At 38.3% G+C, this 144,179-nt stretch overlaps 1 protein-coding gene across 1 annotated transcript; it reads right to left on the reverse strand.

Annotated features, from left to right (window-relative positions):
* Positions 1-420: 420 nt before the first annotated feature.
* On the reverse strand, positions 421-81,464 carry LOC149849194 (QWRF motif-containing protein 2-like). The gene is made up of 6 exons (XM_090007572.1): positions 79,676-81,464; positions 79,303-79,422; positions 28,128-28,244; positions 27,919-28,008; positions 573-680; positions 421-495 (listed from the first exon to the last, which is right to left on the reverse strand). Exons 1-6 carry the CDS (start codon positions 81,056-81,058, stop codon positions 421-423), a joined length of 1,893 nt encoding a protein of 630 aa, XP_089863698.1. The 5' UTR covers positions 81,059-81,464.
* Positions 81,465-144,179: the final 62,715 nt, after the last annotated feature.

Here is a 144,179-nt window from a genome sequence, read left to right on the forward strand (position 1 = left end):
TGCAGTCGAGACATCTTTTTATGGTACCGTGTGCATGCGAACTTTACCTTGTCCATGGTTAAACTGCTGGTTTTCAAATGCATCACGGAGGCCCAAATTCCACCGATCAATATTTGCCGAACACCATTACTCAATAAACAGAAGGGGAAATCATCATATTTACATCGAATTTGCTTACAGAGTATGTGTATACACCAAGAAAGATAATTGAAAAAATACATGACCCCATGGACCGCCGTGAGTTAGATAATTCAAGGCAGGAGGATATGCGAGCAATCGAGAACAACAAATCAAGGCATCATTTTGTACACTCCAAACAATCGAACATCTCCCTTAGTTTCAACCTTTTCATTCTTCGGATCAAAAGAAGCTTTCCGGTTTTTGTTAGCTTTCAGAGAAGATTGTCTCAAAAAAAAAATCTCAGCTCGTGTTATGTGAGGCTTCGTAAACTCGTTTTAGTTGTAACAGATGTGTTCTCATACTACACTCTTCCACCTAGTTCATGAGGTTTGTATAAATAACATGGGAATTCATGTCCCTAGCAGAATAAGCTTTAAGGTGAAAATACTTACTTGAAGAGTAACTACCCTTGAAAAGAGATCTCTAGATTCATCAAGCAACGCTTGCTCTTGTGCAGCTACATCAGCTAATTCAGATACCAAGGCATTCATCCCTTCTACCTGAAAAAGGCAGATAATTTTACAAGACTCGAGCATACTAGAGAGACTGCAGCATGGCCGAATATCTGGATGTAAATTATAGTTGAGGTAAGATTCATTTCTTCTTCAGAAAATATGTTAAAATCAGACCAAACATGTTAACTCTAATTGGCATTCAAATAGAATATTGAAAATCTAGGAGGGAATACGCAAGTATTGATCTGCAAAACAAGGGTTTGATCCAAAAATCTTCTTTTAAGTATGATTTGAAGTGGGGTTGGGGTCATATGCCAATTTGTAAGTATTTCTCATACATAATAGGTGGACAACTACCAAAAACGCCCCTAGGTTTCTTTTCTGCCCTAGGGGTCATGGCAATCACATGCAATCAAATAGGCTAGCTTAGGCAACCAATATCAACTATTCCAAGTAGTTGAACCTAATGCAATTGAGACCACTGAAGCAAATCAGGGAGAAGGCAAGGATTTGATGAAGCCTCAACTTGTCTTGGACAAAGGACTCTACCAGCAAAAGATTTGATTACCATATTCTCTCTCATATGCAAGTCTAGTGACACTCGGTCACCTAACTTGCCAAGTGTCACTTTAAAATACTTAAGACTATATGTAGAAAGATCCAAGTGTGGCGACTCCCTGGAGGCAAGGGGTTAGCCCACGGAGTTTTACGCTGCCAGGACATCGACCATAAGTAAGACCTTAATTTCTTCCTCACCCTACCTTGACGATTGACATGATTTCAGAAGATTTCATACCCTTCTTGGTTGAAGTACAACCCATTTTCTTGCATGAATTTAACACCCATGTAATAAAGTAGCAGAAGATTCAAAATCTTTTGTCACAACAATAGAGGAGATGAGGATAGAGAACCCTAGTTAGTGGTGAGAATGATAGAACAAGTACAGCAAAAATAGGAAGTGAGCCAGAAAATGAGGGCTTTAAGTTTTGATGCTCTTTGAGTAACTAAAAAGGCCAAATCTGATCTCGTTTGATAATTAACCAACTCTTGTTTCACCATGACCATGATTAAGACCACAAAATTAACAAAGAGGATCTGTCCTAATGATGTGAAGGTTAGCATGATGTAAAGGAAGAAAGTCTCAAGGGAGGGGTTCCTTGAGATTAGCCAAAAAGCAGGTTGTGCTACATGCAAGCCATCCTTCAAGAAATATGTATGTGAAAAAACACATCTATCATGACAAATTCACTAGTGTCATTCGTCCAAAGGAATATTTTCATGTAGTTATATTTCATGACACATGGATCAGAAAAGTACTTTACCTTTTCATGTAGCATTATCTAATGGCAGTTATCTATTCATCTATCACGTGGTTGCAGCACAAGTGATTGGTTAGCCAAGCCACAAATATGAAGTATGCAACCCTATGTCACACTGACTACTCAAAGATCGAAGAACCCACATTGACATGGTGAGGGACCTGATATGGCTGGGTGTTGGTCAACAATTGTCAGGTTGAGGTCCAATCTGTTAGATTTCTCCAAAATCGATAATCAGGAAACTGCAGAGAGGAAAGAGAATGAGGCTGCAACTAATCACGTTTTTCCATACTGGAAAAATTGTGACCTCTTCCTTTTAATATTAAACACAAAACCTAATACACGGTTTTTACAAGTAACCCTAACAAGTTACAAGTATTTACAAGTATGTCCAATACAAGTTGGACATGTAATACATATGTAGATTGGATTCGGTCCAGATCCGGATCCAAACTCAAATACAAGTACAAACACACGGATATTTGTCCTGTCTAATAGTCCCCCTCAAGTTGTGCATGATTTTGAATCATGGACAACTTGCTCTTTAAGAACCAAAAACAACATTTTGTGAGCTCCTTAGTGAACAAATTAGCCACCCGGTCTTCTCTTCTAACATAATGAGGCTCAATCTCTTTGTCTTCAATCTTCTGCCTGATAAAATGTTGATCAATCTCAATGTGCTTGGTCTTGCTGTGATGAATGGGATTAAGAGATATTTGAATAGCGCTTTGGTTGTCACAAAGGAGAATGCAATTAACAATCAGTTTCTTTAACTCTGTTAACAAATGTCTAGTCCATGTTACTTCTGTCGTAGCAGCAGCCATTGTCCTGTATTCGGCTTTTGTACTAGATCTAGCCATTGCCTTCTGTTTTCTACTACTTCAAAAAACAAGATTGGCGCCAATGAAAACACCATAACCTGAAACTGACTTTCGATCATCAAGGTCTCTGGCCCAGTTTGCATCTGAGTAAGGAATGATATTATGAGCAGTATTTATGGATCTGCTTTTGGTGTACAAAAGTCCATCTCCAACAGTACTCTTCAGGTATCTCAGTATCCTTTTTACTGCATCTATATGTCTCGTCTTTGGCTCACGCATGAATTGAGAGACTTGATTGACTGAATATGTGATGTCAGTCCTGGTAAATGTAAGATACTGAAGCATTCCCACTAGACTCCGATATTTAGTGGGATCATGATACAAGTCTCCATCTTGTGTACTTAATTTCTGATTAATCACACTAGGAGTAGCAAGTGGTTTCAACCCTTCATTCCAGCCTTTTCTAACAGATCCAAGGTGTATTTACGTTGGGTCAAAATAAGCTTATTTTCTTGATTATCCACCTCTACTCCAAGAAAGTATCGAAGGACTCCAAGGTCCTTCATTTTGAATCTCTGACTCAGAAGATCTTTAGTCTCTTGAACATGGTTCTCACTACTTCCTGTAACAATTGTTGAGAATAGGTGGTTTTAAGTTTAAGCCTTCTTAGATTAGAGGTTATTTGAAATTTTAATTTAATAATGGACTTAGATGTAATTTATTCTTTTTGGACTCTCTCTATTTAACATAGAGAGTAGCTGCCCTAATTGGAGTTAACGAGTTTTCTTCTTGTGCAGCCGTCTCTCTCTCTCTCTCTCTCTCTCTCTCTCTCTCTCTCTACCTAGGGTTCGGTGCATCTCATCTCTTCTCCAACATGGTATCAGAGCCATCGATCGTGGGAGCGTGATTGATCGTGATCAATCTACGATTGATCTACATCAACGAAAAAAATATATATCTTCAAATCAGGTCAGCTGTTCTTTTTCTGTGTAAGATCTGATAACAGATCTGGGATTTGATGACCCAGATCTATCATCAGATCTAAGGGAGCAGATGTTTTGTTCCTGCCGTGATTTTCTGTTGCCGAGTTTTCCTGCCGAGATTTCTTGGATTTCCTGTTGTGATTTTCTGTTGCCGAGTTTTCCTGCCGTGATTTCCTGTTGTTTGGGAGCAGCAACAATCTCATTTGTCGTGATGTCCTGCTGTTTGGGCACAGCAGCAATCTCATTTGTCGTGATTTTTTTTTAATTTTCTGTCGTGATTTCCTGCTGTTTGGGAGAAGCAGCAATCTCTCCTGTTGTGTTGTTGCTTGTGATTGAAAAATGACTAATCTGTTTAACTGTGCCCTGAAGACCTGATATTCTTGTTGGCTGTCGAGCTATATATGCCTGGGAGCAGCAGCTGTCGTGATCTATTTTCTGCGTCTGCATATTATCGTTGGTCGTGATTCACTGGATTTTTGTTGGTTGTTTCATTTCAGTTGGTAGTTTATTTCTGAATATGGAACCAGCAAGCGTGATTCCTTGTTGTGCTGAATTTTTTTTTTAAATTATCATTCATGTTTGTGGGTTACTGTTCATTACTGTCGTGGTCTTTTTTTTGTGTATGAACAGCTGCTGGTTGTCGTATCAGTTGATGTGTGAGTGTCACACGCTATTCCCTGTGTTGCTTGAAGCCTGTCCAGATTTTTTATCTCTGCTGAAATAGGATTATATTTTCAGTATGGCTGAAACTTCGAAATGTGATTCCAAAATGGAACATATTGGGGAGTATAAGGCGTTTTCCAATCCCTTTTCGTACGGCTCTTTTGTAAGGTTGAATGAAACTAACTATGCCAGGTGGTCCAGAACTTTTATGATGTCGGTATCTGGACATCGTAGAAAACATATCTTGTTGGAAGACGAACCCACTGAAAAAGTGGAAAAATATGTTACTTGGGATGAAGATAATGACATAGTTATGTTGTGGCTCATGAATAGTGTTGAACCCCCTATTGAAGATGGTTTAATTTACTATAATACAGCCAAACAGATGTGGGACAATCTTCGAGATACGTACTCACAAGAGACTAGTGTGAGTCGTATCCTGCAAGTTGAACAGGAGATATATAATTTACAGTAGGGAGACCAGACCTTGGCCCAATACTATGCCTCCGTCAAATCTGCGTTTGAAAGACTTAATGCTCTAAGACCTGTCTGTTGTTCGAAACAAAAGGATCATCAAGAACAAACTATGATTGCTCGATTTCTTACAGGTCTATCGTCAGAATTCTCTGTTGCAAAAGTCCAAATGTTGACTGGTTCAGATGTACCTACTCTTGCTGATGCATACAATCGTCTGAGTAGACTTGCAATCTCTCTTCCACAATCTCAGCATGTGACTCAGTCATCTGCTCTAGTTGTTTCATCTGGTTATGGGCGTGGCAATATTCAGAATATCGGAGGACGAGGTCATGGACGAGGTATGGGAGGTAGAGGAAAGCTTCAATGTACATTCGGTGGAAAATCTGGACATTTAAAAGATCATTGTTGGGATAAGCATGGTCGGCCAGCCTCTTCTTCATCAAAGTCATATGCTCCTAAAGCAAATGTTACTACTCTTGAGGCAACAAATGTACATGATAATATCTCTGCAAGTGACAATAGTATCACCCTCAGTCGTGCTGAATATGATGAGCTGATAGCTCTTCGTCCTTTGAGTTTCACCCCTCCTGTAACTGGTGTTGCCTATTCAACCGGAAATCATCTTTATCCGACTGACAGTAAGTGGATTATTGATTCTGGTGCATCCAGACATTTGTGTGGAAATTCACTTGTGTTTTCAGATCTAAAGGATATTACTGTTCATCGAGGAGTCTCATTAGCCGATGGGAGTTCCTCCCAGGTTGTTGGTCAGGGAAATATTTTTATATCCTCCTCCTTACAGTTGAAAAATGTGTTTCATACTCCAAACTTTCCTCAAAATTTACTCTCTGTTAGTTGCCTTACAAAAGAACAAAACTGTAGAGTAATATTTGATCCGATGGGTTGTCATTTTCAGGATTTGCTGACGGGGAAGAAGATTGGTGGAGGCTATGAAGAAAATTGAGTCTACTACCTACATCATCCAGTGGGTAATGTTCATGCTGCAGTGGAACACTCATTCAGTCCTGTTCAGTGGCATCGTCGCCTTGGTCATCCTTCATTGTCAAAGCTTCGTTCGGTCTTTCCTCAAATTCCTTCCACTACATTATTTCAGTGTGAAGCATGTCAGTTGGGCAAGCATCATCGAAGTTCGTTCCCTTTGAGTCAGAGTCAGTCTAGTAATAAAGTTTTTGAACTTCTTCATGCAGATGTATGGGGTCCTAGTAAGATTCCTACTAGGACTCAGTGTCGTTACTATCTTGTTATTGTTGATGATTTCTCTAAGTTGTCATGGGTGTTTTTAATAAAAGAACGATCTGAAGTTTCAAGTATTATCAAATCCTTAATTCTTGAAATAAAAACTCAATTTGAATCTATTGTCAAGATTGTTCGCAATGATAATGCTGTTGAGTTTAAATCAAAAGGTCTGTTACAATTTTACCAAGATCATGGCATTCAACCCCAAACTTTCTGTGCCTATTCATCTCAACAAAATGGGGTGGCTGAGCGAAAACATCGGCACCTGCTTGATGTTGCCCGGACCATTATGATTCAATCTAATGTTCCTGCGTTATACTGGGGTGATGCGATTATCACTGCTTGCTATCTGATCAACCGCATACCTTCATCTTCTGTGGGTGATCAAATTCCATTACATATCCTAAAACCTAATGCCCCACTCTTCTCTTTCTCACCAAAAATATTTGGTTGTGTTTGTTTTGTACACAAACTTGGTCCTGACCGTGATAAATTATCTGCTCAGACTACAAAATGCATATTTATAGGTTATCCCAAAAATCAAAAGGGATATCGATGTTATGATCATATTTCTTTTATTTCAGCCTTATCTGCTGAAACTATTCCTCTGAACTATCAGCAGGCAGAGCTTGATAATCGCTGGAAGCTGGCTATGCAAGAAGAAATGGATGCTTTAGTATCTCAGCATACATGGGATCTAGTTGATTCCCCAACAGATGCTGACATTGTTGGATGTAAATGGGTATATACAATAAAGTACAAATCTGATGGTTCTATTGAAAGGTACAAGGCCAGATTAGTAGCAAAAGGGTATACTCAGACATATGGTATTGATTTCTTTGAAACTTTTTCTCCTGTTGCACGTTTGGGTACCATTCGTCTTGTTCTCTCAATAGCTGTTCAACATGGTTGGAGCCTGTACCAATTAGATGTGAAAAATGCATTTCTATATGGGGATCTATCTGAGACCGTTTACATGCAACAACCTCCAGGATTCGAGGTTGAGGGGGAGTGTCAGAAGGTGTGTAGATTGAAAAAGGCGATTTATGGCTTGAAACAAAGTCCTCGTGCATGGTTTCAAAAGTTGTTTGAAGTGATATCACACTTTGGCTTTAATAGGTAAGCAGCAGATCATACACTATTTATCAAGAAAACTAACTCTGGCATAGTTGTTATGGTGGTATATGTGGATGACATCATTCTTACAGGAGATGATGTGAAAGCTATTGAAGCCACAAAGGCTCATCTTCAAAAACACTTTGTTACAAAAGATCTTGGTTCACTTAGATATTTTTTGGGTATAGAAGTTGCCAGGAGCCGTGAAGGGATGGTTTTGTCTCAACGGAAGTATGTTCTTGACTTATTAAAGGAAACGGATTGGGAGCTAAACCATCAAATATTCCCATGGACCATAAAGTTCAGTTGTTTGAAGAAGGGTCAAAATCGGTTGATAGCAAAAGCTATCGCTCCCTAGTAGGGAAGCTACTGTATGTAACTGTGACCAGGCCGGATATTGCTTTAGCAGTAAGCAAAGTTAGCCAGTTTATGGACAAACCGACTGAGGTACACTGGAATGCAACTATAATGATTCTCAGATATCTAAAATCTTCTCCTGGAAAGGGGTTATTGTTCAGGAAAGGTGAAACTCTGGAGATAGTGGCCTATTCTGATGCTGACTATGCAGGATCTGTAGTGGATAGAAAATCTACCACAGGATTCTGTGTTTTTGGGAGATAACTTGATTTCTTGGAGAAGAAACAAAATGTGGTTTCTAGGTCGAGTGCAGAATCAGAATATCGGGCTATAGCCCAAACAGCTGCTGAATTGATGTGGGTTCGTACTGTTCTTCATGATCTTCAGGTGAAGGTTTCCTCTCCTATGACCATGATGTGTGATAACAAGGTTGCAACATATATAGCGAACAATCTTGTCTTTCATGAGAGAACAAAGCACATTGAGGTTGATTGCCACTATATAAGAGATATGGTTCAAGCTGGTCATATCACTACCAAATATCTAAAGTCAGAAGACCAAGTTGCAGATATGTTTACAAAGCCTCTTGCTAGACCGAATTTCTCAAAATGTTGTGACAAGCTGAGCATGATTGATATTTATGCTCCAGCTTGAGGGGGAGTGTTGAGAATAGGTGGTTTTAAGTTTAAGCCTTCTTAGATTAGAGGTTATTTGAAATTTTAATTTAATAATGGACTTAGATGTAATTTATTCTTTTTGGCCTCTCTCTATTTAACATAGAGAGTAGCTACCCTAATTGGAGTTAACGAGTTTTCTTCTTGTGCAGTCGTCTCTCTCTCTCTCTACCTAGGGTTCAGTGCATCTCATCTCTTCTGCAACAATAATTATATCATCAACATATATCAACAAGAAGGTAACAAACTCATTACCTCGAAGAATAAAAAGAGAATGATCCAATTGTGATTGATAAAAACCATGTCTTTGAATTTCCAGGGAAAAACTTTCAAACCAAGATCGAGACGCTTGTTTCAAGCCATAGAGTGCTCGATTTAATTTGCAGACATACTTTTTTGAATCCCCTTCTGTATATCCTGACGGTTGCTCCATGTATACTTCTTCTTTCAAGTCTCCATGAAGAAAGGCATTCTTCACATCTAGCTGACTTATTCTCCAACCATATTCTATTGCCAATGAAAGAACAATGTGAATTGCTCTCGTTTTCACAACTGGACTAAAGGTTTCATCATAATCCTGTCCAAATTCTTGCGTGAATCCCTTTGCTACGAGGCAAGCTTTGTATCACAACACTCCCATCCGATTTGTATTTGATCTTGTAAACCCATCGCGACCCAACAACATTATTATTTGAAGGTCGAGGAACAACTGTTCATGTTTGACAATGATACAAAGCTTCCATCTCTTCATTCATGGCTTGAATCCATCTTTTAGAATTAATAGCTTGATGAAAATGCCTAGGTTCGGTCTCTTTCTCAATCTGTGACAAAAAATAGCTGAAAATGCACGGTGAAATTCTCATAACTAACCCACCTTTCAATAGGATGCCGGACTCTTTTTGATCGTCTGATCGGTAGTGTCACTGTAGTAGAAACTGGAGAAGTGGTGTCATTGGGCGAATAAGAGGTAAGTGCTTCTTGTTCAGTATCATTTAGAGTAAAAAAGGAGCCCCTCTCTCTTCTCCTATAAACATGTCCAGTAAACTTATTAATCTCTAGAGGATTTTCTATTTCAAGTTCTTGCACTTCACTGTTTCCATCTTGACAGGTTATCTCTTGAGCACAGGAAGAAGAGCATTCGTTATTTGCATCAGAGAATAGCACTGCACTGAGCCATGGATCATAAAATAACTCATTCATATTAGTTTGGGCAGAAACATATTCTTCATCTCCAAAATCATTTTCATCAAAAACTACATTTCTAGATATCTTGATTCGCCTGTTGTCAGGATCATAACATCTGTACCCTTTATGATGATCTGCATATCCAACAAATCTACACTTTGATGCCTTAGCCTAAAATTTGTTTGGCAGAGAAGAGTCAATGTGAACATAACGCATGCAGACAAAAAAATTTAGTTCATCATAATTAGGATGCTTCCCAAATAAAATGAAATAAGGTGATTTATTTTCTAAAATCTTCATGTGCAGGCGATTAATAATGTAAACAGCAGAATGAAAAGCCTTTGTCCATAATCCTATGGGAACACGACTTTCGTGCATCATGCTCATAACGCTCTCCACAATGTGACGGTGTTTTCGTTCTGCAACTCCATTCTGTTGAGGCGTATGCGGGCAAGATACTCTACGATTTATTCCACTATCTTGGAGGTAATTGATAATTCCCTAGAGGAGTATCCCCCCACCATCACATTGGAAATGTAAAATATTACAAGAAAAATGAGTTTTAATAAACGCATGAAAACAACGAAAAATAGGGAAGACTTCCGATTTATTCTTCATGAAATATATCCAAGTGAAACGAGAGAAATTATAGATAAAAATAACATAATATCTGCTGCCAAAATTAGAAGAATCAGGGTTGGTCCCCACACATCAGAACAAACAATTTCAAAAGGCCTTGAAGCTCTCTCATTTATTGAATGGAAAGGAAGAACATGACTCTTACACAGTTGACAACTGGAACATATTTTATCATCTGATCTAGGATTCAAGCTAGATTCAGGAATAAGCCCATTAGATACCAGTCGTTCAACAAAGACTCGACTACAATGACCAAGACGTGAATGCCAAAAATCAGGCTTATTACATTTATTTGAAAATTCCAAACTAAACACACGAATACTCTTTAACGACATAGACTGAGGAGAGGACTTCAAGGTAGGTCGGACACAAGTAGAAGGATCCTCCTGGAAGACATACATATTTTCACGGCGTTCTCCTCTAGCGAACGTCTCCTTCGTTTGTAGATCCTTGACATAAACAAAAGACAGAGTAAATTCAACGGAAGAATTGGTATGATCAACAAGCTTAAAAACGAAAACGATATTTTTCTTAATATCTGGGGCATGAAGGACATTGGAAAGATGAAGTGGGGATTTAGGCAAGGGAATAGAAACATTTCCAATGTGAGTGATGGGATGGTGTGATCCATCTCTAGTGACTATGTTACTTTTTCCAAAATAGGGGGTTAAAGTAGAGAATTTACCTGCATTACCTGTGACATGAGTAGCTGCCCCTGAATCAATGTACCACACTCTTTTATCATCGCGCTTCAAATCAAGTTCAGACAACGTGGCCAAGAGAAGCTCTTTCACATCTCCACCAAACTTTGAAGAGTTCTCCTTTGGAGAGCGCTACAAGCATTCAACGTGAATGTGAAATGTCAGATCTGATACATAGATCTAATCTGATTTCATCAAGTGAAAACTATGAAAATTTTATATGTGAAATTGCACACAGCACTAATAAATACAAAAGAGATGAAACCGAGAATTAAAAAAAGAAAAACAGATCTGAAAATGTCAGACTGCAGATTTGATTCTAACCAGCCGTCAGATCTGATGCACAGATCTGGGAAAGACCGTGAAGTGTCAGATCTAATACACAGATCGGGTGAACAAACTCTATACACAGATTGGGTGAACAAACCCGATATGCACAGATCTGTTGTTACAGAAAAGAGAAAATAAGAATGTCGTGAAACTGATTTGACGCAAACCCAAATCAGTTTCAGGAAATAAGAATGTCGTGAAACTGATTTGACGCAAACCCAAATCAGTTTCAAAAATATTTGACGCAAATCAGAAGGCAAAGAAAAATAGTGGTCAGACGTCAGATCTGATACACAGATCAGATCTGAATGAAAGGATTATATGAACAAGAATCTAGAGAAGAAATAAAAAACAGAATATCAAAGAATAAGAGCAGAAGGAAAGATCTAAAGATGGAATAGACACAGAACAGTAGAAGATTAGAAAAGAATAAAGGGAATAAGATCTCTTAGAGACACACCTGCTGGAAAACCTTTCAGCCCTCGGATCAGATCCGCTCTGATACCATGTTAGATTTCTCCAAAATCGATAATCAGGAAACTGCAGAGAGGAAAGAGAATGAGGCAGCAACTAATCATGTTTTTCCATACTGGAAAAATCATGACCTCTTCCTTTTAATATTAAACACAAAACCTAATACACGGTTTTTACAATTAACCCTAACAAGTTACAAGTATGTCCAATATAAGCTGGACATGTAATACATATGTAGATTGGATCCGGTCTAGATCCGGATCCAAACTCAAATACAAATACAAACACACGGATATTTGTCCTGTCTAATACAATCTTGGACTCGATCAACTCTGACCAAGTCCAAAATTGTCAATAGAAAAGCTTGGGTTTAGGAATAATCAACCTCAAACTGATGACTTCCACCGCATCATGGTGACACTCTACAAGTTTAAAAAAAGTCTTTTAAAGAAAATTATGACATATACTTACATATTAGTAATTGATCATGCATACATATTCGCATTTTATTCATCTTTATTTATGCATGATTCATGATAAAATCGCTTTAAAAATCCATTTTTATCGTTAGTTTTGAGAAACTGCATTGAAATGGAAATTATCAAAAAATCATGAATTTCAAGCCTTGCCCTGCGTTTTTAGTGTTTTTATTAGTTTAGGAATTTTCTTAATTATATTTTAATTAGATTAGGTTTTAATTAGCTAATATTAATTAGTTTAGGAACTCTGAATTTTGAGAAACATGTTTTTTCTAAACAAAGCCTTTGTTGGAAATTATTGAAAATTTGTAGACTTGTCTTGAAAAAAAATGTGTTTACCTAATTAAAGTAATATAAATAGAAGTTTTTCAGAAGTAGAAGACGTTTTTTTCAGCATTGGAAAACACGTCTCTCTCTCTCTCTCTCTCTCTCTCTCTCTCTCTCTCTCTCTCTCTCTCTCTCTCTCTCTCTCTGCCGATTTCTTTCTATACCTCTTTTCCTCTTTTTCTTCTTGCTTCGAACCCTTATCGTCGTCGGCAACTTCTTCTTCGTCAAGGAGGCGTGTGTTCAGCTGGAATAACCATCTTCTCTTCTCATCCAATCCATCAGAAGCGACCCGCGAAGTGATCTTTTTTCTCCCTCGTTTCACTGTAGTTTCAGTTTTGCACAGCATAAAGCATAGCATCGCATGTAGTTGCATTTGACCATTGCATATTCATCGTATTTAGATCAAATTAGTTTATTTTCATCATCTGAAAATATAAAAAGAAAAAAAATATTTTAATCTAGTTTAGTCATTTTTCTTGATTTACGAGTAGGATAATATTATTTTATTCTAATTGATAGACTTAGCATAGAGTTTTCTGATATTTTAGTGATTTTTAATGCAGTCCATGTTAGATTTAGTTTAGGTTAGTTTAGATTAAATTTCTGAAATTATTTAGATTAAATCTAGTTATATTTTTCAAGTAGCCGATTAGGGTTTTCATTGATTTTTATTCTTTTTAGTTATATTTTTTATTCAGTTGATTAGATCAATTAGTTTTATTCTTTCTATTAGTTAGTTAGGTTTATTTCATCTTTAAAATTTTTACTTTTTTGTAGTTAGATTATAAATTAGTTAGTTAGTTATCAATTATCGTTTTTAATTTTTAGTCGTTTTAAATATTATCGTTTATTCTTTTTATTCTTTTTATTCTTTTTAATTACCAATTTTTATTCACGTTAATTCTTGTTGCTTTTAGTAGTATTAGTTTAGTTTAATTTAATTAGATTAGTTTAGATTAAGAATAGCTTAGACAAAATATATATATATATATACTATTGTTTTCCTTTAAGTCAATTAATTAATTAGTACCATCTTTTTTTTTACTGTGATTAGCTGTAGAATAAGATCAATTTCTGTTTCAGCAAGTTAGTTTTGTTTAGTTCCATGTTAGTTTTAATGTAATCTTCTAAATATATTTAGTTAAGAGCTAATCTTTCTTTTCTTTTAATTCATTGATTTAATTAATTAGATAAATAGTTTAATTTAGTTTTTCTTATTTTTATTTCAGATTTGTTAATTAGTATGATTCTGAAAATCCGTACAGCATATAGTTCACGTTAATTTAGTTTAGTTTGTTATTAGCTTTTAATTAATTTATTAGTTTGTTGCAATTTAGTTTATTGATTGTTAGTTAGGTAGTTTTACTATTTTGTCTTTTAGTGTAGGTTGTTACAGGTTGCTTCATGTTATTAGTTTAGTTTATGTTATTAGTTTAGTTCATGTTAATTAGTTTATGTTTTTGTAATTTTTCTTCATATTTACTTTTGATTTTCTCGTAGATTTCTTTGTCGGCTTTGTGTTTTGTTTTTGTGTTTTGCAGGAAAGCGTTGGAACGTGCGGTGAGCCCCTTTTCGTACCCCCGAAGTGCCCTATGAGGTCCCCTCAAGCCCTCAAAAGTGCCCTCAGGGAGCTCTTTAGGCAAAACTCTCTCTCTGATTTATCAAACCAAACATAAAGGGAAGGATAAAGAGAAGCAAATCAATTCAAAGGGACAAGAAGACTCGAAGCACTGGAGATTTTTTCTCTTGTTTTTATATTAGGATTTCCTTTATTTTAATTCATTTGTGTTTGTAATAAGGTCATTTAATTATTTGTTTAAGCCCTATGCAGGAGCAGTATTGTCTTGTTTATTTAGTTAATTAATCTTTTCTTTTTGATGCAGTGAAGGTGTCGGGTTTCTTGAGTGCTTAGAGTCGGTTCTGAGGATCCACAATCTCAGCGTGTGCGATGAACAAGAAATGAACAGAGAACAGGCCACTGAACTGGGTGGTGTGGTGGTGTAAACTGATTGCTTTATTTCTCTTTTATTTCAATAGGAATCAATCTAACACAAGACTCGACTTAATGAAATGTAAAACAATCAATTAATCCTTAACCTAACAAGGAAAAACCAATAAAATGAACAATAGGGAAAGAAATAAGAAACAGGAAAAGAAAAATTGCGGTTGTCTTCAATCTCCCCTTGCACGAAACCCTAGGCATGGGTTTTTAAAGGCATCTGATGGATCCGGGTCTCGGGTCCAACTATGGACCCGAGACGCGACCCGAATCTATATCCTACAAGACTTGAGGTGATCGGATTTGCACTCGTTTGGAATATGTACGCGTCACCTCCTTACATCGAGTCACCTTACCTACGATCGGATCCAGTTCCTAGGTCCGATCATCCATTCTCTAAAGTGGATCGGGTTCTGGGGCCAAATCAGGGTCATGTGGTACAGACCCAGTCGGGCCCTGTCCTGCATCATTCTCCCTTGGTTGGGAAGAAGTCGGCTCTGACGACTTGTTGTCACCACAGTAAGTATATAGATCAGACACATTGAAGATGGGCAAGATATGCCAATCATCCGGCAGCTCAAGGAGGTAGGCATTCGGTCCTAGTCGGCGAAGAATCTTGAAAGGGTCGTACTTCTTAGGACTCAATTTGCTATAGGTACCCACTGGAAAACGCTCGGGACATAAGTAAACTGACACTAACTGACCGACTTGAAACTGGATATCACGACGACCCTAGTCTACGAAAGCTTTGTAGGCGTTGTAGCTCTCAACTAACTTGGTTCGGACCTGCCTGTGGATATCACGCATGTATTCAATGGCATCAAATGCATCTGGGGCTGGGTTTGAGACATTAGTCACCGGGGCTAAGTCCACTACATGAGTGGGTGTCCGACCATAAACCACCTGGAAAGGGGACTTGCCTGTGGACCGGTTGATGGAACTATTATATGCAAACTAAGCTTGAGGCAATACTAGGTCCCAAGTTTTGATATTGTCCCCTACAAGACTCCGTAATAGGTTCCCTAAAGTGCAATTTACAACTTCGGTTTGGCCGCCGGTCTGTGGGTGGTACGCACTACTGAACTGGAGCTTTGTCATCAACAAGACCCATAATGATTTCCAAAAATGACTCATAAAACGCGTGTCACGATCTGAGGTGATCGTGTGGGGTAAACCGTGAAAACGGGCAACCTCTTTGAAGTAATAGGAGGCTACTAATGATGCGTCGGTGGTTCGCTTACACGAGACAAAAATAGCCATTTTGGAGAATCGGTCAACAACGACTAAAATTGAATCAAAACGATGCGGGGTTTGGGGAAGACCTATGACAAAATCCATGGACACATGCTCCCACGGGCGCTCAGGGATGGGTAACGGGGTATATAGACCACTATTTTGACGATGACCCTTAGACGCTTGACACACTCGACAACTCTGGACGAACTTGACAACATCTTTGCTCATCTTGGGCCAAAAGTATCGTTCATCTAACAGAACAAACGTCTTATCATGCCCAAAGTGCCCAGCTAGTCCCCCCTCATGTAACTCGGAAATCAACTGAAGCCTAAGGGAAAAATTCGGTATGCACAACTTATTACTGCGAAAGAGATAATCGTTGTGTATATTAAAACGATGGTCAGTTGTTTGATGAGAGGAGAGGCAACCTTCCCAAACCTGCTGGAAGTCAGGGTCCGATGGGTACAACTCCTTACATTGCTCGAACCCAAGGACCTGCACGGACATAGTCATTAGAAGGTTGTTCTTCCTGCTAAGAGCGCCAACTACCTTGTTCAGAGTACCAGATTGATGGCGGATCGTGAAAGTGTACTCTTGCAAGAAACTGACCCACTTGGCATGATGAGCACTCAACTTCTTTTGACTATTCAGGTACTCCAAAGCCTCATGGTCCGTGTACAAGACAAACTCCTTATAAATGAGATAATGTCTTCAATAACAAAGAGTCTGCACAACGACATAGAATTCCACGTCATAAGTGAAATATTGGCATCCTGCCTGAGTCAGCTTCACACTAAAGAAAGCAATGGGTCTGCGGTTCTGACTCAAGACGGCGTCAATCCCCACTTTAGAGGCATCGCACTCCACCTTAAAGACTGCACTGACATCAGGAAGGGCTAAGATAGGGGCACTAGTCATTTTTTCTTTGATGATCATAAAGGCTTTTCCCGCGGCAGACGTCCAATGGAAACTAGTACGCTTTAGGCATTCCGTGATAGGGGCCACGAGAGTGATGAAATTTCGCACAAAACGATGATAGAAGGTGACTAACCCGTGGAAACTACGGATCTCTCCTATAGTCTTTGGGGTAGGCCAGTCTACGAACGCTCGAACTTTTGCAGGATCTGCCTTAACTCCATCGGAAGACAATAAAACCTAAGAACACGACACTGACCGTCATAAACTCATACTTTTTGGCATTGACGTACAACTTTTCGCTCCTTAAAATCTCTAGGACCTGACGCAGGTGACTCAAATGGTCAGACAAAGACGAGCTATAAATCAAGATATCATCAAAATAGGGACGCAACACTTGGGTCATCATATTCATGAAAGTACTTGGGGCATTAGATAACCCAAATGGCATGACTACCACTCATACAATCCATCACGTGTCTTGAATGCCGTCTTCCACTCATCCCCTTCACAAATACGGATCTGGTGATACCCGCTTTTTAAATCTATTTTGGAGAAAATGGAAGCACCAGACAACATATCAAACATATCATCCAAACAGGGAATGGAAAAACGGTATTTGACAGTGATGCGATTGATCGCTCGACTATCGACACACATGCGCATGGACCTGTCTTTCTTAGGAGTGAGCAGGGCAGGTACTGCACAAGGGCTCACACTCTCACGAATAAATCCCTTCTGGAGCAACTCCTGAACCTGTCTCAACAACTCGGCATGCTTGGATGGGTTCATGCGATATGCAGGAAAATTGAGGAGACTCGACCCTGGAACAAAATCAATAACATGTTGCACACCTCGCGTGAAAGGAAGGCCATCTAGGAGGTCTTCTGGCATAATGTCACGAAACTCATTAATAAGGGGTGTAACGTGAGCAGGAACGGGCACAGGCGTATTTGTTGATGGTTTCGCCACAAGGGCATAACAATAACCATCCTCCTGACAATGGTCCAAGAACGACCGATAGGATAGGCCTGCAAGTCGGGGAACTCGCTTAGGCTTATCCACCATGGGAAAACTGGTCTCCTTGATGGGGAGAAAGACGATCTTATGGCCCTTGAATATGAACGAGTACGTGTTCCTACGGCCATCGTGAATGGTCTTGCGATCAAACTGCCAAGGACGCCCCAGAAGAATATGACACGCGTGCATAGGGGCTACATCACACCACACCTCATCGTGGTAATGTTCCCCCATGGAAAACTGGACTAAACAACGCTGGGTAATAGGAACCTCGTTGCCTTTCTTGAACCAGGCCATCTTGTAGGGTTTGGACAATTTCTCAGTTCTTAGGCTCAGGGTAGTCACGACACTCTCAGACACCATATTCTCGCATGCTCTGGTATCAATGATAACATCACACGCGTGACCATCATAGTTGCACCGGGTTCTAAAAATATTGTTCCTCAATCATCTCGATGGGGCCGACTCTCGGGGTGCGGTCAACACATGACGAATGGACAACAAATTTTCGACATTGTTGTCGAACTCTACAACTTCCCTCTCATCATTCCCCTCAGTAAACGATTCACCCTCACTCTCACTATCAGATGCTGACTCGACGATGCCCTCGATGAAATGTGTATTCTTGCTCACGGTGGGGCACTTGGACGCAACATGACCTAACTCCTGACGCCTAAAACAACGAATGACAGGCTCACTGGGCTTGGCTCGGGATCTGGTGTGATAAGCGGGGCCAGATTGGTCGAGTTTGCTAGGGTCAATTTTAGGAGTGGGCCTTGAATCCTCCTTCCTAGGGGCGCACGCTCCCCTGGTTGGGAAACTCAACTTGGGTTGACTAGACTGGTCACTACGGGTGGTTTGATATTCCTGTCTCCTTTTCAGTTTTTCCTCCACATTCATGGCATAGCTGCTTGCCTGATCTATTGACTCAACTGCGATGCAACTAAAGTCGTCAGAAATGGCAGAACGGAGACTAGAAACGTACCTCGTGACCTGCTGGCAGGCGGTCTCCTCAATCTGCACTCGTAGAGAAAGACGATGGAACTCAGCAGTGTACTCCGCCACAGTTCGGGTGCCCTGTCGCAAGGTGAGGTACTCTTTGTAGGCTCGCTCGGCGTGATCTGACGACACGAATTTGGACTGTATCAACCTTTGCATCTCTTCCCACGTTCGCACACGCTCTAGGCCCTTCCGCTCCCGCGACCTCTGTAGCTCCACCCACCATGTTTGTGCTAAGCCTCTCAATCGAGTGAAGGCTAGAGAGACACGACGGTGCTCAGTTACATCGTGGTAGTCAAAGAAGAATTGGACGGCATAGGACCAGTCGAAGAACTGCTCCGCATCGAAACGACCTGCGAACTCTGGAAGCTCCAGCTTCACCCCGTACGTGGAGGGGCGCTCTAGTGCCCTCTGTTGTCTGGCTGTTGGTGCTGACGTGCTCCGACGGCTGGCCGACACTCAAGTCGCATTGGTCCCTGCTCTGTCTGTCTCTATCTGGCTTGCCCATGGAGGGTAGCCATCTGTGGTCGGTGTTATGGCACTGGGATGACAGGGGGTCCAAGGTAAGGTGGATAGGTTTGTCGGATCTCGGGCTCTAGGTGGGTAGAAACGGGATAATATGGGTCTGGATTAGCGATTGGATTGGGATAAGGGCAGTGGATTGGGTTTGGTATGGGGTTTTGGATCGGGACTCGGTTATGGGTTTGAGGCTGGTGAGGGTATCGGGATTGGGTGGTGTAATATTGGGACGAATCACCCAATTGGATTTGGATCGGTTCTAACCCTAAACTACGCGTCGGACCCAGATATGGATAGGTCAGATCGGGGATCGAGTTGTGGGGAATAAAGGTTTGGTTTGAACTCGATCCACGATCCAGATGAGGATGGGTCTGGTCCTGACCCGGCTCAAATCCAAACTGGAGCTCCATCCGGGCCTGATATGGGTTTGGGTCGGTAAAGGGTCCATTTTGAGGTTCAAAATTAATGGGTTGGGTCAGGTTCGGGGCGACCCGCGAACCAAACCCAACTGAGTAAGTCGGGTTAGAGGTTTCGACACTCGGACCCGCTCCCGAGGACCCAAAGGGTGGTCCCCGAAACCCGGGTCCGGTATTCGCGAACTCATGTATGGACCCTCTCGGGTCCGGACCCGGCCAGTGATTTGCTGCCCTTTTGCTTCCACGCCCAGAGTCATCAAGAAAAATCACCTTCTCGGGTCGAGCCGACACACCTAGATCGGCATTCAGGCCCAGCGTGATGCTGGGACCCTGCGAACACAGCACACCCAGTGGGACCGTTCCAGCAGCTCGCAGCCACGAGCCTGGACCATCGGCAGGACCCAGCATAAAGCTGGGGTCCTGCAGAGCAGGTCCGGCCTACGATGCAGTTGCAGGGGCCTGCTGCAGTGAAAGGGGTACGCCCAAGGGAGGCGGCATACCTGCGTGGATCCTCTGGTTTGTCTGGAGTGGAGGAGACAGATCGAAATAGGGAGGGAGAGCCGAAGTTGGACCTTTGTCTTGGACAGGCTGAATGTGCATCGGCTGATGACCCGGATCTGCCCCCTGCGATTGGGTTGACGCTGCACGCCCCTCTCCCGGTGTTTCGAGGGCGACCAATCGATCCTTAATCTCGTCCAATTGTTTTGATATGCCAACTATTTCTTTGTTCATCCTCGACATATTTCCCTCCATCCTGGTCATCATTTCCATCATACGCAGCATTAGACCCTCGTTGTCGACATCCTCCTGCTCGTTTCCGTTCGCCGGATCGCTCCTCGCCTCTTGAACCATATCGCAGACGACGGAGGAGATGCTGGTGCTCTGATACCACTTTGATGCAGTGAAGGCGTTGGGTTTCTTGAGTGCTTGGAGTCGGTTCTGAGATCTACAATCTCAGCGTGCGATGAACAGAAAATGAACAGAGAACAGGCCACCAAACTCGGTGGTGTAAACTGATTGCTTTATTTCTCTTTTATTTCAATAGGAATCAATCTAACACAGGACTCGACTTAATGAAATGTAAAACAATCAATTAATCCTTAACCTAGTTTAGATTAAGAATAGCTTAGCCGAATTATATATATATATATATATATATATATATATATATATATTATTGTTTTCCTTTAAGTCAATTAATTAATTAGTACCATATTTTTTTACCGTGATTAGTTGTAGAATAAGATCAATTTTTGTTTCAGCAACTTAGTTTTGTTTAGTTCCATGTTAGTTTTAATGTAATCTTGTAAATAGATTTAGTTAAGAGCTAATCTTTCTTTTCTTTTAATTCATTGATTTAATTAATTAGATGAATAGTTTAATTTAGTTTTTCTTATTCTTGTTCCAGATTTGTTAATTAGTATGATTCTGAAAATCCGTACAGCATATAGTTTTCATTAATTTAGTTTAGTTTGTTATTAGCTTTTAATTAATTTATTAGTTTATTACAATTTAGTTTCTTGATTGTTAGTTAGGTAGTTTTACTATTTTGTCTTTTAGTACAGGTTGTTAGAGGTTAGTTCATAGTTAGTTTATGTTAATTAGTTCATGCTTTTGTGATTTTTTTTCATATTTACCTTTGATTTTCTCATAGATTTCTTTGTTTGCTTTGTGTTTTGTTTTTGTTTTTGTATTTTGCAGGAAAGTGTTGGAACTTGCGGTGAGCTCCTTTTTTTACCCCGAAGTGCCCTCTGAGGTCCCCTCAAAAGTGCCCTCAGGGCAAAACTCTCCCTCTGATTTATCAAACCAAACATAAAGGAAAGGATAAAGGGAAGCAAATCAATTCAAAGGGACAAGAAGACTCGAAGCAATGAAGATTTTTTCTCTTGTTTTTAGATTAGGATTTCCTTTATTTTAATTCATTTCAGTTTGTAATAAGGTCATTTAATTATTTGTTTAAGCACTCTGCAGGGGCAGTACTCTCTTGTTTATTTAGTTAATTAATCTTTCTTTTTCAAGGCAATAAAGAGTAGTCTAGATTATGTGTTGAATACAAAATATTTTTCGTTCCCTGAGATCGACCCAGACTCCACCACTCGTGCGAGCCAGTTTTTATTAATTTTGGTGTCTGGCTTTCACTTGATTTTCTTTAAAAATATTGTTTTAAAAAGTGTTTTCCAAAACTCACACCAGTAACTACGTAACATCAAAATTATTTTTAATTCATGTTTTTGAAAATTGCCTCATATTTTGTTTGATAAGAATCTACAAGATGGTGAACAAAAATATGCACACACACAAAATTATTTACCATTATAACTGCCTTCATAAGGCAATTTAGCAGTCATTCTGCAGGCAAGAACCAAAGATAAGATACATGTAACCTATGTCACATGGGTGCGGGTGCGAGTGCGGGAATGCGGCACTTTAAAAAAACATGGGTGCGGAGGTGCGGCAAAAAAAAAAATTGAACCTGGGTCGGATTCGGATCCAAACCCGTGCTTATTTAAAACACGCAGGGTAGGGTTTCTCATTCGAGAAACCCTTCCCCACACGGAAGCAGATCAGGTCATGCTGAACATGAGCGTTTTTGCTTGCATTTTGGATGAATGCCATGTGGTTTGTTGACTTTTTAGCTTTTTAAAATGCAAATAGGATGCTCATGTTCAGCATGACCTGATCTGCTTCCCCCTCCCCACGCTGCACGCTGCTCACTCTCTCCCCCTCCCCACGCTGCTCACTTCTTCTTCTTCTTCTTCTTCTTCTTCTTCTTCTTCTTCTTCTTCCAAGCCTCCCTCGATGTCGTGATTTTCATTTTTTTTTTTACATAGGGTCGGGTTTGTTAAAATGCAATATAAAATGTAATTTATCATTTTTATTTTTTATTTTAATTTGGTGTACCATAAATGTTATCTAGTTCGTATCGAACTAGATAATAACTAGTTTGGTTAAGTTCCACTTGGAACTTAACCAAAAAGTTAGTCGTTGGAACTAGTCCAACGGCTAGATTTCTAGCCGTAGTAACGACTAGAAGGGAGAGCTCCTTATGAGCTCTCCCAATGGCTCTTGTATAAATAGGGGTGCAGCCCCTCTTGTAAAAATACTTCTTGTAATGCTTTTCAAGCAACTTTTTACATAAATAAAAATTATTTATTTATGTGTTGTTCCTATTTTACCCTTTTTTAAGAGCTTTTGCTTAAAGTGTCTTTTAGACACTTCTTTTAAGTGTTCCAAGGGCGTTCGTGGAAGACCACCATTTCGTTACATGGTATCAGAGTGACGGGAATACTAGATCTTGGAGAAAAGCTGTCTCGGTTTCTGTGTCATTTGCAAAAGTATTTTCCCACTTGAAGAGAAGTGTTTTATCACTTCATTGGAAGAGCTCCTACATCTTGTATCTCTTTCTTTTTCATTCTTGTATTGTTCTTCTCTTCTATCCTTATTCTTTTTCTTCCCTTGTAATCGATGGATGACAATGATAAAGTCACCATCATTCCCATGAAATTAAGTGATACGAACTATGTAACATGGGCTTCAATCATGAAGCACCATATATAGGGAAAAGGTCTTTGGGGGATTATGGATGATTTCGATTCGGAACCTAAACTATCTTTTACCAAAAAAGAGGGAGATAAAGAGGTTCCTCTATTGGAAGAGGAGAAAATCAAGGCCCTAGCCTCTTATGAGAAAAAATGGAAAGAATGGAGAATGGCTCATGCAAAAATAATGTCATGGCTTATCAATAGCGTTGACATTAAAAAGCGCTCAAGTCTTGCCAAGTTTGATCATGTCGATAAGGCATGAGAATACCTTAAAAATATGTATTCCCTTAAAGATATTGCACATGTGTGCAACCTCCAAGAAAGAGTTCGAATAATGACCCAAGGAGATAAAACGATTCGTGAATACTACAATGAATTGTCGAAACTTTGGGAGGAACTTTCTCTCTTAGAACCAAAGTGGCATTGTGCCGAAGACATCGAGCTTCACCAAAAGCAACTTGATGCTGAACACTTTTACCAGTTTATAACTGGATTAAGGCCGAAATTTGAAACCACCAAATCGGCCCTTCTTCACCGGAGAAAAATTCCTTCCATTGTTGAAACTATTGAAGAATTAACAATGGAGGAAATCGTCTCCGGAAAGGTTCCTCTAAAGTTGATGATGATTCCGTCCTAGCTGTATCTAGGCCTAGGAATCATACTCGCACCTACAGGCCACCTCATTTTAGGAGGCAAAATGGCGAGTTTGATAAAAGAAAAGTGATTTGTCATCACTGTCATGAACCGGGGCACTATAGGCCTCAATGTCCAAAATTAAAGAAAATAGATGAAAAGAAGGTTGCATCAGTTGAAGAATCAAAAGACCAAGATGCACCTGTTTCTATGGCTCAACTTATGAAAATTCTTCAGCCTCTTCTTCAGCTGAAGCCTCAACTGGAGCGGCAGTTGCATCTATTTCTGGTTTAGGTAATTTTCCTTGGCCTTTAGATTCTGGTGCCTCATTTCATATGACTCCACATTATAAATGTGTATCCGAATGTTTTAAAAATAACTCAAATATTTCAAAAGTCTTTACAACAGATAAAACATCTCTTGAAATAAAGGGAATTGGGTGTTTTGAAAAAACCAAAACTTTTTGTATTCCAGAAGTTAGATATATCCCAAAACTTAATTTAAATCTCTTATCTGTTTCTCAAATTTCTGATTATGGATGTAATATATCATTTTCTTCTGATGGTTGCTGGATACAGGATCGTCGGTCAGGAAAGTTGATTGGCGAAGGCCATAGAGAAGGAGGACTATATTACATGGACTTTTTGGAACTACCCAAGAATGTTTTTTGCTTAAATGTTAAGAAATTGAAAACAGACTTATGGCACAAAAGACTTGGCCATCCTCATATGTCTAAAATCCAATATTTTCCAAGTTTGGGAAAGTTTTGTAAATCTGAAAATTTTGCTTGTAAAGACTGCATTCTTGGAAAAATGAAAAGATTACCTTTCTCTAGTAGAACTTTTGTCTCTTCAAAACCTCTTGAGTTAATACATTCGGATGTTTGGGGACCCGCACCAGTGATTTCTAAAGGTGGTTTCACATATTATGTCATTTTTATAGATGATTTTACTAGACATACTTGGATTTATTTTCTTAAACATAAATCTGAAGTTTTTACTCACTTTCAAATATTTCATAAAATGGTCACAAACAAATTTCAAAGTAATGTCTCCATTTTTCGCACTGATTCAGGGGGAGAATTTATGTCTGGAGAGTTTAAAAACTATCTTAATTCATATAGTATTATTCATCAATGATCTTGCCCAAATACCCTGCAACAGAATGGTCTTGCAGAACGCAAACATCGTCACATTATGGAGACCACTCGGACTTTGTTAATAGCAAGTCAAGTGCCAAAAGGGTTTTGGGCTGAAGCAGCTTTAACTACTACTTATCTCATAAATCGAATGCCATCTTCTTCTTTAGAAAACATATCTCCGATTGAAAAACTTTATAACTTAGCTTCAGACTACTCCAGGCTAAGAGTATTTGGTTGCAAATGTTTTGTATTTACAGACAAAAACGATAAATTCTCTCCTCGTGTTATTCCATGTGCCTTTTTAGGATATGCCGAAAACCAAAAAGGGTTCAGATGTTACAATGTTCAAAATAATAAGTTATATGTGTCAAGGAATGTTACCTTCCTTGAAAAAGAAATTTTTTTTAAAGTGAAAAACCCAAGGATATTACTAAATATGCCTTTTTAATTGACTTAACTTCCAAATCCGATGAAGAGGATTTTGAATGTAATTTTGACAATGATCAAAGCCCTACTAGTTATGAACATGATATTGAAGATCAAACTAGTAGGGATGTTAGTCTTCAGTATTCAAGACGAAGAATTGGAGAGAACGCCCCTCATATGCGTTAGAAAGATTTTTTGAAGCTCCTCCTTGTATGACTTCTAGAATATTTAGACCCCTCGGGAAGTTTGCGTCTTATGAATCCTTTTCACCCTCATATAGGCAGTTCTTGTTTTAATTCAATCCTATGTTGAACTTTCCTCATATCTTGAAGCCAAAAATCATGCAGAATGGATTGAAGCTATGAAATTAGAGCTAGATGCTTTAGAAAAGGCCAATACTTGGTCCATCCAAGATCTACCTCTTGGAAAGAAACCTATAGGTTGTCGATGGGTCTATAAAGTCAAAACCAAAGTGATGGGACCCTAGAAAGATATAAGGCACGACTTGTAGCCAAAGGCTATACTCAAGAGTATGGCATTGATTACGAAGAAACCTTTGCTCCTGTGGCTCGAATGACCATAGTTCGAACTTTAATTGCCTTAGCCTCTATTAAGAAATGACCTATATTTCAAATGGACGTTAAAAATGCCTTCTTAAATGGGAGTCTTGTTGAAGAAGTGTACATGGAAGCTCCTCCTGGTATTAGTCTTCCTAAAGGTAAAATTCGTCGTCTTGAGAAAGCGTTTTATGGTCTTAAACAGGCACCAAAAGCCTGGTATGATAGGTTTAGTCATGTGATACTGGTTTTCGTTCTTGTTTGACTAACACTGCCTTGTTTATTAAGCAATCTGATACAGGTATCATCATTCTTCTTCTTTATGTGGATGATATGATCATCACTCGAGGTGACAAACAGGGAGTTGCTAATATCAAAACTCTTCTTAAAACTCATTTTGAGATGTCTAACCTAGGACTATTACGATATTTCCTAGGAATAGAAGTTGCTTATTCCCCTAAAGGGTATTTGATATCTCAATCTAAATTTGCTTCTGACATTGTTTGCAGGTCTGACATCTCGGATGAAAAGAAAGTAGATACTCCAGAAGTAGTTAATGTTAAGATGAAAATTGATGATGGAGAACGACTTGAAGATCCTACTCCATTTAGACAACTTGTTGGAGCTCTTTCCTAACTTTCTATCACTCGGTCAGACATTGCACATGTTGTCCACACAGCTAGTCAATTTCAACATGCTCACACATTTGTTCACATGGGAGCAGTCTTACGCATTATTAGATATTTAAAGAGTTCTCTTTCACGAGGACTCTTTTTGTCTGCATTATATTCTTTAGATTTAATTGCTTATACTGATGCTGACTGAGGAGGTGATCCTAATAATAGGCACTCAACCATTGGTTTTTGTGTGTTCTTAGGTAAATCTCTCATATCGTGGAGGTGCAAGAAGCAGCAGAAGGTCTCTCTTTCCTCCACTGAAGCCGAATATAGAGTCATGGAAACCACCACAATGGAAGTTGTTTGGCTCCAAAGATTGTTAGCTGACATAGGAGCTGAAGCAACACAGGCCTCGCACATGTGCTGTGACAATAAGAGTGCAATCTACATCGCAAGCAACCGGACCTTTCATGAACGCACCAAACACATAGAGATGGATTGTCACTATGTCCGAGAGGAGTACCTACACAACACCACTAATCTGTCATATGTTACATCCGAGTATCAACTAGCAAATTTCTTCACCAAACCTCTTGCAGCTCCCAGATTCCACTTCCTCTTAGACAAACTTTTGCTCATTATACCGTAGGTTTGAGGGGGAGTGTTAAAATGTAATATAAAATGTAATTTATCATTTTTATTTTTTATTTTTTATTTTTATCTTTAATTTGGTGTACCATAAATATTATCTAGTTCGTATTGAACTAGATAATAACTAGTTTGGTTAAGTTCCACTTGGAACTTAACCAAAAAGTTAGTCGTTGGAACTAGTCCAACGGCTAGATTTCTAGCCGTTGGACAACTAGAAGGGAGAGCTCCTTATGAGCTCTCCCAATAGCTCTTGTATAAATAGGGGTGCAGCCCCTCTTGTAAAAATACTTCTTGTAATGCTTTTCAAGCATCTTTTTACATAAATAAAAATTATTTATTTACGTGTGTGTTGTTCCTATTTTACCCTTTTTAAGGGCTTTTGCTTAAAGTGTCTTTTAGACACATATTTTGAGTGCTCCAAGGGCATTCATAGAAGACCACCATTTCGTTATAGGGTTGATCGCACCAGGTGCCGCACCCACATCGTGTCGACGCGGATGCCGCACCTGGTTAGCCGAATCCCTGTGACATAGCCTGTAGCCAATGGTAATGTGTAACTGCTGCAAGGTATACACCTGAACACAGTTTTTATTGTTCACTTATTACAAAGAAATGAGTTGAATGATTTATATTCTCTATCCTTCTAATTTGATGAAAAGGCTTAGACAAAAAAAAAATCTTTTTCAACAAAGCCAATGATACAAGCTACAAAGAAGTCCTATTAAGTATCAAAAGAAAATATCCTTCCAAAATAACTAAAAGATAAATTAGCATAAATGAATTTTAAACTGAAGATCAGCAGGACTTCACCTTAGAAAGCAAATGACAGATGGAAGATCCCATGGTCTGCATCATATCAACAGCTGAACCAATAGCTTCCTTCACATTTTGGATATCCGCCTATGAAGAACCAAAGCAGTAGAAACAACTCAGAAAAAAGTCCTGCTACTAGGTGGTCTAACAAAGTAATAATGGATCTGCTGGAGAATGAGAGCACGGAGATATAAAAAAGAACAAACCCTTGCACCACCAATGATTGGGATGAGGAGAGTGCTAGCCTTCAATGATTCAATAGCACCAGATAAAGAGCAAGAGTGGTCTCTATCCAGCATAGCCCATTCTTCAAGGAAGGACATCTGCATCAATCAAAGAATTCATTCAACTTCTAAACAACCATTTTCAAGCAAAACCTGTGTGTTACCTATCATCTGGACAAGCTTTTAATTTTACACTAAGCAGCTCACCCATTTCCAATGTCATTAATAGGTCAGAGGTTAGCAGATAACTATGCCAACAGAGGTGTCATAAAAATGGGAATATAGTGGATTGTTACATAAAGTCCACAATCTAGGAGGATGGTTATAAATTTTAAGGCGAAATAAGACTGGATACACAGTGCCCCCCCCCCGTCTCTACCATCTCAAAAAAAAAACTGCAAATACGAGTGCTGAAGTCATATCTGATGGTCGAGATGTATGTGTCCAATTGCTCACGACAGTGGACTGAGCCTTTGACTCCTACAGACCTTTGGCACCCAATAGCCAAAAAATACAGGGTCTCGCTAACTAGTTTAAGACCAAATGTTACTGAATGGAAGACCTGATGTAAAGCCCGTTAAAAAAAAAAATTGGACACATGTCGAACACATGCTAGGCACGTGTCACGGTCTGCCCGTTGTGTCGGATCCGAGCTGGACCCGGACCCGAGCCCGACCCGGCTTCTTGAACGATCGAGAAGCCTGTGTCTTTTAAAGGACACAGGCGCCTCGGGCGAGGGGCAAAAGCCCTCACCCCTTCTCTCTCCACTTCGTCTCTCCCATCTCCATCCCGTGGCGGCAGGACGCAGGCGACGAAAGCCACCGGCTGCCTCCGAGTTCCGTTGATGCCCTGTCCTCGGCTCCCCTTCTCTCTCGTTGGTGGCCTCAGCAAACAACCCAACGATCGTTGTCGCCGACAACCTCGTTTCCCTGGCGGCCACTTGCGACATCGCCGACGACCTCCCGTCCGATCGTCGGCTGGTCCAGAGCCCCGACGCCATCCTGTGGCGGCAGGACGCAGGCGACGAAAGCCACCGGCTGCCTCCGAGTTCCGGTGATGCCCTGTCCTCGGCTCCCCTTCTCTCTCGTTGGTGGCCTCAGCAGACAACCCAACGATCGTTGTCGCCGACAACCTCGTTTCCCTGGCGGCCACCTGCGACATCGCCGACGACCTCCCGTCCGATCGTCGGCTGGTCCAGAGCCCCGACGCCGGAGTCGCCGACCTCTCCTTTGTCAGCTTCCTTGCAGACACTGGCAACCCTCGGTAGGGCTCCCCCGTCGGCAGCACTGTTCCCCTTTTTCCCGTTGAGTTTTCCTGGCGATCATCGTTGCCATCGACTGCGACCTCCGGTGACGATGTTGTCGGCATCCTCTCCCCCGGTCTCCTTTTTCTGCTTCCGCCAGCGACCGACAACCACCTCTGTTTGGCAACGCCTCTGCCAGACCGCTTCTTTGATCATCACGCCGGTGAGCTACCCCCTATCCCTGTCTCCTCTCGCGTCGGTAGCCTCGGTCGACACCCTCTGTCCCCGACCATCGCCACCCTTGTCGAGGCAGCTCGGCCGACATCCGTTGTTGCTCTCCTTATGTTCGGTCGATGTTGCCACTGCAGCGCTCCTCCCTTTCTACGAGGATTTTGGCACTCAACATTGGCGACCGCGAGGCCCCTCGACTCCCCTGTTGTCGCGTTCTCCCGAGGTAAACCCTCCACTCTTCTTCTTCTTCTTCTTCTTCTTCTTCTTCTTCTTCTTCTTCTTCTTCTCCTTTTGTGAGGGGTTGACCGACAGGGGGGTTGAGCCCCTGTCGTTGCCTCTTGTTGGCAGGGGGCTTTGTTCCCCGTGTCCTTGCTGGGTCGACAGGGGGGTTCCGCTTCCCCCTGCCCTTGTTGTGCCGGCAGGGGGCTCCATCCCCCTGCCATTCGCTTTGTCGGCAGAGGGCTCCGTTCCCCCTGTCCTGGCTGGGTCAACAGGGGGGTTTTGCTTCCCCCTGCCCTTCTTGTTGTGCCGGCAGGGGGGCTCCGTCCCCCAACCATTCACTTTGTTGGTAGGGGGCTCTGCTTCCCCCTGTCCTTCTTGTTGTGCCGGCAGGGGGCGCCGTCCCCCAACCATTCACTTTGTCGGTAGGAGGCTTTGTTCCCCCTGTCCTTGATGGGTCGGCAGGGGGGTTCCGCTTCCCCCTGCCCTTCTTGTTGTGCCGGCAGGGGGCTCTATCCCCCTGCCATTCGCTTTGTCGGCAGGGGGCTTCGTTCCCCCTGTCCTTGCTGGGTCGGCAGGGGGGCTCTGCTTCCCCCTGCCCTTCTTGTTGTACCGGCAGGGGGCTTCGTTCCCCCTATCCTTGTTGGGTCGGCAGGGGGCTCTAATTCCCCCTGCCCTTCTTGCTGTGTCGGCAGGGGGCTTCGTCCCCCTGCCATTTTCCTTGTCGACAAGGGGGCTCCGCTCCCCTTATCCCTTTTGTGTTTCCCGGCAGGGGGCTTCGTCCCCCTGCTCTCCTGTGTTTTTGTCGGCAAGGGGCTTTGCCCCCCTGCCTTGATCCTGTTGCCGGCAGGGGCAGAGCCCTTGCCTGTCGCATTTCCAGCGGGGGTTGCGCCCCCTGTCCTGATTCCTGGTGAGGCAGGTTCGGCAGGGAGCCTCTGCTCCCTCCCCTGCCTTTTCTGTCCCTGCCTCTGTGACTTTTTGCCCGGCAGGGGTGAGGCCCTTGCCTCCTGCATCCTCGCAGGCAGGGTGCAATGTCTCTGCCCCTGCCTCTGCATTTCTGGCAGTCTGGAAGCAGGACTCCCTGTCCCGCTTGTGTGGTTGGGGGCTAAGCCCTTAGCCCTCTCTACTCTTCGGGCATGCAGGGAGCAAGGCTCCCTGCCTCTGCCACTGTTTACTGTCGGTGGTCAGCAAGGCTCTGTCAGGGGGGCATTGCTGCTCTAGCAGGTAGGGAACCCAGAACTCCATGCCTTGCTGCCTTTGTTGTTTTTCTGCAGGGAGCTCAGCTCCCTGCCTACCCTTGTGGTCCGATACTACTGTAGGTCTTATCGGACCCACTTCTTGTTTGTATTATGGCATATTACTAATGTTCTAAGCATCGCAGGTTGAACGGTGGATCCAGCTCGCCTTAGTGGCTCGAGCTCGTGCTTACTTACATCGCAGGCGTACGAGGACCCGCAACCCCTCAAGGTAGGGGATTCTTGCATAAAAGGACAATGAACGGATAAATGCTAAATAAGGAAAGATAACTAAAAATGAAGGATGATGATATATGTATACGTATAAAATATATACGTATGTCTTTTAATTCAAGGACGCGGTTTCGCGATCCTTGTCCTCTTTACTTTCTTGCACTTTCCTTTTTTGTTGTCGCCGCGCTATATGTGCCCAGGCTTTTAATTCATGCCGTTACAGTTCATGTCATTTTAACTCAAGGACGCAGTTTCGCGATCCTTGTCCTCTTTACCTTTTCGTACATTACTTTCATGCTGCCCCGCGCTTCGCGCCATGGCATTTACTTGTATATGTATGCCTTTTTACTCCAGGATGCAATCTTGGTCCTCCTTTACGTTCTCGCACTTTACTTTCTGCATTTACTTGTTGTCCCGCGCTTTATACGCCATGGCCTTACTACTTACTTTTGCTCTTCGTACCTTACTTTCCTGTTGCTGTCGTGTTTGCTCTTGCACTTACTTTTTGTATGTGTTGTTCATCCTTACTTTGTTGTCGCACTTCGTGCATATGCTTTGCTCGTGCATGTATTCTTATCTTTGTCGTACGCTCCTTTACTTGCTTACGCTTATCAATCTATCAAGGTAAAACTCCATGCCTCGCGAGTCATCTTTTGCACTTGCGTAATCAGAATAGGATCTCATACCCCGTGAGTTGCTTACGTAGTTGTCTGCTTGTGTGTTTCGATGGTTGAGATATGATTCCATACCTCGTGTGTGGCTTGTGCGTTTTACGCTTGAGGTGCAGCTTTGCACGTCGAGTCTTGCTCCTCGATTTGCCACGACACATTAATGTGCACAAGTTTTGCCCTTGTCAGCTTGCACTCCCTGAGTGTAGCTTCGAGTGTATAGTGTATACCGTTTCGCTTATTTGTTTTAAAAGTTACGACACACACTTATACACTTCGGTTCTCCAAAAATGATGGTCTTAGGTGCAAACCTATTTTCAAAGATGTATAGCTTTGTAAAGCAGATTTTCGAAAGCGAGATAGCGGCTGGATCTCCCCAATCGATGTATTTGGGAAAGGTGTGTTACAACTTCAGTTCGCCTATCTGATACGACTCAGATAACTTTGTTTAGGAGCCTGTGCACGAGTGGGGTGAGAGTCCTATCGAGGTACTTGCGTCATCGCTAGATCAGCGTTACATCACCTTTGATGTGAGACCTAGTTTCTAGGCTTTCTGGTTGAACCAAAATAGTTGGCGCACTTCCTTCTTTCGCGAGATTATTGTTGATGGATTTCTTATGAGGAATCCATGCTCCTCCTCTTGTAGTTGTACCCTTAGTCACGTACAATATGTTTAAACTACGAAGAGTAGGACAAGAGGTTTATAGTAACATCGAAACGTGTATTAACACTTTAAGCTAAATCTTGTTATGTTGATATTCGCCTAATAGGCAGAATGCTTGCAATTGTCTAAAGGACCCGAGCACGATAAGTTGGAACTTGAATGAGTTCACTGTCGACTTCTGTAAAGAAAATGTGTTGGGGGATTTCCGTCGAGAGATCCTTACCCCTCTCATCGTGGTTGTACTTTTGAACAGGTACGTTGCGTACTGCGGTGAGTAGGATGGGAGGTGTGTGGTTGCCTCGAACGCGCAATGGCGTGTGTAATTCACATAATGATAATTATGCGCCTTCACAGGCAAGATGCTCGATTGAGTCGAAAGACCAGAGCATGTAGAATGAGACGGCGGTTAAGAAACCCTCTGTCGTGCTCGTTCGGGATGGTTCATCAAGAGAGAGGATTGATGGTATAAAACTCTGATGGACAGGCCATTAATGGATATTATGGGCAAAGGTCTGGCTTCCCCAGTCATCGGAGGTTAGGGGAAATGGGGCTATCATAATTATCCTAGATGGTAGTCATCTGGCACTTCTGCAGAAGTTGGATGCATCCTTAGGCCCTGTTTGCCTTTGGGGACTTACTCTCTTGGCTACTGGTTGTCCTCTTATGAGCGGACTCAGTCAGTCATTCGGGGTATAATAAAATACATAGCATAATGGACCCCCGAATCAATTTCGGTTGTTTCTACGTTTTTACCTTGTCGTACCCACAATGGCTTGTTCATAATGAGAACAAGATATAACCTACGCACATGATTATGAGATATACGTGTTATGACGTGGATTGATTGATTGCTTACTCGGTAGTTCAGTATGTTACTCGTTGAAGCTATGCACGCCTGTCGAAGCGTTACTCTAGTTGGTTAAACTGCTTACGCAGTTCCTTGCTTAGTAATAACTAGCTTCTCGTACTAGTTAAATGCTTATTCATTGGCGTGCGTATCTTATGATTGATGTGATTGCATACAGGTCGTAATCTACGAACTGGTGGCAAGTAGGACTGATGTAGTTGATTGTCTTATAAGCTGCTTACATATTATGATATAACTGCTACCGTATGATTGCTTATCCTGTGTAGCTTGTGAATTGCTTGTAATGCAATAGCTTATGCCTTACGATTAATGTAGTTATTTGCCGAATGGTAATTGTATGTATTGCGAGCATTGTTATGAATGTTTGTCTTATTCAGTTGGATTGTTGCTTGTTTAGCACTATGGCCCTTACTGCTCTTGTATTTAGTTGTTTGCTTTACTAGAGTTTTGCTTACTTCACAGTACGTTTGGTTAGTTCTGCTAGTCTTGCTTTTACCATGCTTGATCTAGCGGATATCTTGCTTATTGCAGCATTTGTACCTTTTTGTCTTTTGCACTCCTACTAGTCTGTTGTGAGATCGACTCATTTCATGGACAGGTTGAGACAGCTTGCGATGGCACAATGACGTGATGCGTTCAAGGCGAGATGCTTTCCCTGACGTTGCGCTCCTGAGGACACTTTTGGTAAATATGGTATAAAGTTTCTTTGAAAGCATCTCTTCTGATTAAAACTCTGGATTACTAAAACTATATTACCAAAACTTTGTTCTTCTTTTCATTTCAATGAAATATATACTCGAGTTGCAAATCGGTTTGTAAAGGGAAGTTTGCGTTGTAATGCGCTCAAAGTCCAGGGACTTGCTATTTCAAACATGATTTTTCGCTGAACTTCTATTTCAAACTCTGATAAATGATTGATTTCAAAGCTTAACTTTTTTTATAAAAGGTTTCAAGTCCACAATTTTGGGGGCGTTACACCTGAGTCTAGTTCTTCTATACAAAACGTCAAATCAAAAAATGAAAGCAAGGAAAGCAAATAGCCCTTTCGACCAACTTCCCCTTTTGCCCTACATTGTAATTTCTAGGCTTCATTGATATCCTTTTTTACTCTATTTCTCTTCTCTTGTGATTTCCCTTTAACCCGCACATGAGAAATTTCCCGCAGCACACCATACCTCTTAAATCTAACTTGTCCCACTGTTTTCCAGATTCCACTAAGAAAACAAGAAGAATTCCTGTTCTTATCCCCTAGTTTTTTGAGAAAGCCTATTCATACCTCTTATATATCCTTTTTGTTTTTCAAATAATACAACATCCACTACCAGGAACTTCCATCAATTACATGTGCAAGCCATATTCTTGTCTAAAAACTATTAAAAACATGTATATTTAAGTATTTCAAATCATCAGGAACTAAAATGTAGCTGAAAGTTTTTTCTAATTATGCAAATCTTTTCTCCAAAAGATAAATTAATAAATGGTTTGTCGCTTTTTAAATATTTGAGAGTTAATTCAATTTTCAAGAATTAAAATAACTGTAATAACTTGCATGATGAGAGGGAAATTGATGGGTCTGGGAATTATCAACAGCAAAATCAAGAATGATTCATGCATTTTCACCAAAGAATCAGGAAGCCACATTTCTAAAGGATCCTCACTGTTTTATTAGAGCAGGCAGCAACATGTAGTTGCCCAGCACAACAGGCAGTCCATACTTGTCTCAATCAACTAGATGGACCAGGATACGATATGGTCAATCCCTGAGCTCTATTAGCACATTGACAAACAAGACCTTTATAGAATTTTCCACGTGATGCCTGCAACAATCACAAACTTAATGTTTTCGAGAAGCTTTCTATAAGGCAGTCATTGAAATTATTTACTTGGTCATGGTAGACAACCTAATTATGAGAAACTGGAGATCTTTAATGATGCTAGCAACAAAAGAAGGTAAAACCTAAATGGTAAAATGTCTTGGTTATGAGATAAGCTGAAAGGTGTATAGGTACTCTTCCCAAGACAATGACTTAACTACCTTGAGAGTTCAGAGATATTCCCTTGATGAAAATAGACCACACAAAGACAGTCCAATGGTTGGTCAAAATTGTTTCTCATTAATCTTCATATGGTACCAAGTGCTTCTGAAATAGTGATATGTTGGTACCAGCGCCAATGCCTGTGGAGATTATCTAATCGAGGAAAGAGTTGATTGTCAAATAAAGCATGATTCACTTGGTTCACAACCCTAACTTATGTCTGATCAAGCATCCTCTCAACCAGTTGATAATCAAGAAGATGATTACAGCAGACAAAATGGTGTATAAAATGAAAGGTCCCATACAGGGAATTAAAATAGGATTAGTGGCAAACTATGTCACATGGGTGCGGGCGCGGGCGCAGGTGCGGGCGCGGGTGCGGGCGCGGGTGCGGGTGCGGGGATTCGGCACTTCCAAAAAACCCGGGTGCGGGGGTGCGGCAGGGGCAAAAATGTAATAAGTAATATATATATATATATATATATATATATATATATATATATAAAGGGGGTTGGGGAATAGGCGGGGTTTTTTTTTAAACTTTGCAGCTGTCAGCTGCTGTCAGCAGCTGACAGGCAGCTGCTGTCAGCAGCTGACAGACAGCTGCTGCAGCTGTCAGCAGCTGACAGACAGCTGCTGTCAGCAGCTGTGCTGACAGCACAGCTGACAGCTGCTGTCAGCAGCTGTGCGTGAAAAACTTACTTTATGCTTGACAGACTAGCATAAAGTTTTTTTAAAAAAATTTCGAGGCCCATTTGGGCAAATTTTTTTTTTTTAAAAATGGACATTAATGATCCTGGGTGCGGTCAACGCACCCAGGATCGAGTTGACCGCACCCGGTGCGGCACCCGCACCCGCGTCGAGTCGCGTCGACGCGGGTGCGGCACCCTCCTAGCCGAATCCCTGTGACATAGGTGGCAAAGGGGTAAAGTAAAACATGGATTTGTCTGCAATTAAACATGCTGCTTGCTACTGGAAGAGGGAAGTCATGAAGATAAATTTATCTTTTGATGTAGTTTGCAAATGAAAAAACCTGCAAAACGGTTTTAAAGATTCAATTCCTTCGAAATGAGCACACATGAGAGAAGCAATATATGTTTTACCAAGGAAGCTCCAAAATCTGGTCTAACTCCAAAAATTATTCAAACCATCCATAGAAAGGACTCAAGTTTGCTCCTAGGCCTCTTTGTAATTTACGTAGGACAATTAAATTACAGATTCCCATGGAGCCTAATCCATCACTGACACAAAGTGATGGAAAGAGGCATTATTTTCTTTCCAAGGAACTTAATGCCATCATTCAATAAAATTAAAAGCATTCTCTTTAAACATTTTTGAAAAAAGAACATTAAAGAGTCGCCATCCGGACAACCCGACATAATATCTAGCCCGCCGAAAACCCGACCTCACTATTATAGGGTTTAGGTTGGGCCTGAGTCTTATCGGACTCGGGCATTGGATTATGTCAGATAACTGCCCCATCAAAGCCCAGATCAGGCTGGTCAGGAGGATCCGATCCAAAATAAGATCGATGTTCCGTTATTGCACACACACACACACACACACACACACACACACACACACACAGATGCTCATCTTTTTATAGAAGTGGGATGAGCCTCTCTTGTTTGCACCCATCGATATGAGATTAATAAGTTTCTGAAGTGTTCCCTCTTTTTACACAAAAGAAAAGAAAAAAATTAATGGCAACAATATTTATGAGGGAGAGAGAGTATTAATGGTAATCTACTGATAAACTGTCACATAGGTGCAGTTGCGGGTACGGGTCCGGATGCGGCACTTTAAAAAAACTTGGGTGCGGGGGTGTGGGGAGGATATATATAATTTTTAACAGTTTTAAGTTAACACTGCATGTATTTGTGTGCATTTATGTATTTATATATATATATATAATATAGATAAAAATGGACTTGATTAGGGTTAACTGAATCTACTTTTGGATAGAAATGGACCTCGGTGTGGTAGACTTCACCTAACACAAAGGAAGTTGTGTCCAAGTGTCGCACCGGCCGGGGTGCAGGTGCGACGCGGGTGCGGTGCCATGTTAGAAGAGTCTGTCTGACATAGTTCATAAACAGAATCCTTATATTTATCATTCAACCCATGCATTAAAAAGAAACCATAAGGTAGAATAGTCCCACATCAAAGAACGGAGGAAGGTGAGAAGCACTCAATGTGCTATAAAAGGATGATGAAGCTCTCACCATTCCATACCTTAAGAGCCCCCATCTGCGAGTCGGGTTTCAGGTCTGATATGGTCTAACTCGCTAAGTATCCTGTGAGAGGAATGTGGTTTAAAAACTTGCCTTTTCCAATCTATATATAGATTTGGGTATAAGGGCCTTACTTGGGCCCACCCTAATGCCCAAGCCCGACCAAATAGCCAACTTTATTTGGGATGAATCATTTCAGGTCATCCCTAGCTCGACTCAGATTGGGCCAGGTACCCAGCCCATTGCCCTTAAAACCGCGAATTTTCGATATTTTACGAGAAATAATGATGAATTTAAGGCTAAAACATTAGTAGAAATTAAGATGAAAATTAAATTATAATTCGAGCATTAATCAAGATTCAGAATAAATTTCAACTTGAGAATTTATTCTGAATCAGGGTTTTGATTTTAATCGAATTTAATCTAGATTTAGGTTGAACTTAAATAGGATTTAATTTGAATTTCGATATTAGTCCGAATTCGAATTGAGTATGTATTTGAATTTGGAGTCTCATTGAATTTCGATTTCAATTTCTGGAGTTTTATTGAATTTTGATTTCGATTTGGAAAATTGAATTCAGATCAGATTTGGATTTGAATTCAGATTTAATTAAGAGGTCTCGAAGTTTATAATTAGATTTGAGTTAGATTCGAATATAAATTTAAGATTTAGTTGAATGTCCATTCAAGTTTGAATTATATAATAATTTTGATTTTTGTTGAAATTGAATTTGGAATCTTAAATTGAATTTAAAGGTAGTACATGCAAATTCTTCAAGGTATTTTAATGAATAAAATAATATTAATGATGAATTTTAGAAGAAAGAAGTGTAAAAATATAAATTTGCCTAAGATGAATTTTAAGAAACATCTTATGAAAAATTAAAGTTGATTTGAGTAGATTTTAGTGAAATCCGCATTCAAAATCGAATTTATAAAAAAAAAAATAGAATTTAATAAAATAATTGAATAATTTCATCGAAATAAAGTCGAATATGATTTCAGACGAAATTAAGATAATTTAATATGTATGTAATGTAATTTCAATAAATTTGAATTTAGTTTCATGAGTTTGAAATTCAATTTACAAAATATAGAATATATCCAAAATGCCAATGGGTCCTGTCGACCCTAGTGAAAATTCTTTTTGAAATACATTTATGAGAAAATAATTTTTTTAGAAAAACTATAATTAAGTTAGACGAATTTTGGTTTAGAGAAACTTACACACATTTGAAAATAATTTGAGTTGCATTTAGAGTCATTCCATTTAAACTTAAATTATAGTTTTGAAAGAATTGAAATCCAAAATAATAAATAAAGTTAATTAGTAAAATAATTAAAATAGAATGAAAAAAGTAGGTTAACTAAATTAAATAAAATGGTAGAGGTACATAGGTGGGTCGTCCCATCCTATGTGGCACCTCTTTGTCTACCTAAGTAAAAAAAAAGTTAATTTAAAGCTTTAAATTGAAAACTTTTAAAAGTTACAAAAAAACATATATGTTAAGTAGCAAGTCAAAACTTGCTATATTTATAGATATTAAAGGAAAGACCTCCCAAGGTGGGGAGGACGTCCCATCCTAGATATTTCTAAGATGGGTTGAATGTGAAAAAGAAAGGGAAAAAAATAAGGAAAGTGCAAAAGGAAAGAAAGAGAAAACAAAAGAAATAACTTAAGTCAAACTTGCTTGCCAAAGTTTGACAATATTACAATATGGAAAGGTTGAAAACCCCAAGGGGAGTGTCAACCAGCCTATATGGCTTAAGTATATTGTTTATTGTATATAGTACATATACTATACATCATATATGTATTGCATAATGTAAAGTATAGTATAAAAAAAAGTTAAGAAATAAAATAGAATAGGAAATTTAGAAAAAAAATTAGAAAGAAAGTTTAGAGGGACTTAGATCAAGGGTTGAGAATTGCCCCAGCCCCCTTGATCTAGTCCCTATACTCTATAAAAAGGGAGGGGGGCTCATGCCCCTTTATTTGCCCTTTTTGAAAGTCGCTTTGCTTTCTCTCTCTTAAATCCTCTTTTTCTTCTCATTTCCTCTTTTGCAAACCAAGAGGTGAACCTACATACATGAGTGGAGCAAGTGGAGCATCTCGATGCAGCCACCATATGAAGCGGACGGCCGGTTCACTCGTAGAGTTTGTTTTCGCAACCGAAAGAGGTGTTTTCAAACGAAAGGTAGGGGGTTATATTCTCTACACGTAAATTGAAACTCGTAGGCACGAGTTCTTCCAATTTTTCATAAGGACACACCCTATATCATGTCTCCCACACGTGGGTTTGGCATAGGGTTGTTGAAATACAAGATAGAGAGGGTTTTCGAAAGAAAACCCCCTCTAAAAACCAATTTCTCCAAAAATCGGGTTTGAGGACTTGCTTCAAATTTTTGACAAAAAGTAAAAAAGAGGATTTACATACGAATTCCTAGTGGACTTAATAAAAAGGGGTTGATGTCGATTTCTCCTGGATAAAATGGATTCACCCCCAAAAGTAGTTGAACTGTTGAATAATGATTAGCATGATTTTCTTTATTTTTGTCATAGAAAAATACGTGTTTTTATAAGATTTATTGCAAAATTTACCGAAATTATTTCTGAAAAAATAGGCTTCGAGGAGGCGGGTCTGTTTTTCGACCTATAGATCATGCATACATTTTAGCGTTTAATTCATATTAAATTATGCATGATCCAGTAGGAAATCGCATTAAAACCCCGAGTTTATTGTTAGTTTCGAGAAAACGTGCGAAAAAAGATAAAATGTGGAAAATACATGAATAGCGAGTTTATTTTGCAATTTAGTTTGAAGTTTGTCACTTGAAATTAATTTAGTAGATTAAGTTAGAAAAATAAAGAGGCAAAAGTTTTTAGAAATAGTTATAGCTTTAGTTTTGTTAAATAGAGTAGGATTTAGTACATTAGAGAAAATAGTTCTCTTGAGGAGCCTCGCTTGGAATTTCTGGAAATAATTAGGGTTTTTTGAAAAACTACTAAATTACCCTAAAAGAGGCTTTAAATGCTCACGTAGAGGGCAAGGAGGAGGGTCTTTTCCCCATGCAGCCAACGCCCCTTCTTTTCCTTTCTTCCTTCTCTTCTTCCCTTCTTCTTTACCTTCTCTTTCTCTCTTCTTCACCTTCTCTTTTTCTTCCTCTATGGTGAAGAAGCTCGGTCCGACGACGGCGCAAGGAGGAGGCCATTCTCTCCTCAACCCAATCCAAGATGTGTGGTAAGTTCCTTCTTCTTTCTTCTCTTCTTCTTCCCTCTTCTCTAATTTTTCTATTCTTCTTTCGCCCTTTTTATTTCACGTAGTGTAGTAATCCTTTAATTCTGCATTTAGATCGTTCTTTTAGCATTGCATCCATCGCATGTTGCATTGCATCTGTTCATTTCAATTTTTATTGCATCGTTTTTCACGGCATCATCTTCATTATAGGCATTCTCCATTGCACGGCATCCTGCATTTTGCATTCCATTACATCTGAAGCTGCATTGCATCTTATTTGCATAAGCATCAGCATTTTTTTGTTCAATTATGCATCGCATATAATCTACACATCTTGCATCTGTTGTGAAAGAGGAAATCTGGATCTGCCGGAATACCTCTGCACCTGTCGGATTCCCTGTCGTAATTCAAATCAGCGTCTGCTGATCTGAATTCACGATCTCAATCCAACAAATATGTCGGTCGTCCTTTTCATCTACCGGAATACCCCATCGCATCTGTCGGAGTTCCCTGTTCTGCCGGAATCCCTTTTGTTTTTGTCGTGAACTCCCTTGTATCAACAGAAAGTCCTCTACAGTGGCTGGAACTCTCTTGCATCTGCCGTAAAGGCAGATCTCATCCACCATGAAGCAGGCCTACCAGAATCCCCTTGTTGCAGTCATAAACTGCTCTGCAGCAGATCGACCGAAAGTCCTCTACAGTGGTCGGAACTCCCTTGCATGTGGCGTGAAGGCAGATCAAATTCACCGTGAAGGAATCCTCTGCCTCTACCGGGAATTCATCTTCTAGCGGGCAGCTCATCGTGAAACCCTCTCCTGGTCGGAATTTCATCTGTGAAAATCCATCTTCACGGCACAATCCTTGTTCACGATGCTTCAGTGTTGTTCACGGCATTCTCTGTTTTTTTTTTGTCGTGAACTCACGTTATTCTCTGTGTTAAATTCACCTCTTCACGGCACTTCACTATTCGCACCTAATTGATTTTCACGGCTGAATTTGATTTTCGTGCGAATTTGATTTTCGCACCTAAACTTCACTTCTTCACGACACTTCTTTTACTGATCATGGCATTCCATTTCACGGCATATTCATTTCATCCTTTTTACGATATTTCATTTTAGGCATTTCATTCCATTTTGATGACATTTGCATTTTATGGTATTTTATTCTCCATGTGTCTTTCATTTTATGCATTTCGCACTTCTCATTTACATTGTATCACATTTTCATCGCATTTGCATATTATAGCATTTACTTTTATTTTTGCTATTAAAATTCATTAGTGCATTTAGCATTCATTTCTTGCGCAATTTCTTTTCGCATGCTTTACATATTATTTTTAGCATAGTGCTAGTTGTCTTCCTTCGCTGCTTGTGTGTTCGTGTCTTGCAGGAAAGCGCGGAGTGAAGGCAAGTGAGCGAGACACGTGGTGGGGTGCATCCGACATGCAACACGAGACGCAAGCGTAGAATATTTCTTTTCTTTTTTTCAGATTAGAATTTAATTTGCATTTAATTTTTGAGTTTGTAATAAAACCATTTTAAACCCTCTACGTAGGGTCACATTGATGTAATAGTTAAATAGTTTCTTTTTCTTATTTTTCTTTTTTTGGCAATAAAGCATAGCGCAGTTTGTATGTTTGAATACAAAGTATCCTTTGTTCCCTGAGATCGACCTGAACTCCACCACTCGTGCAAGCTGATTTCTTTTTTGTGTTTGGCTTTCACATACTTTCAAATTAAAAATATTTTCAAAAATCACTTTATAAAACGATAGGACATCAAATTTTGGCACCGTTGCCGGAGAACAGCGAAATACGAGTATTTACTTTATTGCCTTTGTTTGTTCTCGTATTTTAGGTTGTTAGTTTACTTTCAGTTCATTAATTAGGATTGCTTAGTTTATTTTCCTGTTAATTAATTAGGATTGCCTAGTTTACTTTTTGTACTTATGATTAGAACCACGTGTTTGCACAATGTAGAGACCAGTTTATTTTTCCTGCACAGCCCACCTATTAGGATACCCTTAGAGGTGACTGCGCACGATTGGTATTGTGCTCTTAGTTTGCTTTTCACAAATTTCCTGTTGAGTACAAGTGTGTGGTGTTTTTTTTATTTCTAGCTTTTCATTATTGCTTTTTGTTTTACTCGCTTTGTGGTTTGCGTGGTTTGGTCGCGCGTAGGGGTGGCAATCGGGTCGGGTTGGCGGGTCGGTTGTGGCAAACACGAACCTGACCCGTTTATTAAACGGGTAACCCGACACAACCCGCCAACCTGTTTAATAAACGGGTTGGGTCGGGTAAACGGGTTGGCGGGTTAGCGGGCGGGTCGGGTTGGCGGGTTGGTGGGCGGGTCGGGTTGGCGGACAGGTTGGCGGGTTGACCCGCCCGCCTAACCCGTTTATTAAACGGGTCAGCCGGGTTGGCGGGTTGGCATACCCCTAACACGAACCCGACCCATTTAATAAACGGGTTAGGCGGGTCGACCCGTTTATTAAACGGGTTAGTTTAAGCCCAACCCGAACCCGCCTAAGAGGCGGGTTGGCGGGTCGGGTTGGCGGGTCGTGTCAGGTTTTGCCACCCCTATTAGCGCGTTAGTTAGGCAGAAAACCCAAGTTTAGGACATTTGTCGCACCGGTCTACTCCGTTGGTGCATGCTAGGGTGACGATCGCTCGACCTTGAGCTTGTTGAGCCTATTGAGGATCTTGAGTCTCTCGTTAGGATATCCCATCATCCCATTACCACGGTCGAGGATCAGCCTTTGATTCGTCCTCTTAGGGAGTATTTCATGCCAAATCAGTACACTCTCGCCTCCTGTATCACGAGACCTGATGTAGGAGCGAACCGGTTTGAGATCAAGGCTAGTGTAATCCAAATGTCACCATCTTTCTATGGTCTTAGCAACGAAGACCCCTATTGTCATTTCGATGAATTTATCGAGATCTGCTCCACAATGCGAATCAACAATTTTGGGGATGACGCGTTGAGGTTGACGTTGTTCTCGTTCTCCCTCAAGGATAAAGCCAAACACTGGCTAAAGGCTCTCGATACGATTCAGATTACCACTTGGGAAGGAATGTAGCGCGAGCTCCTCAAAAAGTACTTCCCAATTGGTAAGACGAATCAGTTTCGTAAAGTCATAACCAGTTTTTCTCAAATTGAGGGAGAACAATTGCACGAGACTTGGGAGAGGATGAAAGATTTTCTCTGCAAGTGCCCCCACCACCAGGTGCCCCGTTGGCAACTGGTACAGTATATTTATGATGGTCTGACCGAGAAGGACAGGCAAATGGTTGATTCGTCGTGTGGGGGCGCATTCATGCTCAAGAGTGAGGACGAGACGTGGACTTTATTTGAGACTTTGAGTGAAAATGTCATGCATCATGCTTTGTCTTCACGGCTCGATAGAACCACATCTGTGCCTAGTGGTCCTAGAAAAGTTGGGATTTCCGAAATAGAGTCCGAGCGCGAATTGCAAACCAAAGTTGACATGTTGACTAGGAAGTTAGATCAATTCCTAGCCAATTCATCTTCGAGAAGTCCAGTAGAAAAAGTGTGCGAGCTATGCGCTAGCCCTGCACACTTTGTTTCCGAGTATCCGGCAACACTGCTATATCCTGAATTCATTCAGGAGCAGGTGAAGGTTGCCCAAGGTTTCGCTAGACCCGTGCACGATCCTTTTGCACTTACATATAACCCAGGATGGCGAAACCACCCCCAATTTTGACCCACCCCATCAGTCCTCCGAGACACAGCATAGACAGAGTACCTTTTCACAAAGTTACTCGCACCCCATATTTCCACAAGTTCACCCCGAGTGTAGTTTGCCTTCTCCTCAGCAACCCACACTGAGCACGTCATTTCAAGAGAAGATGTTAGAGGCATTTTCTGACATTAAAGTCACTCTTTGCTCTCATACGCAGTCGATAGCCAAGCTAGAGACTCAAATGGGACAGTTAGCTGAGGCCTTGAGCAGCCGCAGCGAGAGAAGCCTACCTAGTCAGCCTGTTGTCAACCTAAAGGGAAAGGATCCCATGTCATTTGGCTTGCACCCCACAGATTCACATCATGAGCACGTCAACTCTGTTATATCCCTTCGGAGTGGGAAGGCATGTCACCCCATTCAGGAATCGACTGATGAGCCCATTGACCAATCGATCTCCTCCACCAGGCCCCAGGAGAATGGGCAAGACCCGCAGCTCGTATCTTCATCATATATTTCCCGAGACCCTGTTTCTCAGGCCTTAGGGCAATCGATTGCTTATAGCAAGCAAGAGGCGCGCATGCACAAGATGATTGACCTAGTCAAGCAGGATCACATCTATTCCTTGCTTGATGTTGCATACAATAGTCGATCAGTTCTTGACTCTCCTTTTGACCGTAGTTTTCACGAGGAGACTAACCTCCTACCTTCTAGTGTCGAGAGTCATGATATCATTTTTAGGGGTAGACTGGGCGAAAACACAATGTGCAGTGTCACAGATGACACTCTTTTTCTCAGAGAGCCCGATTGAGCATGACTTCATGTCCATTGATCTCATGAACGATAAAGGGTTTTTCAGAGATCCGTTTGGTTGGGGACGTGAAACTTAGCGCTTTATGGGAGGCAACCCATATGTTGTATATTATTAGATTTGCCTTTAGGATTTGTAGATTTTCTTAGGTTGTGTTTTTATTTTCGTTCATGACTTTCATGTCATGTGCGCATTACATTCAGTGTAGTCATAGGACGTGCATTCATCTTTCATGTCAGGTTGTTTCTACTCTTTTTCCTCATTTTTTGCGTCTCATGTGCATTCACTTAGTTTCATATAAGCATGGGAGAGTGCCACTGGGACAGTGTCATTCAAGCATGGGAGAGGGTGTAGTTTGCACACCCTGATATTTCTGTCTACGTATTGCACATTATTACACATCAGTCACGAAAAGTAGGTTTTTAAAGGAGTTTGAACTTATACGAATGTTGTGTAAAATCTAATGTTTTTAGAGGATTTTTTAAGCCCCAAGGAAAAAAATTCTGACATGAATCTGAAAATCGTGGTTGTTTATGTGGATTTCAAAGAAATGATGATAGATGCATGTTAGAGTTTATTTTGAATCACAAATATGAATATGCACAGTCTTATTTTTGAAAAACTAAGCAAATGAACAAAAGCGTAAAAATGAACTCAAAAGTGTAAAAGAGCATGTGTTAGGTTGTTTGGATATATTTCACAATCCTTAGTAGTTAAGCTGAGACGCAAGTTGAAGCGTTTGAGTTTCATTTCGAAAAGGAGAGTGGAAGTCTTTGTGATCCCTAGTAGCTGGGAGCAGACACAAGTTGAAGTGTTTGAGTCTCATGTCGAAAAGGTTAATGAAGGAAGTCACTTTTGTGTCCTAGCCAATATCTTTGGCCTATATTGATCTTATAAGTATAAAAGATATTGGCATTGCACAGGGCATAAAAGCAGATCATACGCAAGCCATAAAATAAAAAAAGTGTGCAAAAATAAAAAATGTGAAAATTGAAAATCAAGAAAAGAATAGAGCTTAAAAAAAAATTCACTGCTTAGAAGTGCGATTGAGAAAACCTGTGCAGAAAACATATGAGTGAGGATAAGTAAATAATAACATGTATTTATTTGATTTTCCTAGAATAAAACATAAATAATTGTGATATTTAGAAATGTGAAAGAAATATTTTTATTCTGTGGTGGTATATAAAAAACTCTAAATATGTTTTGATTATGTAATAACAGGAAATATTTGCGAAAACAAAGTCTTTAATTACCTACTGCTTGTGAAGATAAGTGTTTTTATGCATACATGACAGGGATGTTTGTGGGTAGCATCACTGCAAACCCTCACGAGACCTCACTCATCTACTAGGGTAACCCAGGGGTTGAAAAGGTTTATTGGATGTGCTAAATGCAACCGTGATTCCTACGAAAGTGAGTTAGTTGAGTAGTTGTTGATTCTTGCATTCTTGCTTTAGTTTGCTCGAGGACTAGTGTAAACACCTCAAATTTTTCACCTTCGCTCACAAACCCTTTCCTCTTGCCACTAGGACCCACTCTCTGAAGCCTTCAGGGAACCAGCTGGTCAACACCCAACCCAAGGCCATCCAAAACCCGAAGTTTACACCAAATTTCAATACTTCATCTTGCAATCAAGAGTTAATATCTATTTTGGCTTGATTTCAACCATCAATGTTCAATTCTTTATCTCTGTTAGGGGTTTGGGATTCTAAATCCCTCATCCAGGGTTTACATTTCATATGTCATTGCATATCACTGCATGCATTTGGCATATCATCTCATGGCATTGCATGTCATTGCATCTCATTTTCGAGATCCAGCACTCCTGTTTTTCAAAATCTTTCAATCCAGATTCGAGTTTTAAAATTGTTCTTTCGAAATCAATTTCAAAACATGGGTTTTAGATCGATATTTGTCATTTGCTAACCCCCAGGATCTTATATTTCAAAATATTTTTCTTAGAAAACGATCTGGATTCATTTTAAACGCAATTTTAACTTATCTCAATTCTTGGATTAACTTATCTCAATTCTTGGATGAGACACATCTAAGTGGTGTCGCTTATGGGTCTCTTCTTTCATCCAAATTTCTTAAATTTTAGAGTCTTAATTGGATCAGAACTGTCTTTTTACATTTTTTGATCTTTTCAAAATTTCATTTTGGTTTTAAATCAGAAGAAGTCTTATCCCTAGTCCATTTCCTTCATTTTGGCCAAAATCTCAGAGTTTCAGTCGGACTAGGACTCTATCGCAAAGTTTCAGTCGAATTAGGACTCTATCCCGATTTTAGCCTTTATTCATGTTTTTCACTTGTTTTCAAAAACCTTCTCATCTGACTTTCAAAAGAGTCAAAATCTTAGAGTTTCAGTCGAACTAGAACTCTATCACAGAGTTTCAGTCGGACTAGGACTCTGTCTTCCATCTCTATTTTTACTTGTTTTCAACAAAATTTGTCAAAATCTTTCATTTTGGTCCAAATCCTAGAGTTTTAGTTGGACTGGGACTCTACTTCAGAGTCTGAGTCGGATCATGACTCTATCTTTCGTTGTTGTTTTCACCTAATTTTTAAGAAACCTTCTAAAATCTTTCGAAAAAAGTCAAAATCTCAGAGTTTTAATCGAATCAGGACTCTATTCAAGAGTCTCAGTTGGATCAGGACTCTAACCCTGACCTCAATTTTGAGAGAATCTTTCAAAAATCTCTTCATTTATCCTTAAAAAAATCAAAATTTAAAATTTCAGAACTTTATTGTGGAGTTTCAAAATTTTAAGACTCTGCCCCAAAGTTCCAGTCGGTCCAGAAGTCTACTCTGATTTTCTCCTTTTACTTTTATTTTACTTGTTTTTCGAAAATTGATCAATTTCTAAGAGTTTCAAAATTTTTGGACTCTATCCTAGAATCCCCGTTGATTAGGACTCTGACTCTGGTCTTGTATTTTGTCTATTTTTATTAACCTTTGAGAAGATCTTTCAAAATCTCTTCGTATTTCTTTCAAAAACCCAAAATTTAAGAGTCAAAATTTTAGGACTCTAGTCCAGAGTTCAGTTAGTTTAGGACTCTGTTTTCAAAACTTCTGATTCCCATATGGTGATTTCAACTTCGTTTCAAAACCCTTTTCAGTCTTTATTTCAACTTTTTCAAAATCCTGGTGTGAGGCCCACACAGTTGGCGCCACATCTGGAAGAGTTTCAACCCATTTAGGAATCTAGTTGATTTAGAACTTCGGTTTTATTTTCAAACTTTCTTTCAAAAAACTTTCCTTCTTAAAACCCTTTATTTCAAAATTTTGATTTTCAAATCAGTTTTCAACTTTCTTCAAGCAGGGCCCACCCTGCAGGGGTGCAAAACCCTAATTTTCAATTTCATTTCATTTTACATCTTTCATATTTCAAAATACAAAAAATTTATTAATTAGCTTAGATATCCTTTTGAAGTTTCTGAGAAAAAAATCGTTTTAACCCTTTATTTTCAAAACAACAACAACTACGCCTTCATCCCAAAACAATTGGGGTCGGCGATATGAACCAACAAAGAAAATCATTCTGGGTTTTCCACATGAATCCTTCTCCTCCATTCATTTCTATCCAATGCCATGTCCTCGGTGAGGTTCAAAGCATTCATATACTTTCCTATCACCTCCATCCATGTCTTCCTAGGCTTACCCCGACCTCTTTTAACTAATATATTTTCTCATTTCTCCATCCTTCTAACTGGAGCATCATTAGGCCTTCGTCGAATATGTCCAAACCACCGTAAACGATTCTCTCTCATCTTATTTTCAATGGGTGCAACGCCTACCTTCTTACGTATCTCCTCGTTCTGAATCTTATCTTTTATTGTATTTCCACACATCCATCTTAGCATACGCATCTCAGCTACACTTATTTTTTGAATATGATGTCTCTTGGCAGCCCAACATTCTGTATCATATAGTAAAGCGGGCCTAATAGTCGTCCTATAAAACTTTCCCTTCAACCGCAATGGCATTCTACGATCGCACAACACTCCAGTTGCACTCTTCCATTTCATCCACCCAACCTTTATCCTATGATTTACATCTCCATCAATTTCTCCATACTTTTGAATGATAGATCCCAAATATTTGAAAGAATCATCCACCGGTATTTCTTGCTCACCAAGCTTCACTATACTCTCATCTCTATTTTGTTGCTTACTAAATCGTCATTCCATGTATTCTATCTTACTCTTACTCAACTTAAAACATCTTGCTTCCAATGTTTGTCTCCATAATTCTAACTTAGTATTAACCCCAGCTCTAGACTCATCAATCAAAACAATATCATCAGCAAACAACATACACCACGGCACATTTTCTTGAATTGATCTCGTAAGCTCATCCATCACTATAGCAAATAGGAAAGGGCTTAAAGCAGATCCTTGATGTAACCCAACCGTTATAGGAAAATTGGTTGTCACCCCTCCACAAGTGCGGACATTGGTTACTACTCCTTCATACATATCTTTAATTATACTAATATACTTGAGAGAAACACCTTTTTTCATCATTGTCCACCAGAGAACGTCCCTAGGTACTCTATCGTAAGCCTTCTCCAAATCAATAAAAACCATATGCAAATCTTTGTTCCTCTGTCTATTTCTCTCAATAAGTTGTCTAAGAAGATGTATAGCTTCCATAGTAGATCTTTCAGGCATAAAACCAAATTGATTCTCCAATATCATGACAACCTTCCTCAACCTAGACTTAATCACCCTCTCCCAAAGTTTCATAGTATGACTCATGAGTTTTATACCACGATAGTTTGTGAAATCTTGTATATCACCCTTATTCTTATATAGAGGCACCAAAGTACTCTTCCTCCACTCATTAGGCATCTTATTTGTCCGCCAAATCTTGTTAAAAAGATTTGTCAACCATTCTAAACCTTTCTCATCCAAGCATTTCCAAGCCTCAATAGGTATACCATCTGGGCCAACTGCCCTTCTTGATTTCATTTTCTTCAAAACCTCTGCAATTTCTTTCTTTTGAATCTTGCGCATAAAGTCACGATTCATCTCATGAAAAGGAATGGAAAAATCTCCAAGATCCTGAGCATGACTTTTATTAAATAGCTTATTAAAATAATCTTTCCATCTCTCCTTAATCTCCTCATCTTTGACTAAAACCCTTTGCGTTTCATCTTTGATACATCTAACCATACCCAGATCCCTCGATTTCCTATCTCTCATTTTTGCAATCCTATAAATATCATTCTCACCCTCTTTGGTATCCAACTTGTCATAAACCTCCTTATATACCTTATCCCTCGCGTTCCGAACTACTTTTTTAGCTTCCTTCTTTGCTATCATATACTTCTCCAAATTCTCATTATCACGACTTTTACTTAGATTTCTATAACACTCTCTTTTAACCTTAATAGCTAATTTGACATCCTCGTTCCACCACGATGTATCCTTACCTAGCGGTGCACCGCCTTTAGACTCACCCAATACCTCCTTAGCCACCTTTCTCATGCCACCCGCTATCTTATTCCACATAGATTCTGAATCCTCCTCGAGACACCAATCAACTTCCTTAACTACCCGCTCTACAAACATTCCTTGTTTAGCTTCTTTCAGTGCCCACCACTTAATTCTAGGATCTATCCTATGTCTATCCCTTTTGCGGCATTGTCTAATTCTAAGATCTAAAATTAAGACTCTATGTTGTGTAGCTACACTCTCTCCCGGTATAACCTTACAATCGATGCAACAACCCCTATCTCTCTTTCTAAGTAGGAAAAAATCTATCTGACTCGTATTAACCCCACTTTTAAATGTTACTAGTGAAAGAATCTGAATAGGGCTTCAAGATAGTGCGCCTTCAAGCTTTGGAGAATAGCCTTCAATCTGAAAATACAAAATAAAGAGAAGAGAGGAGAGGGGGAGAAGAGGAGGATGCCAAATGGAAAGTAGGGCACGTTAAAAGTATCGTGACCCTCTCTTAATAAGATATATATAGGATCTAACACTACTGAACAAAATACATGAAAAATATACAGGATTACAAGTATGCCACCGCCCAAGCATGGGGAAAGCATACGCTCGGATATGGATCCAATATCGGATCCATATCCGATATAAATACAATTCTAACATCCCCCCTCAAGTTGTGCATGAGTTTTTATCATGCCCAACTTGTTCTTCAAATGCCAAAACTGTGATCCAGTGAGTCCTTTGGTGAAAAGATCAGCAACTTGTTCAGAAGTATGTATATATGCAGGGGAGATTTCCTCATCTTCTATTTTCTGACGAATGAAATGTTGATCAATCTCAATGTGCTTGGTACGACTGTGAAGTATGGGATTGAATGAAATTTTAAAGGATTTTGCAATGGCGCGTTGTCTGCGACTACTCCAACAGACAAGATTAGAATTGAGAAAGACACAATAGCCAGAAACAGATCGGCGTTCATCAAGATCGCTTCCCCAATCAGCATCAGTGTAAGTAGAGATAATATGACCATCCACAGTAGGAGACATGCGTTTATAAGTAAGTCCATCGCCAATAGTCCCCTTGAGATAACGTAAGATACGCTTGACAGCTTCCATATGAGTGTCTGTGGGAGCATGCATAAACTGGGAAACTTGATTGACAGCATATACAATGTCGGGCCGAGTGAATGTCAAATATTGAAGTTTCCCAACAATACTGCGGTAAAGGGTTGGAACAGGATATGCAGGACTGCCATCTGAAATGTTCAACTTTGCATGCAAAACGCTGGGCGTGTTAATGGGCTTACAATCAGACATACCAGAGGATGTGAGAATATCAAGGGCATACTTGTGTTGAGAAAGAGTGAGGGAATCCTCAGTCCTGTCTAATTCAACACCCAAAAAATATCTGAGGTCCCCGAGATCTTTCATTTTGAAGTGTTGTTCTAACACTTCTTTGATTTGGACGATATGAGAGGAAGTATTTCCCGTGAGAACAATGTCATCCACATATATCAATAACCAAGTAGTGATCCCTCCTTTGTGATAGATAAAAAGAGAATGATCAAGAGCACTCTTCTGAAAACCAGCTTCTTGAATGTGAAGGGAGAACCTTTCAAACCATCAACGAGAAGCCTGTTTTAACCCATATAATGACTTGTGCAACTTGCATACCCATAGATTAGAATCATTAGTAGCATATCCTGGTGGTTGTTCCATGTAGACGTCCTCTTTGAGGAAACCATGAAGAAAAGCATTTTTGACATCAAGTTGATGTAATGACCATCCAAAAGTAACAGCAAGAGAGAGAATAACTCGAATGGTACTCATCTTAACAACAGGGCTGAAAGTCTCATCATAATCTTCCCCATGTTGTTGAGTGAAACCTCTAGCCACAAGGCGAGCTTTATACCTATCAATACTGCCATCTGGTTTATATTTGATTTTATAAACCCATTTAGACCCAACAACATTCTTATCCCTTGGCCGTGGAACGACTTCCCATGTTTGACATTCATTCAAGGCTTCCATTTCTTCATTCATGGCTTCAATCCAACGGGAATTTTGAGAGGCCTGAGAATAACACTTTGGTTCAGTCTGTTTATGCAAACTGGTCATAAAAAGCTGAAAATCCAAAGTGAAAGTGTTATAGCTTATCCATCTATCCACGGGATGTCTCGCTCGAGTGGACCTTCGTGGATGAGAAGGAACAATGACAGAATCAGTAGTAGAGGCAGGAGTGCGACGAGAATAAACCAAGCCAGAAAATCTGTCTAAAGGAGGATCAGCCATCTGAGTATCAGACATGTCTGCTTCAATGTGAGTACTATCCATCTGGGCATCAGACATTTCTGCTTCAATGTGAGTACTGTCAGAAGGGGCTGGAAAAGTGGTCGGTCGAATCCCATCGCCTAAGATATTAGCACATAACCATGGATCATATAGTCTGGACGCTGAATCATGAATAGCCTTGGAAGAAGTTTGAAACTGCAATCTGAGTTCATCAAAAACAACATGTCTTGAAATATGTATACGGCCTGTTAGGGGATTATAGCACCTATAGCCTCGATAATGGTCTGCATAGCCCACAAACTGACACATTATAGCCCGAGCCTGAAGTTTGTTCCGGAGGCTGGAATCAACATGAACATAGCAAATGCATCCAAAAACCCGAAGCTCATCATACTTAGGATGCTCATGATTCAAAAGAAAGAAAGGAGATTTCCCTGCGAGAAGAGCTAAAGGCAATCGATTTATAACATAAACGGCCGTGTGAAATGCCTCAGTCCATAGAGTCATAGGGAGATCAGTGTCATGGAGCATGCTTAAGGCAGTCTCTATAATGTGTCGGTGCTTGCGTTCTGCAATGCCATTTTGCTGTGGTGTGTGTGGACAAGATATCTGTCTAGTGATGCCATGATTTAGCAAGTATTCAGTAAATTCAGATGATAAATATTCACCACCACCATCACATTGAAAATGCACTATGTTGGATGAAAATTTATTTTGGATGAGGGCATGAAATTGGCTAAACAAACGGAACACTTCAGATTTGTGTTTTATGAAGTGTATCCATGTATAGCGAGAAAAAGAATCAACAAAAATGACATAGTATCTACTGCCGGAAGGAGATGAGACAGGAGCTGGTCCCCAAACATCAGAGTAAATCGTTTCAAACAATTTAGAAGCTCTTTTATTGATGGAATTAAAAGGAAGGGCATGACTCTTACAAAGTTGACAGCTTGAGCACATGCCTGACTCACTAACAGGTCTCAGACTGGATTTGTGCAACAATCCATTATTAACAAGGCTAGAAATAAAAGAATGACTACAATGGCCTAATCGATTATGCCAAATGGACGGCATATCAATTTGAGTCAAATTGACTTCATTCGAACTGATAGGAAAAGAAACAGATGAACTGGACTTGGACACTGGAGGAGCTTCTTTGAGGACGTACATGTTGCCTTCACGAATTCCTTCAGCGAATATCGTCTTGGTGAGAGGATCCTTGACAAAAACAGAGGAAGGAGTGAATTCAACTGATGTGGAAGAGTCATCAATGAGTTTAGATACTGAAATAATGTTTTTCTTGACATTAGGGACGACTAAAACATTGTGTAAAGGAAGAGAAGTATGCGGCAAAGAAACATATGCATTACCAATGTGAGTAATTTTGTGGTGAGTGCCATCACCTGTAACTACAGAACCTTTTGCTAAATATGGAGATGCACTAGAGAGTTTACCTGCATCATCAGTCACATGGGCGGCAGCACCAGAATCCACATACCAGACACCATCATCATTTTGCTTGAGATTCAGATTAGAAATAGCTGTCATTAAGAGTTGTTGTGCATCGGGCGTGAATGAGGAGGAAGACGCTCTAGAAATGATAGAGGGGGTTGGCCTGTGATCACGTCGACCTCCCTTAGCTTTGTTCTGAGGATTGTGCCAACATTCAGATTTAACATGTCCTCTCTTGTTGCAATAGAAACATGTAGGGATACGCTTTGGCATGTTAACAAGAGTGCTGCCCTGAGGAGTAGGAAGAATACCCTTTCCTTGTCCGGATGTATGAGCCCAAGTATGTGCACGCTGTCCTGACACACCATGTGTAGAAGTAACTAAAATACTGGGCGAAGTAGAAATGGAAGCATCATGCCTGTGAACTCTACTAGCCTCATGCTGGATCAATTTTGCCTTTAAGTCTTCAAAAGAGGGTAAGACAGGGAGAACCTCCAGAGCAGTGCAAAATATATCAAACTCTGACCCTAGACCACTAAGAGCCTGCTGAACTTTATCCTTGTCTGAAATAGGATGGCCAATAACAGCAAGTTGATCGCTTACATTTTTAATCTCATAGAGATACTCAAGTACAGATCTGGAGCCTCTATTTATGCTTTGAAATTGACGCTTCAATTGAAGATATCTAGCTTCTGAAACTTGAGAGTATGTATTTGCAAGCGTATTCCATAGTTGAAAAGCTGAGATATCATCATCTATACCTGCAAGCACTTCTTCAGAGAGGGTAGAAGTAATATAAGCAACTAAAGCCTGATCATGTGCCATCCATACGGCATATGCTGGATTAGGGATATTATCTGTAGCAGTCACCGAACTAGTAGCATCCTTTGTTTCACCCAAAATCAATTCAGGCGGGGCTGGAGTAGAGCCATCAATATGACCATATAGACAATGGCTCTTAATGAAAGGGACTATCTGACGTTTCCACGTCAAATAGTTGGAATGGGTTAACTTTTGGGAGATGAGTTGGGAGAGAAAACTCGAAGAGAGGGTGGACATGATTATGATGATATAATATTTGCGTTTCCAAAGGTACTCGGCTGAAGGATCAGGCACTCGGCTGAAGAATGAGGATCAGGCACTCGGCTGAAGAATCAGGCACTCGGCTGAAGGATGAGGATCAGGCACTCGGCTGAAGAATGAAGATCAAACTCAGCAGATCGTGGCCTGGTTGACAGGCGTGATGAAGAAGGCAGACGTAACTCAGCAGTTCGTCGATCGTGGCTGGAGAAGACTCGCTCGTGGCTGGAGAAACAGGCGTCGATCGTGGGTTGCTCTGATACCATGAAAGAATCTGAATAGGGCTTCAAGATAGTGCGCCTTCAAGCTTTGGAGAATAGCCTTCAATCTGAAAATACAAAATAAAGAGAAGAGAGGAGAGGGGGAGAAGAGGAGGATGCCAAATGGAAAGTAGGGCACGTTAAAAGTATTGTGACCCTCTCTTAATAAGATATATATAGGATCTAACACTACTGAACAAAATACATGAAAAATATACAGGATTACAAGTATGCCACCGCCCAAGCATGGGGAAAGCATACGCTCGGATATGGATCCAATATCGGATCCATATCCGATACAAATACAATTCTAACAACTAGGTGAGACTCCCTCTTCCTAAACCAAGTGTTTGCTAAGATCATATCATAGGACAAACCAAAATCTAAAATCCTTTCTCCACTATCGTTTCTTTCTCCTATACCATAGCTTCCATGGATACTCTCAAATCCATCCCTACTAATGCCTACATGCCCATTAAGGTCACCGCCGATGAAAAGCCTTTCTCCATAAGATATCCCTTGTACTACTCCATCTAAATCTTCCCAAAATTGACGCTTAGTGGAATCATCTAAACCTACTTAAGGTGCATAAACACTAATAATAATAATAATATTCGTACCTAATACTAATTTAATAAGTAAAATCCTATCACCCTTCCTACGGACCTCAACTACATTATCTATAAACTCACGACTCATAACAATCCCTACTCCATTCCTATTCCTATTTATTCCTGTATACCAAATCTTATATCCACAAGGTTCTATCACTTTTGCTTTCTCACCTACCCATTTGGTCTCTTGTAGACATAAAATATCAATCTTTCTCCTACACATAACATCTACTAACTCTACCAACTTACCAATTAAAGACCCTATGTTCCAAGTGGCTAACCTAATTTTATGGTCTTGGACTAACTTCTTTACCCCCACCCGTCCAACAAAGTGAGAGAACCCTTGCCTATTTGACACCACACCCGGGCGCCGGTATGACGCGTCGCTTCCGGGCGACGACCTAGCAACCCTTGCCCATTTATCACTGCCTCCCGGCCTATAGAGTACAGCGCGTCGCTCAGTAGGGAACGCCCCAACGAAATTCTCATATTGGTTCATATTCATAAGGTATGACTAAGTTTTTATGCTGGCTGTCACAGGCCTACCGCAACCCTCCTCCTTTATCCGGGCTTGGGACCGGCAGTGTATAACTAAACAGTTATACACAGGCAGAGTTTTTAACCCTTTATTTTCAAAATTTCAAAATCGTTTTCTGAAAAACAAGTGGAGCCCACATTGGGTGGTGCCACATTTGAAATTTTTTGGTTAGTTTAGGATTAGTCATTGCTTTAATTAGGTTAGGAGTTTAAAAGGGGCAAAACTGATTTTAAAATTTCATTTTCACCTTGGATTTTGACTTTGGTTTTCAAAGTTTTCAAAATTAGGATTTTAAAAACCAAATGTGGGCCACATAGGTGGCGGCACATTTGGAAGTTTCCCAAACCACTTAGAAGTTCTAATTAGGTTTGATTAATTAATCAAAAGTTTGAAAAGTCAACCTAATTAAGGAAAATCGTCCCCTTCGTTGGATAGAGTTTTAAAAAGAATCAAATTGCCCTTAATTAAACCTAATCTCAAAGACTAAAAATTTCTATAAATAAGGCACCTAGGGGGTCGACCCCCTTAGCTTTCTCTCTCTTTGTTTTCTTGCTCCTTCTTTCTACTCTAGTAGCCTCTTCTTCCTCCATTGGTGCAGCAGCCCAAGGTAAGATCTCCTTCCACTATTTTCATTATTTTCTTTTTAGTTTTTATTACTTTATTCCATGATTTAGCCATTGCCGCCCCTTGGTTGTGAGATTCAAGCTTAGCTTTCATTCAAGAACCGTGAAATCGATTCAAGAAAGCGATCTCATACTGTGTGAGGGTGTTTTTCATTATTTCAAATCGTTGAAATTGTTTGAACCATCGTTTTTTATATTTAAGCCAAATGAAAGATGAGATTCGCCCGTTCAATGGGTCGAATCCCTCTTTTCGAAGACTAAATCGAATTCTAACAGTGTATTCCTTGATTTTTTTTATTTATTTACCATATTCATGTTTATTCTATTCATTAAAACATCAAATCCAAATTCGTGATGTTATTTTGCAAGTTTTTTTTATTATTTTTCATGATCAGATTAGGGTTTTTCGTGCTTTATCGATAAACTATGTACCTCGATCCTGGGCACGCGAGAACCACGTTATTTTATGTTCAAGTTTCTGTCAAAAAAATATGATTTTTTTAGGGTTAAACCACGAATATGTCAATGATTTCCTATAAAAAAATCAGATTATTTTGAGTTCTGTAACCTGTCAAAAAATAGAAACCAAACCCTGCTTTTTGAATCGTGAAATCGCTATGTGGATTCAAGAACGACTTGCCGAGGCGATACATCCCTCGTCGAAGATCTGATCGATGATCCATAAGTTGCAGCGTGTTCCTTATCTTGTCTAGCATTCTCTGTAAAAATTTTAGATTTTTATATATCCGTTTGCTATTTTTCCTCTGACAGAAATCAGAATCGGTTTTACAGAGCCCGTTATACCTTGTTTAAACCCTAGATCAACTTGGGCAGAACGTATCTCCCTAATTGGAGATCTGATCGATGATCCATAAGAAGGAGTGTTTTCATCTATGTATCTACTGCCATCTGCTAAAATTTTATAATTTTGAACACAGTTTGATATATTTCCCTGTACACGAAACCGGATGTGTTTATTTCAACTCGTTATTTATTCGTCGAAATCAAGCGTATATTGTTGGAACGATATCTCCCTAACCGGAGATGACTTTTTTGATCTGTAAAAAGAAAAATCTTTGTTTATCTGTCTAATATCTCTTTGTAAATTTCTATGGTGGTTTGATACCCGATTCGGGTCTGACACTGTGACAGGTACGTGCTCGCTGGCAAAATTGTGTATTTTAGGGTTTTATTCAATTTTTATATTAAAGTAATGTCAAAAACATATTTTTTTATTGTAGTTTAATTTTAAGGTTATCATAAGTGTCTATATCGATTTTTGTTAATTTTTGAATTCATTTGATATATTATTTGATTAAATCATGAAAACAGGGTGCCCGCAGAGTCTCGGTTTGAGTAAAACACTGGCAAAAATCACTATTTTTGTGATATTTCGATTTTTTTATAAAAAGTTTTATATTTTTAATGTTTGATCATGTTTATAATCATGCTAGGATGCTTCACACCCGATTTGGTGTTTATTTGAATCCATTTAAGCCCTAAATCCAAAGTTTTACCAAAAACTTTTTCTGAAAACCCTGATTTCAAGGTCATAGTCTTGTTTTCAGGGGTATTTTTATCATTTTCTTCAAAATTCCAAATTTTAAAGTTGTCTATTTTTATTATTTCTTCAATTTTATATCATATTTTATTATGTTTATCTTAAGAAAACATATAAAAAGGCTTATATCCGGATAAATCCAGTAATTTTCATATATTATTGAATAAATCCAGAAAAGCCGACATATCTTCACTGACAAGTTTTCTAGTTTTGCAGGGATATTCAAGATTGTATTTCCTTTTATTTTTCTTTATTTCAATTCAATTAGTGATGTAAATTAAATGTAAATTTGGAATAAGAATTTACTTTTCCTGCTTAGAATAGGGTTGCATTGCATATAGTGTATTTTTTCAATAATGTCAATGTGTGATGGATGATAATTCATGGATATTCAAATTCACAATGGTCTACACGGATGACACGTGCACTAACTTCTAAGAAGTTGATAAACTCAATGGGTTTCGTATTTATGGTCATAGTCAGAATACGAACAAAACCCAGATTTATCATCTTTTTCTAAGCCACAATCGGCCTACACTCAGGCTATCTTAAAAAACCATTGCATATTTCAAGGATTTCTAAATATTTTTCTCCTTTTAGAATCAAATGGGTGATATTCAATCTATATCTGTGACCATAGTCAGGGATATGAAGCAAATTTGTTCCATTGAAATTCTATAGGGCACATAAACTTCCTTTTTTGAGAGGATTTTCTCAAAATTTCATCAAAAAATATCTTTTATAAGATTGCATTCATGCATCACTTAGGTTTAGAATGCATCATGAAAAGGATTTCACAAGGCTACACGCCCCTCTTTTTTATTAAATCAAAAATCCAATCTCAGAAAAATGATTTCTCAAAGTTATCCTGAATTTTCTTCAGAAAATGATTTTCTCAAAGCATTAAGGTTTCCCTTTATTAAAAACGATTTTCAAAGATTCTCCAAGTACTTTTCTAAGTTCAATTTATGATTTTCTAAATTCCAATTTCGAAGTTCAAGAGGAATCAACTTTCTCAAAACCATTTGAGTTTTCTCAGAAATCGATTTTCTCAAAAAAAACTCGAGATTTCTTCATAAATCGATTTTTTTTCTTCAAAAGCATTTTCCAATGTGATTCACGATTTTCAAAATGTCCTCTTTTCTAAGAATTCTCCAAATATTCCAAGCAAACATCATGTTTTCGATATGCATCTTCAGAAATTCATGGCACATGCCTGATTCTTTGTGCATTTAGGAAATAGAACATCGATTTAGACAAATTAAGCGAAGCAAAGCATAAGGTTGATCCTTGGTTCGATTACCCCTGGTTATGGTGCCAGAAACGGTTGAACCTCGTACCGACAGGTGAGTCCCAATCTTCGGAATTATCCTGCATTTTAAAAAGAAGGCGAGTTATTTTCAAATGTCATTTTGACTTACAAAAGTGAAATTTTGCAATGATAACTGACAAATGATAAGCATGGGGGTATTTGATCATGCATACATTTTAGCGTTTAATTCATATTAAATTATGCATGATCCAGTAGAAAATCGCATTAAAACCCTGAGTTTATTGTTAGTTTCGAGAAAACGTGCAAAAAAGATAAAATATGGAAAATACATGAATAGTGAGTTTATTTTGCAATTTAGTTCAAAGTTTGTCACTTGCAATTAATTTAGTAGATTAAGTTAGAAAAATAAACAGGCAAAAGTTTTTAGAAATAGTTATAGCTTTAGTTTTGTTAAATAGAGAAGGATTTAATACATTAGAGAAAATAGTTCTCTTGAGGAGCCTCGCTTGGAATTTTTGGAAATAATTAGGGTTTTTTGAAAAACTACTAAATTACCCTCAAAGAGGCTTTAAATGCTCACGTAGAGGTCAAGGAGGAGGGTCTTTTCCCCATGCAGCCGACGCCCCTTCTTTTCCTTTCTTCCTTCTCTTCTTCCTTTCTTCTTTCCCTTCTCTTTTTCTTCCTCTATAGTGAAGAAGCTCGGTCCGACGACGGCGCAAGGAGGAGGCCATTCTCTCCTCATCCCAATCCAAGACGTGTGGTAAGTTCCTTCTTCTTTCTTCTCTTCTTCTTCCCTCTTCTCTACTTTTTCTATTCTTCTTTCTCCCTTTTTATTTCACGTAGTGTAGTAATTCTTTAATTCTGCATTTAGATCGTTCTTTTAGCATTGCATCCATCGCATGTTGCATTGCATCTGTTCATTTCAATTTTTATTGCATCATTTTTCACGGCATCATCTCCATCATAGGCATTCTCCATTGCACGGCATCCTGCATTTTGCATTCCATTACATCTGAAGCTGCATTGCATCTTATTTGCATAAGCATCAGCGTTTTTTTTGTTCAGTTATGCATCGCACATAATCTACGCATCTTGCATCTGTTGTGAAAGAGGAAATCTGGATCTGTCGGAATACCTCTGCACCTGCCGGATTCCCGGTCGTAATTCAAATCAGCGTCTGCTGATCTGAATTCACGATCTCAATCCAACAGATCTGTCGGTCATCCTTTTCATCTGCCGAAATCCGGATCTGCCAAAATACCCCATCGCATCTGTCGGAGATCCCTGTTCTGCTAGAATCCCTTTTGTTTTTGCCGTGAATTCCCTTGCATCGACCGGAAGTCCTCTTCAGTGGTTGAAACTCTCTTGCATCTGCCGTAAAGGCAGATCTCATCCACCATGAAGCAGGTCTGCCGGAATTCCCTTGTTGCAGCCGTGAACTGCTCTGCAGCAGATCGGCCGAAAGTCCCCTATGGTGGCCGAAACTCCCTTGCATCTGCTGTGAAGACAGATCAGATTCACCGTGAAGGAATCCTCTGCCTCTGCCGGGAGTTTATCTTCTAGCCAGCAGCTCGTCGTGAAGCCCTCTCCTGGCCGAAATTTCATCTGTGAAAATCCATCTTCACGGCACAATCCTTGTTCACAATGCTTTAGTATTGTTCACGGCATTCTCTGTTTTTTTTTTGTCGTGAACTCACGTTATTCTCTGTGTTAAATTCACCTCTTCACGGCACTTCACTGTTCGCACCTAATTGATTTTCATGGCTGAATTTGATTTTCATGCGAATTTGATTTTCGCGCCTAAACTTCACTTCTTTACGGCACTTCTTTTACTGTTCATGGCATTCCATTTCACGGCATATTCATTTCATCCTTTTTACGGTATTTCATTTTAGGCATTTTATTCCATTTTCACGACATTTGCATTTTACGGTATTTTATTCTGCATGTGTCTTTCATTTTATGCATTTCGCACTTCTCATTTACATTGCATCACATTTTCATCGCATTTGCATATTGTAGCATTTAGCTTTTAATTTTGCGATTAAAATTCATTAGTGCATTTAGCATTCATTTCTTGCGCAATTTCTTTTTGCATGCTTTATATATTATTTTTAGCATAGTGCTAGTTGTCTTCTTTCGTTGCTTGCGTGTTCGTGTCTTGCAAGAAAGTGCAGAGTGAAGGCAAGTGAGCGAGACACGTGGGCATCCAACACGCAACACGAGGCGCAAGCGTAGAATATTTCTTTTCTTTTTTTAGATTAGAATTTAATTTGCATTTAATTTTTGGGTTTGTAATAAAACCATTTTAAACCCTTTGCGTAGGGTCACATTGATGTAATAGTTAAATAGTTTCTTTTTTGTATTTTTCTTTTTTTTGGCAATAAAGCATAGCGTAGTTTGTATGTTTGAATACAAAGTATCCCCTGTTCCCTGAGATCGTCCTGGACTCCACCACTCGTGCGAGCTGGTTTATTTTTTGTGTCTGGCTTTCACGTACTTTCAAATTAAAAATCTTTTCAAAAATCATTTTATAAAACTGTTGACGCCCTGAAAGCAAATACAGAAACCAAGGCAGAGAGAGAGAGACGGCAGTATGAAAAATAGAACGCGTTAAACACATTAGGGCTGCTCTCTATGTTAAATAGAGAGAGGACAAAAAGAATAAATTACCTCTAAGTCCCTTATTAAAAAATAATTCAAATAACCTCCAAACTAAGAAGGTTTAACCTTAAACCACCTATTCTCAACACTCCCCCTCAAGCTGGAGCATAGATATCAATCATGCTCAGCTTGTCACAACATTTTGAGAAATTTGGTCTAGCAAGGGGTTTTGTAAACATATCTGCAACTTGATCTTCCGACTTTAGATATCTGGTAGTGATATGTCCAGCTTGAACCATATCTCTTACATAGTGGCAATCCACCTCAATGTGCTTCGTTCTCTCATGAAAGACAGGATTGTTCGCTGTATATGTTGCAGCCTTGTTATCACACATCATGGTCATAGGAGAGGAAACCTTCACCTGAAGGTCATGAAGAACAGTACGAACTCACATCAATTCCGCAGCTGTTTGGGCCATAGCCCGGTATTCTGATTCTGCACTCGACCTAGAAACCACATTTTGTTTCTTACTTCTCCAAGAAATCAAGTTGTCTCCCAGAAACACACAGAATCCTGTGGTAGATTTTCTATCCACTACAGATCCTGCATAGTCAGCATCAGAATAGGCCACTATCTCCAGAGTTTCACCTTTCCTGAACAATAACCCCTTTCCAGGAGAAGATTTTAGATATCTGAGAATCATAATAGTTGCATTCCAATGTACCTCAGTCGGTTTGTCCATAAACTGGCTAACTTTGCTTACTGCTAAAGCAATATCCAGCCTGGTCACAGCTACATACAGTAGCTTCCCTACAAGAGAGCGATAGCTTTTGCTATCAACCGGTTTTGACCCTTCTTCAAACAACTGAACTTTATAGTCCATGGGAATATTTGCTGGTTTAACTTCCAACATTCTTGTTTCCTTTAATAAGTCAAGAACATACTTTCGTTGAGACAACACCATCCCTTCACGGCTCCTGGCAACTTCTATACCTAGAAAATACCTGAGTGAACCAAGGTCTTTTGTAACAAAGTGTTTTTGAAGATGAGTCTTTGTGGCTTCAGTAGCTTTCTCATCATCTCCTGTAAGAATGATGTCATCCACATATACCACCATAACAACTATGTCAGAGCCAGTTTTCTTGATAAATAGTGTATGATCTGTTGCTGACCTATTAAAGCCAAAGCGTGACATCACTTCAAACAACTTTTGAAACCATGCACGAGGACTTTGTTTCAGGCCATAAATCGCCTTTCTCAATCTACACACCTTCTGACACTCCCCCTCAACCTCAAATCCTGGAGGTTGTTGCATGTAAACGGTCTCAGATAGATCCCCATATAGAAATGCATTTTTCACATCTAATTGGTACAAGCTCCAACCATTTTGAACAGCTACTGAGAGAACAAGACGAATGGTACCTATCCGTGCAACAGGAGAAAAGGTTTCAAGGAAATCAATACCATATGTCTGAGTATACCCTTTTGCTACTAATCTGGCCTTATACCTTTCAATAGAACCATCAGATTTGTACCTTATTGTATATACCCATTTACATCCAACAATGTCAGCATCTGTTGGGGAATCAACTAGATCCCATGTATGCTGAGATACTAAAGCATCTATTTCTTCTTGCATAGCCAGCTTCCAGCGATTATCAAGCTCTGCCTGCTGATAGTTCAGAGGAATAGTTTCAGCAGATAAGGCTGAAATAAAAGACTTCATCTGATTTCCAATTCTGGCATCGGAGACAAAGTGAGATATAGGATATAAGGTGCATTGTCGTGTCCCCTTTCATAGAGCAATAGGCATGTTATCATCATCATGAAGATCACTATTGTCAGTATAACTTACCTCAGGGGAAGAAGAAGATGAAGGCACTTGCGGAGGTGGAGCTCTACGCACATATACCAATGGAGGATTATGAAATCTAGAAGAGGATGAAGTTTGGTTCGGTAATGAGGGCACGGATTCCAAAGGAAAAGGAGGTATAGGTAATGGAAAAGACTCAGCTGGATCAACCTGCAGCGGGGAACCGGTAATAGAGTAATATGGAGTGGATTCCAAGAAAGATACATCCACACTGGCGAGAAATAGGATCATAACATCGATATCCCTTTTGATTTTGGGGATAACCTATAAATATGCATTTTGTAGCCTGAGCAGATAATTTATCACGGTCAGGACCAAGTTTGTGTACAAAACAAACACATCCAAATATTTTTGGTGAGAAAGAGAAGAGTGAGGCATTAGGTTTTAGGATATGTAATGGAATTTGATCACCCACAGAAGATGAAGGCATGCGGTTGATCAGATAACAAGCAGTGGTAATCGCATCACCCCAATATAATGCAGGAACATTGGATTGAATCATAATGGTCCGGGCGATGTTTTCGCTCAGCCACCCCATTTTGTTGAGATGAATAGGCACAGGAAGTTTGGGGTTGAATGCCATGATCTTGGTAAAATTGTAACAGAATTTTTGATTTAAACTCAAGAGCATTATCAGTGCGAACAATCTTGACAATAGATTCAAACTGAGTTTTTATTTCAAAAATTAAGGATTTGATAATACTTGGAACTTCAGATCGTTCTTTTATTAAAAACACCCATGACAACTTAGAGAAATCATCAACAATAACAAGATAATATCGACACTGAGTCCCAGTAGGAATCTTACTAGGACCCCATACATCTGCACGAAGAAGTTCAAAGACTTTATTACTGGACTGACTCTGACTCGAAGGGAACGAACTTCGATGATGCTTGCCCAGCTGACATGCTTCACACTGAAATGATGTGGTGGAAGGAATCTGAGGAAAGACCGAACGAAGCTTTGACAATGAAGGATGACCAAGACGACGATGCCACTGAACAGGACTGAATGAATGTTCCACTGCAGCATGAACATTACCCATTGGATGATGTAGGTGTTAAATTATGTACATTAATCATATAATGTAATATATATATTTTATATATATATGGTAATACATATACATATATTAATATATATGTATATGTATCTACTCAAATATATATATATAAAATATATATTTCTATTTATTTTGTCATAAGGGTAGTTTAGTCTTTTCCCTATTTTTGCGCACATTCACTTTTCGGATGACTGTAATTATTTTTCTTTTATTTTTATTTTTCTTTTTGTTCTTTTTATTTCTTTTTGGATGTGTACCTAAAAGGTACCTTGGGGGGCCCACCAACATAGTCGTTGGGCCCTCTCCAACGGTCACATTTGTGACCGTTGGAGGGGCTCCAACGACTATGGGTGGAGCCCCTCCAAGGCCCCCTTTAGTGATGTTATAAATAGGGGTTCTCCCCTTTGTATTTCTCCATGGCTTTGAGTCAAAGCCCAAGTTCTCAATAAATTGATTCCATTATTTTATGCCTTTGTGCATTTGTGAGTTATTTGTGGGTTGTGCTTTTTGTGCACAAGTGTTCTAAAGTGTTCTTATTGTGCTTTCGTGGTGGGTTCAATATCAAGAATATTAAGGTCTTGATATTAGTATCTTGTTGGAGATACTTTCACATGGTATCAGAGCAAGGTTGGAAGAAAGAAGATTGTGTATCTCGCCTCTTGTGAAGCACCTCAAAAATCGTGCCCTCAAGCTAGTGAAGTTTTTGAGTAAAGCACTTGCTCCGGGCAATATTTTAGAAGCAACTTTTGTCAAGAAAAGGTTGAAAATTCGTTAAGGTACGCTTTATTTTTCATCTTCTCTTCTCCATAATGGGTGAAAAAGACTCCCACTTCTCCCTTGGTTTTAAACTTAGTGGTTCAAACTACCATGTTTGGGCCGGCAACATGGAAGCCCACATCAAAGGGAAAGGTCTTTGGGGTTATGTTCAAGGATCCATATCGGAACCCGAACCCAAGCTTTCTATTATAGAGAAAGGGGAAATCAAAATTCTTGAAAGAGAAGATAGACAAAAGGCCTTAGAAGAATATTCCAAAAGGCATGATGAGTGGGAAATGAAGAACTTCAAAATATTGTCTTGGATTTTTTCGTCCGTTGAAACCAAGATCAATGCCAACATCATCAAATTTAAAAGGGCCTCCGAAGCTTGGTTATACCTTGAAAAAATGTATACGTCAAGAGACTTGTCTCACAAATACTACCTCCAAAAAAAAGCCTTGACTCTTCAACAAAATGATTTATCTATTCGGGAATATTTTGCCGAATTATCATCTATTTGGGACGAGCTTGCCATGCTCGAACCAAAATGGAGTGGAGAAGCTATTGAGTTAAGGCACAAACAACTTGAGGAAGATCGTTTCTTCAACTTCTTAAATGGTCTTAGACCCGAATTTGAGCAAATTTGGTCCTCCCTTCTATCGGCTTTTACCTCCCCATCTATTGAAGATGTCATCACCAAGCTAAGTGGTGAGGAAACACGTATGGGGATTAGTAAAAATAACCCAAGCATTCTTGCTACACCTTCTCAAAATGACTATGAAGTAGTCAATGCCGTGTCAAGACCCGGTAATAATTTGAAGACCTACAAACCGCCCCATTTCAAAAATCAAGGGCAAAATGATCGATATGGCAAGAGAGATTATAGCAAATTAACTTGCCATTTTTGTAAAGAACCGGGACATATCAAACCCAATTGTCCTAAATGGAAGAAATTCCTCGCCGCGGCTTTAGCATCCCAATCGGAGGAACGGCCTTCAACATCGAATGAACCTCTTTCGCTTCATCAAATTATGGATGCTCTTCAACCTCTTCTCAAAGAAGGCACTTCTGGAGCCGCCATGTCATCTTCTTCCTCTCTTGGTAAGACATCTTGGCTACTTGATTCTGGTGCTTCGTTTCATATGACTCCAAGTCATTGTTTTCTCTCTAATTATTCTGAAAATCGCCTTCCATCTTTTGTCTCAACCGCGGATGGAACCCCTCTTGAAATTAAAGGAATGGGTAATTTTGAAAAACAAGATTTTTTTATCCCAAAAATTCGTCTTATTCCAAAACTAAACTTAAATTTATTTTCCGTTTCTCAACTCTCGGACTATGGTTGCGATATAAAGTTCTCTTCTAATAAATGTTGGATACAGGATCGCCAGTCCGGGAAATTGATTGGGGAAGGCTCTAGGAGAGGAGACCTCTACTATGTTGATTTTCTTAAAATCCCCAAGAATCAATTTTGTAATGTTGCTCAAAACAAAGATATTCATGTATGGCATAAGAGATTGGGTCATCCCAACATTGTTAAAATCTCTTATTTGCCTTTTGTTAAGCATCTTTGTAATGAAAATTTTGTTTGTAATGAATGTATTCTTGGAAAAATGAGAAGTCTTCCTTTTCCTCAAAGATCCATGTTTACAACAAAACCTTTTGAAATCGTTCACTCCGATGTATGGGGTCCAGCTCCGGTGATATCCAAGGGAGGTTTTTCGTACTATGTTATCTTTGTGGATGATTTCACTAGGTTTAGTTGGATATATTTTCTTAAACATAAATATGAAGTTTTTTCAACTTTCAAAACATTTCATATGATGGTTTTAAATCAATTCAATGGAAATTTGAAAATTTTTAGAACCGATTCGGGTGGCGAATACCTTTCCAATGAATTTAAAAGCTATCTTGAAAACTATGGAATTCTTCATCAAAAATCTTGTCCCAAAACCCCCCAACAAAATAGGTTGGCTGAACGGAAACATAGGCATATTATTGAAACCACACGAACTTTGCTCATTTCTCAAAATATACCGAAAAAACTCTTGGCGGAGGCCGCTCTTACCTCTGTCTATCTCATAAATAGACTTTCATCTAAAAACTTGAATAAGATTTCCCCGTTTGAAAAATTATACGAAAAAGAACCTGATTATAGCAGGTTAAGGGTTTTTGGATGTAAATGTTTTGTCCTTACTGATAAAAATGACAAACTCTCCCCTAAGGCCATTCCTTGTGCCTTTCTTGGTTACTCTGAAACTCATAAAGGTTTTCGCTGTTATGATGTTAAGAGTGATAAACTTTATGTTTCCAGAAATGTAAGCTTCTTGGAAGATGTTAGTGGTTTCGAAAAACTTGAAACTAATGATGAGAATATAGATTATTCTTTTCTGTTTGATTTATTAACTGAAGATGATGATACTAGCGATGATGAAACAAATCTAAATGTTGAAACTCATACTGATCAACCCATTAATGAAGAACCACATAGAGATCCTATAACCTACTCTCATAGAGATAGGAGTACTTTTAGAAGTGCCCTCGAAAGATATGATAGTGGGTCTACCCCTTCAAGTGAAGGAAATCTTCGTAGGACCGAAAGATCAAGAAAACCCCCTTCTAGGTTCATCTCATATGAGTCTTTTTCACCAAAATATAGAGCATGTCTAAGCACCATTCACTCGTACATAGAACCTAGGGATTTTGAGGAAGCACGTAAATACCCAGAATGGATAATTGCTATGAACAATGAACTTGAAGCCCTAAAGAAAGCAAAAACCTGGGAGTTTCAAGACCTTCCTAAAGATAAGAAAGCAATAGGGTGTAGATGGGTGTTTAATGTCAAAACTAAGTGTGATGGGTCTCTTGAGAGATATAAGGCCCGCTTAGTTGCAAAAGGGTATGGTCAAAAATATGGGATTGATTATGAGGAGACTTTTGCCCCCGTTGCTCGGATGGTCACCGTCCGATGTCTTATAACTGTTGCTTCAATAAACAAATGGAACATCTATCAGATGGATGTTAAGAATGCGTTTTTAAACGAAGAAGTATATATGGATGCTCCTCCTGAAATGGAGTATCCTAAAGGGAAAGTGCTTCGTCTTCGGAAAGCACTGTATGGTTTAAAACAAGCTCCCAAAGCTTGGTATGATAGGTTTAACTCTGTGATGTTAGATAATGGTTTTTCATCATGCTTTACTGATACTGCTTTGTTTGTTAGAAAGTCTAATGCAGGGATTGTTATTCTGTTGCTATATGTGGATGACATGCTTATTACTGGGAGTGATTCTAAAGGGATTAAAAGCATAAAGTCCATATTAAAGGATAAGTTTGAAATGTCTGATTTGGGTTTCTTAACTTATTTTCTGGGTATTGAGGTTGCATACTCTCATAGAGGGTATTTTTTGTCTCAAACTAAGCTTGCATCTGAGATTATTGACAGGTCAGGTATTACAGATGATAAAGTTTGTGAAACTCCTGCTATAGTAGGAGCAAAAATGAAGATTGATGATGGTGTTCCTCTCTCCGATCCTACTCCCTACAGGCAACTAGTAGGCTGGTTGATGTATCTAAGTATCACCAGACCAAATATCTCACATGCGGTGCATACGGCAAGTCAATTTCAGCATGCACCAACTTCTGTTCACATGGGTGCTATCTTGCGTGTCGTGAGATACCTAAAGCACACTATTAATAAGGGAGTTTTTTTGTCTTCCTGTTCTGAGTTAAAATTAATTGCTTATACTGACTCTGATTGGGGAGGTGACCCAAATAACCGTCACTCCACCACTGGTTTTTGTGTTTTCTTAGGAGACTCATTGATCTCATGGAGATGCAAGAAGCAGCAAAAGGTATCTCTATCATCAACTGAAGCTGAATATCGTGCCATGGCAACTACTACCATGGAAATTGTTTGGATTCATCAGTTGCTGGAAGATATGGGAATCAAAATTGAAGGGCCTACCAAGCTTTGCTGTGACAACAAAAGTGCGATTTATATTGCTAAAAATCACACTTTTCATGAGCGGACTAAACATATCGAGATGGACTGTCACTAGGTTCGGGAGGCGTATCTTCAAGGAATCATTGACCTTCCATATGTCACGTCCGAGTATCAGTTGGCAGACTTCTTCACTAAAGCCTTGTGTGCTCCGCGCTTCAACTTCCTTCTTAGCAAACTCTCGGTCATCCTGCCCTAAGTTTGAGGGGGGGTGTTAAATTATGTACATTAATCATATAATGTAATATATATATTTTATATATATATGGTAATACATATACATATATTAATATATATGTATATGTATATACTCAAATATATATATATAAAATATATATTTCTATTTATTTTGTCATAAGGGTAGTTTAGTCTTTTCCCTATTTTTGCGCACATTCACTTTTCGGATGTGACTGTAATTATTTTTATTTTTCTTTTTGTTCTTTTTATTTCTTTTTGGATGTGTACCTAAAAGGTACCTTGGGGGGCCCACCAACATAGTCGTTGGGCCCTCTCCAACGGTCACATTTGTGACCGTTGGAGGGGCTCCAACGACTATGGGTGGAGCCCCTCCAAGGCCCCCTTTAGTGATGTTATAAATAGGGGTTCTCCCCTTTGTATTTCTCCATGGCTTTGAGTCAAAGCCCAAGTTCTCAATAAATTGATTCCATTATTTTATGCCTTTGTGCATTTGTGAGTTATTTGTGGGTTGTGCTTTTTGTGCACAAGTGTTCTAAAGTGTTCTTATTGTGCTTTCGTGGTGGGTTCAATATCAAGAATATTAAGGTCTTGATATTAGTATCTTGTTGGAGATACTTTCACAGTAGGTAGTAAACTCCATTTTCTTCATAGCCTCCACCAATCTTCTTCCCCGTCAGCAAATCCTGAAAATGACAACCCATTGGATCAAATATTACTCTACAGTTTTGTTCTTTTATAAGACAACTAACAGAGAGTAAACTTTGAGGAAATTTTGGAGCATGAAGAACATTTTGCAACTGTAATGAGGAGGATATAGAAATATTTCCCCGACCAACAATCGGGGAGCAACTCCCATCAGCTAATGAGACTCCTCGATGAACAGTAATATCCTTTAGATCTGAAAAACAAGTGTATTTCCACATAGGTGTCTGGATGCACCAGAGTCAATAATCCACTTACTGTCAGTCGGATGAAGATGATTTCCTATTGAGTAGGCAACACCAGCTACTGGAGGGGTTGAACTCAAGGGGCGAAGAGCTATCAGTTCATCATATTCAGCACGACTGAGGGTGATACTACTGTCACTTGCAGAGATATTATCTTGTACATGTGTTGCCTCGAGAGTAGTAACATTTGTTTTAGGAGCATAAGACTTTGATGAAGAAGAGGTTGGCCGACCATGCTTATCCCAGCAACGATCTTCTAAATGTCCAGATTTTCCACAGAATGTACATTGAAGTTTTCCTCTGCCTCCCATACCTCGTCCTCTGATATTCTGAATATTTCCACGCCCAAAACCAGATGAGACAACAAGAGCAGATGACTGAGTCACAGGCTGAGATTGTGGAAGAGAGATCGCAAGTCTACTCAGACGATTGTATGCCTCGGCAAGAGTAAGTACATCTGATTCAGTCAACATTTGAACTTTTGCAACAGAAAATTCTAAGGAGAGACCTGTAAGAAACCGAGCAACCATAGTTTGTTCTTGATGATCCTTTTGCTTCGAGCAACAAAGAGGCCTGTGAGCATTGAGTCTTTCAAACGCAGCTTTGACAGAGGCATAATATTGGGCCAAGGTTTGATCTCCCTGCTGCATATTATATATCTCCTGTTCGACTTGCAGGATACGACTCACATTAGTCTCTTGTGAGTACGTATCTCGAAGATTATCCCACATTTGTTTGGCTGTATGATAGTAAATTAAACCATCGGCAATATGGGGTTCGACACTATTCATGATCCATGACATAACTATCTCATTATATTTATCCCAAGTAACATATTTTCCAATCTTTTCATTAGGTTCATCTTCCAATAAAATATGTTTTCTACGATGTCCAGATACAGACATCATAAAAGTTCTGGACCACCTGGCATAGTTAGTTTCATTCAACCTTACAGAGGAACCATACGAGAAGGGATTTGCAAAAGCCTGATATTCCCCAATATGTTCACTTTTGGAGTCACATTTCGAAGATTCACCCATATTGATTATGGAATCCTATTTCAGCAAAAAAAATCAGACTTACTCACGTGAACAGCAGGTGTTATAACCCCACGCCAGGCAAGTCCACGACTACACACGCTGTCACACCAGAAATGAAGCCTTGACAGGTGACAAATGTGTCCACACAGCAGCAGCAAAAAAAACTTTTCACAAGCCAATGCTACGATTTGGCCCAAACAATAGAATCACACAATATATGTTTCCACACAGCAACAGTTCTAATTAAGAAACTTGTCACAGGCCAATACTACGACACAGCCTGCTGCTTCCAAAAAAAATGCTATTAACATCTGTTTTCGTAGCACTCATGCTACGACTGAAAAACTCACGACACAGCAGGAATCACGCCTGCCAATACTACGACACAGCCTGCTGCTTCCAAAAAAAATTGCTATTAACATTTGTTTTCGCAGCACTCATGCTACAACTCAAAAACTCACGACACAGAATCACGCCTGCTGATATTCATGTTCTGAAAATGAACAGCCAAATAATATCCGAGAAGAACTCGACACCCAGATTCACAACAAATGACAGCATGTTCTGAAAAGCTGGAAGAAAACATTTCACGACGCAGCAGGGAACTCGGCAACCAGATTCACAACAAATGACAGCATGTTATAGCTGGAAGAAAAACATTTCACGACTAAGCAGGGAACTCGGCAACCAGATTCACAACCCACGATAACAGGAGCACGCAGAAGCATAGAGATCACGACACCCAGAAACTTTCGGTTGGGTTTTTTTTTTCTCAGCAACCAAAAAAGAACTTTTTTATATGCAGATCTTAAGGACACACACTCATCGTGTCAAAGATCTGTCATCAGAGAAGAAAAAAAGGAGTGACACACCTGTTTCCACCTCTTTCAGTTTTATTTTATTGTTTTTTGTGTTGTGTAGATCGATCATACTCCCGAGATCTACGGCTCTGCTACCATGTTGACGCCCTGAAAGCAAATGCAGAAACCAAGAGAGAGAGAGAGACGGCAGTATGAAAAATAGAACTCGTTAAACACATTAGGGCTGCTCTCTATGTTAAATAGAGAGAGGCCAAAAGAATAAATTACCTCTAGGTCCCTTATTAAAAAATAATTCAAATAACCTCCAAACTAAGAAGGTTTAACCTTAAACCACCTATTCTCAACAAAAACGATAAGACATCACCTAACAATTGCGAAAACAAGATTTGTCCATGGTAGATTAGTTAAAAGTAGTGTAATGATGTTTTTATGATTTTACTCAACATGTTCCTGTTAAACAAATTCGAAAATATGAATTTGAGTGGCCTATTTTGGCCCACCCGAATGCTTACTTTTCGTTAATACGTATTTCTGGCCTTACACCCGACCGGTAAATCGCTCATATCTCTCTCGTCCGAAGAAGTTTTTACAAGCGGTTTGTTGCATTGGAAAGCTAACAAAATTTCACAGCTTTTGTGAAATTTTGAGCTCTGTTCATGGACTGAGCACTGTTCTGTGACAGTCGAAACAAAAAAGTACAGGCCTGCACTAAATCGTTTGTAACACTCTCGTCCAGATGAATTTTTACGAATGGTTTGTGGCATCGAAAAAGTGACAAAATTCTCTACAAACTGTGAAAATTTCAGCTCTGTCCGACGATTGTAGAATTTTTTATAACATCTATAGCAGTCGGACAGAGTTGGGTTTTCGCAAGTTTGAAACCGGTTTATGACCCGATTATCGAATCTTGCGAATCTTATACATTTTCTTATGTCTTTGCGAATGAATAACAGTGTATATAGTATGCTAAAAATAAATTTTCTACAGGGAATTTAGTGTCTATTTATGAGGCATGAACTGATAGATGTGCTAAGGCACAAGCATGGCCTTGTCGCCTCTTGGAAATTAAGGGACCCAAGTGTCTATCTTGCGAATGATAACTGATTGTACATGTATTTGTTTCATATGAATGCCATGTACATAGTGAATGATTGGGTGCATTTAGTGTAACAGAAATTTCATTGCTTTGATTGTCCTTAAATGTTTAAACTTGAAAAGAATGGAACTTGTGCAATGAGACCGAATCAAATGTTCGAATATGCATCCACAGGCCCGAGGTGGCTAAACCCCTTAAATGAGACTGTGATATAAATGTTGCATGTAAAATAAACAACCTAAAGGTTTAAACATGTAACACTAAAAGAATTGATACTTACTAAGAGAAGGTAACTGGTACTAGTCTGGCTTCGTAGGTATCGAATTGAGCACGGATACCTGGCTACGAACATAAGAGAGCCCTCCACAGCAGCGTGGAGGTACAGAATCTCATAAGTAAAGTCTGATGCATCGGGATGGTAGTGTGCGAACTTCTCTTGCTCTTTGCGTCCCTCACCCGGCACTGGCGAATGGTGACCGGTCAGGCCAAAGCCACTCTTTTTTTAAAATATCGTCGGCACCGTGGCCCTGACTACTGCCTGTGTTTGTACCCATAAAGATAAGAATTGTAACATAATTTAGTTGTGCATTAGATAGGCATGGCATGCATCATATAAGAAAGAAAATTTAATTAAAGATAATAATTAGCTCAGGCATAAAGTTGACTTTTGCAATGGTAAGTACATGCATTTTTAAGTGTTCATGCATTTTAATTATTTATATCTAAGTAAATGATTGAGTAAAAATAGTTTCAATGCCTGCTTGAATGACTTGTTAAATATGCATAGATGTAAATGTTAATATAATTAGTTTTATTTGAATGTGAAATATCGAAATGATTCATGCTTGTTTTAATTCATGTGTTTTGAATAGCTCTACCCTACTAAGACATGTTTGTGTAACCCTATTGATTTTAAATATTTTCAAGTAGCGAGTGATCTAACATGCGATGGCGGGAGGTTGCGACGAAGACCGAGCCAAGACTTTCCCAACCTCAAGTGTTTTTTGACCGTGAGCATCTTAAAATGCTCAAGACTCTGATCATTTGATTTAAATTTTTAAATAGACTATTATTATTAAATTTGAAGATGTAATGAACTTTTATTTGATTTATCGACATTTAATTTCTTAATCTATTGCATGTATGGATGTAAATGTGATTGGAAAGTAACGCGCCAAGTTTTTGTCCCGTTCAAATTTTTTGCTGCAGTTTTTATAAAACCATTTAAAAAAAAATCAGGATTTTCGGAATACAAAATTTAGGGTGTTACAAGCACATTTTCAAGATACTTTCTAGAAATTGAGATAAAGATTGAAAAAATTCATATTACCGGGAAGTAAAAACTTTGCTAGATGTTCTAAAGGGAAAAAGAATATGTTAAAATTTAAACTAACTACTGCCGTATGAAAAACAGATTAGTTAATGAAACATTTTCTAGAGCATCTTTCGACCAAATTCAATATCTTATAAGCATTGCAGAATACTTAAATATCTTATATTCACACAAGTGCTATGAAGAAAATCAAGCAAGCCAGCATACATGAAGAAGACAAGAACTCACATAAGGCAGTAAAAAGTATGTTGAGATACATGCAGGTCACCCGAATTAATTGATTAGACTTCTTAAGACTTCTCATTATTATCTCTTTGTCCTTATAAAAAAACTCTCGACAGGTATAAATATCCTCTACAAATTACTGTCTTCTCCGATTTGTAGTAGGTGGAGACCTCAGAACAAAAAATTATTACCAGATATTATGTTTTCACAGGGTAATCTTTGTATAAGGATAGAGAAGAAAGGAACTGTTGCAAAGGCAAGCAACTAAGTTGTATGGAGAGCACCAAATGATTCCTAAGAGTTAAGTATTTCATGGCAAACAAAAGATATCTAGGTATGGTAGACCTAGAGTTTGTGAGGGAAAGCTGGAAGGTAGGAAAGCTATAGATGAGATAGCAGCAAACAGTCAATCAAGCAATGCATATTCTCACAAGTCACAGGAAATGGCTGGCAAGTGACAATACAAAACATGGGCTTCTTAATCAAGGCAGCCATGAGCTTAAAGCATGCATAGATTGAGGTGGTACATAAGGATATAAGTTTCCCATTTATAGCATAATATCTTTAAAAGATGCCATGGAGAACATTCATGTCATTTTAGGGATTGGATGTCATATTGCAGTGCCATCTCACCTTCACCTTCTCGCATTCACTCTCTTCTCTCCCTCAATCTTATCACAGTTACTTGGTAAGAAACTCTCAAGAAAGCTAGAGTTTTTGAATCATTTATGGCTTGGAGATGTCTCTATAAGGAATGTCCAAATTGAAAACTAACAAGACATCTATGTTTATTTGTCCTTAGTGCATTCTAACTGGGTAAACCAATGCATAACTGAAGGATCAAACAACAAACATAAGATCATTACATTTTAAAATGCAAACAACCAGATGCATAGTTATGTTGTTGAAAAAGTGGAGAATTCTTGAGAAAAAAACGTAAAGATGAGCAGGCAAACCTGACAACCAAAAGAACCTAGGAATGAGGTAGCAGATGCAAGTGAAAAAAACAGGTGACATGCAAGGGTAGAAAACATGAAGCTACGGATGTTAGATGGAAACAAGAAGCAAAATGCATGGAAGTGGCTAGTAATCATCCATATGTCCGAGAAGCTGATTCTAAATCACATGCTCCCTTTCAAATTGGTTGGAAGACAATATTTTGGCCTTTTAGTGAAAAGAAAGAGTTCAAAAGTAAAATATCCCTTTATTTTAAATGAAACCATATAGATGACAGCCTTGAAGCATGCTTTGCAATGAGAAAAAAAATCACAGAAAATGCGCTTCAAACATTGCGAGATGGGCTACATCAACAGAAGTCAAAAGTAGGGAAAATTAAAAGCTTTTGTTAAGGAATTAAAGAGATTTACACTAAACATGGAAGGATGACAATGGATAGCTTATACTTCTTGGATATCTTATGTGATGATCTAATTTTAATGCATTCTTGGATAGATAAGGTTCTTAAGCATGGAAAATTAAATTGACAAGGTAAAAGCACTACTGGCATGTTAAATTTCCTCAATGATAAAGAATTGGTTCACCTTCAAAAGGAGAAACCAAGATCTTTACCTGAACTTGAATAAAAAGTGTACAAATCACACTCATTTTCTCTATAAGCGAGTGTGCACCAAGAATGTGAGACATTATGAATCTCCAATTACTTTAACAAAAAACAGAAACAAAGAATGTACTAATGGTCAAACATGGATGTTTCTAGCCCCTTTCTACCACAATGTTATAATACTTCTACAGAAAGACCAAACACAAAAAAGTTGTATCATCAAAGAGTTGATCTTCCATGAAAGATTATAAGACAAAACATTAAAGTCTAAAAAATGTACATCTACTTGCAGTTTGCCAAGGCTATGGGGAAAGATATAGATCAACCCAGACAGAAAACTACAAAAGCAGTCTTGTCTATCTATTCTTTGATTGAAATAGCTACGAATTTTGAAGGCTGAGAAGCTTCCTTTCCTCGATAGAAGCCAGAACTGGTTTGCAGTAGAATGTCTGGAGGAACCCAAGAGAACCAATGGATACATTTCAAAATCCCCACCTACTCCCACAGGATGAAATGTGGGTAGTGAGAATGGGTCAACTCACTGTCTGGTACACTCACTAGTAGAATGATATGTTGTTTATTTTTCTGTACAAGTGGCAGAAGGTTGCTAGAAGCTAGGGTTAAAATGAGAACCCATTCCGTACAAGATTAAAATCACCTAATGCAAGAATCTTGCATCATTTCATTCTTATAAATTTTCTTTTGAGAAAAAGTCATGTTGGTTATCTTGACCCTATCCTAAAATTGGCTGACATTTGCTAAATGTTAATCAATTTCATTAGATCTTATGGTCATCTTGCCTTTTTCTCCCTTTTAAACATCGAGGAAGGATGTTACAAGAACCAACTGATCAGTATGGCCACTGATTTTTTTTCATAGACATCAACTGAACCATAAAAACCAGAAGAGAAATAAGCTGAGAATAGACGAGCATTGATTAGAAATCATCCTAACTTTACCAACAAAAATTGCTTGAAACATGAATGCAACCATCATAAAGATGCCAAAAAATTAATAACCTAATGACATCAAGACAATCTGCAGGGTGAAAAAGAAAAAAAAAGCATAACAACATTCTATACTATTATCAGATTAGGTATAAGACTCACTTGTCCCTGAAGTAAGGCAGTTAGTTTAGCATGTTGCCTCAGTTGTTGTAGCTTTATCCTTCTAAACATGACAGAATCCCGCAGTTTGGATGTTATTATCCATCCATTATACAAAATTTTCTGATACAAGCATAAAAATTCCAAAAGATATGCATCATACTCACTAAAAAGGAAAAGGAAAGAGGGAACTACTATAACAAAAACTGCATCCTGCTCGAGAATTTCATAGGGTTTTTTAATTAAATAAACAGACAGCCACGTAAATTTTACCATATATAGAAATGCCCAAAATACCAGACCAACGAAAATTCAAATATGACAAGGTGCAATATGAAATTCAGGAAATGTAACACTAAGAGCATATGGATTGTACCTCTGCATTCAATCTCTGCGTGGCAAGTGCAACATCCGATCTTGCATTCACAAACCTCCATTGCAGGTGCCTATTGTAAAGCAGCCGCAGCAGATGGGCGTCCTCGATGTGGTTTGCACCCTTCTTAGCCTTCCTAACATCGGCAAAGCTGAGGATGGATGAGACCGAGTCACTCGAGCGACTGTTGATCGATGAGCTCGCCGGAGTCCATGATGCCCGACTCCGCAAGGGACTTGGCATCCCTCTAGGTGGCGGACAGGACGGGATCCCAAACTTGCTCGGAGAAGCAGGGCGGCTCGACCCTCTAATTGGAGAAGAAACAGACCTCGGAGTGGAGATTGTCCGTGGAGAAGACGAAGGGCTGTCGGAGGATCTCCTTGCAGAAGATGGCCTAGGCTTCACCGCATTGGTCTCCAAAGGAGACGAGCCCAAACCCTGTGGCCGGACGGACCGGCAGGCCGCTGCCTCCTGCAAGAACCTTGCCGGCGTGCACAGCGGACGCCGGAGGGTTCCCCTAGGCTCCCGACCGACGGAATTGCTGCTGGAAGAGACGCTATCTGTATCGGAAGCGAGATCCAAAGGGACGGAGTTATCAGAAGTCTCCGCGGTGCCCGAATCGGAGTTCACCCTGTCGTCGAAGGACACCCTCCTCGCAACCGAGCTCTCGTCTACTGGCTGCCGCAAAACCCCAGCCAACGGATCCCGGCCAAGCCTGTCCGTGAAGTCGAGGCTCCTCGTGAGCACGTTCCTCCCCGACGAGACCCTCGGCCACCGGTGCTGCTGCTGCTCAACGCTAACCCTAGAATTCTCCGCCGGCTTCGAATTCTCTGCTAGCTCTCCGGCTTTCCCACTCCGCCTCCGTTCCGGTGTCGAGCCTCCCTTACGCAGGGAGCGGGAGACAGACGGGGACGGAGCACGTTCTGCTGCTGGCGGCCGTTCCCGCCGGCCAATTGGGAGCGAGAACGACTCCCCCTGGAATGAGACGGACAAGCTCCGCGTCGACGGCCAGAGTACCTCAGGCGCCCGCTTCACAGGATCGGCGGAGGCAACGGCGGGAGTAGGAGTGGACGGGCGGGAGGGAGTGGTGGGACGGCGTCGCTGGGCCGATTGCGACCGCTTCGGCGTTGCACAGGGGACCGGATGCGGCAACGGCGTGGACTGGCGGGCCGGTGAGGGGCAGCGGCGGGAGGAGGAGGAGGACGAAGACGTCGTCGTAGGAGCGAGGGAGGAGAGGTAGCGGGAGTTGATCTCGCGGCCTTTGGGCCTCCGGGCGACGCCATTATCGCGGTCGGAGGGGACGAGGGGGGGCCGCTGTGCGTCGTCAGAGGGGCGGGGTTTCTGTCGTCCTGAGGAAGGTGTGGTGGCGGAGATCGCAGCCACCATTATCAGCAAATCATCGCCGTAGAATTCTTCGATCCTAGGGCTTGGAGATCGAAAGCCCTATCGAGGGATCTCCATAGCAGAATGGAAAAAAGAACAAAAAAAAAACTCTGCAATTCCACGATAAATAGAAGACAAATGAGAGAGAAGAGATCAAAGAGAAGAAGCGGAGGAAGAAGAAGAAGAAGAAACATGAGAGAGATGAAGTGGGGAACTTTAGCGTGCGGAAGGCGCGCACTTCTCTAGTTCTCTTTCGCGGAGGTAGTGCGAGAGAGGTGATCTGCAGACAGACGACGCAATGTACTGTTTTTGCGGGTGAAAAATAAAAAATTATCAAAAAATAAAGATAACAAGATCAAAATTTAGATTCTTGCATTTTTCGTTGAGTAATTTAGCACGGCTTCGGAGTCGAATCCACGATCTGTGTAGCACTGGGAAAAGGAGCGAGGAGGCATTGTCCTCGTGAGGGCAAGACAATGAGGAAACGACATTGATACGAGTCCCTGGTTGCTTGGGGGATTAACGGAAATGACCTTGAGTTGGCTGAAATGACATCTACATCCTTGAGTGTTTCTGAAATTAAACCCGAATGCCCTCTGGAGGGATTCCCTTTTGTTTTAAGCAATAGACTCCCGGCAGTGAATAGGTTTGAGAGACTCGGACCTGTCAGAGTCGATCAAATGCGGCTTCGTCAATTGGGCAACGACCCGTTTCATTTATCGTGTGCCTAGGTGCTAACCCTTACTCCTTAGGGTAGGCTGGCCGACTCACGTAGATTAGTTAACTATCACTGAAATATTCATGTCCTTCCTACAAACAACACTTTGGATATAAGGCTCAAAAGAAAAAGACTACAAAGGAATTGTCCAACTTGATTGGACGCGCCATTGAAAACAGTCTCATCTTTTGGAAAAAAAGTGAAACATCCAAACGTACCTAAGTGTCTAGCAATTCAAAGATTCACCTAGTTCTAAATTTTTTTAAAAAGGCATCCTAAACTTTGTATTTCTTAATAAAAAGAAAGTTTATCAACAAATTTTTATAGCAAAGCCTCAAATATATAACTTTACAAATTCGTTATTATTTTTTTTCTCTTCAAACTTTGAACTCTATTTTTACATAAGCCTCAGTTTCGAAGGTAGTAATTGAGTAAATTGATGAAAATAAGTTAGAGAAAAACGGTTAGAAATGGATTTGAAAAATAATTAGCCATCTTGTTTGGCAGCACCTTCACCTTCAGTATTTTCAAAGATTCAACTCAAATAATTCTCTTTGATTCTCTATCGTGTTTGAAGATGCAGAACAAAAAGAAGAACGGAGATATGCATATGGTAAAAAAAGTAAAATAAGAGTTAGTAAATATCGGAGTTTTTTTATTAAGCAAAAGTTTCTCATCTCAAGCAAAATCTTTTAGGGAGAAAGATTTGGCAAATGTTGTCTTTTTGTGAAGGAAATCTGAATAGAGAACGTGGAAAAAAAATGATAGACTGCCTCTCTATTTCATAAATATTCCATTTTCTACCTTTCCAAACAAGTTAGATGGTTCTGCATCTAACAGTTTCTCTCCAGCCAGTATCATTTTTCTTTAATTACCACTTTTCAAACATATCCTAAGTTAAACTAATTTGTTATAAGATAGAGGTCACCACTGTCTAATAACAAAAAAATGGATAATAAGTATAAGGTATAATTGTATTTTCTTAACAGGGATAAGGGATGAAACACGGCGAGGCGGGACTAGGGCAAGAGTAAGTCCATCCCCACATGGGTTTTGATTTTAACCTCTATCCTAATACATTTATTGTTTCATGTTTCATGTCTTCTATCCCCGGTCCAAATGGGGCGAGGTGGGGCGGGGGTCCGGTTTCCCCTCGGTCCACTGCCATCCCTACCTGAGAGGAGCTTTTTCATCAATTAGGTAAATCTTCAGGAGAAAGGTATCCATTGGTTAAAACCCTGGCACGCGTCCCCACCCACAGCCCATCAAAAAATCACAATCCGGATTCGCACGTGCAAACATCCCAACATTTGCAACTAATGCAAAGTTTTATTTTTTTTAGTCCGAACTTGTGACACCATGTGATGGTTCAACCAAATCCGGGTACGGACCCTACCAAATTGGTAATTGGATCGGGCTTATGGTCCAAAGATAAGGCATAGAACCAGACTCGTTGACTGCTGCCGTGCAGTCAGATCTAAAGGGGTCTCATTTTCCTAAAACATGTTTACAAGAATTCCTCAACTTCTTAACCTGGCCAGAGTCCGGTGGCAGGTCCAGATCCGGTCTCCATAATTCTACTCTTCCATGGTAGGCGTTAGCCGCTTCAGTTTATGAGTCAACCTTTTATAATTTTTGGATCATACTTCCATGGGTTAAGAGCTGCCTGATTTGTTTTGTGAACAGTGAAGGTCCCCATTTTACAATTTTTGGAAGGACCCTCGTTCTCCAACTTTATCGATACGAGACTAATCTTTATTTAGTAAAATTACAAAAGCCTAAAGTCAGGAGTCGAATAAGCTTCTTAACAATCCTTTTTTACAGAGACAATGCATTCAAGAGAGGAAGAGTGATGCATTTTTCATTATGCATACTGTACGCCAAAAAAGTAGCTTATGAGTAAATAGTCTCATATCGAATTGGGAAGATGAGTGAAGTGCTTCCATTTGCCTATAAAAAAAATTTATTCCTCCAACTGTGAGAGCACCCATATCGCGTTGCGTTTTGGGTTCAGGCTGGGACTTGACCTAGTGTAAGATTGATCCGTGAGATACAAGCCTGACCTGGGTATATTAATGAATAAGAGGCCGAGGAGGGCATACTATGCCCATGGCCTGACATTATTCGGGTTGAGTCTTCAACATTGAAAAAAGTTTCAAACTATAGCACATTTTGTAAAGTTTTGGTGTTTTATTGTTTCCACTAAAAGTGGTTTAAAAATGTTTAGTTTGAAGAAATTTTCCTGGTGGTTTAAATATAGTGTTTGTTCTCTATTCTTTACTTTGGTAAACCTTGTGTTATAGGATGACATGCGAACGTTGCTGCGATTTGTGCAAGAACGTTCGTGCATATGTGTATGTGTGAGGTATGTATGAGGTGCCTAGGTTCGCTTTCACCAAGTCGTCTTTGACTTTTCGTTTTCTCGAATAGTTTGGTCGTTTGAAAGACTTTATAAATGCATTTATATAGCATTTGTGGGGCATTGTGACTGTTTGATGGTTTTGGAGGTCCTTGATCGTTAGTCAAAGGTGAGTGACCATTCAGGGTTATTTTTATCTAATTTTCTAACCATTGGATTTATGGCCTTCAATTTCATTTATCGCAAAATTGTCTTGCCCTTTCTAAAGCTTATAAATTTCTTCATTTCATATTTTGGTTTATCAGATTTTCTGATTCTCAAGCTTTCTCTTCTTCTATTCTTTTATTCTCGATTTGGCTTGCCAAGTTTAAGTGTGGGAGAGGTCACGTGATCTTGCGAAGTGACGCTCTTGAGGTCTAAGCCTAGTTGTATCCTAGGAACTCAGTCGTAAACAAACCATTTTCGCATCTTCAAAAATATTGAAGTGGGACAATTGAAGTTCTAAAGATAGCGAACTTAAGAACATGCCTCTAGGCTTGGGATCTCAATTATCTTAAATCCTGGTTTTGGTCACCATTTGTACCAACAATTTAAGAACTTCAATATGGCCTCTGGTTTGACATCCAACTCAATCAATCTGCTGAGTCGTGACCTTGAGAAACTCGATCTATTTGATTGGTCAAACTTTAAGAGGTGGCAATCGAAGGTCTCATTCATGTTGTTCGAGTTGCACATTGACTATATCCTCAAAAAGTCGTATCTTACTATTGTTGTTGGAGAAGTTGTGACAGAAGAACAAAAGAAAGCGAGAGAAATGGCACACAGACAACTACCAATGCAAAGGGCATATCCTAAACACTTTAGTCAAATCTCGGTTTGACTTGTATTCTCCTTTGGAGTTGGCTAGAGAATTGTTGAATGTTTTGAAGATCAAGTACAATGCAAAAGATGTTGGAAATAAAAGGTTTATCGTAGACCAATATGTTACTTTTTTTATTGATGATGATAAGCTTATACTTACTCAAATTCATGAGATGTAAATATTGGCTTATAAGATCAAGGGAGAAGCTATGCACTTTGATGATGACTTTCAAGTTTCAATCATCATTGAAAAACTACATAATTTCTAAAAAGAATATAGGAATTACCTAAAACATAAAAATGAGAAAATCACTTTAGATTGTCTTCTTAAGGATATCAGAATTGAGGAAGAGACTCGTCTTCATGACAAAAAAAATTTGAGTTCTAAAGAGGGTTATCCTAAAGTGAATATTATTAGTAAAAAGAGTGAAAAAATCATGAAAACAAAAAAAAATCATAAAAGGTAAAAAGGTAACTCATAAAAAGAAAATCAACTATTATGTTTGTAGCAAGTTTAACCATTTTGCTAGAGAATGCAGAGAACGGAAGATTACTGGTCCCAAGCCAAATGAGTAAGGAGCGGCTTGTTGTTTTAATCTCTGAAACCTTCATGGTGGTTGTGAATAGGGACTGATACCAAGATACTAGAAGCACTGTTCATATGGCAAACGACGGGAACTTGTTCAAGTCATATGAAGTAGTGAGAGAGGAATGTAATCCCTTTATGGGAAACTCTTTCTCAACTAAAGTGCTGAGAAAAAGGAGTGTGAAAATTAAGCTTACCTCTAAGAAAGTCCTCACTTGAGAATGTTCTCTATGCTTCAGAAGTTCGTAAAAATTTAATTTCTGCAGATCTATTGTCATGAAATGGTTTGAAAATTATTATTAAGTTTGGGATTATAAATGTGACTAAAGGGAAAATCCTTATGAGAAAAGAGTTTGTCACTAATGCTATATTCAAGATAAGCATAAATACATTTGTTTTATTTATATGGTTAACTCTTATTTTCTTTGGCATTCATGATTAAGACGTATTAATTCTCGGTGCATTCATAATATGAATAATTTTAGTCTGCTTTCTAGTCATGTCAAAATAGAACATAATCATAAGCATGAGACATGCATTCAAACTAAACGGACTAGACTTTCATTTCTTAGTATAGAAAAGAATTATAAATTACTTGAATTAGTGCATTCAAATGTATGTATAATAGATAATGTTCTAAGTCATTGTGACAATAGGTATTTCATTATATTTATAGATGACTATTCTGAATTCTGTTATGTTTATTTGATGAAACATAAATCTGAAGCATTTTCTAAAAAAAAAATTATCTTGCTGAAGTGCAAAATAGGTTTAAAACCAAGATTATACATTTAAGAACAGTTTGAGGAGATGAATACTTAGGTGGAGAATTTGATAAATTATGTGAAGATAATAGTATTATTCATTAAACTTCTCCCCTAAAACTTCTAAACAAAATGGTGTAGCAGAAAGAAAGAACAAAACACTTGTAAAAATGATAAATGTTATGTTTCTTAATACAGGTTTATATCCCAAATTGTGGGGAGAGGCTCTACTTACTGCTTGTTATATTCTAAACTATGTTTCTTATTCTAAATCTAATAGATCACCTTATGAAATGTGTTTTGATAAGAAACTTAATTTTAGTTATTTTGGTGTTTGGGGTTGTTTAACATATGTTAAAATTTCAGAAAATAAAAGACAGAAGGTTAGACCTAAAATATTCAAATATGCATTTGTTGTATATACTGAACATAGTAAAGCATATAGATGTCTGGATATTGTTAACGATGTTATTATTGAATTTAAAGATGCATCTTTCATAGTACATAAAAATGCATTTGATTCTCTTCTTGATGGTAGTTGTACTGTAGTTGATGAACATCCGATTAATAATATGATTGAATATTCTAATGATTATGATGCTGAACTTGAAACTCAAATTAGGCACATTAAACGCATTAGAAAACCAACTAATTTTGGTTTTAACTTTTATACATTTCTAATTGAAAAAGATCCTGTGTCTTTTCAAGAGACTGTCTTCTTAAGATGCTATCTTTTGGAGAGAAGCTATAAATGATGAAATTGACTCAATTATATCTAATAGTGTTTAGAAATTAGTGGATTTACCTATTGGTTGCAAAACTATTGATTGCAAATAGATTTTCAAAAAGAAGTTAAAATCTAATAGTATAATTGACAAATTTAAAGCTCGTTTGGTTGCAAAAGGATTTAAACAAAAAGAAAGTATTGATTATTTTGATACTTTTGCTCTTGTAACTAGAATTGCTACTATTAGAATTATGATTTCTATGACTGCCATATATAAGTTTGAAATTCATCAAATGGACATGAAAACAACTTTTTTGAATAAAGAATTAGATGAAGAGATATATATGGAGCAGCCTGAAGGTTTTGTAGTGCTAGGTCAAAAATGCAAAGTTTGCAAACTTGAGAAATCCTTATACAGATTAAATCGAGCCCCTAAGCAATGGCATGAGAAATTTGATAGTTCTCTGGTAAATAATGCTTTCAAAATATATGATACTGATATATGTATCTAGAGTATTGCATTATATCAATCTACAGTATTACATTGAAAAAAATCTTACAAAGTATGAATATATTGATTGTTTACCTGCATGTACTCCATATGATATAAACGTAAAATTGACTCATAATGATGGTGTAAGTGTTCAACAATTAAAATATGTCAGTATTGTAGGTAGTCTTATGTATGCAATGAATTGCACAAGGTCTGATATAGCGTATGCAATGAGCAATGTGTATAGGTATACTAATAATTATGAACATCAACATTAGAATGTTATGAACAAGATTCTTAGATATCTTAAGCATTTTTTAGACTATATAATCCATTATACCGAGTTTTCTACTATTATTGAAGGGTATAATGATGCAAGTTGAAACACTGAATTTGAATATTTCAAATCTACAGGTGGTTGGGTTTTTACCCTTGGTAGAGGAGCAGTTGCATGGGGGTCTAAGAAACAAACCGGTATAACTCATTTCATAATAGAATATGAGTTTATTGCTTTGGCATCAACTTGTAGAGAAGTTGGGTGACTTAATAATATGCTAGTGGATATTCTACTAGGTGAGAAGCGCATACTTGCTATTTCAATGTTTTGTAATAGCCAATCAACTATACGTAAAGAAGGTAATATGAAATACAATGAAAAGTCTAGATATATTAGTCTAAAACACAATTTTATAAGACAAATGATTGATGATAATATTATATCTTTAAAATATGTGAAGTCATGCTAAAACTTGGCAGACCAATTTACGAAAGTCCTTTTGAGAGATGTCATCATTAAAACATCGAGAGGAATGAGAATTAAGCCAATTAAGTTATTGTCTAAGGATACACAACCTAGAGCGCTAGAGATCTCATGTGTCTAGGTTCAATAAGAAACAAATTGATGAATGACAGGTATTGAGCATATTTATGTGAGCCGATTTTTGATGTATACTCATGAGCTATAACTAATGTGAGGGTTGAGCTAATAGCTCTTAATGAGTTTATAGGCATTAAGGCTAGAGTGTGTGTTACAAAACATCTAGACAAACCCACCTATGTGAGTGTAAAAGTGTGTGCTACTTCTTATGAGAATTGACAATTCTCTAGAACACTCATGAATCTAGGCAAGCACAAGGCTCTAAATGTGCCAACTTGAAATCCACATAATTGAACTTTTGAAAACCTATATGTGATTAAAAACTCTATTAACAATATAAAAAGTTAAGTTTATGGTAAGTCTACTTAGCATTTTGGTTCATTTAGGTTTTCTTTTACTAATTAAGGGTTTAAGTCCTGCAGACACTCTCACCAATGCATAAGTTTTTTATACAAGTTAGATATATTTTGAAACTAGTGAGGGATTGTTGGAAAAAGTTTTAAAATATAGCATGTTTTGTAAAGTTTTGGTGCTTTATTGTTTCCACCAAAAGTACTTTGAAAATGTTTAGTCCCAGATCTAAGAGAAAGAATTTTTTTTTGTGGTTTAAATAGAGTATTTGTTCTTTATTCTTTACTTTGGTAAACCTCGTGTGTTAGGCTAACTTACGGACATTGCTATACTTCATGCAAGAACGGACGTGCGTCGTTCATGCACATGCGCACACGCGCATGTGTGTGTGCACAAGGGCGCTTGATGTAATACCCAAGAGCTTCAATGATTAATCAATTCTGAAGAAAATTCAAGTTTTGATTCTGATATATCCTGAATATAAGTTAAAGTCTAAAACCCCTGATTTTTAGTAATTATTAGATTAAAACAAAGATTTGAACTTATATTCGAAATTCTAATGGATTAAAATAGAGAATTTCTCAAAAATTAAAATTCAGGGATATTTTTATAATTGATTAAATTGTTAAGAGCAAATTAGTAATTTTCTAACTCAATGACATTTTTTGGTAAAATCTTCAACTATATAAGGGTAAAAAGGTAAATTTTCTCTTAGAAACATTTTTAGGAAATTAATAAATTTGTTTGGGACAAAATAATAAAATCTCCAGCAATACTGGATGGGCTGAGTAAATATGACTCTAGTATTTACTCTAAATGAGTATTTGGGATATTGAGCCTAGTTTTAAAAATGCTAAGTCCTATAAAAGAATCCTTCGAGCCCATTCAGGATTAGCCTACCTTGGAAAGGATAGTGATATAACTAGGAGTGACACTATTATATTGATTTTTGGGAGCGATAGATTCCCCGGGGGCTCCTGTCACTCGGGTTGAGGAGGCTGAGGCTATCGACATATCCTAAGTGATAGGCCGCAGACTACCACAGTTACTGGATGCATCCATTTCTCCTTTTTAAAACTACTGAAAGACTCTTCCCATTCATTGACTGCTTGCTTTGGAAGTTCAGTTTAGTGAGATATCTGGGTACACACACTAGAATAATATATTCATGGAATGCTTCATTTGAATGTGAATGTTGTTCCATATGTACCAGGGTGCTATAGTAAATATCGAAACAAAGACCTTCTCTTTCACATAAATTGATATAAAAATATGCCCTACTAATATCATACATAATTATGTTTTAAATTGTATAATTATTCATTGAAGCATGCATTTTTATTTTTATTTGAATTTAAATTACTAAAACCATGCTTAATATTTAAATTGTCTGATTTTGATAATTACTTACTAGGTTGTCATAAGTCTGATCTTGTTTTATAGAGATTACAGTTTCAGATATGGAGTAGATTATAAAGCAGTGGATATTAGACAGGAGCGACATCGAATAATTCAGATTTTCAACATTTGGGGATTTATTTAGGATTTATTTTAGATTTTAATCCTAAATGTTTCTATTATCTGAACCATGTGTAAAAGACCGTGTATATAATGCTTATTTAAATTTAATTTTGCCTTCATTTATATTATGGTTTATGAAATGTAACCCACCCAAGGTTTTAAACCGAAAGCTAAAAATCATTTCTGCTATTCATTTTAAAAGAAAAAAAAATAATTTTTACATATTTTAAAGGTTTTTAAATCTCGGGGGGTTATAGTTGGTATTAGAGCGGAGGTTTTGAAAATGTGATTCCAGATTTATCACGTTTCCAGCATCATGCTATAAGTATTATTCTTTATATTTTCATTCCTTATATAGAATTGTTAAATTATTATTTTATAGATGTCTCCTGAGGAAATGGTCAAGACTGCTGAAGATTTGAATGCAACCAACTTGGCACAACATGAGATCATAGAAAATATGGAACTACAGATCTAGTGGCTTATTGAGGATAGAAAATTAGTAAAATGCCATAAGTGTTCACAGTCTCATCCAACACAACCTTGTCCTTTTGAACTAGTAGAATGTGTATTTTGTGGAGAAACCGAACATGTGATCTGAGAATGCCAGATAAGGCAGGGATGGATCAAGAGACAACGAGTGGCTCAGAACATTCCAGATCAACATTTGTACATAGAGAATCCTCTTCTGAAAATTACTCCAATAATTATTTCATCAAATTCGTCTAATCCAAATACAACTATTGCCCCTGCACCCATAGTACCTGCCCCCATGGCTCATGCACCAACTTTGACGCCTCTAGATGTTACACTTTTTATCCATCCACCTAAACCTATAAATTATAATCCACTTGTACCTAGAGGAGATTATAATTGTAATCTATGCTTAGGAACTCCTATCGAAGAAGTTCATCCTTCAGAGCCTTCTTGCCAGCCGAGGCAAACTGAGAACAAGAGAGATTATTTGCACCAATTCCTCAAACTTTCATAGGAGCTCTTTTTGTTAGCAACTTACGGATATATAAATTTTTGTAAATATGGACCTGGTTGTATATTTGTTTATATGCATAAATATTCTTTTTATCTTAATTTTAGTTTGATTTAATTCTAGTCTTATTACTATCTAATGATTGATTAAAAGATGTCTAGCCAAGCACAAAAGAAGCGATCAAAAGAGCATAATTATCAATAGGAATTTATTATGGAAATGCTTAATAATTTAGCAGCTGCTATAAGTGACGAGGACTAGAGTAGGCAAGATCCAGTTATACCTTTGGAAGCTTGCCATAACCATAGTGAAGTCTCTTATGAGAAATTTCTTCGACTAGATCCTCCTGCATTCTTAGGAAAAACAGATCAAGAAACTCCAGAGGTCTGGATTCGAGAAATATAAAAGATTTTTCGTATTTTGGCAGTGCCTGAAAATCATAAAGTTGAATATGGAGCGTACCGTTTGAAGGAGGATGCAGAAAGGTGGTGGGCATCCACCTTAGAAATTAAATTTGATAATTGATCTGTCACTTGGGAGTAGTTTGTTGAAGTCTTTTATGTTGCATATTTTTTCAAGCATGAAAGAAGTAGGAAGATGAGAAAATTCTTCGAATTACAACAGGGAGGACTCTCATTGTCAGAATATATTACTAAATTTAGAAATTTAAAGAAATATTGCCCATATATCTATGATACGAAAGAAGAGAGGACAATGAAATTCACTAGAGGAGTGAAGCTGACCCTACAAACCAAAATTCTCACTAATAGGACAAAAACTTTGGAAAAGGCAGTAGAAGTAGCTACATTGCTACAAGAAGATTGGGCGAAAATCCAAAAATGTCAATTTGGCAGATCGACTTCTCAATTTAGAGGTCAAATGAGTTGGCCTAAAAGAAATTTAGAAGAAAAAAGGTTTGTCCCTCCTGTAAAAAGGCCATGATAACAATTTGGAGCTAGGCAAACACCATTACCAGCCAGAATGTGTCAGAGATGCTACCGATCTCATCCAGGATAACCTTGTCCTCGAGTGACTGGTGGTTGTTTATATTATGGTTAGCCAGGCCATTTTATCAAAGACTGACACAAGAAGGAGGCTGATGAATGTACTAGGGACATTAATAGATGTTGCCCCCAATAACAACCCCAATACTCGTACTAACAACAACAATAATAACAACAACAACCACAAAATAAAAGGGCATCAGGTCATATTTATGCCACCACTGTTGATTAACTCACTAAAGGCGACCTAATTCAAGGTACTTTATCTATTGCTGGACATGCTGCATTTATTTTATTCGACTGTGGTTCAATGCATTCTTTTATTTCCAAAAAGTTTGCTACTTTGTTGCACATACCTATCAAGTTATTAAATTATACACTGAAAGTGGTTAATCCGTTTGGATCTAAGTCTTTTTATGGGTCACACTTGCCAAATTTAGAGGTAAACATTAAAGGATAGAATTTACTTGCCAATCCGATTTTATTGGATATGTCAAATTATGATGTCATAATAGGCATAGATTGACTACATCAACACTATACAAAAATTTTGTGTCAGGAAGGAAAAGTGATATTTACTCAATCAGGAATTCCTAAGGTGGAATTTAGGTAATCTAGTCTTACTCTTAAGAATCAAGTTATTTCTTCATTAGAGGCCCATAGATATTTGAGGAAAAAATGTATGGCATTTCTAGTAAATATCACTTTGGCCAATACAACAGAGATTTCTATTGAAAGTCGGGATGTTGTTCGTGAATTTTTAGATGTTTTTTCTAACAAATTTTCAGGAATTCCTCCACATAGAGAAATCAAATTTGGCATTAAATTACTGTCAGGAACTACACCGATCTCTAAAGCTTTCTATAGAATGGCACCAACAGAACTTACAGAATTGAAAAAACAATTATTAGAATTAATGGAGCTGGGATTTATTAGACTAAGTATGTCCCCCTAAAGAGCACCAATATTGTTTGTAAAGAAAAATGATAGATCATTAAGATTGTGTATAGGTTACAGACTGCTCAATCAGGTTACAATAAAGAATAAATATCCATTGTTTTCCATTGAAGATTTATTTGATCAATTACAAATGGTTAAGGTGTTTTCAAAGTTTGACTTTAGATTCAAATATTATCAACTCAGAATCAAAGAAGAAGATATTTCTAAAATGGCTTTTTAGGCAAGATATGGATACTATGAATTTATAGTCATAACTTCTGGACTTACAAATGCATCAACAACCTTTATGAATCTTATAAATCATGTGTTCAGACCATTTGTAGATACATTTGTGATTATTTTATTTGATGATATTCTAATATATTCTAAGAACAAAGAACATCGAGAACATTTAAGGATTATTCTGGATACTCTGCGAAAGAATCAGTTGTATGCCAAATTCTCTAAGTGCAAATTTTGGCTAGAGAAACTTATGTTTTTGGGACATGTAATTTCAAAAGATGGAATCTCCATAGACCTTGCCAAGGTGGAAGTTGTGTTAGAATGAAAGCAATCTAAGAACATTACGGATATTCATAGTTTTCTTGGACTTGCGGGATACTACCGAGAATTCATTCAAGATTTTTCCCGTATAGCATCATCGATGACCAGACTCTTGAAAAAGAGTGTTAAATTTGAATGGAATGCTAAATGTGAAGAAAGTTTTCAAATTTTGAAAGAAAAGCTTACTACAGCCTTAGTGTTAACTCTATCCTCAGGACAAGACAGATTTATGGTATACACTTATGCTTGTAGGATAGGTCTAAGTTGTGTATTGATGCAAAAGAGAAAAGTTATTGCTTATGCATCACGCCAATTAAAGAACCATGGGAAAAATTATCCAACAATTAAAGAACCATGAGAAGAATTATCCAACCCATAACTTAGAGCTTGCAACAGTCATTTTTGTACTAAAAATCTGGAGACATTATTTATATGGAGAACAATTTGAAGTGTTTAGTGATCACAAGAGCCTCAAATATTTGTTTTCACAAAAGAAATTAAATATGAGACAATGACGTTGGCTAGAATTCATTAAAGACTATGAGTTCACACTTTCCTATCATCTTAGACAGACAAATATTGTAGTTGATGCTCTTAGTCACAAAACTGGAGGTGTCTTGGCTAGTCTCATAGACAAAGAATGAAAACTTATTGATGATTTCATCAACTGGAAACCATTTGCAACAGAAACAAGGATGATTCAATTATCTAATTTGATAGTTCAACCTGAAATCCTCACTCGAATCACTGCAAAGCAAAGATCCTCAATGTGAAGAACTTCTAGCTAGAGCTCAACAACAAGATGATGTTTCTTTTCGACTTAAAGAAGATGTGAGCGTTCTAATACAAGACCAAATATGGGTGTTGAATAACCTTGAATTAATGAATGAGATACTTGGAGAGGCTCATAAAAGTAAGTATATTATTCACCCAAATACAAAAATGTTCAAGGATTTACAAAGAAAGTACTAGTGGAATGATATGAAAAGGGATGTGGCAAGGTATGTCTCAAAGTGCTTGATTTGCCAGCAAGTGAAGGCTAAACATCAGAAACCTGGTGGAATGATGCAACAAATTGAAATCTCATAATGGAAATGGGAAGAAATTACTATGGATTTCATAGTAGGTTTACCCAAGATTCAAAAACAACATGATGCAATTTGGGTTATTATTGGCTTATTAACTAAATCAACCCATTTTCTACCAATTTGTATAAGTCAATTATTAAAAAGTTTGGCAGATTTATATATTAGAGAAATTGTAAGGCTACATGGAATACCAATTTTAATTATCTCTTATCATGATCCAAGATTTACTTCTTGATTCTAGAATCAACTTCAACAAGCCTTGAGAACAAAATTAAAGTTTAGTTATGCATTTCATTCCCAAAGTGATGGACAATCAGAGCGTACCATACAAACTATGAAAGAATAGGAGATTGGGATGCTCATATTATGCTAGCTGAATTTGCTTATAATAACAATTATCATACCAGTATTGGAATGGCGCCATATGAGGCCTTATATGGAAGACCATGTCAATCACCGCTCTATTAGAATAAAATTAGTGAACGAAAGTTGTAATCACTAATGATATTACAATATTACACTCAACAAGTAAGTATGATTCGAGACAGGTTGCATGTTGCCCAGAGCCGACAAAAAGGTTATGTTGATCAAAGACGAAAGAAACACACTTTTGAAATTGATGATATGGTATTTGTCAAAGTATCCCCAATCAAAAATATGTTCAGGTTCGGAAAGAAAGAAAAGTTAAGTCCCAGATTTATTGGACCTTTTAAAATTCTAGAAAGAATTAGTGAAACACCATATAAAATAGAGTTGCCTCCTCAGTATGTGCAGATTCATAACATATTTCATGTTTTAATGTTGTGAAAATGCATTTATGATCCATCCCATATTATCCAACATCAGAATATAGCAATTCGAGAAGATATGACCATTGAGGAAAAGCTAGTAGAGATCGTGGATAGAAGAAATCAAGTGTTGAGGACAAAATCTATCCCTCTAGTCAAAGTCAGATGACAACATCATGGGATCGATGAATGTACATGAGAACCTAAGAACAATATTAGAGAAAAGTATCCAGAATTGTTTGATTGATTTGTACAACAAATTTTGAGGACAAAATTTTTCTTTAAAAAGGGTAGAACGTAATACCCAGAAGTTTCAATGATTAATAAATTCTAAAAAAAAATCAAGTTTTGATTATGATATATCTTGAATATGAGTTAAAGTCTAAAAACCCTGATTTCTGAGTAATTATTGGATCCAAACAAAGATTTGAACTTATATTAAAAATCCTAATAGATTCAAACAGAGAATTGCTCAAAATTCGGAATTCAGAGACATTTTCATAATTGATTAAATTGTTAAGGAAAAATTAGTAATTTGTCAACCAAGTGGCATTTTTTGGTAAAATCCCTAATTATATAGGGGTAAAAAGGTAATTTTTCTCTTAGGGACATTTCAGAGAATTAATAAATTTATTAGGGGCAAAACGATAATTTGTCGCCCCTAATGACAAGTCCAACAATTATCTGAACCGACAAAGGGCAAAAGAGTAACTTCTTAATTCTTATATGGCAGTCCTAAAAGATGAAATTTGATCAGGGGTAAAGTAGGTATAAAAAATAGAACTTAAAATATATAATATAATAATAATAATATTTTATATTATTTTAATAGGCAATCCATGGTTTTGAAAAAACCACTGACCCAAAACCATGGGCAACCATGGTTTTCCAAAACCATGAGAGTTGGGTGTCACTCCCACAGAGAGGAGGTGACACCAAGCTCATTCCTCTCTCTGACATGTATCACGAAAAGGGGTGAGTTAACTCCCCCTTTCCTCAAAAATTGACACTTGTCATAAAAGTGGGTCCCATAGGGGGAGGGGGACACCTCCTTTCTCCCCTATAAATACCCCTCATCCCTCTCTCTCCCAAGTTCCAACCCAAGTCCCTTCTCTCTCTAGCACTCTTTCTCTCTCTCTCTAAACCCAAGCCTTCTCTCTCTAGAATTCTAACCCCAACCTTCATTGAAACCATAAATTTTCTAACAAACCCCTTCTAGCCTCTCTCCTTTCTTCACAGGTGATCTTTGTTCTTTCATAGTTGCTCTGACGAGCTAAAATTGGTCTCTAAGGTATTGTCAGCAGAAATTCTGCTCAAATTAGTAGAAATTTTGAAGTAAGGTCACAGAAGCGCTGCCCAAAATTTCTTAAATCAGGTTAGTACTTGAATCTTTCCTCTAGAACGAAATTTAGGTTTGTAGGACCTCCTATTCTCCCTCTGAACCCCTATGATTTCTCTCTAGATTTAAATTTTAGCAATTTTGTCAAAATTTAATCTAACCTTGTCTTTACGCAGGGAAGATTTTGTTAAAATTTTTGTAAATATTTTAAAGTATTTAGAACCACTATATTTGTAGTTCTAGCCATTTTTTTCTAAATAATTTTTTTGAATTTTTGAATTATTTTAATCAGAACTAAAATTCTTTATTTAATTAATAGAAATTATGTTAAAAATTTTATTGATCTTTCTGAAAAAAAAATGATTTTTTTAAAGGGGATTCTGTAAAAAAAAAATTCAAAATCCTTTTTAGGTTTTCGAACCATTTTTTTTGAAAAACCTTTATAAAAATATTTATGATGAAATGTCATGTCAGAATTTTTACAACTCGAATTTAAGTTCGAACCCTTTTCTGGATATTTGAATTATTACAGAGGAAACTCTGTGAAAAATTTTATAAAATTTTTAAGATTATTTTTAAATGATTTTTAGACTTTTAGTAATTCATTAGAAAGAGTTTTCTATAGTTTTATAGGGCAGATACTGCCCAAAATTTAATAGAAAAATATAATCTAATATAATAAAAATTTTAGCAGAATAAATCAAAGCACCAACGCTCTATCCTGTTCTACTTCAATTTATCAAAAACTAAAGTAAGTTATTCTATCAAAATCTTATAATTTTTATATTAGACACGTTTCTAATGCATGCATGATTATTGAAAAGTTTATTTATGGTCACATGCATATTTTAGTATCTGCATGAACAAATACCTATTTAGAATGACAATAATTTGAATTTTATGAGTTTGAATTAAAAATCGTCCAAAAACTTTTATAAAGTGTTCTGGCCAAGCAATAGTCAAGGCTTAGACGATTTTCAATTTTTGATCAAAAGAATAATCATGGTGTAACATGTTATTTCTTGAAAGATTTTATTATGCAGGTTTTTTATACCCAAAAGGTTCTACACACAAACTTAAATAACTCCGCCTTCACAGGCGAGTGCTCATTTTTAGAGAGAAACATTGGATGGGTTGGGTACATATGATCCTAGTGTTTACTTTAAATGAGTATTTGGGCTATTAAACCTAGTTTTGAAAATGCTAAGTCCTATAAAAGAACCCTTCGGGCCCATTCAAGATTAGCCTACCTTGGAAAGAATAGTGGTATAGTCAGGAGTGACATTGTTATATTGATTTTTGAGAGCGATAGATTACTCGGAGCCTCTTGTCACTCAGGTTGAGGAGGTTGAGGCTATCGACATGTCCTAGGTGATAGGCTTCAGACAACCGCAGTTAGTGGATGCATCCGTTTCTCCTGTTTAAAGCCATTACAAGACTCTTTATGGTCATTGACCACTTGCTTTGGGAGTCTGATTAAGTCAGGTATCCGGGTAATACACACTAGAATAATATATTCCCAGAATGCTTCGTCTGAATGCTATTATCGTCTCCTACATACTAGTGTGTAATGGTAAATATCGAAACAAAGACCTCATTCACATAAATTGATATGAAAATATGCCCTCCTAACATCATGCATAATCATGTTTTAAATTGTATAATTATTCATTGAAGCATGCATTTTTATTTGAATTTAAATTACTTAAATTATGCTTAATATTTGAATTGTTTGATTTTGATAATTACTTACCAGGCTGTCATAAGTCTGACTCCATTTTATGGGGATTACAGGTTCATATATGGATTAGATTACAAAGCATTGGATGTTGGACATGAGCGACATCAAATAATTCAGATTTCCAAGATCTGGGGATTTATTTAGGATTCATTTTAGATTTTAATCCTAAATATTTCTATTATCTGGACCCTATGTAAAAGATAATGTATATAATAATTGTTTAAATTTAATTCTGTCTTTATTTATATTATGGTTTATAAAATATAACCTGCCCAAGGTTTTAAACCGAAAGCTAAAAATCATTTCCGCTATTCATTTTAAAAGAAAAAGAAATTTTTTAATTTTTACGTATTTTAAAGGTTTTTAATTCCCAGAGCGTTACACTTGAGGCGTAATATGGAATTTTGATGGTGCACTTTACACTCGCTGTGGTGAAGCAGTGCGAGGCGCATGTGAGATGGCTATGTCCGCTTTGACCTAGCTATCTTTGACTTTCTGTTTTCTTGAATGGTTTGGCTGTTTGAAAGACTTTAAAAATGCATTTATATAGCATTTATGGGCATTATAACTGTTGTACAATTTTGGAGGTTTTTGATTGTTAGTCAAAGGTAGGTGACCGTTCAGGGTTATTTTCATCTAATTTTCAAACCATTGGATTTTTGGCTTTTAATTTTATTTATCACAAAAATGTTTTGGCCTTTCTAAAGTCTATAAATTTCTTTATTTTCGTCTTTTGGTTTATCATATTTTTTGATTCTCAAGCTTTCTCTCCTATTCTTTTGTTCTCGATTTAGCTTGCCAAGTTTAAGTGTAGGAGAGGTCACCTGATCTTGCGAAGCAGTAACACTCTTGAGGTCCAAGCCTAGTTGTATCTTGGAAACTCAGTCGTGAACAAACCCTTTTCGTATCTTCAAAAATCCCAAAGTAGGGCGATTAAAGTTCTAAAGATAGAGATCATAAGAACGTGCCTCTAGGCTTGGGAACTCGATTATCTTAAATCCTATTTTTGGTCACCATTTATACCAACACTTAAAATGATACCCCAAAACCCACAAGCTACCCAGCACGGTGTCCAGCCTTACCCATATCAAAACAATATGAAATATGAAGTCCATCTTTGGGCTGAAGACTAAAAAGTTGGCCCCTAAATGGAAAATTTCCCCTCCTATAAACTATAATGCAACAATTTGGTAGGATTGAGATGTTGGAAATTGTTGAGATAAGTGAGAGTGCCACTTGTTTTACCAACCATAATCATAAATATTGGGGGATATGTTGATAACATCACGATTTTATTGAAATCCTTCTAAATGATGATGAAAAAATACAAAAAAATACGTAATTTATAAAGTATAACACCCCATATATAAGACCCGTGATCTTTTTTTCTTTTTTGGAAAGGAAAGCTAGGGTTAGGCAGACCCCTACCAGTTACACAAACTTTACCTTAGAGTTTTGAACTTGCAACATCCCAATGCAAGTGACGTGCACTAGTTGCTCCTACTAGACAAGTAGCGCCCCTGGTTGGTGAAGACATGTGATCTTATTGAAATATTAACACCTTGTTAAATATATACATTTTGTTATACTCTTTATTTATAATTATAATTTATTTATTTAAAAATTTTAAATGCTAATTTTTGATGACAAAAGATTTTAATTCATGAACCCTTTTTTTCCTTATCCAAAGATTCCCAGCAACAGGATTTATGAAGTTGCTACCAGCCAAAAGCGGGGATCGAATGAAATAGCGAGACTATAAGACTATCAAAATTGAAGGGTCTTTGGTGATAAGGATAACAATAAGGTAGTTGAAACTGATAAGACAATCAAGACGAAATCTTTCTTAACAGGTAACTCCAGCATCAAATGGAAAAGAAAGTTGGACTCCTTTAATGTTGGATGATCTCACCATTTGGATAAGCCAAAGGAGTTAACATGAGATCAGGAAACAATTATCGTTTTTGATCATTTTTGTTATGTATGTAAATTATCGGTTTTGATAAATATTGCCATTATCATTTTTGATAGTTGTTATCATGTTTATCAAAAACATGTAATCATTTGGAAAGTTTTCAGATCTATTGTAACCAATAATTTTATATAATGGAATGCTCGAATTATGAGAACAAGAACAATACGTGAAGTCTGACTTGTTCTAGAAAAAGCATATGAGTCTTATTCTTCTTTGAGACTCATGATTTTGAAAAAATACTTGACTTTTATGAAGAAAGATAATATGGATATGTTATCATATCTAGACCGTATAAAAATTTTAGCTAACTCCCTTGCTGCTGCCAACCACCAAGTAGGTGATGAGAAACTTATTCAGATAACCTTAAATGAACTCCCTCTTGAGTATTAGAGTTTTGTGACATCAATCACCACCAATCTGACACCTTACACCTTTGCAAATCTGTATGATCTCCTAATCAATCAAGAAAAACGTGTACTCCTGCTTTATACCAAGCCCACTAAAATGCCCAAAACTTCACATACTGCTTTCAACACCTTCAAAAGTCATGGTCACGAACGTGGCTACTATAGAGGTCATGGAAAGGGCCAAGGGAGAAAGTTTCCTCAAAATCTGCCTAATGAAACTCAAGTTACACAAAATCAAGGAGGGCGTAGGGTAGTCACATGTCAATACTATGGAAAATGATGTCATATTGCCAAAAATTGTTGGGACATACCTAAAGCATTCTATGCAATATCCCTTCAACAATCTACTGATGACTATTGGTATCACTATTGCTACAAATCATCTCACTATGGATGACCAACAACTCTTCAATAAATCTCAATATCAAGGAGGTGAGATAATCATGGTTGCCAATGGTAAGATGATTCTCATCTTACACACTAGCAATCTTGTTCTATCATCACATGACTCTACTTTTGATTTAAAAAATGTTCTTCATGTTCCTGATATCACGAAAAATATTTTATCTATGAGTCAATTTATTGACGATAATGTCTGAGGGGGCTGAAATCTAGCTTGGAACTTTACTCAATCAAAACTAACAATAATTTGAAAGTGGCAGTCTATGCATGGAAATTGACATAATTTGATCTCTGGCATCAATGCCTCGGGCATGCAAATAAGAAGATAGTTTCTTTCTTAAATTCCAGTCATGCAATTTTTGTTAATAAGAACAAGAAAATAAACATGTGTGAAAGTTGCCTCATTGGAAAGGATCACAATCTTCCTTTTGGCCTTCTCTCTCATCTACGACATCACCTCTTGAACTTCTCCACGGTGATGTTTGGGGACCCGCTCAAGATTTTCAAGAGAAGGGTTTCGTTTTTATCTTCTTATCGTGGATGATTTTACTCGCTTTTCGTTGCTCTTTCCAATTTGTGTTAAGTCTCAAGTGTTTGAATGTTTCAAGACTTTCAAGAATGTAATTGAAAAGAAATTTCAACTTTCTATTAGATCTTTTCAATCTGACAATGGAGGTAAATTTATTGGTCATGATTTTGAAAGTTTTTTATGCACGTATGATATTTTTCATAGATTTTCATGTCCGCATAACCCTAAATAGAATGGCCTTGTTGAGCGCAAACATCGACATATTGTTGAAATCGGGCTAAGCCTATTGCACACTGCCTCTCTTTCTTATACTTTTTGGGTAGATGCTTTTTAAATAGCCACATACATTATTAATCGTCTTCCAGCCTTAGTGCTTGGCTGCAAGTCACCTTATGAGCTTATTTTTCAAAAACCTGTTGAGTACCCTCATCTTCGTGTTTTTGGTGCTCGTTATCCTCCTATGACCCCATATCTTACCTCTAAACTTCAACCTAAAACAAAACCATGTATTTTTCATGGTTATGCCTCTCGTTACAAGGGTTATCTCTGCTTTGATCCTTCCAGCAACCACACATATATTTCTTTTCATGTTTACTTTAACGAGTCTTAATTTAGTTATGAATGCCAATATGATCATTCTCTCATACCCGATCTGCCTGAGTGGGGTCTTCCTCAGCCCGTTGTCTTACCCCCTTAGGACCCTCCTCACCCAAAATCCCCTATTCCTACAACCCCTCCTGTTGATGTTGTTATTCACGATCAACATAACCTAAGTTCACTCGGTCGAGCTGCCCCCACCTCTCCTGCGATACTCCTTCCCACTGATGTTGCATCAACCTCCCATCTGCTCTCACCCCCATCCCTTATTGTCTCATATTCTCCTATTGTCGTTGCCCCCATTAGCCGACCAACCGATCATATACATCCCATGATTACCCACTCTATGACCAACTCCCTTAAGCCTTAAGCATTTTCTACTTCCCTCTATCCTATTTCCCTTGCTTCAGATTTGTTTTACTAGCACCCGAACTGACTTCCTTTAAACAAGCTAACCTTGACCCTAAATGGCACACGACTATGTAGAATGAGTTTCACGCTCTCCAACTCAATCATACTTGGCATCTCGCCCCACCTCAACCCTACTACAATGTCATTGGGTCCAAATGAATCTTTTGCATCAAGAGGCACGTTGATGGCTTAGTGGCTCGTTACAAGGCTTGTCTGGTCACTAAGGGTTTTCATCAATAAGAAGGCATCATTTTTTTTTAAAACCTTTAGTGTCATTGTTAAACCCACCACTATTTGGGTTGTACTTGCACTTACAATATAAAACCACAATTTTTCAACAAACTTCTGAATAAATTCATGAGGCATTTCCAAGTAAAAATAACATCTAAACTCGAAATACAAATCGAATCAATTTTTATAAACCACTTATACTTAGGATATTTGTATCTACATGAACATATGCTTAAACAGTCAGGAAGCTATAACTTTCTCCTTGAGTAAAATCAAGAGATTTGTACGCGATAACTTTCTTAGTTATGTCAATATGAAGAGAATGGTGTACTCAAAATTTTTCGAAAAAAAATCACCGAAAACCCAAAATTTTTATGAGACCCACAAAAATATTGGTGGGACCCATAAAAATATTGGTGGGACCCATAAAAATATTCCTTATAAAATATATTGTGGGACCCACATAATATTTTATAGAATATTTTATGTGGGCCCCACACCAAGGAACCTCTTGAAATTAAATTAAAGATAAGGGCAAGAAGGGGAAAGAGCTCTTTGGATTTCTCTAGAAAAATCCAAAGAGAAGGTGGGCTTGGGCTATAAATAGCCCTCCCCACTCTCTCTCTTCTCATATTTTTGCCCCTCCCTCTCTCTTTCCTTCCTCTTTCTAAAACCTCACTTACCTAGCCTGACCTGGTCTGAGTCTGCCTAACCTGGTCTGAACCCACTTGACTTGGCTTGAACCTAGTTGGGTTTAGTCAAAGTCAAAGTCCCTTTTAGTCATAAACCTATGTTTGATTCAATTAACCTAAACCTAGCCTAGTTGGACTAAGTCTGAACCTACCTGATCCAGTTGACTTGGACTGAACCCAGTTTGGTTCAAACCACTTGGGTTTAACAACTTGACTTACTCTTCCTCTTTCTCAACTGGGTCGAACTCATCTGACCTAGTTTGTAACGCTCCGGATTTCCAAAACAAAGCTAAGTTAAAATTTTCATGAATTTCTTTTTTTTTCTTTGCAACAAAACTTAGAAAAACTTTTAGCAGCGGAATCAGATGATAATGAGTCATCAGTTTTAGAAAACCTCGGGCGCATTATAGGTATGTGGCCAAGCAACTCATTGACCACCAAAGTGTTTTATTTTATCGAAAACCATATGTTTATTACAACATCACTGTTTGAAAAAACAGTATAGGTTCAATAAAAGGAAGCAGTATAACTCTGTCTAGAGAAACCCTGGAACTCGATGCCGCCTTGCTCCGCATATCGCAATGCAGGTCCAACACCTGAAATCCCCATTAAACGGGGTCAGAACCACTGATGGTCTGGTAAGCAAGCAATCATGCATCCATTCAACTCAAGTAAATACGTTGACCACTCAGAGTCGCAGTTCGCAATAACGACGTTCAAGCCTCCACGACTTAGTGTATATCGCAAGAGCCTCCTCAAGGCTATAAGTTGAACATCCAGTCAAGTCTTTATGACTTAACGCAAGCCTCTTCTGGGCTGTGGTTTGAATAACTGCTCAAGTCTCCATGACTTAGCCTTGATCTCTTTCGGGTCTCAAAGGGATGTCTAACTCCAGTCTTCATATTTGGCACATCCGTATCCCACATATCTAAGGACAGCTCCTCAAGATTCGCTTAGTAGTGCGGATACAACACGGGTCTTTGCCCAGTCGGTCCAGTCGTATACCGATCATTACACATTCACAAAGGTTATGCAGGACTGACTCAACAACGTCCATTCACTCATACATTCAAGCATCGCTGAACTTAGGCTAATGCATTGTTTCGATATTTAACCTCTTCCACCCTTGGTACGCAGGCGAAACAATTATCCGAGCATCAACTCGACGTTCTGGGAGTTGATTGTTCTATGTATTTTAGATACCCCAGAGGCCTGTTGACCCTATCCATAGTAGGGCGGTGTGTTTCAATCGGGAGAACCCTACTAGGCCCATATTCGAATGCATCCTCTACTTTCAGTAGTTGGGTTCAATCCTTAGATCTTAAGGATAACCACGACCCCAAAACCCATGAGTGACTCAGGCCATCGTGGACTCTATCAGGTCCAAAGTTTAATACATGTCACTCAAGGCTGTATCATCACTGTCATTCTACAGTGAGCATAATTCCTGAAGGGGTCTGCCAATCTTACAATTACTTAAACAAATATTGTATGCCATTTAGGCAGCTCGTGCCTCAGCACTACGGGAGTATGTACCCGACCCTATTCAGTATGCCCCAAACACAGTCATCAACCGAGGGGGATACCCCTAACATGATTTTCAACCGTGGGATATATGCGACCTTAAGTCTTATTCATATACATGCAGAACACCGCTCTCGGCACTGCGGCCATCACGAGCATCACACCTCTTCTGGGTGTAAACAATACACTCTGGCTCTTCGGCCCTTACGAGCCTGGTTGTGTAACTGTTCTCAATGAGCATGTATATGACTCGATCTAAATAGATCAACTGCTCGACATATTTTTACTCAATGAGTCCAAACCTAGTCAAGGCGCAACCTCTACTCTAGATCAACGACCCTTACGAGTAAGGTGCCCTCACAGACACAGGGATATGAGCCATTCTAGCATCGTTTCAACAACAAACATCATTGTGTCATTTTAACCGGTTTCGACAGCTCTCTTGCCAACCATTTCATCAACACCTCCCCTGCTCTATCGACAGTGGTGTAACGATCCTTTCTATGTTGTAGAAAGCATTCCATGAATGGGGTAACACTCCGCTATATGATGGAGTATCCTTCTACGTTCTTTCTGATCTATTCTTAGCTTCTTCAGAAATTTTTGCAGCACTTCCTCTCTTTGACGGAGAAAGCGTGCGTTTCTTTTATCCATTTCAGCAACATCTCCCATCTTTAGTGGAAAATCGCTATGCTTAACTCGGGAAATGGATGTGCCCCGTTGTACGTACCTTGCATCCATCTATGTTGTTTGGAACCTTGGGTCATAGCCATGCCATACGTAAATAACTTAGTATTTACGAAAAGTGCATTTTGCCGAAAAGTGAAGCTTTTCCAATAGGGGCTTCATTCATCAAGCAGAATCTTGAACGAAGAGCTGCAAGGGAATCACATTGGCGATTTGGAGTTTGATCTCTATTTGAACGCTCATTTATGCGCCATATATTTAGTATAAGCAGAAGCCTGTGCTTTATATGACAACGACGTAAAATAAATGCATATACTATTGTTCGGGGTGTTTAACTGAATGAAATATTCTATATATATATTTGCAGAAAGTAGGAGCCTTGGCGTCTTTCAACACGATGACAGAAATAAATGCATAATCAAAAGTGCATTAATAAAAAATTGCAGAAAGTAGGGAGCCTTGGCATCATACGACGCGACGACGAATGGTAAAGTACACAGCCTTGGCGATATAAGATGCGACGGCCCGATCCAGACGATATATACCAAGATCCGTATCCAACGATAGTTACAAGGCGAGCGGGTGAACACCGAAGTGTTCTGAAGGGATCAACCAAGAATTAGGGTGAGATACCATTTTTAAGAACACATATACTGCGTATTTGAACATATATATCCGATGATAGTTACGAGGCGAGCGGGTGAACACCGAAGTGTTCTAAAGGGATCAACCAAGAACTAGGATCAAATACTACTTCAGAAAGTATATGCTATATACAAACAAGCAAATACTTGAGAAAGATGGATCAACGAAGCGAACTTACTTCCAATTGCGGAAGAAACGACTTCTAAATGCTCCAATGCTTCGAACGAGGTTTGATCCTTCCGTCAAGAGGTCAGACTAGGTCAGATGAGGTCGACCTACTTGAGAAAGAGGTAAAGCAAGTCAAGCTGCTTAACCTAAGTGGTATAAACCAAACAGGGTTCGGTCCAAGTCAACTGGGTTCAGCAGGTTCGGTCTTAGCTCAAGCAGGCTAAGTCTGGGTTTAGAAAACCAAACCAGAATCTAGACCAAAAAGGACCTTGACTTTGACTTCAAACCCAACTAGGTTCAAGTCAAGTCAACTGGGTTTGGATCAGGTCAAGTGGGTTCAGACTAGGTCAGGTGAGCTAGGACCAGGTCAGGCAGGCTAGGCTAGGTAGGGGAGGTTTGGAAAAGGAGGAGAGAGAGAGAGGACTAGACGATTTTTCAAAGGAGGGGGGCTCCTTTATTTATAGATTCTGAAACTTGAGCCCCAAGTTTCAGAATTTTCTTTTTAGTCTATAGTTTTTTCAAAAATTCCATTTGATCTTATCGAGATGAGTCATTGATCTTATCCAGATGACTCACTGATCTTATCCAGATGAGATATTTATCCTGTGGGGCTCACCAGATATTTTTATGAGATATTTTGTAGGTCCCATCGAATATTTTCTGAAGAATATTTTTGTGGGTTCTACCAGTATTTTTGTGTCCCGCAAAAATTTTAGGTTTTCGGTGATTTTTTTCTGAAAAATTCTGAGTATGCCATTCCCTTCGTATTGACGTAACTAAGAAAGTTGGCTCGTAGAAATCTCTTGATTTCGTCTAGGTAGGAAGTTATGACTTCTAGAGTGTTTGAGTATATATTCGTGAAGCGATGAATATCTTAAGTATAACGAGTTCGTACAAATTGATTCAATTTGTATTTCGGATTCAGATGCTATTTCTACTTGGAAATGCCTCGTGAATTTCTTCAGAAAGATACTGAAAAATTATGGGTCTTATATAGTTTGACGTCTAAAAGAAAGGTTTGAACCTCGTTCGAAGTAGACAGAGCGTACAAGAGCCATTCTTCACCAATCAGAGGGTAAGTTAGATTCGTCGATCACTCTCTCTCAAGTATTTGATTATTTGTGTTGTGATATATATTGTATACGTTATGAAGCAGTATCTGACCCTAGTCCTTGGTTTATGCCTTCTAGGACACTTCAGTGTTCACGCACATGCCTTGCGACTATATGTTGAATACATAGTATATGCGGTCTTAAAAATGGTATCTAGCCCTAGTCCTTGGTTTACACCCTCTAGGACATTTGGTGTACACGCGCATACCTTGCGACTATCATTGGATATTGGTTCCCATGTATATATGTATTTAAGATTGTTGTTATATCGAACGATGCCAAGGCTCCTGCTTTCTGCAATTTAAATTACACATTTAAGATTGTGTTGCGTCGAATGATGCCAAGGCACCTGCTTTTTGCAATTTATATTATGCTTTTAAGATTGCATCGCATCGAACGATGCCAAGGCACCTGCTTTCTGCATTTTAAATTATGCATTTAAAATTGCCATCATGTCGAATGATGCCAAGGCTCTCGATTTCTGCAAATATATATGTATTTACTTTATGCAAGTTATTTAGTTCAGTTTCCCTCGTCGAACATTAAATATGTACTCATTTATGTCACCACATTATAAAGCACATGCTTCTTCTTATATTACATATAGTGCACATAAATGAGCATTCAAATGGAGATTAAACTCCAAATCGCCAATGTGATTCCATTGCCACTCCTCAATCAAGATTTTGCTTGACGAATAAAGTCCCTTTGGGAAAGGCTTTGATTTTGCGCAAAACCGCTTTTTCATAAAAACCTAAGTCACTTGCGCATGGCTTGACTATGGACCAAGGTTCCAACGAACCTCGATGGATGCAAATTATGCACAACAGTGTGCATCCATCCCCGAGTTAAGCATAGTGATTTCTTCGTCAAAGAGGAAAATCGTTGCTGGAATTTCTGAAAATATGCTCACCGAGCTTAAAAGAAACCTACGCTTCCTCTATCAAAGAGAAGAAGTGTTGCTGAAATTTTTGAAGGAACTCAACCAACTCAGAAAGAGAGTAGCATGTTACTTCGTCATACAGAGGAGGTACTGCCCAAGTTCTGTCAAATACTTTCTATAACATAGAAAGGGTCATCATACTTCTGTTGTCAAAGCAGGGGAAGTGTTGTCAAAATGGTTGGCAAAAGATTTGTCTGAACCAGTTGAATGTCATGAGGATGCCCTGTTGCTAGGACGCTACCAAAATAGCTCGTTCCCATGTTCGCCTGTAAGAGCACTTTACTCGTAAGGGCCGAAGAGCCAGAGTAGTTGTTGTGCCTTGACTAGGCCAAGTGCTCGTTGTGATAATATACGTCGAGCAGTTGATCCGTTGAGATCATGTCATATGCATGCTCATTGCGATACTGTTACACAACTAGACTCATAAGGGCCGAAGAGTTGGAGTACGTTGTCCGCCCGAAAGAGGTGAGGTGCTCGTGATGGCCGTTGATGCCGAGAGCAAAGTCAAGCATGCATATGAATAAGACTTAAGGTCGCATGAACCTCGCAGTTGATGACCGTGTTAGGGGAATACTGAATGGGATCGAGTATATAATTCCCCAGTGAGGGTTGCACTGGCTTGCCCGAATGACATGCCAATATTCGACAAGTAAATGTTAGACCGATAGACCGCTTCCGGACTATTGCTCATCGTGGAAGACGATGATGGTACAACCATGAGTGACATGTATTTGATTATGAACTTGATAGAGTTCAATGAACCTCCCGTCACTCAAGAGGTATGGAGGTTGTGGTTATCCTTGAATATCTAATGATTGAACCCGACCACTGCAGTAGAGGATGCATCCAAACCGACCAGTTAGGGTTATCCCAGTATGAGTTTTTTTGCCCTAACATGAATAGGGTCAACAAGCCTCTGGGGTATCTAAAATACATGGAATAATCAACCCTCAGAACATCGCATTGATGCTTGGACAAAAGTTCTCTCGTGTACCAGGGGGTGAACCGCTAATATCGAAACAATGCATTAGCTCTAGGTTCAACGATATATGAATGTATGAGTGAATGAATGTTGTTCTGTCAAATCCTACATAACCTTGAGAAAGGTGTCATGATCGATATACTACTGGACTGATAGAGCAAAGACCTATGTTGTATCTGCATGACAAGCTAAGCTCGAGGAGCTCACACTTGAATTCATGGAACATGGATGTGCCAAGTCATGGTGACTTGAGCTTGACATCTCAAATGATGCCTTGAAGAGGCTTAGGCAAAGTTCTGGAAACTTGAGCGAGATATTCAAATCACAACCCTAAAGTGGCTCACGCCAAGTCAGGGAGACTTGAGAGAAGTGTTCAACTTGTATCCCTGAGGAGGCTCTCACAATATACGCTAAGTCATAGAGACATGAGAGTCGTTGTTTGTGAACTGTGACCCTGAGTGATCTTTGCATGAGTTGATGCTTGATTGAATGTATGGATGAATTCTTACTTATCAGACCAGCAATGGTTCTAATCCTGTTTTATAGGGATTTTAGGTGTTAAACCTGTGTTGCAATATGTGGAGCAATGTGACATCGAGTTCTAGGGTTTCTCTAGACAATGTTGTACAACCTCCTTTATTAAAACTAAGTACTGTTTTTTCAAGCAGTGATGTTTGTAATAAACAAGTTGTTTTGATAAATAGAATACTTTGGTGGTCAGTGAGAGCTTGGCGACATTCCTGTGACTTGCCCAGAGTTTTCTAAAACCGATGACTCATTATCATTCATTTTCGCTGCTAAAACCTTTTCTAAGTTTCGCTGCAAAGAAAAAAAAAATTTATGATTTTTTTTACATAACTTTGTTTTGGAAATATGGGGTATTACAGAATTGGTATCAAAGCCTATATCTGAGAAACCTGGTTTAAGATCTATCATGTTCACAATATCTCATTGTAAGTATGTTTTTAACTTACTGATTGGGTGCATCTTTGTATAAATGGTAACTCACGATTCATGTGACTATTATTATCGGTGCAAGTTTATGCACGATGAATGAATATGCCCGTTTGAGGTTCAAGATTGTCAATACTGTGGCGAAGATGGACATTCTGCCAATGAATGGCAAAAGAAATACACTATCGATATGGGTCTACGGGCATCACTTGGTCTAAAAGATGAGACCTCACACATTAGTGAACCACAACACTCAAGTGTGGAGAGTAGCAGTACCCCATCGACTTTTGATGGATCACAAAGTCTGAGAGACTTTGACTTGAATTGCGACATTCAATCGTTCGCCAAGCTACCACTGTAAACACTCCAATTTTTTCTCATCCATTCTCAGACACCCTCCTCGTGCAGTGCCAACCCTGATAGGTCAGTGTAGGAGTCCAATCCCATGTTTGTCTTAGAAAACTATCATTTTACCCACTTTTATTAGAAAAATTACCATTTTACCCCTAGGTCATCCTAAGACATTGGTCAGTCGAAGTCAACCAAGCTTATTGGACAGTTCAAAACAATTAGATTGTCAGTCATTTCTAGCTCATCTGAGCTCATGATGAACATACCATTTTCATTTCTAACCATTCCTACCAAAATGGGATCATTTCTTCAGAAATGAGCTCATTTCTCACTCAAATCCAAGCCAATTGTCTCCGAGTCAGTCATTCCCAGTCAGTCATATTCCTCTAAGTCTAGCTTGAACTCATCAAGAGTTCAAGTGTTCCAGTTTCAGTTCAAATCCACTTCCAAGTGTCTAGGAGCTCATTTTAGCCCATTTAAGCTCTTTTAGCTGAAATTGAGTTGAGTCCAGTCAATTGAGCTAGTGTTCGAGCTTCAATTTTATTTCATCTCAGTGTTACTGATCTTTGTTCTAGCTCAAACCCAACCTTGGTCTGTAATTCACTTCACTCCAGTGACCATTTCTCTAAAAATGATAGCTTTTCTCGATAATTCAGTCCGGGAGTTCAGTTGAGTCAGTGTCTTGTCAGTCCAGTTGAGTTCTGAAACCCTAAAACCCAACTCAATCTAGTTTATTTCAGTTCAAATCAATTCAAACCCTAATTTTCAGTGTCACTCTGGCCCAGCAGAGACAAAAATCATTTCTCGAACCATTTTGCCCATTTTTGTCAAAAATTGTCATTTCTGAACTGGTACAACTATCAATCGAGGTTTAATATCCAAATTTTTTCATTCAGAGTTAGCATTTCGCATTGCATTTCATATCATTCCTCATCATTTTCCATCATTTCATATCATTTCATCATATTTCATTTCATTTTCGAGGTCCAAAACTCTAGTTTTGAAAATTTTAATCCAGATTCGAGTTTTAAAGTCTTCAAAAATCAATTTCAAACCCTGGGTTTTTAAAATTGACATTTTTACCCCCAGGATTCTAAATTTGGAAATATTTTCTCGAAAAAAACAAACTGGATTCCGTTCAAACTCAAATTTTCAAATTCTAAACAGGATTTGCTTCGCAATGGGGTATGAAATTTCAAATTCGGAGCTCATTTCAAAAACTGCAAAAAATAGCTCATTTTGTTTAGAAACTTTCTAAAAAGACTATTCTACTCTTATGATGTTCAAAACAAATTTCGAAATAGAAAATGAGCCCACTCTGAGATGGATTTTCCATTCACTTCTTTTTAATAAAAAATAATAATAATGATATATATAATCTTTTCCTTTATTTTCACTATTTTTTTTATTTTTATTATTTTATTTAAGTGAGGCCCACAAGAGGGTCGACCCCTTTTTCCCCTTTATTTCCTTTTCTTCTTCCATTTTACTTTCCTTTCTCCTTTTCCCTCTTCTTCTTTCCTTTCTTCTTCTTCTTTCTTCTTTTCCTTCTTTCTTCCTTTTTCTTCTTCTTCTTTCTTTTCTTTTCTTCTTTCTTTCCTTCCTTCTTCCTTCTCCCCCTTGGTCGACCAGCCCTCTCTCTTCCTTTTCTTCCCTCTCTTTCTTCTTTCGTTCTTTTTCCCTTTTCTTCCTTCTTCTTTTCCTTTTTTTTCCTTCTTCTTTTCCCTACTTTCTTTCTTTCCCCTTTCTTTGGTCCAACCACCATAAGAGCCTTCCCCTTTCTAAATCCCCAAAACAACAACACTACATGCCCAGCCTTGGCTCCCTCCCTCTCTCTCTCTCTCTCTCTCTCTCACACACACACACACACACACCTTGATTCCAGCAAGCTCACCTCCCTTGAAGCACTTCAGACAACAACTTCTTCCTCCCTTGGTGGCTTCACCTCCAACACAACAGCCATCAACCACCTTCTCCATTGCAGCCTCCTTGGCTACCTTTCCACCTCAAGGCAGTAAGTCTCCACCTCCAGCATATTCAAGCAACTGTAGCCACTTCTTTCTCCCATCCGGCGCCACCTCTTCCAAAGGGATCCTCTAGCCAAACCTCTGTCCAATTTCAACCACCTTCATGCCCAGCTCCACCTCAGCAGCCTCACCATCTTCAAATCGGTGCTACAATCATCTCAAGCTTGCCATCTCCTTCCAGCAAAGTGCAGCACCTCCAGCCAACCCGAGCTAATCCAAAGTAAGGTATTAACTTTGTTTTTCCAGTTTTACCTCACTCCATGCTTTTGCTATTAAGAGAAAAGGGATCCGTCCAATCAATGGACCGGATCCTCCCTTCTCATAGCCAAAAAAACAACATATCATTCGTACCTCCCTACATTTATTTTCTTTTCATGATTAAATATGCATTTTAGATGTTTTATTAAGGTAATTTCATTGCTTTATAAGTATTTTGCTTTAGTTTGTAGGTTTTGATTTTATACATAATTCCAGTTATTATTTCATGTCTAATTATTTGTCAATAAATTCCAAAAAATTTATTTGTGAGTGACTTCATTTATCCGTGATCCTCTGCCAAAAAACCAAATCCATTTGGGGTCTATAACCCCAACAAATAAATCAAACCTAAACCAGGATTTTACCCTTCTGGAAATTCCAGATTTCGTTTTAGCAGACTCGTCGGCCTGAGATATCCCAGATGAAAGATCCGAATCCTCCTCTAAAAAATACAGTGGATCCCTGTTAGAACCTATTATTTTTCAGTTTTTTTTTTAGATTTTTCTAAGGACATTTGATTTCTGTAAAAAATCAGTTTTTTCAGACCCCTGTGAAAATCTCAATTTCTGCTTGTCAGAGTCTAGACCGACTCTAATCGGCTATGACACTTCAATTCGTAGGTCAAATGTCAAAGCCTTCAATAATAGTTATTCCTAGTGAACTTCTTTGTCATTTGCCAGAATTTTAGGATTTTTGGGGTTCGGATTCCTAGTTTTCCAGATTTTATAAGTTTCTTAGCCAAATCTCTATTAGTTACATTTTATTAGAATTAGAGTCTGATAAACCTCTGTGTCCATCCAAACCGTTCATCTAATCCCAAAACAGTCAAAAAAGGAATTGTTCCTATGTTTGTCAGGGACATTCTCCCAAAATTTCAGTCATTTTCTCCACTGTTTGCTATTTTCTCATAATGTTTCTTGAAACCTGTCTGTCTGTTCTAAGTTCTAGAGTTGCCGGATTCTGATCCGACTTGCCAAAGTTGACAAGCTCAGACCATTCGTGAAAACTAGAATCTGTAAAAGGAAAAAAACTTTGCTTAACTGTCCTCTGTCATCCCATAAAATTTGGGGGATTTCTATGGTAGTTTAGTACCCAAAATTTAGTATAGATTTAGAAATTTAGGCAAAATCTTGATTTTTAGGATTTTTAGTTAATTTCTATATTAAAAAAATATCAAAAATAGATTTTTGAGTTCCATTCTGTTTTAGGGTTAGTCTAGGTGTCCATACCAAATTTGAGCCAATGCCAAGCTCATTTTCCTTTTGTGTTAGTTCATTTTTAAAATCAAAGGCGAAACTGAGACGAAAATCAAGTTAAATTCGATATTTTATGATATTTTTGCCATTTTAGGGTTTTTATCATTTGAATAAGCATATCATATCATATTAGGGTTAATTTCAATATCATTTGCATTTCACATTTCCCATTTTTGCAAAATTTATTTCAGAAAACCCTATTTTCTAGGCCATAGTCTTGCTATCAAGGGCATTTTGGTCATTTTGACCTCAATTTCGAAATTCTAAACTTCAATTTTCCATATTTTAATGCATATAATCATATTGCATCATATTGTTTTTCATTTTATTTTATTTGATTTTTAAATTTCCAATTTTTATAAAAAAATCTCTCAAAAAACCCTGATGTCAAGGTCACTAGGGGCATTTTGGTCATTTTTACTCTAATTTTGAATTTACAAGTTTATTTTCGAATTTGATTGTTTATTTCTCATGTTTATATCAAAGAGGGCATGAATTAGGGTTTATATCTGAATAATATCCGACAATTTCCAATATTTTCGGATAAATCCAGATAAACCTACATTTTGTGTGCTAACATGTTTTCTAGTTTTGCAGGAACATTCAAGAAGAAGACTTAGCTATTTTATTTATTATTCAATTCAATGTTATATCAAAATTGCAATATTTGGAATAAGATTTACATTTTCTACTTAAAATAGGACTGCATTGTATATAGTTTAATTTCTGCAAATTTCAATATCTGATATGTGATGTATATGCACATTTTACAAAACCACTATGGTTGACACGAATGGCACGTGCACAAGCTCTTAGGGAGTTCACAAACTTGGTGGAATTCGTATTTATGTGCATAGTCAGAATACGAAGGAAACCCAGATTTGTGATCTTTGTGTTAGCCACATTCAGTCTACACTCTTAGGCTAACCTAAAAAATGCACTGCATTTCTCAAAATTTCAAAAGGATTTTTCCAATTCCTCAAAGAATTATCTTTCAAATTCATATTCATTCATTCAATTTGCATCATTTTCAAACTCATTTCCCAGTTCCATTTCAGAGAAATTGATTTTCTCAGAACTTTCTAAGTCTTTCTCAGGATTTGATTTTCTCAAAAACTTTGAGTTGTCAAATGATATTTCAAGTATTTCCAAAGTTCAAAACCATAATTTTCCAATGTTTTAACATTCTCAATTTCGTTTTCAAAGTTCACAAATCGATTTTCTCAAAGTCTTTGAATTATTTCTGAAACTGGTTTTCCTAGAATTCCCAAATCCATTTTAGAAATCGATTTTCTCAGAAAAAGCAGTTCAAATCTCAAAATTCATTTTTCTCAAAGTTTAAGTTTTCCTAAGAATCCATTTTTCATTCAAGATTCATTTTCTAATGCAATTCCTGATTTTTCAATGAAATTCAATGATTTTCCCAAGTATTTCTCAAACATTTTCCAAGTACATCTCAATTTTCCAAAGCAAGCATCATACTTCTCAAACTTACATCTTTTCAAAATTCCATAGCACATGCCTGATTCTTTGTGCATTCTAGAAAAATAGAACATGATTTAGATATTTGAGTGAAGTTAAAGCACACAATTGATCCTTGGTTCGATTACCCCTGGTAAAGGCGCCAGGAACGGTCGAACCTCATACCGACAGTCGGATCCCATTCCACGAAATTTTCTCACAAATTTTCAAAAATGGAGGCGAGTAATTTTAAAAAACCATTTTCAAAACTTTGGTCAAGTTTGACTCGCAGAGTCGTTTCTCTCTCTCGTAGAGGGAGAGAAAATTTTTTGCGATGATAACAAACACTTGACATCATGTACGCCTAGCTTATACAACTCGAATAAAGGATACAACTCCTTTTGCCCATAATGATTTTGGACTCCCCGAGTCATGATGCTACTGTATGGGAGAGTGAACCGTCATCACTAGTCTATCCACAAGATTCCCTTGAGAGTGTGAAAGTGCTGCCTGAGCCAGCTCCAACTGCGCCTAAGCCATGGCAATATGGCGATCGATGAACCTATTTGAGGTCGTTTACATCGAAGAGGAAATCCAGTTCTTAAGAAACTGATTATGTTTGGAGTCGACATACTCATATGTATGGTTTCTCGCCGTCAGTGTCCGCCAGTGTGGCATGATGCTTGTATATAATGGTCGTATGTTGTGATGAAATATATATAAGTAAATAAAATTTTACTTCCCTATATACATCGAGAAACTAAACCACATTGCTTGTATGCAAATAGATAAATGGCTCCTACAACGAGGAGAACCATGTTGAGTGAGGAGTCCCACATGCAGAAGTTTCTCTGCTAGAGACACTCAACAACATGGTAACTGTCATTCATGAAACCAGGAAATAACTGACCCTGCCTCACAACAAGAACATTGGAGGAATAACTTATGAGAAGTTTCTTAAACTTGATCCATCGGTCTTTGCCAGAAAAGCTGATCTAGAGCTTGTAAAAAGCTGGGTTAAGAAAACAGAACATGCATTCCTGGTATTGGGAGTACCAGAGGACAAAAAGACCAACTTTGGCATCTATAGGTTGAATGACAATGCACGAAAGTGGTGGAATACCACTAAGATCATCCACTTCTTACAACGCGAAGTCATTCCTTGAAATGATTTCCGGAGAGGTTTTATGGACAACTATTTTCTGTTGCATTCTAGAAATAAGAAAACGATAGAGTTTCTAGAACTAGAGCAAGGTGGTATAAGTCTCATCGACTATACCACCAAATTTCAAAATCTTGAGCGGTACTACTTCTGGTTGTTTGAGACAGACAAGGAAAGAGCCAAAAAGTACATCAACGGATTACAAGAAGGGCTACGGTCTCGAGTTATAACTAGCATGCCCTAGACTTTTCAAGCTGCTGTGGCAGCAACTTCAAAGATCCAAATCAACTAAGAGCGATAAAAAATGATCATAGCCAAAAGGTCAGTAGCAGAAAGTAGGAACCATAAGAGGATGTTCCCAGGTGGGCAGGGATCACGACCACCCTTTCGCAAGAGAGAGTTCTAGAGAAAGAACTCTGCTCAGCAGGTCGCGAGGCCGCCACCAAGGCAAGATATGACTCAAAATAGCCAGCAGTCTAAGTCCAATTGCCAGAAGTGCCGTATGAACCACCCAGGAAGGCCATGTCCTTGTGACACAGGTGGTTGCCTTTATTGTGGCAAATTGGGCCACTTTACGAGGGAGTGCGCCAAGGCAGCAGATGATTAGAAGAGGAACACCAAATCAACCAGACCCTCTCGACAAGCACAATAACACCCTCAGTTCCAACGACTGCCACCTAGAGTAGAACAAAGACCTGCAACGGGTCGTGTATATGCTGTAACGACTGAACAAGTAAAAAATGGTAACCTGATTGAAGGCACCGTACCTGTGAATGGACATGCTGCTTACATCTTGTTTGATTGTGGTGCTACTCATACCTTTATCTCCAATGATTTCACCGAACAACTCCACGCTTCGGTGCAACCCGTTGATAAAATGATTAAAGTATACAATCCTTTGGGTTCATGCACCAAATATATCAGGTGTGTAAAGAACCTAGATATAGAGATAGTTGGGCAACATTTGCCTACTGATGCCATCCTAATCGATATGGTGCAATACGACATCATTCTAGGAATGAACTGGTTGACCCAGAACCATGTTGGGATTTTATGCCGCGAGGGCAAGGTTATCTTATCTTGACCGGGATTGCCTAAGGTGGAATACCGGTTATCCAAACGTGTCTCGCAGAAATGACTCATATAAGCTCTTAAGGCACAAAAATACCTTAGGAAGGGTTGTGTGGCATTCCTACTAAGTCTCTTGGCAGAAAGCCCAACTGCTAAGCCCCTTAAGAGTTTGGAAGTGGTGCGGGAGTTTCCCGATGTGTTTTCTGATGAATTGCCATGACTCCCTCCACTTCATGAGTTTAAATTTGGAATTCAATCCTTACCTGGAACTGCACCAATATCAAAATCCCCTTATTGTATGGTGCCAGTAGAGCTCAGTGAGCTGAAATGTCAGTTAGAAGAACTGATAGAGCAAGGGTTCTTCCATCCAAGTGTATCACCGTGGAGAGCACCAGTGCTATTTATAGAAAAGAAGAATGGATCCTTACATTTATGCATCGATTATCAGATGTTAAACCAGGCAATCATTAAGAAAAAATATCTGTTGCTTTGGTTTGGGGACTTATTCGATCAACTCAGAACAACGAGAGTATTCTTCAAGATTGACCTCAGGTCTAGGTATCATCAACTTAGAGTTAAGAAGGAGGATATACCCAAGACAACCTTCATAACGAGATATGACCATTATGTGTTCGTAGTAATGTTGTTCGGACTCATGAATGCGCCAACTGCCTTTATGGACCTGATGAACCAGGTGTTCAAGCCCTATTTAGACACATTTGTCATCATCTTCATTTATGACATTCTTGTATATTCATAGAACAAGGAACAATACAAGGAGCACTTGAGATTTTTTTTGAAGACCCTTCAAGATAATCAACTTTATGCCAAGTTTAGAAAATGTAAATTCTTGCTAGACAAAGTGATGTTCCTTGGCCATGTAATCTCCAAAAAGGGAATCATAGTGGATCCTGCGAAGATAAAAGATGTGATAGACTGGAAGCAGCCGGATAATATCATTGATGTCTGCAACTTCCTGGGACTTGCTGGATACTACCAAAAGTTCATATAGGACTTCTCTCGAATCACCTTATCCATGACAAAACTATTAAAAAAAAGAGTTAAGTTCGAATAAAATAATCAATGTAAGGAGTGCTTCGAGATTCTCAAATAAAGGCTTACTACGACCCCTGTCATTACCTTACCTTCTAGTCAAGGAGGCTTCGTGACTTATATCGATGCCTCAGGAACGGGTTTGGGTTGCGTGTTGATGCAACACAACAAAGTGATCACCTATACATCATGACAATTGAGGATCCATGAAAAGAACTATCCAACCCACAATCTGGAGCTTGCCGCGGTAGTGTTCGCACTTAAAATTTGGCAACACTACCTGTATGAGAAAAAGTTTGAGGTCATGTTAGACCATAAGAGCTTAAAATACTTTTTCTCCCAAAAAGAGTTGAATATGCGACAATGATGATGGCTGGAATTCCTCAAAGACTACAAATTTACGCTTTCCTATCACCTTAAAAAGGTGAATGTCATAGCGGATGCCCTTAGCTGCAAGACTGTTGGCACTCTCGTCAGCCTCGCCGGATAATGGAAGTTGATTTAGGATTTCATCAACTGAAAGCCATTTCTAGCTGATCCAAGCAAAATTTGATTGTCAAGCCTGACAATGCAGCCTAAGATCCTAGATTGAATTGCAGCTAAGTAATTCAAGGACCTCCAGTACTTGGAACTGAAATCTAGGGCCGATAAAGATGATACTTTCTTCCAATTAAAGGAAGATAGAAGTCTATGGATGAAAGAAAGGATATGGGTTCCTGTGAACACCCTAAAATTTTTAAAATTTTATAAAAAATTCCCTTTTTTCCTCTGGCCCTCATTTTCTGAATAATTGAGTCAATTTTGATCTAAATTTCAGTTATTCCTTGGATTTTACTAGAATCAAACCCATTTTCTATATCTGACTCAATTTCGAATCAGAATCCAGTATCTAAATCCAAATCTAAGCCTCGTTATCCAATTTTCAAATTGAAAGTACAAAAATGCCAAAAATAATATTTGAATGGCTCAAAGAGTCCATCCAGTATCCGTTTGGATCCATTGTCCTGTATTTCATGATTCGAGGTCCAAAACTCAAATATTTCTTTAAAACTCAGATCGAAACCTGTTTTTTGAAGAAATTTCCAAAGAATAACCTTGAATTCTCAGAAAACCCCTCTTTTGTAAATATTTTCTAAATGTTCATAAAATAGCTTAAAATCCCTTATTTTTCTACAGTTTTAAAGTTTTATTTCAAAAACACAAAAAAATACAAAAAATATAAAGAAAAGAACAAAAAAAAAGAAATTCAAAAAAAGATAGCCTAGAAACCTCCTTTTGAAAACCTTTTTCGTAGATAAAACCCTTTTGAGAAAAACCTTTTGAAAACAACCATTATTTTGAAAATTTTCAAAAGAAAGAGAGACTAGTTTTGAAAAATTTCTAACGGATTTCTGTTATGAAAATGGAGCCGCAGGGGTCCCCGATTCCTGATCCCTCGACATTGCCCTTCATTCATCTACTGCCTTTCGATCGCCCCTCTCGAAGCGTCCATCCCCAACCTCTCTTCTCGATCCTTCCTCTCTTCTTTCTTTCCTTCTTTCTTTCTTTCTCTTTTCTCTTTTCTCTTCTTTCTATCTTTTATCCCCTTTAAAAAGGGAAAAGAAGCTAGAAAGGAAAAAGGAAAAGGAAAAGGAAAAGGAAAAGGAAAAGGAAAAGGAAAAGCGGATTTTTTTTGCAATGATCACAGAAGTTGGCGACCGTGATGGGACTCGTCTTCGTCCGGTCGAATTTGTGCCTTTGCTTTGCTTTAATATTATCTAAGTCTTTATTCTACAAATATCAGCTTCATTTTCATGGAAACTTTAGGAGCCTAGATTTTGTCCTGGCTGACATAATGCATATAGGATTTAAGTATAGTTTGGTAGGACCATATTGAGAAGATTATTGCATGCACACTTAGTCTTAGGTCTGAAATACAACTCTCCTCAATTCTAGGGATTGACTGCAAATAATGTATGCAAGTGTATGCTTCTTTATTATTAAATTCTATCTCTTTAGGACTCTGCATTAGAGCCATCTGGTTTTTATTGCATGTTGAACATGTTTTCAAAAACATCCCTACCTATATTGTCCCGATCTTCACGTTGTTGGGATGTCTCACTGAACCATAGTTTGGGAGATAGCCTCACAACTGGACCACTTATTTGGGTTAACACCCCCAACCACGTACTTAAGAGCCATAGTCCAAAGTATATTGGTAGGTGCTCAAGGATGTTGGGAAGCCATTACCTTAGAACCAGAGAAATATTTCTATTCTACATACTTTGAGCTTCGGCTTGAGTATATCGGCATACCTTGATTGGAATCAGATGATCTGAACCATAGAATTAGGATTAAGGTCCTACAAGCAATTTCAAATATTGCATTTAGAGTCAGCTTTTAGGGAGTGCTGTTTGTGCATATGTAAACACCCCAAATTTTCACCCTCATCCAGTACTTACATTTCATATGTCGCTGCATATCATTGCGTGCATTCGACATACCATTTCATTGCATTGTATAGCATTGCATCTCATTTTCGAGATCCAGCACTCTTGTTTTCAAAATATTAATCAAGATTTGAGTTTTAAAAACTTTTCTTTCAAAATTAATTTTAAAACCTGGGTTTTTGATCAACATTCTGTCATTTAACAACCCCCAGAATCTTATATTTTGAAGTATTTTCTCAGAAAACAATTTGGATTCATTTCAAACTCCATTTCAATTGATTTTAATTCTCAGATAAGGCCCGTTTAGGTGGTGTCGCTTCTGGATTCCTTCAATTATCAAAAATCTCAAGAATTTTAGAGTCCTAGTTGGATCAGGACTCTGTATTTTCATCTGTTTGAATCTTTTTGAACATTTTCAAAACTCCATTCTGATTTTAAACCAGTTAGGGTCATATCTCCTGTCCATTTTTTCCGTTTTGGCCAAAATCTTAGAGTCCTAGTTGGATCAAGACTCTTTTTCCAGAGTCCCAGTCGGATCAGAACTCTACTTTTTACTACCTTTTCTAACTGTTTTCGGAGAAAACCTTTCAAAATCTTCTGTTTTGACCAAAATTTCAGAGTCTTAGTTGGATCAGAACTCTTTTTCCAGAGTCCAGCCGGATCAGGACTCTTCTTCAGAGTTTTAATCGGATTAGAACTCTAATCTTTTACAGCTATTTTATCCATTTTCAATCAAATCTTTCAAAATCTTTCAAAATGAGTTAGAAACTCAGAATTTTAGTCAAAACAGGACTCTGTTCAGAGAGTTCTAGTTGGATCAGGACTCTGATCCTGATTTCAATTTTGAAAGAATCTTTCAAAAATCTTTCCGTCTATCAAAATTGTTACACTTTTATCAAAAAATTTCAAAATTCTGAGATTTTATCCCAGAGTTCTGATCAAATCAGGACTCTATCCAAAATTGGTTTTCATACTTCATTTTCACTGGTTTTCAAAAGCTTTGCTTAAATTTCATCATTTACTTATCAGAAAACCAAAATTTCTTAGAGTTCTGATCGAATCAGGACTCTTTCTCAGAGTCCCAATCAGATCAGGACTCTGAACCAAAACTTCAATTTTATCCTGTTTTTAACTGTTTTTCAAAATTCTCTTATTTGTTTTCTCAGAAAATCCAAAAATTTAAGAGTCCTAGTTCAATTAGGACTCTGTCCTCAGAGTCTTAGTTGAATAAGAACTCTATTTTATTTCAATATTTGCTATTGTTTTCACAAGTTCTTTCATGTGTTTTCAAAAAAAATACCAAAAATCTAGAGTTTCAATCCGATCATGACTGTTTTGGAGTCCTAGTTAGGGGTGACAATTTCTGACACGACCCGCCAACCCGCCTCTTAGGCGGGTTCGGGTTGGGCTTAAGCCAACCCGTTTAATAAACGGGTCGACCCGTGTAACCCGTTTATTAAACAGGTCGGGTTCGGGTTGGGGGTATGCCAACCCGCCAACCCGGCTGACCCGTTTAATAAACGGGTTAGGCGGGTGGGTCAACCCGCCAACCCGTCTGCCCGACCCGTCAACCCGCCAACCCGACCCGCCAACCTGCCTACCTGCCAACCCGATCCGTCAACCCGCCAACACGACCCGCGAACCTGAAAACCCGTTTACCCGACCCAACTCATTTATTAAATGGGTTGGCGGGTCGTGTCGGGTTACCCGTTTATTAAACGGGTCGGGTTCGTGTTTGCCACAGTCGACCCGTTTAATAAACGGGTTGGGTTCGGGTTGAGGTATGCTGACACGCCAACCCGACCCAATTGCCACCCCTAGTCCTAGTCCAGTCAAGAGTCTGTTTTGAAGTTTGTTGTTACTTTCCTTTTCATTTATTTCCATTTGTTTTCAAAAATTAGGTCGTTTTGTAGAGTCCAGTTAATCCAAGACTATATTTCAGAGTTCTGATTGAGTTAGGAATCTAACCCTGACTGTATTTTCTGATTTATTTCGCCATTTTTGATAAAATCTTTTCAAAAACTCCTTCATTTGGCCTTTCAAACCCAAAATCTCAGAGTCCTAAAAATCATGGACTCTAACCCAGAGTTTCAGTTCGCTTGAGACTCTAGTTTCAAAAATTTTGAATTTCAATTATTGATTTTAACCCCTTTTCAAAGCTATTTTCAGTGTTTATTTTAAAATTTTCAAAAACCTGATGTGGACCCACTCAGTTGGCGCCATATCCAGAGGTGTTCTGACTCATTTGGAACTCTATGACATTTTAAAACTTTTAATTACAAGTTTACTTTTGAAAATCTTTTGAAAATTCTCTCAATTTCAAGTTTTAAAATCATTTTCAAAATTCAAGTGGAGCCCACTCGAGGTGGCGCCACATTTGAGAAAGTCAGGGCTAGACTAGGGTTAGTCAGTGTCTTGGTTAGTTTTAGAAGTTTAAAAGAGTCAAAATCCATTTTGAAAAACCCATTTGAAAATTTAGTTTTAAATTGTTGTTTTTAAAAGTTTTAGTTAAAACTTTAAAAACCCAATGTGGGAAAACGCCAAGTGGCGCCACATTTGGAGATTTTTTAGGTTTAGCTAAGGGCTAATTAGGACTTAATTAGGATAATTAGGCTAGGGGTAGATAGGTAACTCCACCCCAAAATCGCCCCAACTTTTAGAAGTCCAAAATTTCTAAAACTCTTGATTTTTAACCTAATTTTTTATTATAAAAAGGAGCATAAGGGGGGTCAATTTTTCCATCTCTTCTCTTGAGAATTCTTGGTGATTCTCTCTCCTCTCCAGCCATTCATCCATTGCTGCAAGCACCAAGGTAATATTTTTTATATTTTTTTAGTTTTATTCAATACTTTTTCATGTTTTAAATCAATTTTAGCCATTGGTGCCATTCCCTTCATGGATTAAACCATGGATTCAAGTTCAAGAACCTCAAGAGAGGTTCAATAAGATGATCTAACTCTGTTTTGATGTTTTTTCAGGGATTCTAATCCGTTAGAATTGATTGTAGCATGGGTTTTCATGTTCTTAACCATTAAAACATGCGATTTACCCGTTAAATGGGTCAAATCTATGCTTTTTAAGGTAAAATCAAATTCCAGCCAATGACTCCCTGTGTTTATTTATTTATTTTACTTTTTTATGTTTATTACAGGTGTTTTAGCATATAAATTAATTTCGTTTTACTGTTTAGTGATTTTTATTATTATTTTCATTAGTTAAAGCATGATTTATTAGGTTTTTATCAAATTTCTGTGTGTTTTAAGCTTGAATCAACAAAAAACATGTTATTTCGTATTGAAGTACTCACTGTAAATTTCTGATTTTTTAATATGTGATACATGGATATGTCAGTGATCTACTGTAAAAATGTCGTATGTTTTGGGATTCGGGAACTCTGCCAAAAAAATAAAAGATTAAACTGTAATTTTTAGTCATTTAGAATCGATATTGAAATTCATAGGTAACTTGCAGTTGTGATATTTTTCTCATCTGATATTTGATTTGAGATCCGTAAAATGAAGTGAATTTCTATTGTTGTGAACTATGTACTGTGAAATTTTGATAATTTTTAGTTTCTGTTTATTATTTTTCCTCTGTTAGAGAATCAGATTTGAGATTTAAAACTCGTTAGGGTTTACCAAAACCCTAATCTGACTTGTGTTGATCATAGATCTCAGACCGTAGATCCGATTCATGATCTGTAAAAAAAGAGTTTCATTATTTTTAGGTCTACTATTCACTTCTGAAAATTCAAAATTTTTTGATCCAGTTTTCTATTTATTTCTGTATTTTCAACTCAAAGTATCTATTTTAACCCCTGTTAGATTTGTTATATTTTAGTTCAGATTGTCGGAAGGGTTTCTCCCTAACCGAAGATGGTTTTTCCGATCTGTAAAAAAGAAAATTTCTGTTTTTTTGTCTAGCGTTTCTCTGTGAAATTTCAGAAATTTTTATGGTGATTTAAACCCTGATTTGGGTCTGACATTAGAACTGGTTTGTGAACATAGGAAAAAAATAGCTTATTTTAGGTTTTTTATGCAATGTTTGAATTAAAATAATGTCAAAAATATATTTTTGTGAATCCAACCTTATTTTAGGGTGATAATAAGTGTAGGTGTCAATTTTTAATAAATTTGGAATTCATTTGATGCTGGAATAGATCAAATTGCAAAACAGGGTACCTGAAAGATCCAAAAACACTGCCAAAATTGTGATATTTGTGATATTTCTTGATTTTTGTATACAAGTTCATGTTTTTAGGGTTTGTTCATGTTTAGAATCATATTAGAATGTTTCATGTTTGATTTTTGTATACAAGTTTATGTTTATTTCAATAATAAATCCCAAGTTTTTACCAAAATCTATTTCAGAAAACCTTGATTTCATGGCCATAGTCTTGCTATCTGGGGTAATTTGGTATTTTGACCTCAATTTCGAAGTTTAAAACCCTATTTTTCTTATTTTTAATCATGTCATATCATATTTGAGTTAAATTGTCATTATTTGTATTTTAAAAGTTGTATTTTACAAAATATCTTTCTAAAAACCCTGATTTTAAGGCCATAGTCTTGCTATCATGGGTATTTTGGTCATTTTGACCCCAATTTCGAAATTCCAAATTCCATTTTCATATTTATTCCATCTTATTTTATATTTTTTTAAGTTTATATAAGGGAATCATATGGAAAATGGCTTATATCTAGCAAAATTCAGTAATTTCTAGATATTAGTGGATAAATCTAGAAAAGCCAACATATCTTCACTAACAAGTTTTCTAGTTTTGCAGGGATATTAAAGACTTTACTTTCTTTTAATTTTCAGTCATTTAAATTCAATTAGTGATGTAAATTAAATGTAAATTTGGAATAAGAATTTCAATTCCTGCATAGAATAGGATGCATTGCATATAGTTTATTTCTGCAAATTTTAATATCTTATGAATGCATTATTCATGCACACATTACAAATTTACTATGGTCTACATGAATGGCACGTGAACTAGCTCTTATGGAGTTGACAAACTTGGTGGAATTTGTATTTATGGCCATAGTCAGAATACGAATGATACCCAAATTTGTAATCTTCGTATTAGCCACATTCAGCCTACACTATTAGGCTAACTTCAAAATGCACTGCATTTCTAAAAAATACAAAAGGATTTTCTCAATTCCTCAAAATCAAGTCTTTCAAATCCATATTCATTCATTTCATTCATTTACAAATCCCAATTCCAATTCAAAGAAATCAATTTTCTCAAAATTTCTAAGTCTTATTATGAAATCGATTTTCTCAAAACTCTAAGTTTTTAAATGATATTTCAAGTATTTTTCAAAGTTCAAAATTCGATTTCCCAAGTTATAGCTTCAATTTCCAAGTTCTAATTGAAAGAAATCAAGTTTTTTAAAGTTATTTGAAATTCCTCAAAATCGATTTTTCACAAAAGCTCTGGATTCTTCAGAAATCGATTTTCACTTTCCTCAGAAATATTCTCTCACTAAGCTCATGATTTTCCAAGTGTTATCTTTTCCAAGAATCTCCCAATATTTTCCAATATTCAAATCAAACATCATGTTTTCAAATATGCATTTTCAGAAAATCATAGCACATGCCTGATTCTTTGTGCATTTAGGAAATAGAATATGATTTAGACAAGTTGAGCAAAGCTAAGCCCACAATTGATCCTTGGTTCAATTACCCCTGGTAAAGGCGCCAGGAACGATTGAACCTCGTACCGACAGGCGAGTCCCATTCTTCGGAATTATCCCGCATTTTAAAACAGAGGTGAGTTATTTTCAAAAACTTTTTCAAAGGTCAGTTTGACTTGCAAAAGTAAAATTTTGCGATGAAAACAGGTTTGGCGACCGAGATGGGACTTGTCTTTGCCTGATCAATTATGTGCTTAACTTAGTTTAAATTGTGAAAATCGTGTTCTATGGAATGTCAACTTTTATTTCATGATATCATGTGAACCTAGGAGCCTAGACTTGAACCCAGTTGACATGGATTGCATGTAGACGATGCATGGTTTGGTAGGACCATATTGAGGAGAATTATTCATGCTCACATAGACTTAGGTCTAATACAACACTCTTCAATCTAGGAATTGTATGAAAACAATGTTTGCTTCTTCAAATATTTCAAAATTCTATCTCTTTTGGTTTTAGAGCCTTCTGATTTTCATGCATGTGCTCATGTTTTAAAAAACCACCCCACCTACTTCTACCCGGTCTTCACGTTGCTGGGCTTTCTTCCAGAACCATAGTTTGGGACAAAGCCTCACAACTGGGCCACTTATTTGGGCTAACGCTCCCTTGCCACGTACCAAGGGCCATAGTCCAACGTATATCAGCAAGCGCTCAAGGATGTTGGAAAACTTGAACTTAGAACCAGAGAAATTGATTTTATGCCACGTACATCGAGCCTCGGCTCGAGTATATAGGCATAGTATGATTGGACACAAATGATCTGAACCTTAGAGTTAGGATTAAGGTCCTACAACTATTTCAAAACTTGTGCATCTAGAGTCAGCTTTTAGGGAATGTTGTATATGCATACTTGTTTGTACAAGATGTGATTGGATGTCAGTTTCTTTTATTACATTTTTCCATAAGTTTCTAAAATACTGGACGATTTTCAAAAATCTCCAATTTTTTCATCTGTTTTCATATACTATCTAAAATTCCTGTTTTATTCAAACTCTGGATGATTTTTCAAATTCTCCTTTATTTTCCTTAAAACTCCAGATGATTTTCCATCCTTTCGTTCTTCTGGATCTCGAATTTCCTGCTTCATTTTTATTCTGCTTGCATTCTTTTCAAAATTCTTGTATTTTCCCAAGTCTTATTTCAATTCTCCATGTTTTCCAGTCTGATGGCATCCAGTCAACTCGATTCAGTCTTCCCTAAGGGTCACATCTCCTATGAGGTGCGACAAGGTCTTCCTGAACATCGATTCCTCAACACCGGATTCTTCTTTCCCCGGTGGTATTATTCATGGCTCAAGAACTTTTCTTGTATGTTTCCGGACCATTTGGACAATTGTGGATTGAAACTGACATCCGCAGTGGGAAAGCAGACAGTTAACAGCAATTTGATCCACACACTCGCAGAACGGTGGAATCCGAGCACTAGTACCTTATGGTTCCCATGATGGGAAATGATTTTGTTGATAGACGAATTCTTATAGATTATAGGATTACCTGAACCAGTTGGTCAGCTTGAAGATCCATTGGAGAAACAATTTTTGATCAATGTCAAGGGTCTGGATCCCCGAGACGCTTTAGCTCGCATGATAGGACGCAAGTCTTGGCCATTGATCAAGGAGAATGGAAATGAATATGTGGATCTGCTCGAAATCTAAAAAGAGTATGAAGCATTTGTGGAAGTCAGTTCCTTATCTCGAACAACTCGAGAGAGAATCGAACATGCGATGGTCTTATGCACTGTGGGATTAGCTCTCTTTTCGGACGAACGAAATTACATGAATATCAGGATAGTTCAACTTCTGCAAAGGTGGGGAAGTCGACAGACCAGCCGCCTCTCCATAGCCATGGCCGCACTCGCTTTTCTATACCGAGGGTTGACCCGTTTCACACTCGGAGAATCGATTCTAGTCGAAGGGTGCACCTATGCATTGCAATCTTGGTTCCTCCGGCATGTGCCAGCCTGAGCCAGCTCATTCAGATACAATGGTGAAAAGCTTCTTCTAGTTGCTCGATACCGATTCTTGATCGATAACCTTCAGGAGGAAGAGGTCGTGTGGGACTACTTTGATCGTCATGAATCACCTCCCAGATATACTTATGCGTATGGCAAGCGATTTAGGCTACTTGGCCCATTCTTCTGTGCATACTACCATCCAGAGCGGTGTGTCAGGCAGTTCTCTCAGAGACAGAAGCACATAGAAATTCGCCCACTATCAGGGATCTTGCCAGAATTCGATCTCACATCAGATAAGTGGGCCGGAGCATATCATTCTGCCAGACATGACTGAGATTCTTTTGTTACTCTCACTATTTTTCCTGGTCCTCGAGTGTCCTCTAATTATCAGAAGTGGTGGAAAATTGTTCGACCCCCTCCTCTTTGTCAAGTTTATTATTAATAAAATCATGTTTTTCCTTTCTTCAATAAAATTCCTTTAAATTTCATCCTATCTTGGTTTGACGACCTCGCCTAGGTAACAAGGCATATTTTTCAGTTGTTTATTTTTTGCAAAGAAATGACAATGCAATTGTCGTAATCCCAACGACGACTCAATCCCTAGTAATGGGATACTCTTTCAATTGTCTACCAAAATTCTCAGTAAATATTTTCTTCCAATCAAAATTTCTTTTAAAAGCCTAACCATCAATTCTGCCCTGCAGAGAGCATTAGCGACCTCGAGAGAGCTTTCGTGACATTCAATGGTTCAGACAAGGACCGAAAAGAAAACTGCACCAGTCGAAGGCATGGCACACTCAACAACTTCAAAAGAAGAGATGGGCTCCCTGCATTCCGGTAGAAATCAAGGGCAGCAGGTTGAGGACGACATTGATCCTAAAATATATGCCATGTTTAAGAAAATGATGACCAAAATGCTGGCAGAGCAAGCTGAAGCCAGTGCAGAGCAGTTTCAAGTTAAGCAAAAGGCGAAAGGCCGAACAATGAAGGAGGTCTCAAAGGCAGCCAAGAAGTCCATTTAGTATGCTGATTCGACCGATGAAGAAGAATCAATGAAAGATTCAGATGAAGAGTTTGAGACTCATCAGACATTTTGCAAAACTACACAGGGGCAGGGGTCAGCCCATAGATTCAAAGATCAATCTATCAGTGACTCTGACCAACCACAATTCAAAGATGTGGTCAGAATAGTTTGAGATCTGTAGGCCCGCGACAAAGGAAAGAAGGTCTTCACCAGCGAAGACTTCTATAACGGTTTAGAGGGAGACGACAATCTGGATAATCTCCCTAAGAAGTTCATCAAATTCGATGGTTTTGGTGATCCCAAGGCACACCTTGCCATGTTCTTCGCTGAATGCTTCAGATTCAAGCGAGACAATTGGGCGCTTTTTCTTTATTTCCCTCGCAGTCTGGAGGGAACAACAACTAAATGGTACTCGGAGCATGTTAACCCAATTGAACTGAAAGAATTTGACAAGGTGGTAAACATGTTCATTGAACATTTTCTCTTTAATGCTGAGGCGCTTCCCATCCTCAGTCATCTCTGCGGCCTCAAGCAGAAAGAAAATAAAAATGCTAGAGATTTCATTCATTGCTGGAGGTCAGCTTGCAATAAGATGAGAGACCCCATATCAGAGGGGTATGCTTTATCCTTGATTCTAAGTAATTTCTCACAGCCTTTGAAAGGCCTCATCTCCACCGCACCATCCAAAACATTTATTGAGTTAACAGAGCGAGCTGAGTGGCTCAAGTTAAGTATGGAAAACAGTTTCTACGAAGGCTTCACTTTTGCTAAGAACAACAGTCAGAATGAATCAAAGAAGAAGACTCATTTCACTCACTCTGCCAGAAATGATAAATGGAATCATCGCAAGGGGCAGAACAAAGATTTTTGTTATGGGGCCAGAAGTTCAAACAAGAATAATCATAAAGGGAAGTCGATCCCGCAATTCAACAAGCCACTTCAGTTAGAACAAGGACCGAAACTCCGGAAAAAAGTAAAACATGAAGGATGGAGCTATGATAGGAAGTTCACTCCACTAGACCAATCACTCGAGACTGTGCTCGAGTACATGTTGACCAAAGAAATGGTCAAATTGCCTAGACTGGTTGAACCCCCTGTTCCCATGGGAAAATTCAAGGATCAATTTTGCAAATTTCACATAACAGTGGGGCATAATACTGAGAACTGCTTCGTTCTCAAGAATATCGTTCATGATCTCATCGATAAGAATCTTCTGGTAGTGGGTGCCGAAGATGAAAATATGGATATTTTGAAGAAACCATTTCCCCATCATTCTACAACAGTCATCTCTGAACAAGCTTTTCAACCACAAGAGCATATCAGGCCATGCTCTAAAAAGGATATGCAAGCTCAACATCAGGTCCTTGTACTGCAACAGACTCAGTCCAAAGCTCAGAAGATGAATCTTATCTCAGCCTTTGGAAAAATAAAAATATTTGTCAAGCCCGCTGGGGTATCTCCTGAGGTAGCTAAAAGAATGTTGTGGTTTCCTTAACACTTTATTAAGCCCGCCCCAGAGGAAAATGAGACATCTGCACAAAATCTGATTACAACATTATCCAATGTCTCAATTTTGGATTTAGCCCAAGCTTCCGCCAAGCATCAACAAGTATTGGATGATCTATCGCAGAAAATCAAAGTGAAACCGAGCACAACTCCTGAGGACATGGCCCAGATAGTCAATCAGGCCATGACGAATGCTCCAATTACTTTTTCAGATGAGGATCTCTCAAAGCCTCATGTATTTCATAACAATGCTCTGTATGTTGTGATTCGAACCAGAGGGATGACAGTTCCTCATGAGCTGATAGATGGAGGTAGCAACCTCAATATATGCCCGGAAATGATGGCCAAAGCTTTGGGCATCAAAGAAGAGGAATACAACCCAGACCTGATCACCATCTACGGGTTCAATAATCATGGCCAAACAACAAAAGAAAAAATCCTCCTAGAGATTTTCATTGATTACTCGGTCCATTCAGTTCTCTTTCATGTGGTCAATGTGCCGCCTACCTATAATCTGCTTCTCAGGAGACCGTGGATTCACAATATGAACACTGTGCCGTCTACTCTTCACCAGTGTGTCAAGTGGTCAAAAGGCGGAATGATCATAACAGTCTTGGGCGAGGATCCAGAGCAGAGGCTAGCATAGCCTATGGTTCCTAGACCCACTTTTACTACTGATATCCCTAGCATTAGGGGCATTGATGAGGTCAACATCGAAGAAGATTCAGGAATACTGCAGACAGCGGAACATCCAGAGCATACAGTGGCTGCGACTCGATGGAGAGGTCCGTAGTTCTTCAAAATTGGAGAGCGAATTGACTATAGTACACTCAAGGATCATCCTTTGTTCTCCCAATTTATGAAGACCAAAATGGGATTTGATCTATTAATGAAGCATGGTTATCAGCCTTTTCAAGGCCTAGGCAAAAATGGAGATGGTCGTCTCGAGCCTGTAGTTCCTCAGCACTACCCTAAGGGAGCCGGATTGGGTTTCACTGGCAAAAGATCTCAGAAGGGCACTATTTTCGTCAAGGGGACACATTAAAAAGAATTTGTTTGTCTTTTCATTCTTTTGTTGGGATGATATCCCATTTCATTTTCATCATTGTCATTTGATCAATTCAATCTTTCAATAAAGTTACAAATTTTCTTTATATGTCTGGATGCCTTTTGTCTCTATACTTCTTATTATCAAATCTTTGCAAAATTACCATTATTTTTCTCTTTTATCTTTCCAATTATTTTCTCAATAAAAACAATTTGTTTCATGATGGGCGATTTTCCTGAATCAATTTATTCTTCAATTTTCAGAATGTCTTCTCGATCTATCAAGAAGCTTGTTCTTAATCCAAATGCCTTTTCAAAGCCAGCAATGATTCGTCAGATTAAAATAAGAGCAGAAAGCAGTCAGAATAAAAAGCAGTCAGAAGAACCCATAGAGTTCGATTCATCTCTTCAAGAACTACCAGAATTTGCAGCAATTCAAAAACAAGATGAGCCATCATCCTTAGTTCAAGATCCGACTGAGGATATCAATATTGGATCAGAAGATGATCCTAAAATTCTCAAGATTGGCAGCAACTTGAGTCCGAAAGAGAAAGAAAGACTCATCAATTTCCTCAAGCAACATAAAGAAGTGTTTGCATGGACGTATGAAGATATGCCAGGTCTGTATACCAAATTGGTTGAGCATCGCCTCATTCTAAAACCAGATGTCAAGCCAGTTAAGCAGAAGCTGAGAAAGATGGATCCCCGAGTGGAACAACAAGTTAAGGAAGGTCTGGAAGACCTACTCAAAGCAGGGTTCATTCGAACCATTGACTATCCAGATTGGCTAGCAAATATTGTCGTTGTTCCCAAGAAGAATGACAAAGTTCGAATTTGCATCGACTTTAGAGATCTTAATAAAGCAACTCCTAAGGATGATTATCCGCTTCCTAATATTGATCTTTTGATTGACAGCACGGCGGGCCACGCCATGTTCTCTTTTATGGATGGATATTTTGGATATAATCAGATTAAGTTGGCCACTCGCGATCAGTCCAAGACATCTTTCACTACTCCTTGGGGCACTTTTTGTTATACAGTCATGCTGTTTGGGCTTAAAAATGTTGGAGCTACCTATCAGCGTGCTATGGCTGTTATTTTCCATGATCAGATGCACAAAAACCTGAACACATATGTCGATGATATTCTGGTAAAGTCCAAAGAAGAGGAAGATCACATCGAAGCTCTCAATCAAGTTTTCAAGCGGCTCATTCTTTACCAGCTAAGACTCAATCCACAAAAATGTGTTTTTGGAGTCGAATCTGGCAAGTTGTTAGGCTTTCTAGTCAGCAAAAAGGGGATAGAAGTGGATCCCGCTAAGGCCAAGGCCATCATTGACATGCCACCCCCGAGTAATATCAAAGAATTGCGTAGCTTTCAGAAACGTATGCAATCAATTCAGAGATTCATATCCAATCTCGCCATGAGATGTGAGCCTTTCAATCATTTGCTCAGAAAAGGAGTGAAGTTTGAATGGGGACCAGAGTGTCAGCAATCGTTTGAACGCATAAAGAGATATCTTCTCAATCCTTCTGTTCTAAAGCTGCCAGAATTGGGGAAACCCCTACTGCTGTACATTTCAGTTAATCAAGTTACTTGCGGCGGATTCTTGGCACAATATGAAGAAGGCAGTCTGATAGAGCATGCCATCTACTATGTAAGCAAAACCTTCATTGATTACAAGAAGAAGTACTCTCATATAGAGAAGACATGTCTAGCACTGGTCTGGATGTGTCAGAAGTTGAGGCATTATCTGTTAGCATCAGAAGTCAAGATTCTCTCAAAACTTAATCCTCTCAAGTACATTCTCGAACAACCATTTCTTAGCGGACGAATTGCCAAATGGAAAGTTCTGTTAATGCAATATGATCTGGAGTATGTCTCCCAGCAATCTGTCAAAGGCCAAGCGATTGCAGACCAATTGACAGATTTTCCTCTAGCAAAAGATATTAAAGCCGAGGATGAATTCCCCGATGAGCGGATCTGCAATATTCAACAATCCCCAATTTGGAATTTATTCTTTGACGGTTCCAAGAATATGACAAGCATAAGAATCGGGATTCTGCTAATCACACCAGAGAAGGAGATGATCCCCTTTTCTCTCAAACTGGATTTTTCAGTGCACTCACAATATGGTCGAGTATGAAGCTTTGATACAGGGTCTGAAAATTCTATAGGACTTCAATGTCAAAAGAGTGCATGCTTATGGCGATTCTTTGCTCGTCGTAAATCAAGTCCTAGCCGAATGGCAAGTGAAGGATAAAAAATTACTTCCTTATCAGAAGATCGTCTCAGCTCTTGCCGACAAATTCGAAGAATTCCAACTTTTCCATATTAAGAGAGATTTCAATCAAGTCGCAGACAGTTTAGCCAATATGGGATCCATCATGTCTTTCAAGAACGGAGAATCTTGTCGCTCCTTTGAAATTGATAGACTTGATCAACCTGCTTTCATCCCAGTAGAGCAGATAAACCAGATTGAGCAAAAAAAGAAGCCCTGGTATCATGATATTAAAAATTTCATTAAAACTGGTGAATTTCTTATAGAACTCTCAAAGAAAGAGCAGCGAGCAATCCAGCGCATGTCTGCTCAACATTTTATTCTTGCCGACGTCCTCTATCGTCGTGAATTCAGTTCTAAATATTCCAGATGTTTGAACGAAGAAGAAGCCAAAGAAGTTGTACAAGAAGCACATGAAGGCATTTGCGGTGGTCATGTTGGCTACCAAACTCTTGTCAAACAGATTATCTAAGCAGGATATTACTGGAGGACCATGCAACAAGATTGCTATCGTTTTGTGAAGAAGTGCGTTCAATGCCAGATGCATGCACCTTCTATTCATGCTCCAGCGACATACTTGCAATCTGTCGTCTCACCATGGCCATTTTCCATGTGAGCTTTTGACGTCGTAGGCCCCATTACTCCGACTGCCTCAAATGGTCATAAGTATTTTCTTGCCGCAACAGAATATTTTACTAAATGGGTAGAAGCAGTCACTCTACGCACAGTAGAAGGTCGACACGTAGTCTTATTCATCCACAAGAATATCTTATGTCGTTTCGGCATACTGCATGATATTGTGTCAGATAATGACAGTCATTTCAAGAATGAGAGAATGAGGACATTCTGCACAAAGTTCAGAATCCATCATCATTTTTCCGCTCTTTATTATCCTCAAGGGAATGGTCAAGCAGAGTCCACCAATAAGATTCTGATTCGAATCCTGGAGCGAACCTTGGAAACAGGCCGTGACTGACATGAAAAGATTCATGATGCGTTGTGGGCGTATAGAACCACCATTCGAACTCCAACTAATGCTACTCCGTCAGAACTTGTCTACAAAACTGAAGTAGTACTGCCTCTACATGTTCAGAAACCTGCTCTGAAATTTGCATCACTTCTAGAATTACCTCTTGATTAGTATCAACAACAACAGCTAGTACAACTTGATTTGCTAGATGAAAGAAGACTCAGAGCAGCAGAGCACACTCAATCATATCGTCAAAGGATAGCCAGACAATATAAAAATCTGTCATTGAAAGAAAGTTTTGAGTCAATGATCTAGTGCTCAGGTCAACGACTTATCTCAAACACCGCCCGGGTGGCAAGTGGTCACCCAATTGGGAAGGTCCCTATGTTGTCAAAGTGCCGACGGAGTGGAATTACCAGATCCCATCAATGCCCGACATTTGAAAAAATTCTATACTTAAATCATGTCTTATCCTTTGTAATTCCTCCATTTTTTTTTCGAATAATGATCAAATTCTCTTTTCCCAGTTATATTGGGGCATTTTAAAATTTTGTCTTTATCTATAAATACCCTATATGCAGGCATGATAAACAAATCTCCTATTTTACACGCATGTGCACTCATGTTATATCATTTTCATATCCACATACATCTGTATTCGCCGACGTCGGTATTCATTGGCAGACATCTTCATTAAGTTCATTACCCATTAGGATAAGGGATAATCCTGAGGCCTCGACCAACATTCTCATTATAATTCCCAAATACTTTAAGAGCATAGGTCTCTTTCAAAATTTCAAGTATCAATTTAAAAACAAGGTATGTTTTCAAAATCCAGAGCTCAAGCTGGTATATCTTTCAAAACCCAGTGCTCGAACCAATATATTTTCAAAATCCAATGTTTACACATTTTCAAAAATCAGTATTCATATTTCGGCCTTCGGGCCATCCAATTTCCAATTGCGACCTTCAAGTCAATCAATTTCCAATTTCAAATTTCAAATTTCAGATTTCAGATTTCAAATTTCCAATTTTCAATTTCCAATTTCTAAATTCAAAATTTCAATTTCCAATTTTCCAATTTTCTAATTTTCCAATCTCCAATTTCAAATTTCAAGTTTCAAATTTCCAATTTCCAATTTCCAATTTCCAATTTCTAAATTCAAAATTTCAATTTCCATTTTCCAATTTTCCAAATTCAAATTTCAAATTTCAAATCTTCAATTGCCAATTTCGACCTTTTTGTCACTCAATACCAATTTCAAACATTTCTCTTGCGAGAGACCCTTTTATAGGGAGAGTTTGAGGGAGCTTGTTCTTTTCGCATGCTATCCTTTGTTCACTTAGCCCATTTTTAGGGAGAGTTTGAAGGGACTCGTGTCTTTGTGAATCGTTTGCAAAACAAATTTCCAATTTCATACATGTAACCCTTAGTTCAGGGAGAGCTTCGACGGAAGTTCGCTTTCCTTGTGACCATAATTCCATACTAGGCCATTTCATCATGAAGGACCCTCTTTTAGGGAGAGTGTGATGGACTCGCTCATTCATGACCAATTCACCGACCTCACCATTACCAGCCCCCTTTCCATAAGAGAAGCCTAATGTTAGGAAGTTTTGACGAAAGCTTAATTTCTCTACGAAAGTTCATTTTGCAAACACCTCCTCTTCAAGGAAGAGAGGAGTAATTTCTATTTCCAATTTTTGAATCTTCTCCTTTGGGGAAAGGAGAAGAAAATTTCCGTCATGGATGAGTTGCGTTGTGCTTCAAATGCTCGCTTTCACAAGAGATTTCAAGAAAAATGTGCCAATTTGTCATTAAATATTTGTTGATTTCAAAATCTTTATTACATAAAAGAATTACCTCAGAATACCTCCAGTATTATTTCCGAAAGGACAAAGCTTTCGCGAAAAACGATTCAAAATTCAAAATTTTTCTATTGGCCAACCACAAGGACGCAAAATAAATCCTCGATATGGACAACAAAGGAAATTCAATGTTGTCGCGAAGCCATAAGTAATCGATATGGATCGCAGTCAATAGCACATTTTTAAAGATCATTTTTGGAAAATAAAGCAGTCAAAATATCTTAGGTGATATAGAAAAATCCATTCAATTGCCACATATCCCCAATCATCTAAGCTGCAATTAAATATCTACAAAAAGGATCTCTTAACTGTCGTCAAGATGAAGACGAATTAGGCGAGTAGACCCCCGGGGCCAAAGAAGATTTGAATCATCTCGAAGATGACGGAGTTTGTGACGGATCCTTCCAGAGAAAGTTCAGAGCACCGTCAAGATGAAGGCGACTGCGATGAGCCTCCCGACAAACCTTAAAAAATATTTAATTTCTGCTACCACCAAGAGATTTCAAACCCATAAGCCAATAATCGTCAACATAATCTCTGAGTGAAAAGAAGGATCTGAACATCTGTGAGATGAAGAAGTTTGTGACATATCCTTCCAAAAAAAAAGAGAGAAAAGTAAGGACATCTCCAAAATGAAGGATGATGTAATCCCCAAAAACCCAAGAGAGCTCTAATTCTGCCAATAAAAAAAAAAGTGGGCAGAAAGATCATCATGAGAAAAGAATCTCAGGATATCAGACTGTCAAACTTGCCAAAAGAATCTTCTTTAATTTTGTGAAATTCTATTATCAATACTCTTTCACCATTTGCTTTCACAATATCAAGAATACTCTCTTTCTTGTTCATATCAAGGAAATTGATAGCTTCCTTGAAAGAAAGACAATCACAAGCAATTTGAATTCGAATCCTGGTTCTACGGAGTTAAGCCCAGTCTGAGGTAATACTTTAGGTAGAAAAGAGGAAATATTTTCAAAACAATGTGCATCACTTTCAATCATTTTCAATCAACAATAATTTTCAACATTTTGACAATATTTTCTAGTTGTCCTAGTGTGAAGTGAGAGCTTGAGGCTCATCTTTGGCGTATCCTGACATCAGTTGTTATCCCTTTTAGGACTTAATAATGAGAGTTTTCAAGATTCCTTCCCTTCTTTGGTATAATCTGAGCGTCTGGGCTCTCACATTCGCACACTTCCCTGTGTCCCCACTGTCCCACCATAGACAGTCCAATTTCGGCTTGAGGTTAATCCACCAATCATTTTCTCGCAAAAGACCACCAATTTCAAAAGTTATTTAGTCTCAGCAATGAGGCGCCCAAAATCAAACCCCTTTTCAAGCTTTAGGGACCCCATTTTATGCTTTTGCAAAACCCCTATCGGATTTATTGTGCAAAATCCAAAGGTTCCATCACGGTCGCTTCTTTCGAGGATTCCGTTCCATTTTCCGCCTGATCAGGATAAGGGTACAAACTTGAGCCTCCTTTGATGAGGTATTCCATTTTCTGCCCAATCAGGATAAGGGTACAAACCTGAGCCTCATTTGATGAGGTATTCCATTTTCCGCCCGATCAGGATAAGGGTACAAACCTGAGCCTCCTTTGATGAGGTATTCTATTTTCCGCCCGATCAGGATAAGGGTACAGACCTGAGCCTCCTTTGATGAGGTATTCCATTTTCCGCCCGATCAGGATAAGGGTACAAACCTGAGCCTCCTTTGATGAGGTATTCTATTTTCTGCCCAATCAGGATCAGGGTACAAACCCGAGCCTTCTTTGATGAGGTATTCCATTTTTCGCCTGATCAGGATAAGGGTACAAACCTGAGCCTCCTTTGCTGAGGTATTCCATTTTCTGCCCGATCAGGATAAGGGTACAAACCTGAGCCTCCTTTGATGAGGTATTCCATTTTCCGCCCAATCAGGATAAGGGTACAAACCTGAGCCTCCTTTAATGAGGTATTCCATTTTCCGCCCGATCAGGATAAGGGTACAAACCTGGGCCTCCTTTGATGAGGTATTCCCTTTTCCGCCCAATCAGGTCAAGGGTTAAAACCTGAGCTTCGTTCCATATGAGGTATTTCCGTCTCATCCAGGATAAAAGCAAAACCTGAACTTCAATCTCGGAGAATGAATCTTTCTTCTTTATTCTCTCTTTCATATCTACCATCATCTGAATTAATTCTTCCACACCCAACCAGATTTTTCTAACTGGGGCATTTTTATAGTCCAAATTTGGTGTGTTTTCTTTGCCACTAAGCTCGACTTACAATAGGCTTAGTAGCAAAGAGGGGCATCAAATCTTTCAAAATCTTTCAAAATGAGTCAGAAACTCAGAATTTTAGTCAAAACAGGACTCTGTTCAGAGAGTCCTAGTTGGATCAAGACTCTGATCCTGATTTCAATTTTGAAAGAATCTTTCAAAAATCTTTCCATCTATCAAAATTGTTACACTTTTATCAAAGAATTTCAAAATTCTGAGGTTTTATCCTAGAGTTCTGATCAAATCAGGACTCTGCCCCAAAGTCCTGATCGAATCAGGACTCTATCCAAAATTGGTTTTCATACTTCATTTTCACTGGTTTTCAAAAGCTTTGCTTAAATTTCACCATTTACTTATCAGAAAACCAAAATTTCTTAGAGTTCGGATCGAATCAGGACTCTTTCTCAGAGTCTTAATCAGATCAGGACTCTGAACCAAAACTTCAATTTTATCTTGTTTTTAACTGTTTTTCAAAATTCTCTCATTTGTTTTCTCAGAAAATCCAAAAATTTGAGAGTCATAGTTCAATTAGGACTCTGTCCTCAGAGTCTCAGTTGAATCAGAACTCTGTTTTATTTCAATATTTGCTATTGTTTTCACTGTTTTCATAAGTTCTTTCATCTGTTTTCCAAAAAATACCAAAAATCTAGAGTTTCAGTCCGATCAGGACTCTGTCCTGGAGTCCAAGTCCAGTCAGGAGTCTGTTTTGAAGTCTGTTGTTACTTCCCTTTTCATTTATTTCCATTTGTTTTAAAAAATTAGGTCATTTTGTAGAGTCCAGTTAATCCAAGACTCTATTTCAGATTTCTGATTGAGTTAGAAATCTAACCCTGACTGTATTTTCTGATTTATTTCACTATTTTTGATAATTTCTTTTCAAAAACTCCTTCATTTGGCCTTTAAAACCCAAAATCTCAGAGTCCTAAAAATCCAGGACTCTAACCCAGAGTTTCAGTTCACTTCAGACTCTAGTTTCAAAAATTCTGAATTTCAATCATTGATTTTAACCCCTTTTCAAAGCTATTTTCAGTGTTTATTTCAAAATTTTCAAAAACCTGATGTGGGACCACTCAGTTGGCGCCATATCTAGAGGTGTTTTGACTCATTTGGAACTCTATGCCATTTTAAAACTTTTAATTACAAGTTTACTTTTGAAAATCTTTTGAAAATTCTCTCAATTTCAAGTTTTAAAATCGTTTTGAAAATTCAAGTGGAGCCCACTCAAGGTGGTGCCACATTTGAGAAAGTCAGGGCTAGACTAGGGTTAGTCAGTGTCTTGGTTAGTTTTATAAGTCTAAAAGAGTCAAAATCCATTTTGAAAAACCCATTTGAAAATTTAGTTTTAAATTATTGTTTTTAAAAGTTTTAGTTAAAACTTTAAAAACCCAATGTGGGAAAACGCCAAGTGGCGCCACATTTGGGGATTTTTTAGGTTTAGCTAGGGGCTAATTAGGACTTAATTAGGATAATTAGGCTAGGGGTAGATAGTTAACTCCACCCCAAAATCGCCCCCCCTTTTAGAAGTCCAATTTTTTTAAAACTCTTGATTTTTAACCTATTTTTTTTATTATAAAAATGAGCATAAGGGTGGTCAATTTTTCCATCTCTTCTCTTAAGGATTCTTGGAGCTTCTCTCTCCTCTCCATCCCTTCCTCCATTGTTGCAAGCACCAAGGTAATATTTTTTATATTTTTTTAGTTTTATTCAATACTTTTTCATGTTTTAAATCAGTTTTAGCCATTGGTGCCATTCCCTTCATGGATTAAACCATGGATTCAAGTTCAAGAACCTCAAGAGAGGTTCAAGAAGATGATCTAACTCTGTTTTGATGTTTTTACAGGGATTCTAATCCGTTAGAATCGATTGTAGCATGGGTTTTCATGTTCTTAACCATTAAAACATGCGATTTACCTGTTAAATGGGTCAAATCCATGCTTTTTAAGGTAAAATCAAATTCCAGCCAATGATTCCCTGTGTTTATTTATTTTTTTACTTATTTATGTTTATTACAGGTGTTTTAGCATATAAATTAATTTCGTTTTACTGTTTTGTAATTTTTATTTTTATTTTCATTAGTTAAAGCATGATTTATTAGGTTTTATCAAATTTCTCTGTGTTTTAATCTTTAATCAGCAAAGAACATGTTATTTCGTATTGAAGTACTCACTGTAAATTTTTGATTTTTTAATATGTGATACATGGATATGTCAGTAATCTACTTTAAAAATTTCGGATGTTTTGAGATTTGGGAACCTTGTCAAAAAACTAAAAGATTAAACTGTGATTTTCAGTCGTTTAGAATCGATATTGAAATTCATAGGTAACTTGCAGTTGTGATATTTCTCTCATCTGATATCCAATTTGAGATCCGTAAAGTGATGTGAACTATTTACTGTAAAATGTTGATAATTTTTAGTTTCTGTTTAGTATTTTTCCTCTGTCAGAGAATCAGATTTGAGATTTAAAACTCGTTAGGGTTTACCAAAACCCTAATCTGACTTGTGTTGATCATAGATCTCAGACCGTAGATCTGATTCATGATATGTAAAAAAGGAGTTTCATTATTTTTAGGTCTACTATTCACTGTTGAAAGTTCAAAAATTTTTGATTTAGTTTTTTATTTATTTCTGTATTTTCAACTCAAAGTATCTGTTTTAACTCCTGTTAGATTTGTTATATTTTAGTTCAGATTGTCGGAAAAGTTTCTCCCTAACCAAAGATGGTTTTTCCAATATGTAAAAAAGAAAATTTCTGTTTTTCTGTCTATTTTATTTTTGTGAAATTTTAGAAATTTTCATGGTGATTTAAACCCTGATTTGGGTCTGACATTGGAACTGGTTTGTGAACATAGGAAAAAAATAGCTTATTTTAGGTTTTTTATGCAATGTTTGAATTAAAATAATGTCAAAAATATATTTTTGTGAATCCAACCTGATTTTAGGGTGATAATAAGTATAGGTGTCGATTTTTAGTAAATTTGGAATTCATTTGATGCTGGAATAGATCAAATTGCAAAACAGGGTAGCTGAAAGATCCAAAAACACTGCCAAAATTGTGATATTTCTTGATTTTTGTATACAGGTTCATGTTTTTAGGGTTTGTTCATGTTTAGAATCATATTAGGATGTTTCATGTTTGATTTTATGTTTATTTCAATCACAAATCCCAAGTTTTTACCAAAATCTATTTCAGAAAACCCTGATTTCAAGGCCATAGTCTTGCTATCAGGGGTAATTTGGTCATTTGACTTCAATTTCGAAATTCAAAACCCTAATTTTCTCATTTTTAATCATGTCATATCATATTTGAGTTAATTTATCATTATTTGTATTTTACAAAATATCTTTCTAAAAACCCTGATTTTAAGGCCATAGTCTTGTTATCAGGGTTATTTTGGTCATTTTGACCCGAATTTTGAAATTCCAAATTCCATTTTCATATTTATTCTATCTTATTTCATATTTTTTTAAGTTTATATAA

This window comes from Nuphar pumila, chromosome 1, assembly GCF_984573655.1.
Source record: "Nuphar pumila chromosome 1, dmNupPumi1.hap1.1, whole genome shotgun sequence".
Lineage (NCBI taxonomy): Eukaryota > Viridiplantae > Streptophyta > Magnoliopsida > Nymphaeales > Nymphaeaceae > Nuphar > Nuphar pumila.

Bases quoted from the DNA above. Each gene is read 5' to 3' on its own strand.
- LOC149849194 (XM_090007572.1), bottom strand. From the start codon at position 81,058: ATGGTGGCTGCGATCTCCGCCACCACACCTTCCTCAGGACGACAGAAA. The intron at 28,245-79,302 runs GTGAGTCTTATA...TGATTGATGCAG, and splicing joins CTGCCTTACTTCAGGGACAA to ATGTCCTTCCTTGAAGAATG. The intron at 496-572 runs GTAAGTATTTTC...CTCATGAACTAG, and splicing joins CAAGGGTAGTTACTCTTCAA to GTGGAAGAGTGTAGTATGAG.